This window comes from Eurosta solidaginis, chromosome 2 (assembly GCF_040869045.1).
Source record: "Eurosta solidaginis isolate ZX-2024a chromosome 2, ASM4086904v1, whole genome shotgun sequence".
Classification (NCBI taxonomy): domain Eukaryota; kingdom Metazoa; phylum Arthropoda; class Insecta; order Diptera; family Tephritidae; genus Eurosta; species Eurosta solidaginis.
The window spans coordinates 294,112,793-294,234,688 of record NC_090320.1 but is presented as its reverse complement, the minus strand read 5'-3'; the positions used below and the strand labels follow the sequence as shown (position 1 = coordinate 294,234,688).

At 37.0% G+C, this 121,896-nt stretch overlaps 2 protein-coding genes across 2 annotated transcripts; both read right to left on the bottom strand.

The window, feature by feature from the left end:
- Positions 1 to 21,111: 21,111 nt before the first annotated feature.
- LOC137242863 (uncharacterized) lies at positions 21,112 to 66,225 on the bottom strand. Its single transcript, XM_067770116.1, has 6 exons — positions 66,152 to 66,225; positions 29,196 to 29,307; positions 28,938 to 29,071; positions 24,295 to 24,371; positions 24,138 to 24,230; positions 21,112 to 21,470 (listed from the first exon to the last, which is right to left on the bottom strand). The coding sequence occupies exons 1-6, from the start codon at positions 66,172 to 66,174 to the stop codon at positions 21,244 to 21,246; spliced, it is 666 nt and encodes a 221-aa protein (XP_067626217.1). The 5' UTR covers positions 66,175 to 66,225; the 3' UTR covers positions 21,112 to 21,243.
- A 28,399-nt stretch (positions 66,226 to 94,624) lies between these two features.
- On the bottom strand, positions 94,625 to 112,582 carry LOC137241232 (apolipoprotein D-like). The gene is made up of 6 exons (XM_067768600.1): positions 112,452 to 112,582; positions 101,202 to 101,313; positions 100,944 to 101,077; positions 97,934 to 98,010; positions 97,774 to 97,869; positions 94,625 to 95,013 (listed from the first exon to the last, which is right to left on the bottom strand). The coding sequence occupies exons 1-6, from the start codon at positions 112,472 to 112,474 to the stop codon at positions 94,796 to 94,798; spliced, it is 660 nt and encodes a 219-aa protein (XP_067624701.1). The 5' UTR covers positions 112,475 to 112,582; the 3' UTR covers positions 94,625 to 94,795.
- Between the last annotated feature and the right edge of the window lie 9,314 nt (positions 112,583 to 121,896).

Below are 121,896 nucleotides of genomic sequence, written 5' to 3'. Positions count from 1 at the left end.
GAGAACAATCTTTTTTATAGAAAAAAGGGAGTCCGAGCTATCAAATGTGTTTGAGTGAGAGTTATAATCTTGGCATAAACGCCGAAAAGGTTCATTTTGTTCGAAATTCGTTCTACATTGTTTCAGCAGAAGAGGTTTGAAGTGTCTCGATGTCCGAGAGGGAACGCAAAAGTTCACTTCATTCAGAAGGAATGGGCTCGAAATTGATCCATTTAAAAGTTTTGTCATAAATATCACACCAAGCATTTCCCTTCGACTAGCAAGAGTTGGAAGATTGATAAGCTTTAATCGATTAGTATAAGGTGGAAGATTAGTTAAAGAGTCCCATTGGAAATTTCTTAAGGCAAATAGTAAAAATTGTTTTTGTATTGATTCGAGACTGTCGGCATGGACTTGATAACGCGGATTCCAAATTATCGAGCCGTATTCTAATATTGGCCTAACTAATGTTGTAAAAAGTGCTTTAGTTATGTAAGGGTCGTTAAATTCTTTTGACCACCGTTTAACAAATGCAAAAACACCTTTACCTTTATTCACTGTAGCATTAATATGAAGATTGAAACTAAGTTTGGAATCCATCATGACTCCCAAGTCAATAAAATTATTTACAGTTTCTAGACTATAGTTGTTAATTGTATATGAAGCTGGTGGCGAAACTCTCCGAGAAAAACACATGAATTTACATTTTTTGAGATTGAGCGGCATATAATTTACATTGCACCAGGTAACCAAGTGATTTAAATCCATTTGAAGCAAGGAATGTTCCTCAACCGAGGCACATGATTTGAAAAGTTTTACATCGTCTGCGTACATCAAGATTTTTGAGTATTTAATTGTACCAGATATATCGTTTATGAACAACAAGAACAGAATCGGACCAAGATGGCTGCCCTGAGGAACACCAGAAGAAACATCGATGACCCCAGAAAGTGTATTTTTAAAGATTACTTTTTGCGTACGATAACCAAGATACGAAGAAATCCAACATATAAGACGGGGTTGAAAACCGAGTTGACTGAGCTTATGAATAAGTAATGGGTGTGATACTTTGTCGAAAGCTTTACTGAAATCGGTGTAAATTACATCAGTGTGAAGGCCTTTTCTAAATCCATTAGAAACGTGGGTGGTAAATTCTAGTAAATTGGTGATAGGTGATTTGCCCTTACAGAACCCATGCTGCGAGCTTGTAATTATGGGGGAAATAGGGAATGTTAGGTGGTGGGTAACAATAGCCTCAAATAACTTTTCGATATCGAAAATTTCGTAAAACCGAAAAAGTGCGATAATTCATTACCGAAGACAGATAAAGCGACGAAACTTGGTAGATGAGTTGAATTTATGACTCAGAATAGAAAATTAGTAAAATTTTGGACAACGGGCGTGGCACCGCCCACTTTTAAAAGAAGGTAATTTATAACTTTTGCAAGCTGTAATTTGTCAGTTGTTGAAGATATCATGATGAAATTTGGCAGGGACGTTACTCCTATTACTATATGTACGCCTAATAAAAATTAACAAAATCGGAGAAGGACCACGCCCACTTTAAAAAAAAATTTTTTAAAGTAAAATTTTAACAAAAAATTTAATATCTTTACAGTATATAAGTAAATTATGTCAACATTCAACTCCAGTAATGATATGGTGCAACAAAATACAAAAATAAAATAAAATTTCAAAATGGGCGTGGCTCCGCCCTTTTTCATTTAATTTGTCTAGGATACTTTTAACGCCATAAGTCGAACAAAAATTAACCAATCCTTTTGGAATTTGATAGGGGCATAGATTTTATGATGTTAACTGCTTTCTGTGAAAACGGGCGAAATCGGTTGATGCCACGCCCAGTTTTTATACACAGTCGTCCGTCTGTCCTTCCGCATGGCCGTTAACACAATAACTTGAGTAAATTTTGAGGTAACTTGATGAAATTTGGTATATTGGTTCCAGAGCACTCATCTCAGATCACTATTTAAAATGAACAATATCGGACTATAACCACGCCCACTTTTTCGATATCGAAAATTTCGTAAAACCGAAAAAGTGCGATAATTCATTGCCAAAGACAGATAAAGCGACGAAACTTGGTAGATGAGTTGAATTTATGACGCAGAATGGAAAACTAGTAAAATTTTGGACAATGGGCGTGGCACCGCCCACTTTCAAAAGAAGGTAATTTATAATTTTTGCAAGCTGTAATTTGTCAGTCGTTGAAGATATCATGATGAAATTTGGCAGGGACGTTACTCCTATTACTATATGTACGCCTAATTAAAATTAGCAAAATCGGAGAAGGACCACGCCCACTTTAAAAAAAAAATTTTTTTAAAGTAAAATTTTAACAAAAAATTTAATATCTTTACAGTATATAAGTAAATTATGTCAACATTCAACTCCAGTAATGACATGGTGCAACAAAATACAAAAATAAAAGAAAATTTCAAAATGGGCGTGGCTCCGCCCTTTTTCATTTAATTTGTCTAGGATACTTTTAACGCCATAAGTCGAACAAAAATTAACCAATCCTTTTGAAATTTGGTAGGGGCATAGATTTTATGATGTTAACTGTTTTCTGTGAAAACGGGCGAAATCGGTTTATGCCACGCGCAGTTTTTATACACAGTCGTTCGTCTGTCCTTCCGCATGGCCGTTAACACGATAACTTGAGCAAAAATCGACATATCTTTAATGAACTTAGTTCACGTACTTACTTGAACTCACTTTATTTTGGTATGAAAAATGAACGAAATCCGACAATGACCACGCCCACTTTTTCGATATCGAAAATTACGAAAAATGAAAAAAATGCCATAATTCTATACCAAATACGAAAAAAGGGATGAAACATGGTGAGGTAATTGGATTGGTTTATTGACACGAAATATAACTTTAGAAAAAACTTAATAAAATGGTTGTGACACCTACCATATTAAGTAGAAGAAAATGAAAAAGTTCCGCAGGGCGAAATAAAAAACCCTTAAAATCTTGGCAGGTATTACATATATAAATAAATTAGCGGTATCCAACAGATGATGTTCTGTGTCACCCTGGTCCACATTTTGGTGGCGATCTGGAAAACGCCTTCACATATATAACTACCACCACTCCCTTTTAAAACTCTCATTAATACCTTTAATTTGATACCCATATCGTACAAACACATTCTAGAGTCACCCTGTTCCACCTTTATGGCGATATTTCGAAACGGCGTCCACCTATAGAACTAAGGCCCACTCCCTTTTAAAATACTCATTAACACCTTTCTTTTGATACCCATATTGTACAAACAAATTCTAGGGTCACCCCTGGTCCACCTTTATGGCGGTATCTCGAAACGGCGTCCACCTATGGAACTAAGGATTACTCCCTTTTTAAATACTCATTAACAGCTTTCATTTGATACCCATATCGTACAAACGCATTCTAGAGTCAACCTGATCCACCTTTATGGCTATATCTCAAAAAGGCGACCACTTATACAACTACCACCACTCTCTTTTAAAACCCTCATTAATACCTTTAATCTGATACCCATATTGTACAAACAAATTCTAGGGTCACCCCTGGTCCACCTTTATGGCGATATCTCGAAACGGCGTCCACCTATGGAACTAAGGATTACTCCCTTTTAAAATACTCATTAACATCATTCGTTTGATACCCATATTGTACAAACGCATTCTAGGGTCACACCTGGTCCACCTTTATGGCGATATCTCGAAACGGCGTCCACCTATAGAACTAAGCCCCACTCCCTTTTAAAATACTCATTAACACCATTCGTTTGATGCCCATATTGTACAAACAAATTCTAGGGTCACCCCTGGTCCACCTTTGTGGCGCTATCTCGAAACGGCGTCCACCTATGGAACTAAGGATTACTCCCTTTTAAAATACTCATTAACACCTTTCTTTTGATACCCATATTGTACAAACAAATTCTAGGGTCACCCCTGGTCCACCTTTATGGCGGTATCTCGAAACGGCGTCCACCTGTGGAACTAAGCATCACTCCCTTTTAAAATACTCATTCACACCTTTCTTTTGATACCAATATTGTACAAACAAATTCTAGGGTCACACCTGGTCCACCTTTATGGCGATATCTCGAAACGGCGTCCACCTGTGGAACTAAGCATCACTCCCTTTTAAAATACTCATTAACACCTTTCTTTTGATACCAATATTGTACAAACAAATTCTAGGGTCACCCCTGGTCCACCTTTATGGCGGTATCTCGAAACGGCGTCCACCTATGGAACTAAGGATTACTCCCTTTTTAAATACTCATTAACAGCTTTCATTTGATACCCATATCGTACAAACGCATTCTAGAGTCAACCTGATCCACCTTTATGGCTATATCTCAAAAAGGCGACCACTTATACAACTACCACCACTCTCTTTTAAAACCCTCATTAATACCTTTAATCTGATACCCATATTGTACAAACGCATTCTAGGGTCACACCTGGTCCACCTTTATGGCGATATCTCGAAACGGCGTCCACCTGTGGAACTAAGCATCACTCCCTTTTAAAATACTCATTAACACCTTTCTTTTGATACCAATATTGTACAAACAAATTCTAGGGTCACTCCTGGTCCACCTTTATGGCGGTATCTCGAAACGGCGTCCACCTATGGAACTAAGGATTACTCCCTTTTTAAATACTCATTAACAGCTTTCATTTGATACCCATATCGTACAAACGCATTCTAGAGTCAACCTGATCCACCTTTATGGCTATATCTCAAAAAGGCGACCACTTATACAACTACCACCACTATCTTTTAAAACCCTCATTAATACCTTTAATCTGATACCCATATCGTACAAACGCATTCTAGAGTCAACCTGATCCACCTTTATGGCTATATCTCAAAAAGGCGACCACTTATACAACTACCACCACTCTCTTTTAAAACCCTCATTAATACCTTTAATCTGATACCCATATTGTACAAACAAATTCTAGGGTCACCCCTGGTCCACCTTTATGGCGATATCTCGAAACGGCGTCCACCTATGGAACTAAGGATTACTCCCTTTTAAAATACTCATTAACACCTTTCATTTGATACCCATATCGTACAAACGCATTCTAGAGTCAACCCTGATCCACCTTTATGGCTATATCCCTAAATGGCGTCCACCTATAGAACTATGGCCCACTCCCTCATAAAATACTCTTTAACACATTTCATTTGATACCCATATCGTACAAACGCATTCTAGAGTCACCCCTGGTCCACCTTTATGGCGATATCTCGAAAAGGCGACCACCTATACAACAACCACCACTCCATTTTAAAACCCTCATTAACACCTTTCTTTTGATACCAATATTGTACAAACAAATTCTAGGGTCACCCCTGGTCCACCTTTATGGCGGTATCTCGAAACGGCGTCCACCTATGGAACTAAGGATTACTCCCTTTTTAAATACTCATTAACAGCTTTCATTTGATACCCATATCGTACAAACGCATTCTAGAGTCAACTTGATCCACCTTTATGGCTATATCTCAAAAAGGCGACCACTTATACAACTACCACCACTCTCTTTTAAAACCCTCATTAATACCTTTAATCTGATACCCATATTGTACAAACAAATTCTAGGGTCACCCCTGGTCCACCTTTATGGCGATATCTCGAAACGGCGTCCACCTATGGAACTAAGGATTACTCCCTTTTAAAATACTCATTAACATCATTCGTTTGATACCCATATTGTACAAACGCATTCTAGGGTCACACCTGGTCCACCTTTATGGCGATATCTCGAAACGGCGTCCACCTGTGGAACTAAGCATCACTCCCTTTTAAAATACTCATTAACACCTTTCTTTTGATACCAATATTGTACAAACAAATTCTAGGGTCACCCCTGGTCCACCTTTATGGCGGTATCTCGAAACGGCGTCCACCTATGGAACTAAGGATTACTCCCTTTTTAAATACTCATTAACAGCTTTCATTTGATACCCATATCGTACAAACGCATTCTAGAGTCAACCTGATCCACCTTTATGGCTATATCTCAAAAAGGCGACCACTTATACAACTACCACCACTCTCTTTTAAAACCCTCATTAATACCTTTAATCTGATAACCATATTGTACAAACGCATTCTAGGGTCACACCTGGTCCACCTTTATGGCGATATCTCGAAACGGCGTCCACCTATGGAATTAAGGATTACTCCCTTTTAAAATGCTCATTAACACCTTTCATTTGATACCCATATCGTACAAACGCATTCTAGAGTCACCCCTGGTCCACCTTTATGGCGATATCTCGAAACGGCGTCCACCTATACAACTACCACCTCGCCCTTTTAAAACCCTCATTAATACCTTTAATTTGATACCCATATCGTACAAACAAATTCTAGGGTCACCCCTGGTCCACCTTTATGGCGATATTTCGAAACGGCGTCCACCTATAGAACTAAGGCCCACTCCCTTTTAAAATACTCATTAACACCATTCGTTTGATGCCCATATTGTACAAACAAATTCTAGGGTCACCCCTGGTCCACCTTTGTGGCGCTATCTCGAAGCGGCGTCCACCTATGGAACTAAGGATTACTCCCTTTTAAAATACTCATTAACACCTTTCTTTTGATACCAATATTGTACAAACAAATTCTAGGGTCACACCTGGTCCACCTTTATGGCGATATCTCGAAACGGCGTCCACCTGTGGAACTAAGCATCACTCCCTTTTAAAATACTCATTAACACCTTTCTTTTGATACCAATATTGTACAAACAAATTCTAGGGTCACACCTGGTCCACCTTTATGGCGATATCTCGAAACGGCGTCCACCTGTGGAACTAAGCATCACTCCCTTTTAAAATACTCATTAACACCTTTCTTTTGATACCCATGTTGTACAAACAAATTCTAGGGTCACCCCTGGTCCACCTTTATGGCGATATTTCGAAACGGCGTCGACCTATAGAACTAAGGCCCACTCCCTTTTAAAATACTCATTAACACCATTCGTTTGATGCCCATATTGTACAAACAAATTCTAGGGTCACCCCTGATCCACCTTTATGGCGATATCTCGAAACGGCGTCCACCTATGGAACTAAGGATTACTCCCTTTTAAAATACTCATTAACATCATTCGTTTGATACCCATATTGTACAAACGCATTCTAGGGTCACACCTGGTCCACCTTTATGGCGATATCTCGAAACGGCGTCCACCTGTGGAACTAAGCATCACTCCCTTTTAAAATACTCATTAACACCTTTCTTTTGATACCAATATTGTACAAACAAATTCTAGGGTCACACCTGGTCCACCTTTGTGGCGATATCTCGAAACGGCGTCTACCTGTGGAACTAAGGATTACTTCCTTTTAAAATACTCATTAGCACCTTTCATTTGATACCCATATCGTACAAACGCATTCTAGAGTCACCCCTGGTCCACCTTTATGGCGATATCTCGAAAAGGCGACCACCTATACAACTACCACCACTCCCTTTTAAAACCCTCCTTAATACCTTTAATTTGATACCCATATCGTACAAACGAATTCTAGGGTCACACCTGGTCCACCTTTATGGCGATATCTCGAAACGGCGTCCACCTGTGGAACTAAGTATCACTCGCTTTTAAAATACTCATTAACACCTTTCTTTTGATACCCATATTGTACAAACAAATTCTAGGGTCACCCCTGGTCCACCTTTATGGCGGTATCTCGAAACGGCGTCCACCTATGGAACTAAGGATTACTCCCTTTTTAAATACTCATTAACAGCTTTCATTTGATACCCATATCGTACAAACGCATTCTAGAGTCAACCTGATCCACCTTTATGGCTATATTTCAAAAAGGCGACCACTTATACAACTACCACCACTCTCTTTTAAAACCCTCATTAATACCTTTAATCTGATACCCATATCGTACAAACAAATTCTAGGGTCACACCTGGTCCACCTTTATGGCGATATCTCGAAACGGCGTCCACCTGTGGAACTAAGCATCACTCCCTTTTAAAATACTCATTAACACCTTTCTTTTGATACCCATATTGTACAAAAAAATTCTAGGGTCACCCCTGGTCCACCTTTATGGCGGTATCTCGAAACGGCGTCCACCTATGGAACTAAGGATTACTCCCTTTTAAAATACTCATTAACACCTTTCATTTGATACCCATATCGTACAAACGCATTCTAGAGTCAACCTGATCCACCTTTATGGCTATATCTCAAAAAGGCGACCACTTATACAACTACCACCACTCTTTTTAAAACCCTCATTAATACCTTTGATCTGATACCAATATCGTACAAACAAATTCTAGGGTCACACCTGGTCCACCTTTATGGCGATATCTCGAAACGGCGTCCACCTGTAGAACTAAGCATCACTCCCTTTTAAAATACTCATTAACACCTTTCTTTTGATACCCACATTGTACAAACAAATTCTAGGGTCACCCCTGGTCCACCTTTATGGCGATATTTCGAAACGGCGTCCACCTATGGAACTAAGGGTTACTCCCTTTTAAAATACTCATTAACACCTTTCATTTGATACCCATATCGTACAAACGCATTCTAGAGTCAACCTGATCCACCTTTATGTCTATATCCCTAAATGGCGTCCACCTATAGAACTATGGCCCACTCCCTCATAAAATACTCTTTAATGCCTTTCATTTGATACACATGTCATACAAACACATTCCAGGGTTTCCCTCGTTTCATTTTCCTACATGGTTATTTTCCCTTATGTTGTCACCATAGCTCTCAACTGAGTATGTAATGTTCGGTTACACCCGAACTTAACCTTCCTTACTTGTTATTTCTTATTTTTATTTGTTTCATTTCAAAATGACTCAACCCTGATGCGAAAATTTTAAATAAAAGCAATTTTCAATCTCGTTGACACTGTAATCATTCAAATTTGACGTTGTATGTATTTCATATGGTCATAACGACCTCGATTAGAAAAACCTTTTTCTAATTGAAAAATTTGTTTCTAAATTTTTGATGATACTTTGCCCTGGTGTTGAACTCAGGACCTTCGGTGATGATGGACGCCTTTTCGAGATATCGCCATAAAAGTGGACCAGGGTTGACTCTAGAATGCGTTTGTACAATATGGTTATCAAACGAAAGGTGTTAATAAGTGTTTTAAAAGGGAGTGGGCCTTATTCTATGGGTGGACGCCTTTTCGAGATATCGCCATAAACGTGGACCAGGGGTGACTCTAGAATGTGTTTGTACGATATGGGTATCAAATGAAAGGTGTTAATGAGTATTTTAAAAGGGAGTGGGCCTTAGTTGTATATGTGAAGGCGTTTTCGAGATATCGACCAAAATGTGAACCAGGGCGATCCAGAACATCATCTGTCGGGTACCGCTAATTTATTTATATATGTAATACCACGAACCGTATTCCTGCCATGATTCCAATGGCTTTTGGTTTCGCCCTGCAAAACTTTTTCGTTTTCTTCTACTTAATATGGTAGGTGTCACACCCATTTTACCAAGTTTTTTTCTAAAGTTATATTTTGCGTCAATAGACCAATACAATTACCATGTTTCATCCCTTTTTTCGTATTTGGTATATAGTTATGGCGTTTTTTTCATTTTTCGTAATTTTCGATATCGAAAAAGTGGGCGTGGTCATAGTCGGATTTCGGCCATTTTTTACACCAATACAAAGTGAGTTCAGATAAGTACGTGAACTGAGTTTAGTAAAGATATATCGATTTTTGCTCAAGTTATCGTGTTAAAGGCCGAACGGAAGGACAGACGGTCGACTGTGTATAAAAACGGGGCGCGGCTTCAACCGATTTTGCCCTTTTTCACAGAAAACAGTTACTGTCCTAGAATCTAAGCCTCTACCAAATTTCACAAGGATTGGTCAATTTTTGTTTGACTTATGGCATTAAAAGTATCCTAGACAAATTAAATGAAGAAGGGCGGAGCAACGCCCATTTTGAAATTTTCTTTTATTTTTGTATTTTGTTGCACCATATCATTACTGGAGTTCAATGTTGACATAATTTATTTATATACTGTAAAGATATTAACTTTTCTTTTAAAATTTGAATTTAAAAAAAAAAATTTTTTAAAAGTGGGCATGGTCGTTCTCCGATTTTGCTAATTTTTATTAAGCAGATATATAGTAATAAGAGTAACGCTCCTGCCAAATTTCATCATGATATCTTCAACGACTGCCAAATTACAGCTTGCAAAACTTCTAAATTACCTTCTTTTAAAAGTGGGCGGTGCCACGCCCATTGTCCAAAATTTTACTATTTTTCTATTCTGCGTCATAAGTTCAACTCACCCAAGTTTCATCGCTTAATCCGTATTTGGTAATGAATTATCGCACTTTTTCGATTTTTCGAAATTTTCGATATCGAAAAAGTGGGCGTGGTTATTGTCCGATATCGCTCATTTTAAATAGCGATCTGAGATGAGTGCCCAGGAACACACATACCAAATTTCATCAAGATACCTCAAAATTTACTCAAGTTATCGTGTTAACGGACAGACGGACGGACGGACGGACGGACGGACGGACGGACGGACATGGCTCAATCGAATTTTTTTTCGATACTGATGATTTTGATATATGGAAGTCTATATCCATCTCGATTCCTCTATACCTGTACAACCAACCGTTATCCAATCAAAGTTAATATACTCTGTGAGCTCTGCTCAACTGAGTATAAAAATGCGGTTGGCACAGCATAAATCAAACGTCAAACAATGACCAAATTCCTTTACACATAAAACACCGCTTATGGCACACTGTGCATCGAGCGGACACTCCCCCAACTTCGTTAAAACAAGCACCTTACAGCAAGAAACAAATTACTCCAAGCATTTCTCACTGAAAATCTAATATATAAAATTCTTCTGTCACGGTTTTAGAGGCTTAACTCCTCCGAAACGGCTGAACCCATTCTCATGAAATTTTGTGAGCATATTGGGTAGGTCTGAGAATCGGCCGACGTCTACCCTTTTTTCGCTACGTGCCTAGGGTCTAGAGATCAAAACGTGGACCCGGTACCCCTAGAATTTGTTTATACAATATGGATATCAAATGAAAGCTGTTGATGAATGCTATAGCACAGGATAATTTTCATACCCCTGGGTGACAAGGGTTTCGAGATATAGACCAAAACGTGGACCCGGGTACCCCTAGAATGTGTTTAAACAATATAGATATCAAATGAAAGTTGTTGATGAGTGCTATTATACAGGATAATTTTCATACAACTGGGAGGCTAGGGTCCCGAGATATAGCCCAAAATGGATATCAAATTTAAGCTGTTGATGAGTGCTATTATACAGGATAATTTTCATTCAATTGGGAGGCTGGGGTCTCGAGATATAGCGAAAAATGTGGACCCGGGTACCCCTAGAATGTCTTTACACAATATGGATAACAAATGAAAGCTGTTGATGAGTGCTATAGAACAGGATAATTTTCATACCCCTGGGTGACTAGGGTTTCGAGATATAGACCAAAACGTGGACCCGGGTACCCCTAGAATGTGTTTAAACAATATTGATATTTTCACGGATATTAGCATCACTAAGTTATCCCATCACTAAGGCGATGCTAAGGCCACGATAAGCAGTATTTACGTCAATAATCAAATCATGTATACACATATATAAGGCAGCCGAAACAAGTCACACACAGATGCATTTACTTATACGCCTATGTATGCGCGAGAGACTGTAAACTACAAACATTCACATCAATAGTTCAATCATTATGTATCTACATAAACGAATAAATAATTGCGTCTACGCATATGTACGTATACGAGCAGCGGAGCGGCAAAGCACAAACACATGCATATATCTTATCTGAGTTGTCACAAGAGAGAGCAATAATTTGTGCACGTAGTTGCGGCTGGCGATTTTGTAGCCGAAACTAACTAGTAAGTTCTGGAAATCGAAGAGCCTAGAAGTATGCAGCGTAAACTATAAAAGCGGGGCAGGCGAGTAAGAAGTAATTCAGTTTGAGTTGAGCTATCAATCAGTTTGATTAAGCACGCGATCTGGCGGCCAATAGTAGAGTTTCATTTGAGTTATCAATCACTTTGGTTATTAAGCCAGCGAGTAGCAAATTATACGTGTGATTGTGAAGTACTTTAATAAAGGCCATTTTTCCATTCTTCAATATTGGAGTTATTTATTCAACAGTTTAGTGATTCGAACTCAGCAAAAGGGCAAATAAGAGGATTTGCAGCAAATTCGTTACAATTGGTGTCAGAAGAGGAATTGTTGAATAAATTCCAGAAGACAACAAGGACATGGCAAAGTTCAGTGAATTAAAGATCCAGCAACTGAAGAAGGAGTTGGAGAGCCGTGGATTGAATACAAGCGGTGTTAAACTCGAACTTCAGGCACGGCTACGAGAGGCAATGGAAGCAGAAGGAATTGATGTGGAAGAGTATATCTTTCACCTTGATGGCGAGGAGACAACAAAAATTGAAGAGAAAAACGAAACATCGCAGACGGTTACCAGCACAGACTTGAACATGATATTGGCTGCAATATCTGCACAAACATCGACAGTAGCATCAATGTCGTCGCAATTGGCATCCCAACTGGAAGCGCAAGAGGCACGTATAACAGAAATGTCATCGCAAATATCCACCAACATGTCATCTCAACTAGCAGAACAGAAAACGTATATGTCATCACAGATGGAATCACAAGAAACGCGTATGTCAGAAATGTCGACACAGATTACATCGAAGGTGAAAGCACAAGAGGCACGGATATCCGAAATGTCGGCTTAAATTTCAGCACAGATATCATCGCAGATCTCTGCTCAACTGGAAGAGCAAGAAGGACGTATTTCCTCGAAGTTGGAGGCGCAAGATACAAACATTTTACAGTTTGAAGAAAAAATCGAGGCCGAGGTGGATGCTTTGAGAGGACGTATCGAGCAGTTGCAACTAAATCGCCCAGCAGTTTCAACTAGTAATCCAAAGGTAAAAACTCCATCCTTTGACGGTTCTGTTCCTTTCCAGGTCTTTAAGCTACAGTTTGAGAAGACCGCAGCAGTGAACCAATGGAATGCGGAAGATAAAGTTGCAGCTCTGTTCGTGGCACTGAAAGGGCCTGCCGCGGAAATCTTACAGACCATCCCAGAGTACGAGCGGAACCACTACGAAACATTGATGAGCGCTTTAGAGAGACGTTACGGAAGCTAGCATAGGAAACAGATATTCCAGATATTCCACTACCAAAAAGCAAATGAGACATTGCAGGAGTTTGCTTCAGATATTGAAAGATTGGCTCATCTTGCAAATGCGGACGCACCCGTGGAATACACTGAAAGGGTAAAAATCCAGAGCTTCATAAATGGCATACGAGATGTGGAAACGAAGCGGGCTACATATACGAATCCAAAGCTAACGTTTGCTGAAACGGTATCGCATGCACTGACTCAGAAAACAGCCTCACTTTTGAGTAAGCCAGCGTACAAAGCTCATCGCGTGGAAGTGGAAAAGCCAGACTGGGTAGACGCAATTTTGGAAGCATTGAAGGGTACGCAGCAGAAGAATAATGATGCAGTCAAATGCTTTAAGTGTGGAAAGCCAGGGCATATTGCGCGTTATTGCAACACCAACCCTAACAGTTCCAAAAATGTGGGTGGTCGTAAACGCAGAGCAGAAGGAGATGAACAAATCCCCAAGACGAATCAATCGTTAAACTAAAGCGAGTCAGCAGCAAGGGGCAACAGCTGACTCCCTCAATTGAATGCCCCATAATCTCTATCTCACAAATTGGAAGAAGGTCGAGCAATCTTACTGTCGGAGGACATGTGGATGGAAAGGAACGTTTACTGACTGTAGATACGGGTGCATCTCATTCCATCATTCGAGCGGATTTAGTCAACAAGAAGATAAGACCATTGCATGGAGCAATATTGCGTACAGCCACTGGAGAAGACACCCAGGTAATTGGAGAAGTAGAATGTGAAGTAGCAATTGGGAACGTCACGGTACTACACAATTTTATAGTGGCAGGTATTGTTAATGAAATCATAATTGGAGTGGACTTCTTAATCGACCAAGGCATCAAAATCGATATGCAAAGCAAGACGATGCGATATAAGAACATGGATGTGCCACTTAATTTCGGCTACGAGAGAGGCTACAGCAGTAAACGAGTGCTGGTGGAAGAGAGTCAGAAAATACCACCAAAATCAGACGCAGTCATCTGGGCAAAGGTTGATGGAGATTGTAGGACAAACAAATTGTGGGTTGTGGAAGCAGCAAATAAATCAATACTGAACATACTTGTAGGAAAAACCATGGCTATGACAAAACAAGATGGACGTATTCCGGTAAGAGTACTCAATGAGTTCAAGTCACCATTCAATTTGACCAAAGGAGCTATTTTGGGAAGATGCCAAGAGGCCGAAATAGTTATTAACTGTGAACAGCTCCAGGAACACGTTTCATCTAGTAATACTGATCTTTCAAATGATATCACGGCATGGACGCATGGGCTAAAGGAAGCTTATCAGAGTAAGGCAAAACAACTGCTCATAAAATATGCGAACATATTTGACCAGGATGGTTCCAAACCAGGCCGCACAAATATTGTGAAACATCAAATTGACACTGGAGATGCGAGGCCGATCTGTCAAGCTCCACGTAGTGTTCCACCGGCGAAGCGGGAAGTTGTGAGTCAAATCATACAAGAAATGAGTGACAGCGGCGTCATTGAACCATCAGCTAGTCCATGGAGCTCACCGGTAGTACTTGTAAAGAAGAAGGATGGAAAAATAAGGTTTTGCGTGGACTACCGAAAGTTGAATGACGTTACGAAAAAGGATAGCTACCCGTTGCCAAGAATTGACGACACTCTGGACTCGCTATCTGGTACGAAATGGTTTTCCACACTGGACTTGAAAAGCGGCTACTGGCAAGTTGAGGTGAAGGAGGAAGATAAAGAGAAAACAGCCTTCAGTGTCGGTGATGGTCTTTGGCAATTTACAGTGATGCCTTTTGGACTTTGTAATGCACCAGCTACTTTTGCGAGACTCATGGACCAGGTACTGAAAGGACTACATTGGAAAACATGCTTGGTGTACCTGGACGACATCATCGTATTGGGCAAGAGTTTTGATGAACATCTTAAAAACTTGGAGGAAGTTTTCCAGAGAATAGCTGGCGCTGGTCTGAAGTTAAGTCCCAAAAAGTGTACGCTGTTTAAAAAGGAAGTAAATTATTTGGGCCACAAGGTAACGACAGAAGGTGTCTGTACAGCGAATAAAAAGATAGAGGCAGTAAAGTATTGGCCAGGACCACAGAATCTGCATGAATTGAGAAGTTTCCTTCGGCTGTGCACATATTACCGCCGATTTGTACCAAATTTTTCCAGCTTAGCCCATAGTCTCCACGAGCTAACAAGGAAAACTAAAGCTTTTGAATGGAAGAAGGAGCAAGAAGTAGCTTTCCAAACATTGAAAGAGCGGTTGTGCACTGCCCCAATGTTGGCATACCCGATTCCAGGAGAAACGTTTATTCTAGATACAGATGCGAGCGGATATGCTATAGGAGGCGTTTTATCACAACTGGTCGATGGACAAGAGAAGGTAGTTGCATATTACAGCCGTTCAATTGGAACCCCAGAGAGGAACTATTGCGTTACACGGAGAGAGCTGTTGGCATTGGTAGAGTGCATTAAACATTTTCACAAATACCTCTACGGCCAACGATTCCGTGCCAGGACAGATCACGCAGCGTTGAAATGGCTTCTGCAGTTCCGTTATCCGGAAGGACAATTGGCACGGTGGATCGAGCGACTACAAAGCTACGACTTTTCCATTGAGCATCGAAAAGGTAGTACCCATGGAAATGCTGATGCAATGTCACGAAGACCATGTAGTTTGGAATGCAAGCACTGTTCAAAAGCCGAGGCTAAAGAAGACATTATAGATGTCCGGTTAATGAATATAACATGTACAGATAAATGGGACAAGGAACAGCTAAGAAAGTGCCAGCTAGAAGATGCAGATCTGTCACGTGTTATGCAAGGGCTCGAACGAAATGAAAGACCAAACAGAGAAGAGATGTCAGCAGAGAGTCCCATTGCGAAGTCATATTGGGCACAGTGGAACAGTTTAGAATTGATACCCGGTTGCCTTCATCGAGTATGGGAGAGTGAGGATGGTAAATACAAGAATAAACTGATAGTTGTTCCCAGAAAGAGGATTCCTGACGTGCTCAGCGAGCTGCATAATGGTCCAAGCGGAGGTCATCTTGGAATCACGAAGACGCTCGAGAAGATTAAACAGAGATTCTATTGGGTTGGTTGCCGTCAGTCGGTCACTGAGTGGATTGCGAACTGCGAGGTTTGCAGCAGAGCGAAAGGGCCCAAAACTGGAAGTCATGGCCAGATGAAGCAATATAACTCAGGTGCGCCATTTGAAAGGATCGCCATGGATGTCGCAGGTCCATTTCCTACTAGCAACCGCGGAAACAAATACGTACTGGTGGTTATGGATTATTTCAGTAAATGGACAGAGGTATACCCAATCCCAAACCAAGAAGCAGAAACAGTAGCAGAAGTGGTTAAAAACGAATGGGTTGCAAGGTATGGTGTACCAATGGAGTTACATTCTGACCAAGGCAAGAATTTCGAATCAGCTGTGTTCCAGGAAATGTGTAAGTCATTGGGCATTCGAAAAACACGGACAACTGCATTGTATCCTCAATCCGATGGTATGGTAGAACGATTCAATAGAACATTGGAGGAGCACTTAAGGAAAGTAGTAGACAACTACCATAAAGAATGGGATACCCGCATACCATTATTCTTGATGGCTTACCGATCAGCAGTGCATGAGACAACGGGCCAAACCCCTGCAAAAGTAATTTTTGGCAATGACCTTAGACTGCCAGCTGATTTGAAGTTTGGGATAGATGCCAATGCGGAGAGAAATGTCAGGAAATCCACTAGTGATTTGGAAGAAGAGCTAAGAAAAATACATGATCTGATAAGGCAACGAACAAACATTATGAGTGACAAGAGGAAAGCCAGATATGATAAAGCAATTAATGCAGAAGGTTTTCAGGAAGGAGATTTGGTGCTGTTATATAACCCACAACGTAAAAAAGGTTTGTCCCCGAAATTGCAGTGTAATTGGGAAGGCCCATACAAAGTTGTAAAACGGATCAACGATGTAGTGTACCGCATACAAACCATCGGTAAACCACGAACCAAAATGAAAGTGGTCCATTTGGAAAGGCTGGCAACGTTTAGATCGAGAGATTTGTTTGACCGGGACGATCAGACTTAGGTGGAGGGCAGTGTCACGGATATTAGCATCACTAAGTTATCCCATCACTAAGGCGATGCTAAGGCCACGATAAGCAGTATTTACGTCAATAATCAAATCATGTATACACATATACAAGGCAGCCGAAATAAGTCACACACAGATGCATTTACTTATACGCCTATGTATGCGCGAGAGACTGTAAACTACAAACATTCACATCAATAATTCAATCATTATGTATCTACATAAACGAATAAATAATTGCGTCTACACATATGTACGTATACGATCAGCGGAGCGGCAATGCACAAACACATGCATATATCTTATCTGAGATGTCACAAGAGAGAGCAATAATTTTTGCACGTAGTTGTGGCTGGCGATTTTGTAGCCGAAACTAACTAGTAAGTTCTGGAAATCGAAGAGCCTAGAAGTATGCAGCGTAAACTATAAAAACGGGCAGGCGAGTAAGAAGTAATTCAGTTTGAGTTGAGCTATCAATCAGTTTGATTAAGCACGCGATCTGGCGGCCAATAGTAGAGTTTCATTTGAGTTATCAATCAGTTTGGTTATTAAACCAGCGAGTAGCAAAGTATACGTGTGATTGTGAAATACTTTAATAAAGGCCATTTTTCCATTCTTCAATATTGGAGTTATTTATTCAACAGTTTAGTGATTCGAACTTAGAAAAAGGGCAAATAAGAGGATTTGCAGCAAATTCGTTACAATATCAAATGAAAACTGTTGATGAGTGCTATTATACGGGATAACTTTCATACAACTGGGAGGCTAGGGTCTCGAGGTATAGCCCAAAACGTGGACCCGGGTACCCCTAGAATGTGTTTATACAATATGGATGTCAAATGAAAACTGTTGATGTGTGCTATAGTACAGGATAATTTTCATTCAATTGGGAGGCTAGGGTCTCGAGATATAGCCAAAAACATGGACCCGGGTACCCCTAGAATGTGTTTAAACAATATGGATATCAAATAAAAGCTGTTGATGTGTGTTATAGCACAGGATAATTTTCATACCCCTGGGTGACGTATATAGACCAAAACGTGGACCCGAGTACCCCTAGAATGTGTTTATACAATATGGATATCAAATGAAAGCTGTTTATGAGTGCTAAGCACAGGATAATTTTCATAAAACTGAGAGGCTAGGGTCTCGTGATATAGCCCAAAACGTGGACCCGGATACACCTAGAATGTGTTTATACAATATTTAATTATTTATTTTTTTTTATTTATTTATTTATTTAATTTAATTTCAAAAATAGTCTAATTTTCTTACAGACTACTTGAGTTTGTACTTAAAAATACAGACCTTAGCAATACAATCAAAAAATTATAACACTCAACAAAGATTTGAAGATGGTCTTTGGCAAAGAAAACTCAATGGCCAAAGAATTTGAGATAGTATTGAACTCCTTCAGTGCTCTAAAAATGGGAACATTAGAGGCATATAGGGTCCGGGCGCAATCAATATAGAACATATCCCAATTTCGAAGTGATCTAGGGGGTATATGGAGACAAATACTCTCGAGTAAACGTGGTGAATTAATCACAGCATTAATAATATCATAGACAAAAGTAAGAGAAAGAATGGTCCTCCTACTTTGAAGTTATTGAAGGGTAATGAGTGCACATCTGGCATTATAAGAGGGAATCGGCTCAGAAAAGTTCAGAGACCGCAGGCAAAACCATAAAAAGACTGGAATATGGATATCAAATGAGAGCTGTTGATGAGTGCTAGAGCACAGGATAATTTTCGTAAAACTGAGAGGCTAGGGTCTCGAGATATAGCCCAAAACGTGGACCCGGATACACCTAGAATGTGTTTTTACATTATGGGTATCAGATTGAAGCTGTTGATGTATGCTTTAGTACAGAGTAAGTTTTACACCGCTGGGTGACCACGGTATCGAGATATAGGTCAAAATATGGACCCGGATACACCTAGAATATTTTTTTATATTATGGGTATCAAATTGAAGCTGTTGATGTGTGCAATAATACAGAGTAAATTTTACACCGCGGAGTGACTAGGGTCTCGAGATATAGGCCAAAACATGGTCCCGGATACCCCTAGAATGTGTGTGTATTATGGATATCAAATGAAAGCTGTTGCTGAGAGCTCTAAAGTTCATTGTGATATTCGATTTAATCGCATCAACCTGGCAAAACTAATAAATATGCATGCGAAGCCGAAATAAAGACAAGAATTAATAATACCCACATACGTATGTATTTACATACGTCCTATTCGATTTGCCTGAAATTTCGTATATAAATTTGCCTATATTAGTATTTACGATGCTTTTTTTTCGGGAAGTATACCAGAGACGGACTGGGACTGGGATTAGGACTAGGACTGGGACTGAGACAGAGACTCGGAGTGGGACTGGGACTGAGACTCGGAATGGGACTGGAACAAAATACATACCACCCTCTGGGTCTGGTAATAAGAGATGAAGAAGAAGGCGAAAAACTTGAGAGAAGAGAAAAGAGAGGAGGCTGAGAAAGAGATAGAATGAGACGAAGATGGAGATTAAGCGAAAAAGAAGGAGGGAGGAGTGAATAAAAAGACTAGGAAAAAGTGTAGAGGGGTAGGGCAGAGTTAGACGGAAAAAGCTTATTAAAATGTATGCAGATAGGCCAAATTTAGGTCTGCTAGTATTATATATTATAAACACTCCGCCAAATATACGATTAAACTATAAGGCTGACGCATCGCGCACCTCTACTGACATTTAATTATAAATAAATGAGGACAAAACTCCACATCTAAGTAAGAGGACGTGTAAATTGATGTATGTCATTTTTTATTACTTATTTTTATCAATATTTTGTTTATATTATTGATATTAGAGAAAAATTGTAAGTTTACAAACGGCGATGGTTACTAGGACATGTTTCTGAATTTCACTTCTTCATCAGCTAGCTTTTCGGGAGCTGAGCATTGAACTCGAATCTCCAACATTCATATCACTGTAAAGGCAGATGCCTTTAGCTGCTGAGCCATACGAATGTCCCGTTGTTCGCTGTACAATTGGTCTCTAAAAGTTGCCTTTTTGTTTCTATTCCTTTTAATCACCATGTAGGCACATACACTCCGTATGTAGTTTATTCCTAATAGTGTGGATATGATTTTTAGGCGCGCTTTTGAAAGCTTAGTAACATTTGTTCGGATTTTTTTACATTATTTGTTTTTTAATACGTCCGCTGTTACTATTATATCAATATGATCATATGTATTTAATTAGCGAGCTTTGCTCATATTATTTATAGAATGTTATTTGTTTATATAAATTTTGAAGTTTATATCCCTCAGGAAGGTTACCGCTGAGTAACCGTAATATATCAGATTTTTTCCAAAAAAATGGTGGCTTTATTTTATTTTAATTGACCTCGAGCCGGCAAAACAAATATAAATATATTGATTCCTCATATTTAAAACGTTGATTTTGTTTCTCAGATTCTTCAAATAGCTTATTCTGAACAATAATAATTGAAGCATCCGTGTCTCCCTGCTTCGATGAGGCATCTGGAGATGCAGGAACAGGACCTTCAGTGACATCCCAAACCTTTTCCTTCTTCATTATAAGCTGCATGCTATATTTCCACAGTTCGTAGTTATCGCGATAAAATTTCGTAATCACCAACTTTAGATCAGCCATATCGTAAAGTATCAATAGAATTATCGAACAAACATATTACACATTTAAAAAATTCCACAAGAATATTAACTTGTAATAAAAAAATTCTATATTTTGTGTTCAGATGCAATTACAAGAATGAGAAAAAATTTCAGTATTATAATAAAATTACTGATAAGTACAAATGCTAACGAGATGTTTTTAATATACAACAAGTACGTATATGCAAATGTAAATTAGATATTAATTAACAATATTTAACAATTAACACGATGCGCCTTTTTCGCCTTTTTCGCCTGTTTCTCCAGTTCCTTAAGCAGCTTCTTCAGCTGCTTTGTGACTGACTCTCCATAGCCTCCGCAATCCTTATGAAGGTCTGGTACGAATTCCTTTGTGGAAATCCCTTTGTCTTTTAAAGCATTCAAGTAACCTTTTTTAACTTTATTGGACGGTTTAAGGTGTCGTGTATATATCGAAATGTTTTCTAAATTTGGAAAAGAAACTAATGCTATAAATATGTTTATATGTGATTTTTGAATGACATGTAAAACTGTGATTACGTTCGTCCATTTGTCCTTCATTTTTCGAATTTTATTAAAGGTATAAATGGATTGTTGAACTCCAATCCATTGCGTAGACTTTTGGTTCAGGGACTATGTTAAAGATATGTGTGGGAATATTTGAATTTGGTTTGTTGGCGAAATTATTACGATGTTGGGCCATCTTCAGTGTCATTATTTCTTCTGCTTTCCATCGTTTTGTAGAAAAAATAACTAAAACCTATTGCAAATACAACTACACGAAGCCCAACAAAACAGCTGTATTTTGCTTAATGTTTGACGTATCTTAATTTGAGAAATTTAATCTTTTTTATCTATAAATTTGATCATTGATTGCAATGAAAAATAGTTACTAGTTTGAAAAATGTGTAAAAATGTAATAGATAAAAATAAGTAGACATATTTTTTGAAAAAAAAAAAAAAAAAATATTTTATAAAAAAAATAATTAAACAAATGAATTTAATTAAATTATTAAAAGAAATAGCAGGAAATGTTTGTATAAAAATTAGTAATTCCAAAAATTTTATTAAAAAAAATAATACAAAATAAATTATTTAAATCAAATTCAAAAATTTGTAAAAATTTTAGCAAATAAATTAATAAATTATTTTTCCTATGTTTGTATGTTTAATGGTGTGTTCAATTTTACTTAAGATTTTTTAAGTATTAGTGAGCTTAACGCCGATATATGATAATTGTTATTCAATAATTATTTTTGGTTTTATTGGGAAAAACTGCAAAGAAGTTTTCGAAATGGTACCATCGCAATATGCCAGTAAATGTTTCCTTCTTTTCAGTTTTTCGCAATAAAACCAAAAATATTAATTGAATAACAATTGTCATTTGTCGACTGTAAGCCTATTAATTCTTGAAAAATCTTAAGTAAATCATTTTTCTATAAATATTTTTAATGTAAAAAAGAATTTATGAGACAATTGGTAAAGAAGTAAAAAAAAATAATAAAACTTGTTCATACCAAGTAAAGGTGTCTAAGTTCGGATGTAACCCAACATTATATACTCAGCGTGAGCTTCAATTGTACATTTCATTTCACATAAATTACTTTTGTACATATCACGTGGCACCGCCCGTTTAAAAGAAAAATGTCTCCCCATTTCCTCTTACAGTAAAACTTGATAAGTGAAATATCATTGATTCAAAACTTTTTTTTGCTAATTTTTAGCTTATTATCGTAGGCTAGAATGACCGTTTTAAACTTGTATTGTATCTAAGTTCCCGTGGTCTTTAACCGATCCCGTCCATTTTCACTGGAAATATTTTCTGCTATAACGAAAATAGGGGTACCAAATTTTGTTACGATATGTAAAATTTTCTTCGAGTTATGGCTCTCGAAACATAGAAAATTGCTTAGTTATAAAAGGGGCGGTGCACCGCCCATTTTTTAGAATTTGAAGTTTTTGCCACTTATTGTTATAAATACACTTGAGAAACGAAATACCATTGATATAAAGCTCTTTTTGAAAAGATATAGCTTATTTTATTAGTCCACGACCCTTTTGAAAATCTCTTATATAAAAGTGGGCATGGTCCTTAACCGATTTCGTTATTTTTTGTTCAAAGCATTCCTAAAAATAAGGCAACCTCTCTTCCGAATTTTTTTAAGGTGGGCTTAACGATTTTTTATTTATGATTAATAATATTTGTAAAATTGATTTTATCACAAGTGGGCGGTGCCACGCCCATTTTAAAAAATTTTCAAATTTTTATCAAGAGTCTCAATATCAGTCCACACGTCCAATTTCAACCTTCTAGGTCTATTATTTACTAAATAATTAGGTTTTTTGTGTTTTCCAAAATGTTATATATATAAAAAGTGGACGTGGTTATCATACGATTTCGCCCACTTTCAATACCAATCTATTCTGGGTCCCGATAAGCTGGCGTACCAAATTTGGTGAAGATATCTCGATATTTAATAAAGTTATCGTGTTAACGGACAGACGGACGGACATGGCTCAATCAATTGTTTTTCGATACTGATGATTTTGATATATGGGAGTCTATATCTATCTCGATTCCTTTATACCTGTACAACCGACCGTTATCCAATCAAAGTTAATATACTCTGTGTGCAAATCACGCTGAGTATAAATACGAAAAACGTTTCTTAAATAAAACTAAAACAAAAATAAGTAAACAAGTTCTTTTACTCCTTACATTGCACGACACTATGGACTCATTCATCCTATGTGAGGTCATAACGGACCGGTCAGATCAACTATACATTGCAATACATTTTAAAATATATGTCCTGTATGTAAGAGGGTCGTACTAGCGCGTGCTCCTATATCTACTTTACTGCCTTTATGGCATAGAGAATGAGAATAAGTCGGCTGAAATAACTTTTAGTAAAATAAGACATTTTCCAAAAAACTTAAGATTCGAAAAGGTTTTCACTGGTACTGATTTTCCACCAATAAGAAAACCGCTTCCATTTATACTTATATCGCTGAAATGATCTTGCAGACCATTCGATTTCGGTGACGAACATGCTTAATATGGACCTGGTTTGGCGGCGTTCGGACATAGACACAAATCGAAATGTTTATTCAAAACAAAAAGTACTAACCGGAGTGTCTATCCGAGTATAAATCGTTGCAGAAATAGAAGATGACATATTTTTCGTAATCCACACTTATAATTTTGTAATTAAGAGACAAAGCTGCAAAATATAAATAAATGTTATAGTTTAAATTTCTTAAAAAGATATGATTATAATAACATACAGTCTCCATCATATTTAGATTGAACTTGTCCATCAGAAAGTAATATAAGTGTCCTGGTTCTATGATCTACGGTCCCGCTAATAAATGTGAAAAATATGTGTTAAACTGTTGTGTATATTTTCAAAGTAAACAACAAGAAGAATATGTGAACGCTACTGGGATTTTAAAGAGAAAGCGAGACGCCTTTTCAGGAGGAAAAAAAGCAAAGGTAGAAAGGCGTGAGTGCGAGGAGCATGAGGTTCTTAGTCCGATGTTCAGAGAGTACTTAGATTATATTGGGAATACTCCTCTGACCTTCCAAATGGAGACAGCGATGTACCTACCGCCCAAGTAAGATGATTACTGTGAGCCCGCAATCGATGAATTTATGGAATTTATTTTCCTCCACCCGACTATGATGAAATCAGAATACCAATACCCAGATTAAAAAACAAGCAGACCGCGGGCGCTGATGGTTTTCTTGCGGAGCTATTCGAATACGGCGACGAGTAGTTGATATAAGGCGCATGTATAAGCCTTTGTGCGAAATAGCATCGGATGCGCGAAATATGATCGAAGGAGCGCATGTCTGACGCTTGGAATCCAAGTGTTCTTTGCCCAGTCTACACAAAGTGGGATAATGCAAACTGCAGCTACAAACCTGGTAAATCCCCAATCGACCAGATTTTCACTATATGCCAAATCATGGAAAAAATTCGCGAAAAAAGAATTGACACACATTACCCTTCGTCAAGTTTAAAACCGTCTTGGACAGCACGAAAACGGGCAGCCTATATGCATTATGCCTGCATTTGGTTTCCCCGCAAAATTTATACGGCTGTGCAAAATGACGTTGAGCAACACCTTCAGCCTAGCTGGAATCGGGAAGGACAGCGACTCAAAACTGAACGAAATTTCAGACAGGGCGGCTCTCTCCGCTGGAAGGACCAGATAAAGAACTATTTGAATTCCTTTTGTAATACCAATTGGCACCCGTCAGTCAAATGAAAAATCGACTGGAGCAACTTTTTGGATGGCCAAAGCCGTTAAATCGGTTGAACAGAAATTATGTAAGTAACACCTCGAGTAAATGAATTCAACATGGAGAACTCATTCGTAGCGACGATGTGTTTTCAAATACCATTAAATTAGATCATGTACCACCACCAATAACCTAGTGCCGAAAAAAGTTCTGAACATTAAAGCATGTAGGGACAATATGATTTAATCTCATCGTCCTCAATAAGGCTTCAACACGAAGAGGTTTTGGGTATTCGTCAGATCCCTAATCAATATTTTCGGAACCCTAATCACCAGTTCTGCACGAGCTTTGTTGAGATCAATCATTTCGGCAGATCAGCTCTCCAGTCCAGTGTTTGCTTGGCTGATTTGAGGCTTAATTTTTTACTTTACAAGAAATTTATCTCTTACCAGCATGTCTAAGTCATCTATGCAGGCAAACACTTGGCAGCAATTGTTTTCGAGGTCCCAGCGTAGAGCATACTGTACACTGCTTTGGCGTGACTCTGCTCTCACCCCTCTCCGCTGCGATAATTGACTGCATTGAAAATTATTGGTTCGAATTCGGGCCGTATCTATAATATAAAGAAAAGTGTAGTTATTTGGGTTGAAAGAAATTTTTTTTTTAAATCAAATTGTGGATTTAAAATCTTTTTCTTCCTTCATTATCAATAAATTGCACTAAAGATAGCACAAGGCTGAGGCTTATTGACCTTGCCGGTTCTCGAAATATGGTCATATCCAGCACGAGGTTCATGCATAAAAATATACATCAAGCTATATGGTTGTCCCCGATCGAAATACTGGCAATCAGATCGACCACGTTGTGATAGATGTGCGCACGATCCGAGGACCTAGCATCGAATCGGACCATTATCTCGTCGGAACCAGAATAAGCACCCGCCTCTGCGCGGCTAAAACCAAGGAACAAAAAACACAAGGAATGTTAGACGTCGAAAAGCTGCAATCGCAACAGACTGCCAATGATTTCTCAACTCGACTCTCACACCTGCTCGCTGAGAGCACAACTCAGCCTGAGGGAATGCAGGAGCAGTGGGAGCATATCTCCAAAGCACTTCGTACTGCCGCCGAGAAAAAAATTGGTTACCGGCGGCCACGGAAAAACAACTGGTACGATGAAAAATGCCGCGTTGCAACCACAAGAAAAGACGTTGCCTACTGGGCTACGTAAAAGCGAGCGCAACAAGAGGAGTGTGTGAACGCTATCGCGACTTAAAAAGGGAAGCGATACGGCTTTTCAGGAAGAAAAAAGCAGAGGCAGAAAGGTGTGAGTGCGAGGAGCTTGAGCTGCTAGCCACATGGAATAACGCCCGAAAAATTTACCAAAAAAATCGGCGACAGACGGAAGGTTTTAAGACCGGGGCAAACTCCAGTAAGAACGAAAACGACAAGTTTGTGACTGATATCCAGAGAGTACTTGGATTATGGAGGAAAAACTTCTCTGCTCTCCTAAATGGAGACAGCGATTTACCGCACAGGGATGTCGAACTCGATCCCGCAATCGATGATGATGGAATAAATGTCCCCCCACCCGATTATGACGAAGTAAGAATAGCAATAACCAGATCGAAAAACAACAAGGCCGCGGACGCTGAGGGATTGCATGCGGAACTATTAAAATACGGCGGCGAGGAGTTGGTAAGGCGCATGCATCAGCTTCTTCGCAAAATTCGGGCGGACGAGTGCATGCCCGACGATTGGAATTTAAGTGTTCTTTGATCAGTCCAAAAGAAAGGGGATAATGCAAACAGCACCAACTATCGTGGAATTAGCCTTCTTAATATCGCATACAAGATCCTTCCTGCGAAAGGATTTTAGATAGTATGATTCTTTGATAAGAAAAAGTAACAAATTTTATATATACATAATTTTATTAGAAAATGGATGATTTCTTTTTTTTTTTAGTTATACAATTCCATAGATCGAATATCAAATATTTTGATTGAGATACTTTTTTAAACAAAATAGTAGATACATTAATAACCATTGTTAAATACATTATATTCTATTATTTAGATGTGCTTATAACTATTTGCAATTTCCGTTTGTTATTTTTAGCAATTTTTTTTTTACTACATTTATCATTTTTAAACATTTTCTATTCTTAACAATGGAGTTCTCTGTCTGCTTAGTCGTTTTGGAAACCACTTCAATTCTTTTATTTTTCAGTTCTTTCTGGTCTACGGCATTGAATATATTTTCATACCATTTCGATGCTTCACTACTGCAAAATTTTATTAGAGAGTTATACCGTTTTTCCATTAATGAAGCTAATATCTTTGTTAAATATCACTATTATTTTATAAGATAAATATGGTATGTGTATGTAATCGTGCTCTTTTTATTTAGTTGATTTATGGAAAAACGGTGCAACTCGACTTATACCATTATTCCACACATCCCCTCAATTGTACTAGCTGCAGAACTTAACCGCTCTGGAACAATATTATATAAAAGCGTGCAACTACTCGCATGTGCTGATGACATTTATACCATCGGCCTAAACAGCCGCGCCGTTAGTTCTGCTTACTCCAAACTGGAAAAAGAAGCGGTAAAGATGGTACTGATGGTGAAAGAAGACAAAACGAAGTACCTGCTGTCATCGAGCAAAGAGTCAGCGCATATGCGCCTTGGCAACCACGCTACTGTTGGCAGCCATAATTTCGAAATAGTAAAATACTTCGTTTATTTGGGAACCCGCATCAACACTGAACAACATCAGCACTGAAATCCAGCGAAGAATCACTCTTGCCAATAAATGTACTTTGGACTAGGTAGGCAATTGAAAAGTAAAGTCCTCTCTCGGCAAACGATAATCATACTCTACAAGTCAGTTATCGTACCTGTCCTGCTATATGGTGCAGAAGCATGGACCATGGCAACATAATATGAAGCGGCTCTGGGGTGTTTGAGAGGACAGATCTTCCACAGATTTATGGACCTCTACGCGTTGTTGATGGCGAGTACCGAAGAAGATTTAACGATGAGCTCCACGCAGAGATCAACATAATCCAGTGAATTAAAACGCACCAGCTGCGATGGCTAGGCCATGTTATGCGAATGAAAGACGACGCTCCGGCCAAGAAAGTGTTTCTATCGGAACCCGCCTATGAAATCAGAGGTAGAAGGCGGCCCCCATTCCGCTGAAAGGACCAGGTGGAAAACGAGTTAAACTCCTTTGGTGTGACCAATTGGCGCCGGTTGGCAGAGAGAAGGAGCGACTGGCGCGTCTTGTTGGACGGCCATAACCGTTTAAACGCTTAAGCGCCAATTAAGTAAGTAAGTAAAGATGGCACAACGCCGAAACTGGTTTGTTTCCAAACCAAACTTGCGAGGAATGGCGGAAATGGTTCCAATTCAAGTAATTGATGTATATTGGAGCAATTTTCCAACATTCAAATTTGATTTTAATACAAACCGGCTTCGGTAATGTGCCATCTTCAGTGTTGGTTTTTGAGAACGAAAAGGGAAACAAATATTTTACCTACGCACTTGGAATTTGAAAGAAGTTTCTTTTGACACAATAGTCTTCACTTTTACACCCTGTCGTAAAATCAACAACATAAAAGCAACGTAACTTTCAACTAAAACCAAAAGCTTTGCCTGCAATTAAAAATACTTACTCTTCATTACTTATTTGGAAGTCTTTTACTTCAGGGTTATCGCTATTTCCAAAAATGTAATCACTTTTTTGGCAGCGGTAAAGTACAATCTTCTCGGGAGGATATACACTTTGCAAATACCAGGTACCTTTGAACTGTAAATAATTGAAACATAAGCTTTTAAAATTGTGTTAAAGTCTATGCATAGAACTATAAAATTGGCCTAGCTTTATAGAGCTGGCACTTAATTTATTTAAGTATATAGAACCTAATACTCACCCCTTTTAAGTCCACGCTTCTTTCATATGCTATATCTGGACACGAACCTGGTTTTGAAACTCCGGCCACCAAACATGATGATGTCAAAAAAATTAAAATTGACAAAGGGACACTGAAAAACAATGGAAATTAATTTAAAAAAAGTGATATTGTTAAAAGAAACTTGGTGGGCTGAGTATAATTTTTTATTACATTTTATTATATTTTTCTTTTGATTTTATAATTTTTGTTAATTTAGTTTGATACTTTTTATTTAATTTTATATATTTTTATATCCTTTTATTTTGAATTTTGAATGAACACACAGCACATACACATAACGAAATATACACAAGCATCAATTTTGACAATATCCTCTCATGTACGTACGAATTATAAATTTAATTTAATTTAATTTCTCAAAACCAAATTTGACAAGGGATGACGGAAAATCGTTCCAATATACATCATTTATCCATCCTGTCGGAAAATCAACAAAACAATATAAGTCAGTTATTGCTTGTCAGGCTTTTAACTTGAACGCGAACGGACTACTTAAAATTTACAAGCGACGCCTACTGAAAATATATAAAGCAAAGGCGAGTAATGCCTGGAATTTAATGTTATTCCAAAATTTGCTAAAATAACAATAAAGGCAAATACCAAATCTAGCAGAAAAACATTTAGAAAACCGGAAAAGGATTTTTTAAAATATAAGTTGGAAAGCTTATACTCGAAGAAGGATGAGATAAATGCCGAGTTATTATCTATCCATTTAAGATTGGCAGAACAACTACCTACGACTGAATTAATGGAATGTTTCGACCGCATTAAGACAGAGGTCGATCAGGAACTACAACAAAAATACAGGTCGCTGAACCGAAAATTGCAGGACGACGATAGGGTAACCAAAACCAAAAAACTCATCAGTTTCATGACAAGTTCGTCAATCTCACAACAGTGGCACAACTTCTCGAAAAGGGCCTGAAGCACAATATCGTGGACCAAAATACAGTAAAAAAAACGAAGCAAGCGATTGTAGATGCGGAGATGCAATATCATTGATACCACAGGAAGAACAGGAGCACGCAAGACACATGTGCAGGGAAATCATAAAAAAGGAGGTGAAAGCACAGGACGGACAAAAATCGAATACAGAGGAGAAAACAATAAAGAATATACGATATAAACTAAGGAAAAACAATATTGTCACAACGAAAGCGGACAAAGGAAACACCACTGTGCTAATCGAAAAAGAGCAATATATATCCAAAACGGAAGATCTCATAGAGAAAATGAAATGTCGTAGAATGAGAGAGGATCCCCCAGATGAATTTCAAAAACACATCAAATTTGCTATAAAAAATGCAACAAATATAGTAGATTCTAACGTGGCGCATAGATTGGTCCAAATGAACCCTTCGGCTCCTCCACTGATTGCGCTACCAAAAATCCACAAGCCGGACACGCCAATCAGGCCCATCATTAATTTTAAATCGGCACCATGTTACAAACTGTCCAAATATTTAAAAACGATATTGAAATATACTCTGGAGCTAAGGAACAAATATGCAATAGCTAACACAACAGAACTAATAGAGAGACTTGAGACCGTAGAGCTAACAAGGAACAGCAAATTGGTATCTTTCGACATAAAAGATTTATACCCATCTATACCACTATCGGAGACTTTGGACATAGTTAGCTCAACAATAGTTCATAATACAAAAAACAAAGTGAAAAGTATGCAAATCACAAATATGCTATTTAGAACCACTTTACATCAAAACTATTTTCAATTCAACAATAAAATATATAGACAAACAAATGGTCTTGGAATGGGAAGCCCCAAATCAGCAATTCTTATGGAAGTGTTCATGCAAGATCTGGAAGAAACGTACATACAGGAGCTGAAGTCCAAATTAGGCGTGTCATTTTATGCTAGATACGTGGATGACATAATATGCGTTTTAACTACTAATGACGAAGAGCTTGTACTGGAGTACCTCAACAAGCAGCACGGAAATATAAACTATATATATATGGAAACTGAAAAAGATGGTGCAATCAACTATCTAGACCTCACGATAAATATTGATAAAAAGCCAAAAGATTTAACTATGACATATATAGAAAGCCAACGGCCACCGACACAATAATACACAATACGTCAAATTACCCCCAAGACAATAAAAATGCAGCATTAAGTCACTTGGTATATAGACTTGAAAGAACACCTCTTACACAAGAGGCATATAAGAGAGAACATGAGGTCATATATAATATCGCTGCAAACAACGGATGTAAAAAAGCACTAGTAGATAAGCTCAGAAGGACAAATGGAGAACCGAAAAGAAATAATTAAAAGCAAAATAAAGCTGGACGACTATGACATATACTGGAAAACAACATATAAATTGGCAAATTTCTTTAAAAACTACAACATTAACACAGCATTCAAAACATCGAACAATCTAGGGCGAAAACTAAGAACTAACACCAACTCAGAGGATCCGTTTAGCAGCCACGGTGTATACAAGCTTACCTGCGGATGCCAGCATAATTACATAGGACAAGCAGGACGGCAAATAAGAACGAGGTTCAGAGAACATATTAGAGATAATAACAAAAAAATACGGAATCCAAACTTTATACCCTAACTTCGCGAATAACATGGACGAGGATGAATGTTCCCCAGCAAATATCAATAAAACAGTTAGGGTCCTTCACATACAAGCAAAAGGACGACGTCTCAGCGTACTCGAAAACAAAAAATAAACGAACAGATAAACACAATTTCTGACACAATATTCTATCCTTTAAAGCTTGTTTACAAGAAACAAAATAATGACACAGGTACAACAGACAATCACACAACAACAAATAAACACAAAACCATTAACACACCAAAATAACAAATCCACAGAGAAGGCTTTAGTCGTTTAATCACGGATTTTTACCTACCCCAGTCAGCCACACAAATCTATTTGTAAACCACCCTCGGTTCTGAATGAACACACAGCACATACACATAACTAAATATACACAAGCATCAATTTTGACAATACCCTCTCATGTACCTACGAACTATAAATACAGGACAAAGGACAACAACAGATCAGAACGAAAATCGACACTGATGATGGCACTAGGCGAAACCGGTTTGTCTCAAAACCAAATTTGACAAGGGATGACGGAAAATCGTTCCAATATACATCTTTTATTTAATTTTTTTATTTTATTTAATTTTTTAGTATATTTCATTCAATCTTTTTTATTTAATTTTATTTTGCCTCTTTCATTTTATTTCATTTTTTTTCTTTATTTTACTAAATTATCTTTTGTTAAATCTTTTCAGATTTCATTTTATCTTAGTTTGTTTTATTAAATAAAATTTTATTTTAATTATTATTTTTATTTTATTTCATTTTATCTCTTTATTCCATTTTATTTTGTTTTATTATATTTTCTTTTATTTAATTGTTTTTATTTCACATTATTTTATTTTGTTTTAACTTACTTTAGTTAATTTATTTATTTATTTTATTTTATTATTTTTATTTCATTTTACTTTAGTTTATGCTATTTTTTTATATTTTTTAGCCTCTGTTTTAAATAATTTTTATTTACTTTGTTTTCCTATTGTGTTTCGGCGGTTGTCTTGAACTTTGCGTCAGTCTCCGATAAACTTCTAACAAAAATTAAGGAATAGTCGAGTTTTCTGAATAAGCACCCAACGTAATAGCGGACGCCGTGGTGTGATGGTAACGTGCTAACCTACCACATCGAAGATCCTGTGGTTAAGGAAAGTAAAATGCAGATTCAAAATCTTTAAAAAGGTGATTTTTCTAGAAACAATCGGTGCAACCCCTTTGCATTAATTTGGTATTTCTGCCATGAAAGGCTTCTGAGCGAAAATTCATCTGCTGCAAATACCTTTCGAAGGCAGCATAAGACATAAAGGGACGGGGCCGCCAGCTTGTATAACAAATTTTAAAAGTACCACTACGCAAATACGAAGTAAAGCTCGGCCTAAATATTCTCTGTGTCATGTCGCGTAACAAAGCAAGTTGATTTACATATATAATCCCTAAACTATTTCTAAAAGTAATAAATCTGTTTTGCGAATTTCGGTAAAGTATTAAGTTGTTTGAATGTTTGTCTGGTAATTATGAAGTTTGTTTATTTAATAAACAAAAATTGCTTAACATATTTGGATAACTCACTATCTTTATATCCTTTTTCTTGTTAACATATATGGGTTGCGTTTGAAGCGAGCTATTTATTCGAGCATTTCATGGAAAATCGTTAATTTTTGCCTATTTTAGAACTGGTCTCATTATCAATTTTAAATGTCTAAATACCGGCGCCCGTGGTGTGATTGTAGCGTGCTCGGCCTACCACACCGAATATCCTGGATTCACGCCCCGAAAAAAGCAACATCAAAAACTTTAGAAGCAAGTTTTTTTAATTAGAAGAAAATTTTTCTAACCCCCTCGGTTGCCCCTCGGCAGTGGTTGGCAAGCACTCCGAGTGTATATCAGCCATGAAAAGCTCTCAGTGAAAACTCATTGCCTTGCAGATGTCGTTCGGAGTCGGCATTAAACAAGTAGGTCACATCCCGCCAATTTGTAGGGAAAAAATAAGAGCACGACGTAAATTGGAAGAGAAGATCGGCCTTAGATCTCTTCGGGGGTTATCGCGCCTTACATTTATTTTATTTAAATACCTTTAGTATATCATATCCCAACGTTCCAAAGAAAAAAAATTAAAATTAGTATCAACTAAAGAATAAAAGTTATTTTGAAAAAAAAAAAAAACAACATGGTATACAAACAGAAAGGAAAACTAAAATTTAAAAGTCAAATAATAAAATAGAATATACACACTTAATTCTTGTTTGCTTCTTTGTTATTTTAATAAGCCTTGATCCAAATAGTAGCAGTAGTGGAATTCACTAACTTTTTTAACCACATTTGCCATCGCTTTATTTGCGAATCGATAACTATAACGATTTCCTTATTCAGTAACTAGTTTGTATCGATACTTGTTTATCGACGGTCAGCTGTGATCTATCTTCTATAAATCTTATAAAATAAAGTCGCTAAATGCCATGTATGCACATAACTTCACACAGAATACTCCGATTTTAAAACGGTTTTTTGCATTTGAAAGCTTAGCTACGTGAGATGGTACAGTTAATATAATTTGAAGATATATGTTATAGGAGCGTGGCAAATTGCCAAAATGTAGCAAAAAATCATAAAATTTTTGTTTACATAGCTATAACTCATAAACGGATGGATGGATTTCAAAAATTCTACTTTTCAGTAAAACTTTGAAATATTTACCTTCGATCTGCATAAAAACAAATACTTGATTCCTTTCTTATATCAGCCAAATTGTTTAAACAAAAGTAACATTTTCATCCAAAAATGCGTATGTGTGTTTGTTCGCTGTGAACTGTCCGCACTAATTGCTTTTGAGTGAGGCTTGATGCGACACATGCATACGTACATATGTATATAGCATTCGCTGCGTTATTTACCTTCGGGCCTAGGTTTATAGGTACATATGTATGCATGTACATCACTACATATTATAAAACAAAGTCGCTTTTTCTGTCCCATGTCCCCTTGAATGCTTAAACCTTTAAAACTACGCAACGGATTTTCATGCGCTTTTTTTAATAGATAGAGTGATTGAAGTTTGTTGATTGTATAATAACATCCATTAAATAGTGGAGAAATACTGTAATTTTTGAAGTTTCTAATGTGATGTATTTCTGTATTTATAACTCAAGAACGGATGAACAGATTTGGCTGAAAATTGGTGGAGGGGTAGCTTAGAACCAGCAGACAGACATAGGATACTCTTTATCCCGTTCTGGATAGGGTCTTGAAATCACAACGTGGACCTGGGTAATACTGGGATATGTTTGTAAAATGTGGGCATCAAATGGAAGCTGTTTATGGGTACTTTGATACGGGGTATTTTTCGTACCCGTGGGTGGCTAGGGTCTCGAGATATGGGCCAAAATGTGGACCCGGGTACCCCTAGAATGTTTTTATAGAATATGGATTACAAATGAAAGCTGTTGATGAGTGCTTTAGTATAGGGTAGTATTCATACCTATTGGTGACTAGGGTCTCGAGATTGAGGCCAAAACGTGGACCCTGTTACCCCTAGAAAGTGTTTATAGAAGAAGGATAACAAATGAAAGCTGTTGATGAGTGCTTTAGTACAGGGTAATTTTCATATCTGTTGTGACTAGGGTCTTGAGATATAGGCCAAAACGTGGACCAGGGTAACACTAGGGATGTGTTTTTCACATTATGGGTATCAAATTGAAGCTGTTGATGTGTGCTTTAGTACAGAGTAATTTATACCGCTGCGTGACTAGGGTCTCGATATATAGGCCAAAACGTGGACCAGGGTAACACTAGGACGTGTTTTTACATTATGGGTATCAAATTGAAGCTGCTGATGTGTGCTTTAGAACAGAGTAATTTATACCGCTGGGTGACTAGGGGTCTCGAGATATAGGCCAAAATGTGGACCGGATACCCCTAGAATGTGTGTGTAATATGGATATCAAATGAAAGCTGTTGCTCAGAGCTTTAAAGTATTTTTCATTGTGGTATTCGATTTAGTCGCATCAACCTGGCAAAACTGATAAATATGCATGCGAAGCCGTAAAAAAGCATGAATTTATAATACCCACATACCTATTTACATACATCCTATTCGATTTGTCTGAAATTTGGTATATAAATTTGCCTATATTAGTATTTACGATCCTTTTTTCGGGGAAGTAGACCAGAGACGGGCTGGGAATGCGATTAGGACAAGGATTGGGACTAAGACTTGGAGTGGGACTGGAACTCGGAATGGGACTGGAACAAAATACATACCACCCTAGGGGACTGGCAATAAGGGATGAAGAAGAATTGGAAAACTTGAAAGAAGAGAAAAGAGGGAAGGGGACTGAGAAAGAGATAGAGTGAGACGAAGATAGCGATAGATGAAGCGAAAAAGACGGAGGGAGGAGTGAATAAAATGATTAAGAAGAAGTGAAGAGGGGAGGGCAGAGTTAGAGAGAAAAAGCTTATTAAAATGTATGCAGGTAGACAAAATTTAAGGCAGAACAACGTCTGACGGGTCTGCTAGTGTTAAATAAACGGCAAGTAAATTGGCTGCGTTAAAAATCACAAAATTAATATTTCTGGCAATTTTAGTTAAAAAAAAAAAAATCGTAAATTTAATTAAATACTTTCAAACACGAAAAGCTGCTTTATAAACCAAATGGCATTTGAGTATTTGGCGTACGTACGATTTATCACAAGATGAAGAATTACTAAGTCAGTGTACAGACACCTTCTTAGAGAAGTAGATAACCCATTCCACTTGAATGCAACGGAGTTTCGAAAGCTGTACCGACTAACACCAGACTTGGCTCATGATGGTCAATTAAGGGCTACAAGAATAACTGCGATATCATTTCATTCATTTTCATTTCATTTATTAATCATTTTCTTAATGCTATGTATGTACATATTTTAAATTTCCATATTGTATTCAACACATTAACTATAACATAGCTTAAGAAAGGTAGATGGCAATTATTATTTTAAGAATTAAAATAGTACTAATGCCATTTTCAATAATTATATACTGTTTTTGTTTTTGTGTGGGGTGTACATTAAATATTTACTAATACTAAAAAATTTTATTAAAAAAGAACTTCAGGTAAAATTATTTTTATATTTTTAATTTTTTATAATATCGCCCTCAGCAGCGATTCCAGTTCATAATGATTATGTCCAAGCAGATACAGTTTAACTGTTTTTTGAAAGAAGTTAAAATTTCTAATAACCTGTACAGTGTTAGGAAGGGAGTTGAAGAACTTGCGCGACGTGTAAATATAAAAGCTTCTAAAGTGTGATGTTCTAGAATACGGAATTTGTACAGTTGGAAGTATATTCCTACGTAAGTTATAGACTTCTGAGGGAAAGCTTTCCAAGTAACCTGAACGAATAAAGAAAATACTCATGACTTTATATAAATACAAATGACGGCACGGTAGTATATCCAGTCTCCTAAAAAGCGGCATAGAGTGTGATCTATATTTTGCACTACAGATACGTCTAATAATTCCCTTTTGAATCGTTACAAGTGGTGACATTTTATTTGCCGAGGCGGCACACCATATTGAAGTTTAGATTGGAATATGCCGTAGTAAACAGTATTTAAAATAGATACAGTGCAACACTTTTTGAGACGATAGAACTGCCTAGTAGTATAGAGAAAATACTGTTTCAATGTATGGATGTGCGCAGACCAATTCACACGATTGTCAATTATTATACCAAGATATTTAAAATTCTCAACAACATCAACTCTGAAACAGTTGTCGCTGCATTGAATATTGCAATCGAAAGAACTTATCGCAACATTCTTCGGCATGAAATATAATATCACAGCTAGGTAGTTCTTTGGCAACATGGCTAAAATACATAAGTTTCGTTTTATTACTAACAAGTAGTTTCTGTGAAGCAAACCAAGCTCTCAGCAAACGCAAATCAAAGTTAATGTCACATATTAATTCAAGTTCACTAGTTGTACTGTACGCAATGGCCAGATCATCTGCAAACGCAGTTGTTTTGCCCTTAAATGGCAGGGAAAATATTGAATTGATGTATATTAGGAACAATATTGGACCAAGAACAGAACTTTGGGGTACTCCTAGATTTACAAACAGTGGGCTACTGTAACTGCTATCTACTTTTACTCTTTGTATTCTGTTAGAAAGATAGGATTTAAACCAGTTATGAATAAAGCCTCGGAAGCCTGCATGGTGTATTTTATCCAAGAGAATATCTCTATCGACCATGTCAAAGGCTTTTGTTATATCAACAAATAGGCCGGCGCAGTTTCTTTTACCGTCTAGAGCTCTGTAAATATTTGTGCAGAAGTTCAGCAGAGCGTCTTCTGTTGATAAGCCGGAACGAAATCCAAACTGCATAGGACTGAAAAAGTTTGAATTGTCTAGAAAGTTTAAAATTCTTTTTTTGACTGCTTTTTCAAATACTTTCGATAAAGCTGAGAGTAGCGATATGGGTCTATAGTTGTTTGCATCCCTCTTGTCCCCCTTTTTGAAAATCGGAATAACAACTGCGCTTTTAAGGATATCAGGAAAAATCCCTTGAGTAATATTACCAATCGTGGTAAAGTGTTGGTTAAATTTGTCAGCTACTTCTACAGTGTCTGAAATTAGTGATTTTCAGTACGCAATACAACTGGCTCATCACCCTTAATGTAGTTTTTATTTATAATAGTGTTGACCACTCCCCATTCTTTTCTTGAGTTGCCAAGTACTGATTCAAGTTTTTTACGAAAAAAGTTATCGCGTATCGAATTTATTTCCTTGTTGGTCTGTTTACTAATTTTATTGTATCGGCACCGAAGCCTTGCATTACCGGGACGCTTAGCACACCTTTTCCTTAATTTATTTTTAAGCTTTATTTTATTTAACAGATCCCGAGTGATCCAAGGTTTAAGTCTTAATATTTTTCTTTGAAGGGCTTAAATTATAAGTGCAACTGTTAATATGAGCCTTTAACGTTTTTATGAAAACGTCATAAGCTAGCGATATATAATTTTTAGCGTATACGGTAGCCCAACTTTCAAAACGTAGCTTTAAGTTCAACTTGGTAAAGTTAACTTTAGTTCGGGATTTACGAGTACCCTTAAGATTTGGTTTGCTTAACGCAATTCTTTTTTCTTTTATCTGTAAACCGGTCATCGTGTGATCGGTCACTTGTAAGTCCATATTAAAACTAGAACAGTCTCTGCACTGAGAAGCATTAAAGCGACAAAAAACGTGATCAATACAAGTACCTGAGTTTATTCGTGTTGGTTCATTAATATATGATGTTAAACCATTTTCAGCCATTAATGCCAAATAGTCATCAGTTAGTATGCAATGATGTAGAAGGTCTAAATTAAAATCGCCTAAAAAAAAAAAATTGCTAGCATTTTCATTGCTGACGATAGGTGAATATTCGTCAAGAAAAGCAGAAGTAGGTACAGACTGAATCCTATATACTCCCAATAGGACAAATTGTTCGTCTTTAAGGTTTAACGTAAGTTTTAATAAATCAGCACTATTTAAGCTAATACTTGCTGAAGTACAATCATAATTTTCGCGTACAAATGCTCCAACACCTCCTGCACTGTAGTTATCATTTGCATTCGCATAGAACCTATAATGGGGGATACTATAATCACCTATTTCATACGAATAAATCCAGATTTCACTTAGAAAAATTACATCTGGTTGGACACTCAAAGCATCTAGATAACTAACAAATACGTCAAAGTTTTGCCTAAGGCTGCGTATATTCTGATGGATAAATAATAAATCGTTATTACCTGCTGAGGTCGAGCTATGCTGAATATTTTTATTAGCGATGATTGGGTTATCATTTATCAGAACGTCATCGAACATTAGATACGACTCTTAAGAGTAAAGATTTAAAAATAAAATAAAAGAGCTACAAAGTAGCTAATCAGCAACTAACTTTAAGTCATCGAATGTTCTGATGTTGAAAACCCTCTCATTTTCAGCTTTTTTTAACAGAAAACTAGATTTCCCTATCCATAAGAATTTGTGGCGTTTCTCTTTCTTTATCAACAGAGAAAAAAAGGAAATTATTACCGCATTTACTTACCTTTTGTTAAAATAGGTAAAAACTTGCAAAATAATGACCTTTAAAAGCAGTTAGTATACGAAATCTATATATGAGGGGATGTGTGGAATAATGGTATAAGTCGAGTTACACCGTTTTTCCATAAATCAACTAACTAAAAAGAGCACGATTACATACACATACCATATTAATCTTATAAAATATTAGTGATATTTAACAAAGATATTAGCTTCATTTATGGAAAAACGGTATAACTCTCTAATAAAATTTTGCAGTAGTGAAGCATCGAAATGGTATGAAAATATTGTTACAATATTAGCAACACTAAGGGGTACTGCCATCTCTAAACCGATGCTAAGCAGTGATATCATGCACGTCCATAGATCAATCATTATATATCTACATAAACGAATCAATAATTGCGTATACACATATGTACGTATACGAGCAGCGGAGAAGCAATGCACAAATGCATATATCTTATCTGAATTGCTCACAAGAGAGGGCAATAATTTGTGCAAGCATTACTCAAATGAGAAGTTATAAACGTAGTTGTGGCTGGCGATTTTGTAGCTGATAACTAACTACTAAGTTCTGGAATGGAAAAGCCTAGAAGTATGCAATGAGAAATCAAAAAGTATAAAAGGCGCGACAGTAGAGGCGAGAAATCAGTTTCATTTGAGCTATCAATCAGTTTGGTTATTAAGCAAGCTATTCGTTGCAAAGTATAAGTGTTATTGTGAAGTACTTTAATAAAGGCCATTTTTCCATTATTCAATATTGGAGTTATTTATTCAACAGTTTAGCGGTACGAACGTTAGCAGAAGATTGCAAATAAGGGGATTTGCAGTAAATTCGTTACAATATATTCAATGTCGTAGACCAGAAAGAACTGAAAAATAAAAGAATTGAAGTGGTTTCAAAAACGACTAAGCAGACAGAGAACTCCATTGTTAAAAATAGAAAATGTTTAAAAATGATAAAAGTAGTAAAAACAAGTAAGGAAGGTTAAGTTCGGGTGTAACCGAACATTACATACTCAGTTGAGAGCTATGGTAACAACATAAGGGAAAATAACCATGTAGAACAAGTAAGGAAGGTTAAGTTCGGGTGTAACCGAACATTACATACTCAGTTGAGAGCTATGGTGACAATATAAGGGAAAATAACCATGTAGGAAAATGAACCGAGGGAAACCCTGGAATGTGTTTGTATGACATGTGTATCAAATGAAAGGCATTAAAGAGTATTTTATGAGGGAGTGGGCCATAGTTCTATAGGTGGACGCCATTTAGGGATATAGCCATAAAGGTGGATCAGGGTTGACTCTAGAATGCGTTTGTACGATATGGGTATCAAATGAAAGGTAGTAATGAGTATTTTAAAAGGGCGTGGACCTAAGTACTATAGATGGACGCCTTTTCGAGATATCGCCGTAAAGATGGACCAGGGGTGACTCTAGAATGCGTTTGTACGATATGGGTATCAAATGAAAGGTAGTAATGAGTATTTTAAAAGGGCGTGGACCTAAGTACTATAGATGGACGCCTTTTCGAGATATCGCCATAAAGGTGGACCAGGGGTGACTCTAGAATTCGTTTGTGCAATATGGGTATCAAACGAAAGGAGTTAATGAGTATTTTAAGAAGGAGTGGGCCTTAGTTCTATAGGTGGACGCCTTTTCGAGATATCGCCATAAAGATGGACCAGGTGTGACTCTAGAATGCGTTTGTACGATATGGGTATCAAATGAAAGGTGTTAATGAGTATTTTAAAAGGGAGTAATCCTTAGTTCCATAGGTGGACGCCGTTTCGAGATATGGCCGTAAAGGTGGACCAGGGGTGACCCTAGAATTCGTTTGTGCAATACGGGTATCAAACGAAAGGAGTTAATGAGTATTTTAAGAGGGAGTGGGCTTTTCTGGACCAGGGGTGACTCTAGACTTTGTTTGTACGATATGGGTATCAAATGAAAGGTGTTAATGGGTATTTTTAAAAGGGAGTGGGCCTTCGTTCTATAGGTGTTCGCCTTTTCGAAATATCGCCATAAAAGTGGACCAGGGGTGACTCTAGAATGAGTTTGTACGATATGGGTATCAAATTAAAGGTATTAATGAGAGTTTTAAAAGGGAGTGATGGTAGTTGTATATGTGAAGGCGTTTTCCAGATATCGACCAAAATGTGGACCAGGGTGACCCAGAACATAATCTGTTGGATACCGCTAATTTATTTATATATGTAATATCTGCCAAGATTTTAAGGGTTTTTTATTTCGCCCTGCAGAACTTTTTCATTTTCTTCTACTTAATATGGTAGGTGTCACAACCATTTTATAAAGTTTTTTCTAAAGTTATATTTCGCGTCAATAAAACAATCCAATTACCTTACCATGTTTCATCCTTTTTTTCGTATTTGGTATAGAATTATGGCATTTTTTTCTTTTTTCGTAATTTTCGATATGGAAAAAGTGGGTGTGGTCATAGTCGGATTTCGTTCATTTTTCATTCCATGATAAAGTGAGTTCAGATAAGTACGTGAACTGAGTTTAGTAAAGATATATCGATTTTTGCTCAAGTTATCGTGTTAACGGCAATGCGGAAGGACAGACGGACGACTGTGTATAAAAACTGGGCGTGGCATCAACCGATTTCGCCCATTTTCACAGAAAACAGTAACGCCATAAAATCTATGCCCCTACCAAATTTCAAAAGGATTGGTTAATTTTTGTTCGACTTATGGCGTTAAAAGTATCCTAGACAAATTAAATGAAAAAGGGCGGAGCCACGCCCATTTTTAAATTTTCTTTTATTTTTGTATTTTGTTGCACCATATCATTACTGGAGTTGAATCTTGACATAATTTACTTATATACTGCAAAGATATAAAATTTTTTGTTAAAATTTTACTTTAAAAAAAAATTTTTTTTAAAAATGGGCGTGGTCCTTCTCCGATTTTGCTAATTTTTATTAAGCGTACATATAGTAATAAGAGTAACGTTCCTGCCAAATTTCATCATGATATCTTCAACGACTGCCAAATTACAGCTTGCAAAAGTTTTAAATTACCTTCTTTTAAAAGTGGGCGGTGCCACGTCCATTGTCCAAAATTTTACTAATTTTCTATTTTGCGTCATAAGTTCAACTCATCTACCAAGTTTCGTCGCTTTATCGGTCTTTTGTAATGAATTATCGCACTTTTTCGGTTTTTCGAAATTTTCGATATCGAAAAAGTGGGCGTGGTTATAGTCCGATATCGTTCATTTTAAATAGCGATCTGAGATGAGTGCTCAGGAACCTACATACCAAATTTCATCAAGATACCTCAAAATTTACTCAAGTTATCGTGTTAACGGACGGACGGACGGACGGACGGACATGGCTCAATCAAATTTTTTTTCGATCCTGATTATTTTGATATATGGAAGTCTATATCTATCTCGATTCCTTTATATATGTACAACCAACCGTTATCCAATCAAACTTAATATACTCTGTGAGCTCTGCTCAACTGAGTATAAAAATGAACCGAGAGTAACCCTGGAATGTGTTTGTATGACATGTGTATCAAACGAAAGGTATTAAAGAGTATTTTATGAGGGAGTGGGCCATAGTTCTATAGGTGGACGCCATTTAAGGATATCGCCATATAGGCGGATGTGGGTTGACTCTAGAATTTGTTTGTACGATATGAGTGATCCTTAGTCCCATAGGTGGACGCCGTTTCGAGATTTCGCCATAACGGTGGACCAGGGGTGACCCTAGAATATGTTTGTACGATATGGGTATCAAATGAAAGGGGTTAATGAGCATTTTAAAAGGGAGTGGGCCTTAGTTCTATAGGTGGACGCCTTTTCGAGATATCGTCATATAGGTGGAGCAGGGGTGACTCTAGAATGCGTTTGTACAATATGGGTACCAAACGAAAGGTTTTAATGAGTATTTCAAAAGGGTGTAGGGCTTAGTTCTATAGGTGGACGCCTTTTCGAGATATCGCCATAAAGATGAACCAGGGGTGACTCTAGAATGCGTTTTTACAATATGGGTATCAAACGAAAGGTGTTAATGAGTATTTTAAAAGGGCGTGGGGCTGAGTTCTATAGGTGGACGCCTTTTAGAGATATCGCCATAAAGGGGGACCAGGGGTACGATATGGTTATCAAATTAAAGGTATTAATGAGGCTTTTAAAAGGGAGTTGTGGTAGTTGTATATGTGAAGGTGTCTTCCAGATATCGACCAAAATGTGGACCAGGGTGACCCAGAACATCATCTTTCGGGTACCGCTAATTTATTTATATATGTAATACCACGAACCGTATTCCTGCCATGATTCCAAGGGCTGTTGATTTCGCCCTGCAAAACTTTTTCATTTTCTTCTACTTATTATGGTAGGTTTCACACCCATTTTACAAAGTTTTTTTCTAAAGTTATATTTTGCGTCAATAGACCAATCCAATTACCATGTTTCATCCCTTTTTTGTATTTTGTATATTATTATGGCATTTTTTTCATTTTTAGTAATTTTCGATATCGAAAAATTGTGCGTGGTCATATTCGGATTTCGGCCATTTTTTACTCCAATATAAAGTGAGTTCAGATAAGTACGTGAACTGTGTTTAGTAAAGATATATCGATTTTTGCTCAAGTTATCGTGTTAACGGCCGAGCGGAAGGACAGACGGTCGACTGTGTATAAAAACTGGGCGTGGATTCAACCGATTTAGCCCTTTTTCACAGAAAACAGTTATCGTCCTAGAATCTAAGCCTCTGCCAAATTTCACAAGGATTGGTAATGTTTTGTTCAACATATGGCATTAAAAGTATCCTAGACAAACTAAATGAAAAAGGGTGGAGCCACGCTTATTTTGAAAATTTCTCTTATTTTTGTATTTTGTTGCACCATATCATTACTGGAGTTGAATGTTGACATAATTTACTTATATACTGTAAAGATATTAACTTTTCTTTTAAAATGTGACTTAAAAAATTTTTTTTTAAAAAGTGGGCGTGGTCGTTCTCCGATTTTGCTAATTTTTATTAAGCATACATATAGTAATAAGAATAACGTTCCTGCCAAATTTCATCATGATATCTTTAACGACTGCCAAATTACAGCTTGCAAAACTTCTAAATTACCTTCTTTTAAAAGTGGGCGGTGCCACGCCCATTGTCCAAAATTTTACTAGTTTTCTATTCTGCGTCATAAGTTCAACTCACCTACCAAGTTTCATCGCTTAATCCGTATTTGGTAATGAATTATCGCACTTTTTCGATTTTTCGAAATTTTTGATATCGAAAAAGTGGGCGTGGTTATAGTCGGATATCGTTCATTTTAAATATTTATTTATTTATTTATTTATTAATTTATTTATTTGAACATATTTGTACAAGTAAGACTATGTATAAGATAGTACATCAATCCGATCTTACAACTACAAATTACATATAAAGAGGAATTTTCTTGAAGAATAAAAGGTAAAGTAGATAATAACATTTAAAAAAGAAAATCTATTAATTTTTATAAGTACATTGTGTGAAAGGAGCATCCTTGGCCCAATAGTTGAATAATCGATGATAGAATTATATAATTTAAAGTAAGTTGATAGAATTATATAATTAAGATAAGTTGTGGATTAAGGAAGGATATTACTGCTAGTTTGAAACATCTGGCTTTTCTGATTGCTTTCGTCTTGGAGGGTAGTGAGTTCCAAAGACGGATTGTACTGACAAAGAACATTCTGGAGGATGTCACGTACTTAAAGTTAGGGATCAATAGATTCAGAGTCCGAGTAGACTGACACAAAGTTAGTTTATTAAATAAGTAAGGCGGATATTGAAAATGTAGTAGTTTGTGTAAGAAACATAAATTTCTAATTTTTAGGAAAGTACAAACGTCGCAGCGTACGAAGATATATGGTCAAATTTCCTCTTAGAAAATACGAACCGAGCAGTATTGTTTATGGCTAGCTGCAATTTATTAAGCGACAGCGAATCAAGGCTACCATAAATAAGTTCTCCATAAGAAATGTGAGGTATTATAAGAGCTTTGACTAGCTTCATTTTAGCGTCTCGCGGTAATAAATAGGCAGTTCTGTATAAGTTACGAAGGATATTATAGATTTTACCAACCACAAAGTTGATATGGTCAGTGCAGATCAGATTTGAATTGATTTTGAATCCTAAATTGGTGACAGCATCGTGAAAAAATATTTTATCGCCATTAAGCATAATTTCAGGAAGGCTGCTTAAATCATATGTTATGTTCGATATTGCCATCGCCTTAGATTTTGTAGCATTCAGAGACAAGTTATTTAAAAGAGCCCAGCCAATATCGATCTGAGATGTGTGCCCAGGAACCTACATACCAAATTTCATCAAGATACCTCAAAATATACTCAAGTTATCGTGTTAACGGACAGACGGACGGACATGGCTCAATCGAATTTTTTTTCGATACTGATGATTTTGATATATGTAAGTCTATATCTATCTCGATTCCTTGATACCTGTACAACCAACCGTTATCAAATCAAAGTTAATATACTCTATGAGCTCTGATCAACTGAGTATAAACAAGTAAGGAAGGTTAAGTTCGGGTGTAACCGAACATTACATACTCAGTTGAGAGCTATGGTGACAACATAAGGGAAAATAACCATGTAGGAAAATGAACCGAGGGAAACCCTGGAATGTGTTTGTATGACATGTGTATCAAATGAAAGGCATTAAAGAGTATTTTATGAGGGAGTGGGCCATAGTTCTATAGGTGGACGCCATTTAGGGATATAGCCATAAAGGTGGATCAGGGTTGACTCTAGAATGCGTTTGTACGATATGGGTATCAAATGAAAGGTAGTAATGAGTATTTTAAAAGGGCGTGGACCTAAGTACTATAGATGGACGCCTTTTCGAGATATCGCCGTAAAGATGGACCAGGGGTGACTCTAGAATGCGTTTGTACGATATGGGTATCAAATGAAGGGTGTTAATGAGCATTTTAAAAGGGAGTAATCCTTAGTTCTATAGGTGGACCCCTTTTCGAGATATCGCCATAAAGGTAGACCAGGGGTGACTCTAGAATTCGTTTGTGCAATATGGGTATCAAACGAAAGGAGTTAATGAGTATTTTAAGAGGGAGTGGGCCTTAGTTCTATAGGTGGACGCCTTTTCGAGATATCGCCATAAAGATGGACCAGGTGTGACTCTAGAATGAGTTTGTACCATATGGGTATCAAATGAAATGTATTAATGAGAGTTTTAAAAGGGAGTGGAGGTAGTTGTATATGTGAAGGCGTTTTCCAGATATCGACCAAAATGTGGACCAGGGTGACCCAGAACATCATCTGTTGGATACCGCTAATTTATTTATATATGTAATACCTGCCAAGATTTTAAGGGTTTTTTATTTCGCCCTGCAGAACTTTTCATTTTCTTCTACTTAATATGGTAGGTGTCACAACCATTTTATAAAGTTTTTTCTAAAGTTATATTTCGCGTCAATAAAACAATCCAATTACCTTTACCATATTTCATCCCTTTTTTCGTATTTGGTATAGAATTATGGCATTTTTTTTATTTTTCGTAATTTTCGATATGGAAAAAGTGGGCGTGGTCATAGTCGGATTTCGTTCATTTTTCATTCCATGATAAAGTGAGTTCAGATAAGTACGTGAACTGAGTTTAGTAAAGATATATCGATTTTTGCTCAAGTTATCGTGTTAACGGCCATGCGGAAGGACAGACGGACGACTGTGTATAAAAACTGGGCGTGGCATCAACCGATTTCGCCCATTTTCACAGAAAACAGTAACGCCATAAAATCTATGCCCCTACCAAATTTCAAAAGGATTGGTTAATTTTTGTTCGACTTATGGCGTTAAAAGTATCCTAGACAAATTAAATGAAAAAGGGCGGAGGCACGCCCATTTTTAAATTTTCTTTTATTTTTGTATTTTGTTGCACCATATCATTACTGGAGTTGAATCTTGACATAATTTACTTATATACTGTAAAGATATTAAATTTTTTGTTAAAATTTTACTTTAAAAAAAATTTTTTTTTAAAAGTGGGCGTGGTCCTTCTCCGATTTTGCTAATTTTTTTTAAGCGTACATATAGTAATAAGAGTAACGTTCCTGCCAAATTTCATCATGATATCTTCAACGACTGCCAAATTACAGCTTGCAAAAGTTTTAAATTACCTTCTTTTAAAAGTGGGCGGTGCCACGCCCATTGTCCAAAATTTTACTAATTTTCTATTTTGCGTCATAAGTTCAACTCATCTACCAAGTTTCGTCGCTTTATCGGTCTTTTGTAATGAATTATCGCACTTTTTCGGTTTTTCGAAATTTTCGATATCGAAAAAGTGGGCGTGGTTATAGTCCGATATCGTTCATTTTAAACAGCGATCTGAGATGAGTGCTCAGGAACCTACATACCAAATTTCATCAAGATACCTCAAAATTTACTCAAGTTATCGTGTTAACGGACGGACGGACGGACGGACGGACATGGCTCAATCAAATTTTTTTTCGATCCTGATTATTTTGATATATGGAAGTCTATATCTATCTCGATTCCTTTATATATGTACAACCAACCGTTATCCAATCAAACTTAATATACTCTGTGAGCTCTGATCAACTGAGTATAAAAAATTGCTAAAAATAACAAACGGAAATAACAAATAGTTATAAGCACATCTAAATAATAGAATATAATGTATTTAACAATGGTTATTAATGTATCTACTAAATAAAAAAATAAATAATAATAAAGTATCTCAATCAAAATATTTGTTATTCGATCCATGGAATAACGGTCTAACTCAAAACAAAAGAAATCATCCATTTTCTAATAAAATTATGTATATATAAAATTTGTTACTTTTTCTTATCAAAGAATCATACTATCTAAAATCCTACAAAGTAGGATTATTATAAATTTATGTTTACCTGTATTGTTAAGTTTTTTCATTTTCTCAAAAGGTTGATTCTTGAGTTATACCGTTATTCCACACATCCCCTCAGATATAAAAATGAATGTTTGTATGTATGTCATCGATTAACTCAAAAACTACTGGACCGATTATTATGAAAATTGGTATATATATATGTATTTTTCCACGGGGAAGGTTTGTATATAATGAGTACTTTGATACCGGGTGACTAGGGTCTCGAGATTTAGGCCAACACATGGACCCGAGTAACTCCTGGAAGTGTTTGTACAATATGGGTATCAAATGGAAGCTTTCGATGAATGCTTTAGTACAGAGTATTTTTAATGCCGATGTGTGCATGTGGTTCAAGCAGCTCACTACTGCCGGTCGCTTGCGGCCAAGTATCCTCTGGGTAGCCGCTAAACATCCGTTTAGCGGTGAGCTAATGTGAGAAAGCGACAACCTGGCTAGGCCACTCTGACATAATCGGTTTAAGGGCTAGCCGGGGGAGATCTCATCGGCAGCGTCTGTACACCTCTAGGTGCGGCTGCAAGCGGGCGTCTGTCTTGGAGCAAGCGGCTCGCTATATAAACGTGCCAAGTAATATTTTCACCCCCGCTGAGCGGGTTGTGCGCTGGGCTTGGGACCCGCCACGTAAAACCATACTCCAATGAAATATAACAACAAGCCTCGGATAAATACACTCTCTATTGATGACGACAAACGATGGCAAACGTTTGAAGGACAATGAATTGAGGGCATGCACCTGGAACGTCCGCTCTCTGAATGGGATTGGCGCAGATGCCCGGCTGGTTGATGTCCTCGTCAAAGCAAAATCTGACATCACCGCCATCCAAGAAATGCGTTGGACGAAGCAAGGAAGAAAGAAGATAAAAATTGTGACATATATTGGAGTGGCCATACAAATAAGCGCAGTTTCGGCGTCGGATTCGTGGTGGGAGAGAGACTTTGTCGCCAAGTGCTGGCGTTCACGCCTGTGGACGAGCGTCTCGGCGATATCCGAATAAAATCAAAATTTTTTAATATATCATTCATCTGCGCCCATGCGCCGACAGATGAGAAAGACGATGAGGTGAAAGACACTTTTTATGAACAATTAGAACGTACATACGAGCGCTGCCCTCGTCATGATATAAAAGTCGTGCTTGGCGACTTTAACGCCACGGTGGGCAAAGAAGGTGTTTTTGGCCCTACAGTCGGAAAGTTCAGCCTACATAATGAAACTTCTCCTAACGGACTGAGGCTGATTGACTTTGCCGGTACTCGAAACATGGTCATATCCAGCACGAGGTTCATTCATAAAAAGATACATCAAGCTACATGGCTGTCTCCAGATCGAAATACTCGCAATCAGATCGATCACGTTGTGATAGACGGACGGCATGCCTCCAGTGTTTTAGATGTGCGCACGATCCGAGGACCTAACATCGACTCGGACCATTATCTCGTTGCATTACGCACCCGCCTCAACGCGGCTAAAACCAAGGAACAAAAAACACAAGGAAAGCTAGACGTCGAAAAGCTTCAATCACAACAGACCGCCAATGATTTCGCAACTCGACTCTCACACCTGCTCTCTGAGAGCAAAACTCATCCTGAAGGAATACAGGAGCAGTGGGAGCATATCTCCAAAGCACTTCGTACTGCCGCCGAGGAAAAAATTGGTTACCGGCGGCCACGAAAAAACAACTGGTGCGATGAAGAATGCCGCGTTGCAACCGAAAGAAAAGACGCTGCTTACAGGGCTACGTTAAAAGCGAGCGCGACAAGAGGAGTTTGTGAACGCTATCGTGAGTTGAAAAGGGAAGCGAGACGCCTTTTCAGGAAAAAAAAAGCAGAAGCAGAAGGGCGGGAGTGCGAGGAGCTTGAGCTGCTAGCCACCAGGAACAACGCCCGAAAATTCTACCAAAAAATACGGCGACAGACGGAAGGTTTTAAGACCGGGGCAAACTCCTGTAGGAATGAAAACGGCGACCTTGTAACTGATATCCAGAGAGTGCTTAGATTATGGAGGGAATATTTATCTGCTCTCCTAAATGGAGGCAGCAATTCACCGCGCAGAGATGAAGAACCCGATCCCACAATCGATGATGATGGAATATATGTCCCCCGCCCGATTATGACGAAGTTACAATAGCAATAACCAGATTGAAAAACAACAAGGCCGTGAGCGCTGATGGATTGCCTGCGGAGCTATTCAAGTTCGGAGGCGAGGAGTTGGTAAGGCGCATGCAGCAGCTTCTTAGCAAAATATGGGCAGACGAAAGCATGCCCGACGGTTGGAATCTAAGTGTTCTTTGCCCAGTCCACAAGAAGGGGGATACTGCAAAATGCACCAACTATAGTGGAATCAGTCTTCTTAATATCGCATATAAGGTCCTTTCAAGTGTATTGTGCGAAAGATTGAAGCCCACCGTGAACCGGCTGATTGGATCTTATCAGTGCGGCTTCAGACCTGGTAAATCTACCATCGACCAGATTTTCACAATGCGCCAAATCTTGGAAAAAACCAGTGAAAAGAGAATCGACACACATCACCTCTTCGTCGACTTTAAAGCCGCCTTCGACAGAACGAAAAGGAGCTGCCTATATGCCGCTATGTCTGAATTTGGTGTCCCCGCAAAACTTATACGGTTGTAAAAAAATGACGTTGAACAACACCATCAGCTCAGTCAGAATTGGGAAGGACCTCTCCGAGCCGTTCGAAACTAAACGAGGTTTCAGACAGGGTGACCCCCTATCGTGCGATTTCTTTAATTTGATGCTGGAGAAAATTATACTAGCTGCAGAGCTTAACCGCACTGGAACAATATACTATAATGGCATATGCTGATGACATTGATATCATCGTCCTAAACACCCGCGCTGTTAGTTCTGCTTACTCCAAACTGGAAAAAGAAGCGGTAAAGATGGGTTTGATGGTGAATGAGGACAAAACGAAGTACCTGCTGTCATCGAGCAAAGAGTCAGCACATATGCGCCTTGGCAACCACGCTACTGTTGGCAGCCATAATTTCGAAATAGTAAAAGACTTCGTTTATTTGGGAACCAGCAGCAACACTAGCAACAACATCAGCACTGAAATCCAGCGAAGAATCAATCTTGCCAATAAATGCTACTATGGACTAGGTAGGCAATTGAAAAGTAAAGTCCTCTCTCTGCGAACGAAAATCATACTCTACAAGTCACTTATCGTACCCGTCCTGCTATATGGGGCAGAAGCATGGACCATGACAACAGCAGATGAAGCGGCTTCGGGAGTGTTCGAGAGAAAAGTTCTTCGAAAGATTTATGGACCTCTATGCGGTGGCGATTGCGAGTACCGAAGAAGATTTAATGATGAGCTGTACGAGCTATACGCAGACATCAACATAGTCCAGCGAATTAAAACGCAGCAGCAGCGCTGGCTAGGCCATGTTATGCGAATGAAAGATGATGCTCCGGCCAAGTGTTTCTATCGCAACCCGCTTATGGAAGCAGAGGTATAGGGCGGCCCCCACTCCGTTGGAAGGACCAGGTGGAAAACGATTTAAACTTCCTTAGTGTGACCAATTGTCGCCGGTTGGCGGAGCGAAGGAGCGACTGGCGTGCCTTGTTGGACGGCCATAACCGTTTAGACGGTTAAGCACCAATTAAGTAAGAAAGTAAGTGTGACTAGGGTCTCGAGATATAGACCAAAACATGGACTCGGGTAACTCCAGGATGTGTTTGTACAATATGGATATCAAATGGAAGCTGTTGATGAGTACTTTAGTGCAGGGTAATTTTTATAACTATTTGTGATTTCTGATTGTGATCTGTGACTATGGTATTAAGATATAGGACAAAACGTGGATCCGGGTACCTCTAGAATGTGTTTATACAATACAGATATGAAATGAAAGCTGCTGATGAGTACTTTAGTACAGGATAATTTTCATACCTATTGGCGACTAGGGTCTTGAAAATATAGGCGAAAACGTGGACCCGGGTAACCCTAGAATGTGTTTATACAAGGGGAGTGTATTTCGAATAATTTTGTGCATTTCATCGTACACTGAAAATAAAATATTGTAAAAGTGGTATGAAAGACTTTCGTGGTCTTATCTTTCGTACAATGTACGAAAATTTCGTGCATATCACGAAAGAGTTTGAACAATGAAAAAAGATTTTACGAACATTTCGTAAATATAAAGGGCTTTCGTAAGACATTTCTTTCGTACATGTTACGAAATATTTCGTGTACTTTACTAAATACATTCGTAGATTTCTCCCTATGAAAAATTTCGTACATTGTACCAAAGCTTTCGTAGTGTCACACGATGTGGCAACTACTCATACCTCATAATACAACGCTGCAGTTAACACAAGAGTGAGAGTTTCAAATCGCATCCTGACAAAGTCGTACGTGTCGTGAATATAAGAAATAAAAAAGCTTATTTAAATTAATTGAATAAATCAACCGCGTTATTAAAACTAAATCGTTTATCGTTCATTTATTTATAATGGTTTAGTTTCCGTCGTTAATTGTCAAATCGTAAGTAAGTGACAGTAGTATTTACAAATGGGTTTGAAGTCTAACGAAATTTATAATTCCGCTTTCGTACAATGTACGAAAAATTTCGTACATGTATGTGAAAACTACGACTTAGCCGGCGGTTGAACAGGCAGTGATGGCATAACGCTATGTAGCTGCGAATTATAATCCTGAAATCTCCGGTTCGATGCCCGGTCAAAGTGGAATGGAATTTTCTAATTGCTAATTCGTAAATACTACCAAACTCTTTCGTAAATACTACGAAATTATTCGTAAATGGTACGAATGCAAATTTAATTTTCAGTATACGAAACTTTTGTAAATACTACGAAATTTTTCGTAAATATACTAAAGCCCTGATGTCTCATTCTTTCGTAATATGTCCGAAAGCACTTTCGTACATTCTACGAAATCTTTCGTTCCTCAAAATACGAAAGATTTCGTACAATGTACGAAATATTTCGTTCTATTAACGAAATTTTATTTTCAGTGTAGGCAAAATTTATTTAGATAAATACTTTAATCGAGTTGAATATTTGTAGTTTCCGTGAGCTGATTATATTAATTTTCTACAGTGAATTTATGAAGATCATCGAATGTGTAAGTTAACACAGCGGTATGTATGCCTGTATCAATTTCAATTAATACACAAACATACGTATATGAACATTCATTCAAACAAGCGAGCGCAGCGATGGCTGACCGCATCGGAAATCAATCATTATACAATGCTGCTGTGATTCACAAACACTTTGCTTAAATACTTTTTCTTCGTGCCGACGCGTTGTAATAACCGAAGCCGAAGCGATTGCACGATGTAGCTGAACAAGTCGTCACTAAAAAAGTACTTAAGCAAGGCAGTTTTTTAATTAGATTTAAGACGTATTGAATTAAGTGAACAAGTGAGAAATAAAATTTTTACAAGTAGTTTCCAAATATACCAAAGAGATCAAAAAAATTGGTATTAAAGAGATCAAAAAATATCACATTTTTTGATAGCATCGTATACCATCGGCGACGTGGCGACATCTTATAAATTCATCATCACACGTTCCTGTTTAATTATCACGTCGTTCCTATTTAATTATGCCTCCAAAGCGACGAGCAATTGGCCGATCTACACCTCAAGCACGAAACAGAAGAGCATTACGAGCCTCAGAATCAGTCGAGCAACGAGCATCAAGGATGGAAAATCTTCGAGTACACGCCGCTGGAACCCGTTCGTCTGAATTGTCTGAACATAGCACATTCAGGCTGCAAAATCTTCGTGTACACGTCGCTAGGACCCGTTCATCTGAACAACGAGCATCAAGGCTGCAAAATGTTCGAATAAGTACTGTCGTAGTGCATTCCATTATGACAGTAATAAAGATTACGGTCTTCATCAAAATGTCGTCATTGGAAAAATGGATAAAATTTGCATGTATTGTAGTGCACTCAAATTTAAAAATGAAATGCCTGGAATGTGCTGCGCCAGTGGAAAAGTTAAGCTACCAGAATTACATTCACCACCCAACCATTGTCAAAGTTTCTATCTGGTGTTACACCTGTATCGAAGCATTTTTTGGAAAACATCTGCAAGTGCAATTCATGTTTCCAAATGACATCATTCGGTGCAAGGAACATCTTGCGCAAAAATTACATGCCAACATTCAAAGTCCAAGGGCAAATTTATCATCATGCCGGATCGCTTCTACCATTGCCGGACGCAGATCACAAGTTTCTTCAAATTTATTTTATGGAAAATAGTGATGAATAAATTGAACAACGATGTCATTACAATGCGGGCAATAGACGAGAAATTGTGGCTGCGTTACAAAGTTTTTTCGATCAACACAATAAATTAATTCAGTTGTTTAAAACCGCCATTCAACGAATGCCAGCCGATGACTATAGAGTTGTGATTCGAGCAGACAAAAGACCCGTTGGCCAACAGGAGAGACAATTCAATGCGCCAACAATCGATGAAGTGGCGATCGTAATATATAGTTGGCGAACATTTTGAATCGCGGGACATAATTCTCCATCGAAGAAGTGGTGACATTCAGCGAGTCTCCGAAACTCATCGCTCATACGACGGATTGCAGTATCCGATTCTGTTTTGGCGAGGAGATGATGGATACCATTTTAACATCAAAATGAGAAATCCACGAAGAGATGAGGAAACGAATAAGAAAATCAGCGCCATGAATTATTATTCGTATCGATTGATGATTCATCAAAACGCTGAAAACCACATTCTGAAATGTACACAATTGTTCCATCAATATATCGTCGACATGTACGCGAAGATTGAAACTGAACGGCTCCTATATATTCGATTGAATCAAACTGAGTTGCGTTCTGAAGAGTACATCCATTTACGTGATGCAATCGTTAATGATTGGAACGTCAATGCAAACAATTGGGAAGAATGGTAATATTACCGTCTACATTCACGGGGAGTCCACGGCACATGAATGAATACGCACAAGATGCGATGACATACGTTCGCGCATATGGTTGTCCATATTTGTTCGTCACCTTTACATGAAATTAAAGAACTTCTATTAGTTGGGCAATCATCTTCGGACCGCCATGACATTACCGCATGCGTATTTAAACAAAAATTGATATGTTTGATGGTTTTATTATCAAGCATAATGTTTTTGGGAGAGACACGCTGATCGATGTATTCCATTGAATGGCAGAAAAGAGGTTTGCCACATGCACATATATTGGTTTGGTTGATCAACAAAATTATGCCAGATCAAATTGATCAAATCATCTCAGCAGAAATACTAGATAAACACATTGATCCAGACTTATTCGACGTCGTCACCAAAACTATGATCCAAGTTCCATGTGGCGCATTTAACAACAATTCACCATGTATGTCTGATGGGAAATAGACGAAACGATACCCAAGAAAATTGGTTTCTGATACCATCATTGGCAATGACCGATGTCACCTGTATCGTCGACGATCAGTTGAGAAAGGTGGCAGATCTGCCGTTGTGAAAGTACGAAACATTGATACTGAAGTAGATAATCGTTGGATTGTGCCATATTCACCATTGCTTTCATAGACCTTCAAAGCACACATTAATGTTGAGTATTGCAATTCAGTGAAGTCGATCAAGTACATTTGCAGCATATGTCAGCAAAGGAAGCGACATGGCAGTCTTCGGAGTAGGGAATGTAGCTGCACCGCTCGATGAAATCAAACAATACCAACTTGGACGCTATGAAGCAGTATGGCGCATCTTATCATTTCCAATCCATGAACGATATCCAACAGTAGTACACTTGGCGGTGCAGCAGGAGATAATGTACGTTCAAGAGCATTGGTTCCACCGGCAAAAACTTTAACTGCGTTTTACTCATTGTGTCAGGATGATCTTTTTGCTAAGACTTTGCTTTATTCTGAGGTGCCGAAATTCTACACGTGGAATGCATCGGCTAAAAAATTTCAACGTAGCAAAGAAGGTAAAGCAGTTGAAGGATATCCCAATTTATATTCCAGTGATGCCTTGTGTCGTCTGTACACTGTTAATCCGAACATTACAGAATGTTTCTATCTAAGATTGCTGTTGATCAATATACGTGGACCAATATCCTTCCAAGATTTAAGAACAGTCAACGGTCAGCTTTGCGCCACTTATAGCCAAGCTTGCCAGGTACTAAATATTCTTGAGGATGATGCACATTGGGATACTGCACTAGCTGATGCATCGCATACTGCTCGACCACAGCAAATACGCACGCTATTTGCCATAATATTGACAACCTGCTTCCCATCTAATCCAAAAGATCTTTGGGAAAAATACAAGGACAACATGAGTGATGATATTCTACATCGTTGCGCGCTGCGAATCAAAATCCGGACATTCAATTCACACAAAACGAGTATTATGAGGCATTGATTTTGATTGATGACATATGTTTGACAATCGCTAACAAGGCACTGTTGCAACTGGGAATGCTTGCTTCAAACCGACCTGAAAACAACCTTTTCGATCGTGATTTGCAACGAGAAACACACTATGATTCTGATAAACTGGAGACATTCGTTAGGACAAATCTTCCGAAGTTGATTCCAGGTCAACGCATTGCATATGACAGAATTTTGCGTGCAATCACAGGCGGTGGACTGTTTTTCATAGATGCGCCCGGTGGTACAGGCAAGACCTTTCTTTTTCACTAATTTTGGCAACCATACGATCACAAAATAATATTGCACTGGCTATTGCATCATCTGGGATTGCGGCAACTCTTTTGGATGGTGGCCGAATAGCGCATTCAGCACTGAAACTGCCGTTGAATTTGCAAAACACTGAGGCACCAACATGCAACAGCAAAAACTCTGGAATGGGAAAAGTACTCCAAACGTGTCAAATTATCATATGGGATGAATGTATAATGTCTCACAAGAAAGCATTAGAAGCGCTTAATCGTAAACTGCGAGATTTGAGAGGAAACAGACGGATCTTTGGTGGCGCACTCATTTCATTGTCTGGTGATTTTCGACAACCACTGCCCAATATACCACGTTCAACACCCGCTTATGAACTTAAGGCATGTCTTAAATCATCACTTCTATGGCGTCATTTACAGAAATTGACTTTGAAAACTAACATGCGTGTACAACTACAACGGAATGCATCGGCTGGAGAATTTGGAAAACAGTTAATGGATATTGGAAATGGGCGAACGGAAATTGATGCATCTACACAATGTATCACCCTGCCAGCAAACTTTTGTAAGATCACAGAAAGCATCAACGAATTGGTGCAAAAAGTTTTCCCAAACATTGCACAAAACTAAAAAAACTATCAGTGGCTCAGTACGTGTGCTATATTAGCAGCCAAAAATATCGATGTCAATACCATCAACTTCACCATTCAGCATGGAATAGCCAGTGAAACGACAACATATAAGTCCATCGAAACTGTGGTGAATCAAGGCGAGGTTGTCAACTTTCCAACTGAATTCTTGAATTCGCTTGATTTGCCAGGAATGCCACCGCACGTTCTTACATTGAAAATTGGTGTACCCATCATTCTTCTTCGAAACATAAATCCACCAAAACTTTACAACGGCACCAGACTCTCAGTCAAGAAAATGATGAACAATGTTATCGATTTCGATCGAATTTTGACTGGAAAATTCAATTAAATGATCCCGACAGATATGCCATTCGAATTCAAACGTGTACAGTTCCCGGTGCGACTCGCTTTCGCAATGACTATTAACAAAGCTCAAGGACAATCCTTACAAGTGTGTGGATTAAATTTGGAGAATCCATGCTTCTCACATGTATAGCTCTATGTGGCTTGCACACGTGTCGGAAAACTTTCTGATTTATTCGTCTACGCACCAGATGGAAAAGCAAAAAATATTGTGTATCCCACAGCACTTCAATGAACATCGAATTGAAACTAAACTTTATAATTTTTTAGAAATAAGCAAAATCAATAAAATGGTTTAGAATGAATTAAATATTTGGGTACTGATTTTTCTTTAAAGTCATTTTTCTTGAATTTATTTTAGTTGTTAGCGTAGCAACGCGCGCCGGGTACAGCTAGTATATTTATATTTGGCATTCCTTTAATTTTTTCGCATTTTTTAGGTTTCGTTAAGCTGTGCTGCCACTTTTTTTTTTTTTTTTTTTTTTTAATGGACGTTGTGGCAGCGCGCTGCCCTCAAGTGGCCCAATGAAACCAGGCTAATCCTGTTCACGCGATCGATTTATATATATATATAATAACTTTTTTTTTTTTTTTTTTATTTTGCCGAGTCTTTGATGGGCAGCGGTTTGTCAAGCGTCACGATCTGAGACTGCTCAGCTACAGAAGAAATTTCATCAGCCAAGCGTAATACTTAAAGAGAACAGAAGCAAACGTATTATACATTAATTTAGAGAGGTGAGAACAATCTTTTTTATAGAAAAAAGGGAGTCCGAGCTATCAAATGTGTTTGAGTGAGAGTTATAATCTTGGCATAAACGCCGAAAAGGTTCATTTTGTTCGAAATTCGTTCTACATTGTTTCAGCAGAAGAGGTTTGAAGTGTCTCGATGTCCGAGAGGGAACGCAAAAGTTCACTTCATTCAGAAGGAATGGGCTCGAAATTGATCCATTTAAAAGTTTTGTCATAAATATCACACCAAGCATTTCCCTTCGACTAGCAAGAGTTGGAAGATTGATAAGCTTTAATCGATTAGTATAAGGTGGAAGATTAGTTAAAGAGTCCCATTGGAAATTTCTTAAGGCAAATAGTAAAAATTGTTTTTGTATTGATTCGAGACTGTCTGCATGGACTTGATAACGCGGATTCCAAATTATCGAGCCGTATTCTAATATTGGCCTAACTAATGTTGTAAAAAGTGCTTTAGTTATGTAAGGGTCGTTAAATTCTTTTGACCACCGTTTAACAAATGCAAAAACACCTTTGCCTTTATTCACTGTAGCATTAATATGAAGATTGAAACTAAGTTTGGAATCCATCATGACTCCCAAGTCAATAAAATTATTTACAGTTTCTAGACTATAGTTGTTAATTGTATATGAATCTGGTGGCGAAACTCTCCGAGAAAAACACATGAATTTACATTTTTTGAGATTGAGCGGCATATAATTTACATTGCACCAGGTAACCAAGTGATTTAAATCCATTTGAAGCAAGGAATGTTCCTCAACCGAGGCACATGATTTGAAAAGTTTTACATCGTCTGCGTACATCAAAATTTTTGAGTATTTAATTGTACCAGATATATCGTTTATGAACAACAAGAACAGAATCGGACCAAGATGGCTGCCCTGAGGAACACCAGAAGAAACATTGATGACCCCAGAAAGTGTATTTTTAAAGATTACTTTTTGCGTACGATAACCAAGATACGAAGAAATCCAACATATAAGACGGGGTTGAAAACCGAGTTGACTGAGCTTATGAATAAGTAATGGGTGTGATACTTTGTCGAAAGCTTTACTGAAATCGGTGTAAATTACATCAGTGTGAAGGCCTTTTCTAAATCCATTAGAAACGTGGGTGGTAAATTCTAGTAAATTGGTGATAGATGATTTGCCCTTACAGAACCCATGCTGCGAGCTTGCAATTATGGGGGAAATAGGGAATGTTAGGTGGTGGGTAACAATAGCCTCAAATAACTTTGGGATAGCGGATAACTTTGCTATGCCCCGGTAGTTTTCTATTGAAGACCTGCTTCCATTTTTATGAAGCGGAATAAGAAAAGATTCCTTCCATATTGTTGGGAAAACGCCATAAATTAAAGATAAATTAAATAAATCTGTTAGCGGCTGATAGATGTTTGCGGCACATTTTTTAAGAAAGTGTGTCGGGATCCTGTCGGGGCCGTATGAATATGATACTTTTAAAGTTTTTAAATAAGATAATACATCTTCTGAAGATATAAATGGAGCTCTGATTGAATAACATGAATCAATATGGTATGGGTATTCATTAGGTGGAACGTTGGTCTCAATAGAGTAATTTGATTTGAAAAATTCCGCAAAAAAGTCGGCGATCTCTTGATCATCGCTGGAAATATTATCTTGGAATTTCATGGATGATGGAAACCCTTTCACCCTGCGTTTAGAGTTTACGAATCCGTAAAATGCCTTCGGGTTGCAAGTTATATTTCTTTTCATTTTACAAAGATAAGCTTTGTAACACTTTTTGTTCAATTGAAAATACTTGCAGCGTAGAATCGAGTACTGTAAGTAATGGTTATGTAAACCCGTCTTTTTGAACAACTTGAAAGATCGAGACTTTTTATTCTTTAAAATTTTCAGCTCTTTAGTGAACCATACTTGGCTTGTATCGGAATGTACACAAATCCGCTTAGGTACGTATTTTTCAAAAAGACAGTAAATGGTATTGTAAAAGTGAGAAACGCTTTGCTCCACATCAGCATTAAATGTTGGCCACACTATTCGAGATAGATCACGATTTAATTTTTTAAAATTGGCCTTCGCAAAGTCGAAGCGATAACTGGAGTCGTATCGTTTATTTCCGCTGTTACAAGCATAATTTACAACTTCGTAAACTATTTTGAGGGAAGGGTGGTAAGCATCTTCAGGTTCAATAATGGGTTCGCATCGACTAATGGAATATTTAGATTCATCATCCACAAAGGCTAAATCCAACACTCTTCCGAATTTATTCGATTGGATGTTGATTTGTTGAAGGCACAGCTCAGACATTCCGTCTAGAAATTCATTGTTGGAAGACTTTGACGAAACTGGTACGATATTAAAGTCAGAGATGCACCATGATATGTGTGGCATATTGAAGTCACCCAAGACAATAATGGAATCGGAAGGCTTTAGCATCGAATTAACAGTTCTTAGCAAGGAAATGTGATTCATATAAACGGACAGTTCAGAAGATGGCGGGATATAACAGATGGCCAAATAAATGTGGATATTTGCTAGTTGTGTGCGTATGCACAAGAACTCAGTTGTATCGGTGGCGGTTACGCAAATCTCTTCAGATGGTATTGAAGAGTGTACAGCAAGCAGAACCCCACCTCCAACCCTGTTCAGGCGGTCATTTCGATATATCTGGTAGTCATTACAGAGGATCTCTGAGTTAAAAACATGAGGTTTCAGCCAGGTTTCGGTTAAAGCAATTATATCGTAGCTTGAGTTAAATGATTTTAAAAACAGTTCTGTTAACTTGGTGTTTAAGCCTCTAACATTTTGGTAAAGTATATCTAAAGCAGATTTTTCGTTCAGTTTTTTGACTCAGTGTTATTAACAGGGATCTTTGCCAAGTTTGGAACACTCTTATTCCGCCTATATTCAAATTCCCGCACAAGTGCCCCAGAGGGCCAAAAATCGTTACTCAAGATAGTGTCAAAATGGTCAATAGGTACATCTAATCTAAAGGAAGATACGTTTCTTTCATAACTAAAATTAAATTTCCGAATTGTTACGTTCTACTAATAAAACGAAATTTAAATGTCATTTATTTCGAGTCGTTAAAACTAAGTTAGTGAATAGAACAATCGATAGGCAAGCGACAAAATCGTTAATTAAACTTTCTACAAATCGCATCCTTATAAGTTAGTGAATTCCACCACGGAGGTGAGTTTACGATTTTTCAAATAGTAATGAAATTTGACCTGGCATTGATAACAGTTTGCGTATTTTTTTTTTTTACTAGAATGTTAAACAGTTTAAATTACTAATATTTTTCAAAAATATTATTTAAAAGGGAAAATAAATCTCAAAATTGACAGCTCTTTAGGAAAAAAGTATTCATGCCACCGAATACAAAATTTAGCAGAAAACGAATGAAAATTATAAATATGGATGCTGTTCCAAACTGTTATAACTTTGCGCGAAGAACTGTTCCCCCAAAGTGAAACGAAGTTAATATACGAAAGCGAGACAGCATGTGGAAATGTCTATAGGAAGAATAAAAGTTACTAGATTGATAAGACGAAATGTGTCGAGAAAGATAGTCAGCCCTATCCTGCATTTCTACTTGGATTGGAATTTTTTCGATTTGGCAATTTTGGTACTCTGTGTTCCAATCTCTTTCGATCTAACTTCGAATCGTTCGATTTTATGTATTCTGCATTTCGATCGTAGTTCCGTTTTTCTAAGTTGCAAATTTGTTGGCGGAAAATTATTTTCTTTTTAATTTATAACAGAAGTTTAACAAAAATGTAGTAAAACTTGTTGAGAAACGTAAAAGGCTTCATGGTGATTGTTTTTTATATGTTTCCAACACAAGTGCAGTATGAGACGTTGGCTAATTTAATGGCAACAAAGCGGGATATGATGACTCCTGGGAAGCTAGCCTTCGCATAAAATTCTTGCTTCGCTTGTATATTCTCCTCTTCACTTTGTTCAAATGTTATCCACTGAGGGCATAATTTGGGTTGCATTACATCCAGAAATATAGACAGTGACTTTGACACTGTTGACTCTCCCATTCCTACATTATAATCCGCCCCTATTTCATGCTGGTGGCCACCATGGTGTGATGGTAGCGTGCTCCGCCTACCACACCGTATGCCCTGGGTTCACACCCCGGGCAAAGCAACATCAAAATTTTAGAAATAAGGTTTTTCAATTAGAAGAAAATTTGTCTAAGCGTGGTCTCCCCTCGGCAGTGTTTGGCAAGCGCTCCGAGTGTATTTCTGCGATGAAAAGCTCTCAGTAAAAACTCATCTGCTTTGGAGATGCCGTTCGGAGACGCCACAAAACTTGTAGGTCCCGTCCGGCCAATTTTTAGGGAAAACCAAGAGGAGCACGACGCAAATTGGAAGAGAAGCTCGGCCTAAGATCTCTACGGAGGTGAACCGCGCCTTACATTTATTTTTATTTTATTCCATGCTGATAACTGCCTTCTGCAAAAAATCTCAAAGCAGCTACTCCAATATTAAGGGCAGATGTCGACGCCGAAGTCCTTGGACGAATATGCCCCGCAAAAGTATCTAACAGATACTTGAAAGCATCCTTATTAAGTCGAAAGTTTTTTTTTTTTAACCTAAATAAGGAAATAAGTCATTAAACTTTACCACTTTTAAGTTCAATTTCTTACAATTCGTCTCTCATCTCAAACGGATTACACAAATCTCGCAATATTTGCCTTTCCATTCTCGCCTGGCCATTTTCGTAATGCCGTGGCTATTGATTCCATTATAATAGACAGCTGTAATTTGTGTCTGTTCGTTGGGTCCAGTTATATGCCAAATCAAGCTGACGGAGTAGAGGAAGGTTAAGCGAAAACGTAAACAATCCTTGCGGAGAGAATAAATAAATCTTTATAAAGTATTTTAGGCCAGTGCAATGAAATTAGCATCCATAAAATTCAGAAAATGTCAGCAATAATCGTGCAGGAATCCGTTTTAACAAAACTTGGTGGCCACGGCAGGGGATTGCCCAAAATAACGGCAAAAATACACTTACAATTATGAAAGCACTTTATACTATGTTCAAACAGAAAAATAAATTGAGGAAATTTCGATTTGAATTGAGTGCTGTTCATACAACTCGATTTAGCTTACACAATAGTAATTTGATAGCTGGTTGGCTCATCTCTACATCAAGAACATACCTTTGTTCAGACTTTCAAAATGAACACGTACATTATTAGGCGAATGAAATGGAATGAAAATATAAAACTTTGAAATTTTTGTGTGTTGTAAGAAAATATGTTCAATGTTTTGGTTTCATTTTGAGTTTGCCATCTTCTTTTGACAATCCCTACTCCAGTGAAATGAAAGACATAAAATCAGCTGATGAGATGAGCCAACCATATAGTTCAGCCATGCGTAACTGACGTTGAAATATACTCAATAAACACACTTTACAATGTTGCATTTGCAGTTTGAAACAATTTATTACGCAATTTTTTTTAAATTGGCAATTTATTATTACAACTTATTATATGACAAATTGCGTAATAAATTGCCCAAATAGTAGAAATTGGCAATTTGGTGTGTGTTTGAACTTAGTATTACTCAAAAAAATATAACACTGCGGCAATATATTCTATTGCTTTTTTTTGTACAAAATGGCGTGGATAATGAAATATAAACGTTTTTCAGTTTTTTTACAAATTTTCTTAAATTTATTTTGTTCCAATATTCACACATTCCGTACAAACAGCTGATTTCGAAATATCATTTGTTCTTCCTCTTCTCGTTACGCTTCCGTCGTAATGCAGAATATCGAACTTCGATTAAAGCGGAGCGTAGAACGGGAACGTAATCGAAATGCAGAATAGGGGTGAGTATTTCTGTATGACAACAAATTCGATAAGATTTTTTGGATAGTTGAAATTGGCTAAGAAGATTCATAATGCGAGAAAATCTTACGGCAGAACTGGATAAAAACCTTTGAAGACATTTGAGAGGTAAAAGGGGGATACCTTCGCCAATGTCTTGCAGCAGCTAGGTTAACAGCAATCGCTTCTAGGAAGTCAAATAATGAAAAATGCAAATGCATTTGTGTCGCATAAATAAAAGTGCGAAAGTATGTTCCTGCGAATAAATAGATTAGAGAAAAATTTTTGGTTTTGCTCAACTTTCTAAATGTTTCCACAAAATCTCTATTTGGACCATTCACCGCAATAAATTATTAAAACAAATGAAAATTCTAAACGTTACAGTTGATGATAGCCTGAATATCTGCTTGAAGGAAACATTTCTGGTAAAGTATTTATTGTTTGTTTATGAAATGAATATTTATATCGCCCTAGTACCTGCAAAACGTATTGGATTATTTACTTCTTGGTGTTAGACGATAAAATTGTCTAATAATTGCTGGCAGGGGAACTTTGATATGTATCTCAACCGACGGCAGAAATAAACTACGGATTTTATAACGTGGCCGAATCTACCCTCTTGGTATTTTTAAAGTTTGTTTGAGTGTGAACGCATTGAATGTAGCCAATAGCCTATCAGATTCATCGAGCCCAATAAGGTTATATTAGGTTGAACTGGCTGGTCCGTGAGGACCCCACATAGACTATATGCGTCCATTGCGTTTGTTTAACGACCAAACTGAGAAATAATATTTAAAACCAGGACCTATCTTATAAAATTACTCCGTCCTCTTGATAAAGCTTTCTAGAACCTATACCAATAGCTGTTTCACGATCTGATTTAAACACAGGAAAAATTCAAAAACAGGATGTATATATTTCTCTAAATTTAAACCAAAAGGACATATAGCAGTATGTCCTTTGCTAATATATCGAATTGATTATTAAAATATCTTTTAATTTACAACACTATTTTTTTCTGAAAGGATAATATAATTTAGTTACTTACATAGCAAACTGATGTTTTAGCATTTTGTATAGTATTATCCTGTAGAGGTCACAACCAAATATATATCACTTAAGTCTTCGACACTAAAATTGACAATGTCATATTAAAATTTTTCACACCTTTTATACTTGTACTCTATGCCGATTTTGTTCAGCGAAAATTCCACACACGCACAAAACAGATTATACCATTCAAAATAAAAAAAAAAAAACAGTAGGTAGCCTAAGTTCAGGTAACATTGTATATACCCTAGAGAAAAACTCAGAGACACGCAAAGCGACAGTTTCGCAATAGGTTTAGGTCCGTCACTTTTTTCTAAAATACATCTACAAATTTCCATTTTCTACATACTCGCGTCTCTGTTATGTGCATTTCCTAACACAGTGTAAAAAAAATAAACTGTTTGGCCAATTTTCGTGTATTTACAAAAGATTTATTGTTTCCTGGTTATTGATTTAACACTTGGTTGGTCACCCTATGTTGGTGAAAACATAAATGTCAAATGAATCCATCTGATAGGTAGCTATCCTGCAGATAAAATATAGCTTAATTGGAGATAGTAAAACGGCCCTTAATTACTACCTCCGAATTGGTGATAATCGGATGTATATCGGGAGAGTGGTAGCCACACTTGTATCAACAGCGCTGAACAATATGGATTTAAATTAATTAATAAAAGTTTGCGACTATTTCAGAACCACCTAAGAATGAACCAAATAGAAACGCTTTAAAAAGGTCTAATTCAATCGCTGGTGGTTTGAAATAGTCTCAGCCTTTGATTAATTGATTTAAATATAGCTCGAACCTAAGCGCTACAAATGTGAGTACTAAATGTCTTGCTTTTCATCCGATTTGTGGCCGTTCAGCACAGTTCGTTTTTTGTTCTGGGTATTCATTTTTGTTCTAAAACTTATTGATTTTTATGATTCAATAACACACAATACTAGTTTGGTTTCCTTAAAGTGCTATGATAAGCTTCAAAAATAAATTATTTACCTTTAAGAGACACGTATAGTTTAATATATCTCAACCGTGCACTTTTTTGCGTATATTGAAAATGCGCCAAGCAAGCAGAACATAAAAAGTTCTAAAAGTGAAAAAATCAATTTTTATCGCTTTCATCTAGCATAAGCAGACGTTGTTCTGCCCTAACTTTGATCTATCTATATAAATTTTAAGAAGTTTTTATCTCTTACTCTCCCACCCCCTTTCTCTTGTTCTTTTATTCACTCCTCCTTCTGCCTTTCTCTTTCTATGTATCTCTTTCTCCCTCTCCGTCTTTTCCGATCTATCTTCATTTAACTCCATCTCTTTCTCAGTCATTCTTTTCTTTTTCTAGTTCTTATCCTTATCCATCCCTTATTCCCAGTCCCAGTCCAAGTCCACGTTGCAGTCCCAGCCCTCCCAGCCTAATCCAGGCAAAAGTATGCCTCAATGATGAACTATTAACCATTTATGCTGCGTGCCGTAGTGCCAAGAAGTATGATTGTGTGATTCGTAAATCAACACCCCTTCGTTCTGTTGAAGTAGGTGCAAGCTAACTAATAAAATGAAAAAGAAAATACGGATTTGGGCTATCCCATATGTATAGTGAATTGTTTAAAAATTAAGCCAACCTGAAATCAATGAAGTGAAGGCAGTGGCAAGTTCAAGTTCACTCTTCCGCTATGCAACTGAATTGGCAAACACTGTAATGCTTGACCATGTCAACATAAACGGTTTTTTATACAACGTCAAATGGTTTGCGGTCCATTTTGAAAGCAGAGTTGACCGATAAAAAAAACTACAACCCATTTACCATTAAAATTTCATTTGCTAACATGTTGACATTTTATTTTCGTTTGCCGACTGGCGTCCCATCATCATAATGAAATAGGTTGCGAAATCAATGAACACAAAGTTTTAGCGTGGATTTTGACCATGAACTTCTTTATCGACTTTGAGCTAGTAATGTGACAGAATGAAATGCCTTTGACCCCAACTGAGCAAAGGGGTCAGTCATTTTGACCTAATGAAAAGCAAGCATTGGATATGTTTGTTTTGATTTGTTTTTCAAATGCTTTTTCTATTGTTTTTGTTTTGTTTTCATTTCAATTTTCAGCAAATTTTTAGTGCAATTAACACGGAAAACATTTTTATTTGGCGTTTGTTTGTCTTAATGGTGTGTTCAATTTATATTTATTATTAAGAATTCATGAGCTTAACACCGGCTTATAATAATTGAATATTCAATTATTATGTTTTTCTAAGAGAAACTGAAAATAAAAAAGAAGATAAACTGCATTAAGCAAGGAGACAAATACAAGCAGGATACCCTAGTGGTTAATTAAGGCAACTGTGGTTTCACCGTGTGATTCGCTGTTCGAATCTCGTTGAAACCTTTGATAACATTACGAAATTGCCTGACCATGAGTTCGTGGCGAATTTCGAAATGGAACTATCGCAATATGCCAGTAAATGTTCCTTTCTTTCTTTTCAGTTTCACTTAGAAAAATATAATAATTGAATATTCATTTATTATAAGCCGGTGTTAAACTCATGAATTCTTAATAATTTTTATTTGGTGAAAAATAAAACTTTTCTTAATTTATTTACTTAATTAATTTCATAAATATATGCATAGGCACTATCGCAATGACAAAACGCAAATCGCATTTCTGGGTCTGCAAGATTGCGGCTAATACATACGAATGTACGTTGTCAGCGAATGTTTCATAAAAACAACGATAATGCAGTTTCTTATGGGTGCTATCTATTATTGAGTTATGTAAAATCTAAAGAAAGCTGTGAAAGGATGGGCTTACATTTGTTTAGTTAATATAACTAATTCATTCGTACAATAAAGGATTTAGTTATAAACAGGAAAGGGATCAGTCGAAGGATACAAAAAAATAAAAGAATGTTCCGAAACCCTTTCAACTTTAGTCACTGACTTTAATACTTTTTTTTTGCTGTGGGTTCATTGGGAAATATTTTGTTATTTTTAAGTTATTATTTTTCTAGTTTTTGCCATTTGTTTATACAAAGCAAACAAAGCACATTAATTAAGCTTTCAATTATGAGGTTTTAAAATTGGGCACCTATTTATTTGAACAAAAAAATGAAACTGTTTTTAAGATATTTTTCACCTGTTCAAAAGTAAACAAAGAAGTATTTCTTGGAAAATAAATAATAAAGTGGCATTTAAACTGCAGAAATTCTCACATATTCCCAACATCAAATACTTTGCAAATGACTAAATTAACTTTATAACAATCTATGATTGGTTTTCACTTGGTCGAATTTGATCACTAATTTGGTCAAATAAAAAAAAACGGATTGTCATACAACGTCAAATGCCTTTGCCATCCGTTTTGACTACAAAGCTACAATTCAATTGGTCAATAAGTCGCCGTTTCCACACAAAATGTTTGGTTGCTGATTATGGGCAACTTCTCTTTTGGACTTGCTTATTATATTTACACATGGCGACTCCTTTTAAGCAACAGTTTGACATTTCATTTCATTTCATTTCATTTCATTAAAAAAATTGTTTTATTTATTGAAGGATTGTGAAATATTGGAAATATGAATAAACATTAAAAAATGTGTGTTTCAAATCAAAAAAAATTCTTCAATAAAAACAGTTTAAACAAGTAAGGAAGTCCAAGTTCGGGTAAAAACGAACACTACATACCCAGCTGTACACTTGAACTGTTGTTGTTTGTTTTATGTGCTTAATAGTGTTACAAGGCTGCGCAATAATACATATACATATGGTTCTATTCTGAACTAATTTCCGTTTAAAGGAAGCAAAAAGGATACAGAGGCTAACACCAATGAAATTGAGCGGGTAATAATGCAGTTTTGCTTCAGATAAGGGGATTTCCCTACTGTTTATTTTAAAATAAAGATGTAGGAGAACAATAAACATAAATATACAAGTGCCATTGTACTAAAAAGCGTAACTACAAAAAAAGGGCAGGGTTATTAACGAAAATTTCCAAAATTTATTAGAAATAGCTTATTACCTGCATCTACGCACTTTTACAAAATCTTTTATATAAAAGAAGGCGACTTAACCGATTTAGTCCATTTTTACTGAAAATATCTCCTGTGAAAAGTCATACATGTGCACCAAATTTTTCGCCGAGTTATGGCTCCAGAAACGTTGGGAAATGCATTGTAAGAAATGGGCAGTGCCACGCCCATTTTTAAAGATTTGAATTTTTTCCCATTTCTTGTTATAATGGCACACAATACGATTGGTATAAAACTATTTTTCGCTAAGATTAAACTTATTATTTTTGCCTACGACCCTTTTTAAAGTCATTTATATAAAAGTGGTCCTTAACCAATCTTATCCATTTTTACTAGACAATTGTTTTTGTTTTTATCGGTCTACAGATAAATGCTTCAAGGTTCGATTCGAGCTCAAGACCAGAACAATTTTTTTTTTCTAATGATAATTATTGTTATTTTGGATTTTTTCTATAATTGAAAAATTGTATTTTGTTTTTGGAATAGTAAGTAGACATTTTTCAGACAACCTGCTGTAGCTACGCAGATAGATCCGTTTCGAAGGGTGCTAATACTGTTTTCACACAGAAACTTAATGATCTCATTTGACCTGCTAATGAAATCGTAAATTTTTTGCTTTCACACAGAAGCAACTGCTCGATTAGTATGAAGGATGAGACAGACAATCATGGCGGAACGATACAAGGTGGGAGCATGGTGACATACCTACAAACAAAAAAAAATTCCATGTAGTTGTAAATTCGATGGACAAATGTCAAAATCGTACTGCGCCGGTAATTGATGTATCAAATCAAATAAAAAAGGTTGTAATCAGCTGTTCGATGCGGCCACCTTGTATCGTTCCGCCATGCAGACAATGACATTTGCTTTGACAAATGACATTTTTAAGCACTGAACACACCAAAAACTAAGAAGCGGAAACGGAAGCGGGACGCTGCCAACAGAGTTGCATTGTGCTTTTGACTTCATTAGGCATTCGACTAGCTACTAATGAAATAATAATAGATTCGAATTTTGTAGGGAAGATTGAGCTCAATAAGCGCCTTAATGTAGAAAATTGCCTTTATTATTCAATAAGCCGTCTGTGTGAAAATAGTATAAGCCTTCATCACCAATACGCTTTAGGCACGCTTTTCATATAACGGTACCCCGTAACGGCATAATCTAATCGAGATAGATATAGACTTCTATATATCAAAATGATCAGGGCGAAAAAAGAAATTCATTTAGCCATGTCCGTCCGTTCGTCTGTCCGTTAACAAGATAACTTGAGTAAATTTTGAGGTATCTTAATGAAATTTGGTATGTAAGTTCCTGGGCACTCATTTCAGATCACTATTTAAAATGAATGAAATCGGACTATAACCACGCCCACTTTTTCGATATCGAAAATTTCGAAAAAGTGCGATAATTCACTACCGAACAAGGATAAGGCGATGAAACTTGGTAGGTGGGTTGACCTTATGACACAGAATAGAAAATTTGATTTCTCCGAAACGGATTGGGACGTCTATCGTCGTTTCCGCGAAGGTTGTGCCCTCCTTCTATCCCTTTATGACAGAGAAACTAGTACAGATATATGGTCCAGCCTGAGCGAAGTTTTTCCAATGCTTTTTTGCATTCCAGAAAACTTCTTGATGAAGTAGTGTGTGAGATTATTGGCTTAATCGCCGCATGACTATCAATATGAAATGTAGACCAACTGAGATTAATCTTTGCGATGTTTTCAAACGGGCTCGAGATGGGTTCTACGAAGGTCTAACAACCAAAAAAAAATACTGTAGGGTCATGACAGATATTCCATTTGGACACTGCCTTCTGGCGTCGCATGCTCTTTAATAAGACCTAGTTAGTGACATCAATTGTAGAAAGTGCCAACTGGAGGAGGAAACGATCAAGCACGTTTTGTGCTCGTAGCCCTGCGCTTGGCAGGCTGAGACTCCAGTTATTAGATGTGATACAGCTATCAGATCTACAAGCAGCAAGTGGCATAGGTCCTAGAAAGCCTCTAGTATCTGCCACGATGACGGAGATACTTTAAATCATTGGCTCTGGATTTTGAAAGGGTTTTTTCAGTTTGGTTGAAACGATATTCTGAACAATTCTCCCAACTTTGAATTAAGTACATGCGTTTTTTTGCAGATGATATTATTACTTGCAAATCCCCTCTTCCTTAACATCAAATATCACAGTAAAATCACAAAAGCAAATATGGCACGTTAAGCAATGGTCACACAAGCTGCACTTTTTCACATTAGCGTTTATGCAAAGTTCTTGCAGCTTTTGCAGGCATGTTTGGTGTTCTCTTCCCATTGAACACGGAAAACATTTTTATTTGGTGAAAAATAATACTTCTCTTAATTTATTTATTTAATTAATTTCATAAATATATGCATAGGCACTATCGCAATGACAAGATGTAAATCCCATTCCTGTGTCAGCCACGAAACCATGCAAGATTGCGGGTAATACATACGAATGTGCGTTGTCAGCGAAGGTTCAATAAAAAAATGATGATGCAGTTTCTTATGGGTACTATTTAAAGATATATTCAGGTATCTATTATTGAGTTGTGTAACGTGTAAAGCAGTGGCATAAAAATAGGGTGGCTGGGCTGGCAAAATGCCATGGACTCCCAACAAATACGATTCCGGGCCAAGAGGCCTCGAGCTCAAAAAAATTGTTTTAAATTGTACCTGAGTATTTTATTTTATTTGAAAAGTATATTTTTATAAGTTCTGTTTAAGGAAAGAAAAGACCATAGTACAATTTCAAGTTAATCGTTAAGCCCTTCAAACAAACTAAACAAAAATATGTTGATTAATTTTTAAAGATATACACTTTACACGTGAGAGAAATTATTGATAGTTATGCAAATTTTTTTTGAAATATTTCAAAAATGTTATAATTTTTTTAAGCATATTATCAAAAGATGGAATATTTTATCAAGTTTTATATATAATAAAGAAAGTGAGTCTTCAAATTCAATAGTACTAAATAAATTACTAGATGGGCAGAACGTTATGATGGCGTTCTTGTTTTAAAAGTCCGGTTTGTTGAAGTCCAAAAAGCGCCAAGAAAAATATTCTGTTAAATTGCAAATCAAGTGAAAAAAATTAAGGTGTTTCATTTAAAAAGAAGATCGAAAACTAAAAAGTTATTATGTTATTGGTTTTCCTTTGCAATATCCTACTTACTATCGACGCAGCCTCTAAAGCGCTTCAGTCTAAAGCCACGGATCTTTCAAATGCCTTAAAACGTTTGAAAATTTTTCGAGAAGAATTGGAAAGGTATCGACATGAATTTTAATGAAGTGTAGCAGTAAAATGGTCCATCACCCCTTAATTTTCTAAAACTCGCCAGAGAATGGTACAACGCCATTTTAATGAGCTTTGCGAAGATGAGCAATTTTAAACCAAGCATTATAAATCAACTGAAATCGCATTTCATTCCAAGGAATGAAATTGCTTCAAATACCAGCTGCCTTCCACTTTAAGTTTTAAATGACACTGATCTATTAAAAAAACTCTAGAATTTGTTGGTAAAATAAAGACAGAGAAAGACAAAGAAGTAGAAAAATTGTCGTGTATTTGAGACCTTGCTAATTTATTAATAATAAAAAATCATTTTATGTCTTGCAGCTTTTCCGAAGTTTGCACTGCATTACTGTTATTTCTTGCAACTCGTGTGACTACAGCTAGTGCTGAACGAACATTTTCAAAACTAGAATTGATAAAAACCTTCTTAAGAAACTCTATGAGTCAATACAGGTTATGTTACTTGGCTATTCTGTCTATTGAAAGATCTATAGCCCGAACTTTAAACTTTGATGATGTTATAGACACTTTTGCGGAACAGAAACTTTGGAAAAATATTTGTTTTAATAAATATAATAAATAAATGCATTCAGGTTTCCGGTTTGGCTCTTGCCTAAGAGCGGAGACCTATGGCCATTAGTGGGACATATACCACGTGTAATTTAGTACGCTGAAAATATCGAAGTTTATTAAAATTAAACTTAATACAATGCGACGTTTTTTTTTTGATAGGGTCACACCAAAAGTATTTGCCACGTACCCCAGATGGTGTAGTTACGCAACTGGTCTAAAGAAGGCTTTCCCGGGGCTCGATACCTTAGTATCTAGAGCTTACATTTGTTTAGTTAATATACCTAATTCATTGCCGCAGTAAAGAATTTAGTTATAAACATGAAAGCGATCAGTAGAAGTATACAAACAAATAAAACAGTGTTCCAAAACCCTTTCAACTTTAAAACTTTTTTTGCTTTGGGTTTTGTTACGTCGCTGGTATGGAGCATAAATCCACCCCGTTAAGTTGTTAGCGCGGCGCCATAACCTGTGCTTATGAAACAAACCCCGCTCGTCAGCTGTCTATGCATTGTCACCTATTGCTCTCCCCTAACATCAACACCTTTCTTTTTCGACGAGCCTTTGGAACCGAACCGAAGTATTTAACCTTAAGTAACTAAATTTGCAGTTTACATCTCATATGTATCACTAAATATCTTTGTAATCAATTATCTTATATTTGCGTAGTTAAACACAAGTACTTTAGCGTTTCACCATAAACGTGTTGCTGAATATATTGTTTAATTAGCATTGGCACTAACGTTTCTAAAATACTGTGGTATTAATACTTCGCTCGAGAGCTCTTCATAAGCTTGCAGAACACAAGGATTTAGAACTATAAACCTCAGCCTTATAGACTGCATTTTTGACACTATTCACGCGGTGCGACCTAACCTCAAGTTACAAGTACTAGGTAAAATGGCATTTAGTTTATCGAAGGTCAACTGCATACCCTCTGATGGCATAGTCACCGACGCAAGTGTCCCCACTACCAACTCCGTTACAACAGCAATTACTGGCATTGCCATCTCTACCGGCGACACGGTTAGTACTACCGGGAGAGCGTCAACTGAGTTGTTCGTGCCACCACCTGCGCTAACAACTGCGGTTTGATTTGGAACTGTAACACCAGCAAGTACAATTCTCGGGCCAACCCCTCGCCAAGCTGGAGGTGTTTTTGCTGAAACCAAAGCGTCACCACTTCGTACCCGGTCAGGGATTTTGCTAACGGAGAAACCACGTAAGCCCCACGCGTACCATGCACAAGTGCATTTATAATTGCTCCCATAGGCGTAGAAAGAACGCAGGTAACTTGGTGTCCTATGCATTATACCGCTGCATCGCACGGAACTGAAATAGCAGGTTCATTACTGAATATTTGTGGTGAGTTAAATAGTCTCAATATAAATAATAGTTGAGCAGAGCTCACAGAGTATATTAAGTTTGATTGGATAACGGTTGGTTGTACATATATAAAGGAATCGAGATAGATATAGACTTCCATATATCAAAATAATCAGGATCGAAAAAAAATTTGATTGAGCCATGTCCGTCCGTCCGTCCGTCCGTTAACACGATAACTTGAGTAAATTTTGAGGTATCTTGATGAAATTTGGTATGTAGGTTCCTGAGCACTCATCTCAGATCGCTATTTAAAATGAACGATATCGGACTATAACCACGCCCACTTTTTCGATATCGAAAATTTCGAAAAATCGAAAAAGTGCGATAATTCATTACAAAAAACGGCTAAAGCGACGAAACTTGGTAGATGAGTTGAACTTATGACGCAGAATAGAAAATTAGTAAAATTTTGGACAACGGGCGTGGCACCGCCCACTTTTAAAAGAAGGTAATTTAAAAGTTTTGCAAGCTGTAATTTGGCAGTCGTTGAAGATATCATGATGAAATTTGGCAGGAACGTTACTCCTATTACTGTATGTACGCTTAATAAAAACTAGCAAAATCGGAGAAGGACCACGCCCACTTTTAAAAAATTTTTTTTTTTTAAGTAAAATTTTAACAAAAAATTTAATATCTTTACAGTATATAAGTAAATTATATCAACATTCAACTCCAGTAGTGATATGGTGCAACAAAATACAAAAATAAAAGAAAATTTCAAAATGGGCGTGGCTCCGCCCTTTTTCATTTAATTTGTCTAGGATACTTTTAACGCCATAAGTCGAACAAAAATTAACCAATCCTTTTGAAATTTGGTAGGGGCATAGATTTTATGACTTTAACAGTTTTTATACACAGTCGTCCGCCTGTCCTTCCGCATGGCCGTTAACACGATAACTTGAGCAAAAATCGACATATCTTTAATGAACTTAGTTCACGTGCTTACTTGAACTCACTTTATCTTCGTATGAAAAATGAACCAAATCCGACTATGACCACGCCCACTTTTTCGATATCGAAAATTACGAAAAATGAAAAAAATGCCATAATTCTATACCAAATACGAAAAAAAGGATGAAACATGGTAAGGTAATTGGATTGTTTTATTGACGCGAAATATAACTTTAGAAAAAACTTTGTAAAATGGTTGTGACACCTACCATATTAAGTAGAAGAAAATGAAAAAGTTCTGCAGGGCGAAATAAAAAACCCTTAAAATCTTAGCAGGTATTACACATATAAATAAATTAGCGGTATCCAACAGATGATGTTCTGGGTCACCCTGGTCCACATTTTGGTCGATATCTAGAAAACGCCTTCACACCACTCCCTTTTAAAACTCTCATTAATACCTTTAATTTGATACCCATATCGTACAAACTCATTCTAGAGTCACCCCTGGTCCACCTTTATGGCGATATCTCGTAAAGGCGTCCACCTATAAAACTAAGACCCACGCCCTTTTAAAACACTCATTAACACCTTTCATTTGATACCCATATCGTACAAACATAATCTAAAGTCACCCCTGGTCCACCTTTATGGCGATATCTCGAAACGGCGTCAACCTATACAACAACCACCACTCCCTTTTAAAACCCTCATTAATACCTTTGATACCCATATCGTACAAACACATTCTAGAGTCACCCCTGGTCCACCTTTATGGCGATATCTCGAAACGGCGTCAACCTATGGAACTAAGGATTACTCACTTTTAAAATACTCATTAACACCTTTCATTTGATACCCATATCGTACAAACGCATTCTAGAGTCAACCCTGATCCACCTTTATGGCTATATCCCTAAATGAAGTCCACCTATAGAACTATGGCCCACTCCCTCATAAAATACTCTTTAATGCCTTTCATTTGATACACATGTCATACAAACACATTCCAGGGTTTCCATCGGTTCATTTTCCTACATGGTTATTTTCCCTTATGTTGTCACCACAGCTCTCAACTGAGTATGTAATGTTCGGTTACACCCGAACTTAACCTTCCTTACTTGTTTGTGTTTATTTTAATCATTTATTTGATATATATTCACTTGTGCCAAATGTTGTTTAATGAAAAATATTGCTTATATATTAAAAATTAATGATTTTTTATTAAAAATTAAGTTAAGTTAAGTTTGACTTATCGAAGGACCTCAGTTTATAGCAAAAAATTAATATAAAATACATTTCTTTGTACGTCAATTGAATGAATTAACTGTTTTTTCAACTATAGTTAAAAAATATAAGCTAAAATTACCATTTTCAAAAATTACATATAAAATTTGTAGTCACGTAAAAGATAACGATACGTCTCTTAGACGTATTTTTAAAAAGAAATCGTATATATTTCAGCAAACAAAAAAGTTACTACTGAAAAACACCCCCACTGACAAACTGGTAATGGTAGCTGAGAATGAGAATGTTCTCTGTTTACGATTGTGGGACTGAGAGCAACGTACGTCTCACAGACGTACGTTATCTCACTAGGGTTAAATGAATCCTGTAACGACCTGATATAACTATGAATACACTTTTTGTAATATTTTAACCAACAAATACCCGAAAATGAAAAACAATTCTCATCTAAAAAATTCTCTTTAGTAGCAATCAGTTGCAGTTTCACCCCTTTGTTTATGAATAGTACTTCCTTCACCCCTATCATATCAATTAATTTAACCTAAAAACAAAATGTATTTTTTTAATTCCAAAAAATTGTATTGTACCATTCACGTAAGCGTGCCTTTCAGGTTATCAGCTCATTTAGTAATTTTTTTTTTACTCTATTACAAAAATAAAATACATTAGACAAAAACAATTTTTAAGTAGGCTAACGTGAACAGCCCATATATTTTATTTTCTCCTTGCGGACGGGGCCGCGGGTAAAGGCTGTAATCATATTTATGACTTATGGCGCTTCAAGTGTTTTTGACTAATTAAGGGATTTTGACTAATCAAATAAAACTTAGCGAATTAACACTTTTGAATAACAACAAAGATTCTACGTAAGTCAATAGGAAATATATTTTGTTTAATATTATGCATTTTTTTGTATGGTAATGAAGAAAGTGTTTACGCACTGACATATGGCTTTATAATAATAGCTTAATTAGTTAAAAATAAGAGTTGTTTGCTGTGTACAATCACTAAATGCCGTCAGATCTGAAAATGGAAATTTTTTACTGCGTAAAATCGTTAAATACCGTCAGATCTGACTAGCAGTCCAATTATAAATATTTCTTAAGAGTTGAACTATAAGTTGCCCTTGGATTTGGGGGATAATAATATAGTTTTTTCGTTATCTGGAAAACATAAAAAAGTTAAGAGAAAACATTAGACGGCATCTCGGGACTATTTTGGTATCATTTTGGGACCCTTCCAGGATCATTTAATCTACAAAATTGTCTTTGGTTTTAGCTAATTGTAGTTTCCCTCCTTTGTTCTATGAATAGTAATTCCCTCACCCCTGTCATATGAATTAATTTAACTTAAAAATAAAGTGTATTTTTACTTCCTTTATATTAGGTCGGTTGAATGTTTGTCCGCTTTTCATACAAATCTTGCAATCGACTTTTAAGTAACTTTTAATTGAGCTACAAACTTAAAACTTTACACTAAGGTTAGAACACTGTGACAATACAACAAAAGGAAACAAAAAATCCGTAACGTTGCGCACGGATCTAAATAATTTGTTTGTCCGCTTTTCATACAAATCTTGCAATCGATTTTTAAGTAACTTTTTGGTAGCTACAAACGTGAAACTTTAAACATAGTGTTAAAGCATCAAAGCAGTTCAACTATCAAAACATGATTTTAATGAATATTGTTCAACTGTAACTTTTATAACTTGTTAATTTTAAACTTAACTATCTCTGAGTATTTGAGCTATTTGCCATGTGGATTATAATTTTTTTTCATTCAGTTTTTTTTACTCTAAAATAAAATACTTGGTCGTATACTCTAAAATCGGCGTTTTATCTGGTTATGGGCCCAGAGCTACGCGAATACGGGAATTAAATATTACCTAGTTTCTTTTGCGGTAACGGGAGTTTAACGAATTTTGCAAATTCGTCCAATATGTCAAATTTTCGTATCGAGCCGCTAAACGCGGAAAACTACGATACGTGGAAAATGCAAATGCGTGCGATTTTGGTCAAAAACGATTTGTGGTCCTATGCGGAAGGGAGCAAGGAATGTCCTACGGCTGCTGAAGAAGCAGTTTTGTGGAAAATAAATGACCAGAAAGCATGTGCGGACATTATGCTAGCTATGAGTCCATCTGAGCTGGGACTAGTGGTAGAATGTGAAAATGCACAGAAAATGTGGGCAAATCTTGAGGGTACATATCAGTCGAAAGGGCCTGCTCGGAAAGCGACTTTATTAAAGAGAGTTGCCCTTGCCCGTATGAAAGATGGTGAAAACGTAAGAAAGCATTTAAACGATTTTTTTGATGCAGTCGCGAAATTGAAAGATATCAAAGTTGAAATAAGCGATGAGCTGTTAGCAATTTTGCTTCTTTATAGTTTACCAGATTCTTATGAGACGTTTCGTTGTGCTCTAGAGATGCGTGATAATTTGCCTAAGCCCGAAATGCTTCGCGTAAAGATTTTAGAAGAATCGGAATCGCGAAAAGTGAAACAAGAAAGAAATGAAAATGATGCATTATATGTTAAAATAAATCAGAATCAAAAACAAAATGTTTGTAATAAAAAAATGACAATAATTCTGACGCGAAACGCGGTCAAAAGCGAATAAAATGTTATCGATGTGGGAGTTTTGGTCATTATGCGAGAGACTGTAAAACGAAGATAGAACATTGTAAACAAAGTGTAAAGAAGGACGAAAATAAGTCCCGTGAAATGCAAAATGCATCTTTAAATGCAACTGAATCGGTTTTATTGTGCCCTGGTGGAAATAAAAAGTGGTGCTTGGATAGTGGTTGTACATCTCATATAAGTGCAGATAAAAATAATTTTGAGCAATTGTCTGAATTAAATCAATTGCTTAACTTAGCCAACAATAACTCAACAAAAATAACAGGTATCGGTGATGTGAAAGTGGTTGTAGACGAAAATGGTTGCGAGAAAAATATAACACTTAATGATGTGCTGTATGTGCCAGATCTACGTACAAATTTATTATCTGTATCTAAGATAGTGGATAAAGGTTATGAAGTCCACTTTCATAAATGTGATGCTGTGGTAATTGACAAAAACAAAAGTATACTTTTTACCGCGAAAAGAGATGGAAATCTATATTTCATGAAAAATCAGATCGAAAATAATGCGTTTATAGTTCAACCGAAGAACAATATTGATTTGTGGCATTATCGAATGGGTCATTTGAATGAGCGCGATTTGAAGGAGATGGCAAAGAGCAACTCCGTTTACGGTCTTGATATAGAACCCAAGCAAAATTTGTCAGTATGCGAAGTATGTGTGAGTGAAAAGCAAACGCGCACGGCTTTTCCTAAAAGTGTAACGAATCGTACAAATGCCGTTCTCGAAATTGTCCATAGCGATGTGTGTGGCCCGATGCGTTGTGCATCAAATTCAGGTGCAAAGTATTTCGTAACTTTTATTGACGAATACTCGAGGTGGTGCGAAGTGCATTTCATTAAAAACAAATCGGATGTGTTTGAGGCATTCAAAAAGTTTAAAGCGGCAGCGGAGACATTTACGGGTCGGAAAATTAAAGCGCTGCAATCGGACAACGGTCGAGAATATTGTAATAGAGTTTGATGAGTTCCTACAGAAGTTCGGCATAAAGCGTCGCTTATCTACGCCGTATACACCACAACAAAATGGTATGGCCGAACGTAAAAATCGAACACTTGTCGAGATGGCCAGGTGTATGATGAAGCAGGCGGGTGTACCTCCAAATTTTTGGGCTGAAGCCATTAATACGGCATGTTATTTGCGAAATAGGTGTATAACAAAAGCAACATGTGAAGTGCCGTATAAAATGTGGTCAAATAAAACTCCAACCGTGACACATTTAAGAATTTTTGGGTCAAAAGTATATGTACTGAACAAGGACAAGTCGAAAGACAAAATGCAGTCCCGTTCTTTCCAATGTGTAATGGTAGGCTATTCAGACGAATCAAAGGCTTATCGGTTGTGGTCGAAAGAAAAACGAAATGTAATTATAAGTCGCGATGTTAAATTTATTAATTAACCCGGTTTTGATAACGAATATGAAGAAATATATACATTTGAAAATGGCAATAAGATCGAAATCCCAGTGAATTTAAGTAATTCGCAAGTAGTAGCTACAAGCGATAGTGAAATACGCAGTGGCAATAACACAGCGGTTGTAAACGTAAATAGCGAAATACGTAATGGCAATAATACATCGGTTGTAAACGTAAAACGTGGACGAGGTCGACCACGGTTGCAACGTCCGACCGAAGAAAATTTATTCGCAAGCTGAGATTCCAGATGATTCGTCACAAAGTGACGAGCTGTGTGAAGTGAATTCAGAAGAAGAAGTTTCTGAAGAATGTGAGATGGCTAATTTTGTAGGAAGTCTTGATCCATTAACTTGGCTTGAAGCCGAGTCTGCACCAGATGCTGAGGTATGGAAAAAAGCAATAGAAGACGAATACCTGGCGCAAATTAAAAACAATACTTGGGAAATTTGTGAACGTCCTACTGAACGTAAAGTTATTGGCAACCGTTTAGTGCTTCGTGTTAAAGATGACGGAAAGATGAAAGCTCGGTTAGTGGCTAAGGGGTTTGCACAACGTAAAGGGGAGGACTTTCACGAAACATATGCACCAGTGGTGCGTTCGACATCTATACGGCTTCTATCAGCTTTATTAGCTGAAATGGACCTCGAGATACATCAAATGGATGTAGTTACGGCTTATCTTAATGGAGAGCTCAAAGAGACTGTCTACATGGAGATTCCAGAAAAACTAACTGCAGTTCTTGAAAAAATAAAATCAGGCGAGCCAATCGGTAGTAAAGAGTTAACAAAACATAGTCAACAAGTTGAGGAGACAGTTGGTCGATGGCTTAAACAACTTCAACATATCAAAAACCACGTATGTGTGCTAAAGATGGCGTTGTATGGTCTCCGCCAATCTGCACTAATGTGGTATAACAGGCTTACAAAAAGGCTTAACGAGCTTGGATTAAATGCATCTAAATATGATCCATGTCTATTTTCAAAGCGAAAGGGTAAGCAGTTTTTATTATTAACTATTTATGTAGATGACATTTTATTAGCATCGAACGACAGTACGTGGATAAAAACTGTCAAACGGGCTTTGGCTGATTTTTTTGAAATGAAGGATATGGGTATTGTTAAACGCTGTGTAGGAGTTAATTTTAAACAAAATTTAAATACCCATCAAGTGTTCCTAACACAGCAACATTATACTGTGGCACTACTGGAACGTTTTAATATGGCGCAATGTAAGCCTGCCTCGACACCAATGGAAAGTAACATCAAGCTTATGAAACCTGACAAGGCTGACGAAAAAGTAATGACAATATGACAATGTATCCTTATCAAAGTTTGATCGGAGCGCTTATGTTTCTTGCAGTAACAACTCGTCCAGATATTGCATTTGCTGTAAACTATTTGAGTCAATTTAATACTAATTATAATGAAGATCATTGGAAGGCTGCAAAACTAGTTTTACGTTATTTGAATGGAACGAAGAATTTTGGTCTTATCTATACTAAAAGTTGTAAAAAGTTATATGGAGTTGTTGACGCCGATTGGGGTGCAAATCTTACCGATAGGCGTTCATACAGTGGTTATGCATTTTTACTAGCTGGTGCAGCAATTAGTTGGGAAGCATGAAAGCAACGTACCGTGGCGTTATCTAGTACTGAAGCTGAATATATGGCAATAACCGAGAGTACCAAAGAAGCAATGTACCTTCGAGGAATTTTAGGCGATTTAGGTGTTTCATGTGAATGCGTTCAGTTAAATAATGACAGCCAAAGTGCACAAAAACTTATTCAATGCATTGGTTATCGTTCACGCACTAAACACATTGACGTTCGTCATCATTATGTTCGAGAGTGTCAGCGACGTGGTACAGTGTCACTATGCTATATGCCAACTGCAGATATGCCAGCAGATGTTCTCACAAAGGGTGTACAACAAATAAAACGTACTAAGTGCAGAGCAGCATTAGGTATCGGTATTGGAAATAAATTCAACAAGGACATATAGTCTCACTACTTGGAGGGGAGGTGTTAAAGCATCAAAGCAGTTCAACTATAACAAGTAAGGAAGATTAAGTTCGGGTGTAACCGAACATTACATACTCAGTTGAGAGCTATGGTGACAACATAAGGGAAAATAACCATGTAGGAAAATGAACCGAGGGAAACCCTGGAATGTGTTTGTATGACATGTGTATCAAATGAAAGTTATTAAAGTGTATTTTAAGAGGGAGTGGGCCATAGTTCTATAGGTGGACGCCATTTAGGGATATAGCCATAAAGGTGGATCAGGGTTGACTCTAGAATGCGTTTGTACGATATGGGTATCAAATGAAAGGTAGTAATGAGTATTTTAAAAGGGCGTGGACCTAAGTACTATAGATGGACGCCTTTTCGAGATATCGCCGTAAAGATGGACCAGGGGTGACTCTAGAATGCGTTTGTACGATATGGGTATCAAATGAAAGGTGTTAATGAGTATTTTAAAAGGGAGTAATCCTTAGTTCCATAGGTGGACGCCGTTTCGAGATATCGCCATAAAGGTGGACCAGGGGTGACCCTAGAATTCGTTTGTGCAATATGGGTATCAAACGAAAGGAGTTAATGGGTATTTTAAGAGGGAGTGGGCCTTTCTGGACCAGGGGTGACTCTAGACTTTGTTTGTACGATATGGGTATCAAATGAAAGGTGTTAATGGGTATTTTTAAAAGGGAGTGGGCCTTCGTTCTATAGGTGTTCGCCTTTTCGAAATATCGCCATAAAGGTGGACCAGGGGTGACTCTAGAATGAGTTTGTACGATATGGGTATCAAATTAAAGGTATTAATGAGAGTTTTAAAAGGGAATGGTGGTAGTTGTATATGTGAAGGCGTTTTCCAGATATCGACCAAAATGTGGACCAGGGTGACCCAGAACATCATCTGTTGGATACCGCTAATTTATTTATATATGTAATACCTGCCAAGATTTTAAGGGTTTTTTATTTCGCCCTGCAGAACTTTTCATTTTCTTCTACTTAATATGGTAGGTGTCACAACCATTTTATAAAGTTTTTTCTAAAGTTATATTTCGCGTCAATAAAACAATCCAATTACCTTACCATATTTCATCCCTTTTTTCGTATTTGGTATAGAATTATGGCATTTTTTTCATTTTTCGTAATTTTCGATATGGAAAAAGTGGGCGTGGTCATAGTCGGATTTCGTTCATTTTTCATTCCATGATAAAGTGAGTTCAGATAAGTACGTGAACTGAGTTTAGTAAAGATATATCGATTTTTGCTCAAGTTATCGTGTTAACGGCCATGCGGAAGGACAGACGGACGACTGTGTATAAAATCAACCGATTTCGCCCATTTTCACAGAAAACAGTAACGCCATAAAATCTATGCCCCTACCAAATTTCAAAAGGATTGGTTAATTTTTGTTCGACTTATGGCGTTAAAAGTATCCTAGACAAATTAAATGAAAAAGGGCGGAGCCACGCCCATTTTTAAATTTTCTTTTATTTTTGTATTTTGTTGCACCATATCATTACTGGAGTTGAATCTTGACATAATTTACTTATATACTGTAAAGATATTAAATTTTTTGTTAAAATTTTACTTTAAAAAAAATTTTTTTTAAAAGTGGGCGTGGTCCTTCTCCGATTTTGCTAATTTTTATTAAGCGTATATATAGTAATAAGAGTAACGTTCCTGCCAAATTTCATCATGATATCTTCAACGACTGCCAAATTACAGCTTGCAAAAGTTTTAAATTACCTTCTTTTAAAAGTGGGCGGTGCCACGCCCATTGTCCAAAATTTTACTAATTTTCTATTTCGCGTCATAAGTTCAACTCATCTACCAAGTTTCGTCGCTTTATCAGTCTTTTGTAATGAATTATCGCACTTTTTCGGTTTTTCGAAATTTTCGATATCGAAAAAGTGGGCGTCGTTATAGTCTGATATCGTTCATTTTAAATAGCGATCTGAGATGAGTGCTCAGGAACCTACATACCAAATTTCATCAAGATACCTCAAAATTTACTCAAGTTATCGTGTTAACGGACGGACGGACGGACATGGCTCAATCAAATTTTTTTTCGATCCTGATTATTTTGATATATGGAAGTCTATATCTATCTCGATTCCTTTATATATGTACAACCAACCGTTATCCAATCAAACTTAATATACTCTGTGAGCTCTGCTCAACTGAGTATAAAACATGATTTTAATGAATATTGTTCAACTGTAACTTTTATAACTTGTTAATTTTAAACTTAACTTTCTCTGAGTATTTGAGCTATTTGCCATCTGAATTATAATTTTTTTTCATTCAGTTTTTTTTACTCTAAAATAAAATACTTGGTCGTATACTCTAAAATCGGCGTTTTATCACATAGGTTAGAACACCGTGGCAACGAAACAAAAAGAAAAAAATCCGTTAGGTGGCGCACGGATCGAAATAATTAGATAAGAATTTGAATTTTTCAAACCAGCTTTTAAGTAACTTCTCGATGAGCTAGAGGCTAAAAATTTAGAGCTTAATTCAGAGGTCGATGACAGCCGATGACACAATACAAAAAGTTTCGCTAGGGGGCGCACGGACTGAGATATTTAGAAAAATCAAACGGAACGGAGGGAGTTTTGGGATTCATTTTTTTGTAAGTTCTCATTGAGCTACAAGCGCAAAACTTAACAGATAGGTTCAGACACCGAGAAAATGTAAGAAAAGGAGAAAATAAAAATAAAATAAAAAAATTTTAAGCACTTCCTTTATATATCAGGTGTATGCATATGAAACAGGTATTTTTATTAAAAAAAATACATTTATTTCAAGAGAATGGTATCAAATATTTTATTCAAAATAAGCGCCCTCGCAAGCTACACATTTTGACCACCTCACAGGTAATTTATGGATACCTCGCCGAAAAAAGTTTTCGCTATTTGAAGCGCTGTTCGCTTAGTGCGTGCCCCATCGATGCAAATAAGTGAAAGTCGGATGGAGCAAAGTCTGGTGAGTAAGCGTGGTGGGGTAGCGGTTGCCAGCTGTACGACTCAACCAATTCCCGAGTCTGTTTTGTTCGGTGTGATGGTGCATTGTCATCGAGAAAAATCACTTTGTCATGCCTAATTTCATATTCTGGGCGTTTCTGGGGCAGAACATGGTTCAAATTGGCCAATTGTTGTTGGTAGCGTTGACCATTAACAGCTTGGCCTGGTTTTAGAAGCTCATACCAGATTACACCACGCTGATCCCAGAAAACACAGAGCATTGTCATTTTTATGAAGCGATTTGGTCTTGGGGACGATTGTGCTGGTTGGCCGGGGTTCACATACGATCTCTTGCGTTTGGGATTCACGAAATAAATCCACTTTTCATCGCTAGTAACGATCCGATGCAAAAACGACTTTCTTTTTTGTCTGGCGAGCAGCATTTCACATGTTGTTTTCCGATTTTCTTGCTGTCTGTCGTTCAGCTCATGTGGCACCCATCTTCCGCTTTTATGATCTTTCCCATGGATTTCAAACGGATGGAAATGGTTGTCTGGGACACATTTAGTTGTTCTGAGAGCTGTATTTGCGTCTGACTATAGTCTGCAATTCGACGTCCTCGAGCAAGTTCGGTGGTTTGCCGCGGTCAGCGTTTCTCACATCAAAATTACCACTTTTAAACTGGTTGAACCACTCATTATACTGCGTACGACCAAGAGCGTGCTCTCCGACAAGCACTCGATGAGATTCTATCGCCGATTTACTCAAATGGAAGCAGAAAATTAATGCTCCCCGCAAATCATTGTTTGAAGGCACGCATTTCGAAAATTTCAAGAGCGAAAAAACACGATGTTGTATGAAACTTGAAATGTTTGGTATTGGATATTGTTGACAGATCATAGGACGCCAACTAGCGTCAATGGTAAGTTTTGACTGTTCCTACAATTGTGCCTACTGATCGCTAGATGCCAATACCGGTTTCATATGCATACACCGATAAATGGACAAAAATCAGCGAAAAATGGCTCCTTATATAAAGACATATTCTTGCTAAACTGAGATTTTTAAATTTTGACATAGAAATTGCAAAAATATTTATGAGAAGTAAAAGTATAAAGGTGGAGCGCAATTGATTGGCTAATAATATCTCCTTTCCTACCAACTTTCCAATCCGTGTAATGTGTGCTCCATTATATTTTTACTTCTCATAAATATTTTTGTAATTTCTATGTCAAAATTTAAAAATCACAGTTTAGCAAGAATATGTCTTTATATAAGGATACATTTTTCGCATTTATATAAAGGAAGTGCTTAAAATTTTTTAATTTCATGTTTTTAAACTATATTTTAATTCGAAAACATTGTATTGTACTATTCACGTAAGCGTGCCTTTCAGGTTATCAGCTCATTTAGTTATTTTTTTTTTACTCTATTACAAACATAAAATACATTAACAAAAATAAGTTTTAAACAGATAACTTGATAAGCGGGCTGACGTGAATATCCCATATATTTTATTTTCTCCTTGCGGAAGGGGCCGCGGGTAAAGGATAGTATTTTATAAATGGGAAAGTTTGGATGTTTGTGTGTCCAGACGCTTGTCTTTGTGACTCAATCACGCAAGAACGGTGGGACGGAGTTGGATGAAATTTTGCACACATAAAGCCAATAGTCTGGAGGAGTCTGCTAGTTATATGTTTTTGAAAAGGGGAGAGGTTCCGGCCCCCTAGGAACAATTATAATTCAATTATTATATTTTTTCGTCTTTGTGAGTGAATAACGCCAGAACGGCTACACGGATTTTGATCAAGTTTGGGACAGAGACAATAGTCTACTGGCGACATTTTTTTGGAACATGCAAAGGGCGGAGGTGGTCCCACGACCCCTTCGTATAATTACTTTTTAACAATTTGTACACATTATAACTTTACGTAGACTGACCTTCACCAATATTACAAACTCAATGGGTCAAATAAGTCGAGGGCTTTCAAAGTGAGCACTGACACCCTCCACCACCCAACCCCGCCTCCCCTTCTCTCCCCCTCTGGTGAAAAATCTATAAATTGTTATTACTCGAAATAAATTTTCTCCTAAATCAATAATTTTTAGTATCTGGCTCATACAGATCGAGATCTAACCAATTTTGGAAAAACGATCAGTGGTGCTCCCTTTCTCCTCCCCCCATCCAGCAAACTTCAATTGTTTTTATTAACACGCTTTGATTAGTTTTATCTGTAGTTTAGTTTGTAACTCTTTATTCGCTTTATGGATTCATATATGGATTGATTCCGGGATTCGTCCGGGATTCCGTCAGGGTCATTTATGGACTTTGTCGGGATCATTTTGGGGAACTTTCCGTGATCATTTCAGGATGGTTTTCGGGATCCACCCGGGATCCCGTCAGCGTAATTTTGGGACTTTTCGGGTTCATTTAGGGACGCTTGCGGCATCACTATTGGATGGTTTTCTGGGTCCCGTAAGGGTCATTTCGGGATCATTTGGGCCCCTTACAGAATCATTTCTGTATCCATCTGAGATCCAGTAGGGGTCATTTCGTGACTTTTTTGGATTATTTCGGGATCATTAGAGGACCCTTCCTGGATCATTTCTGGATGCTTTTCGGGATCCATCCGGGATCCCACCGGGATCATTACGGGACTATTTTGGTATTATTTTGAGACCCTTCCGGGATCATTTAAGAACCCTTCGAAGCCGGTACTTCAGCATACATGCCTTTTTAAATTATTTTGGAGATTTTTTAAATGAATCCTGTAACGACCTGATATATATATATAATAATATATAACTATAATTACACTTTTTAACCAACTAAATACCCAAAAATGCAACACTATTATCACATAAAAAATTATCTTTGGTTTTAGCTGATTGTAGTTTCGCCCCTTTGTTCTATGAATAATAATTCCTTCACCCCTGTCATATCAATTAATTTAACTTAAAAACAAAATGTATTTTTTAATTCCAAAAAATTGTGATGTACTATTCACGTAAGCGTGAGCTCATTTAGTTATTTTTTTATCCTATTAAAAAAATAATACACATTGACAAAAATAATTTTTAAACAGATAACTTGACAAGCAGGCTAACATGAATAGCCCATATATTTTATTTTCTCCTTGCGGACGGGGCCGCGGGTAAGGGTTAATATACCTATATATTTTAATATATAAAAATCACGTGTCACTATGTTTGGGGCCAATGGACTCCTAAACTGCTGAACCGATTTTGAATTTGTTTTGCACCCCGTGTGTAGTTTGATCTAGCTTGAAATATAGGATAGATTATATCTCAGTTTATTGTCGCAATATTATTTTATTGCAAGTTTTTTTATTTGTTTATACGTAATAATAAAATGTTACGTGTACGCACCGGCACTCACATTTTCAGTGGTGCGGATATACTTCCGTGTAATTGGTTTGTGTTTAATTAAACAACGTGCTTATCAATAAAAAATATTATAGCGATAGCACATCACCAGGCCCGCCGAGAGGGTAAAGGGGCTATCTGAGGGTGCCCGCGATTTGGAGGTACTATGACATTTTTTTTTTTTAATTCAGGAGAGTCTTTAGTTGTTCCATGTGCAATTTTTAATATTATAGTGAAGTGTGAAAAATAAAAATCTATATATATAAAAAGAAAGGCTAAAATGTGTGTTAGATGGTCGCCGGTGTTTGAAGAGAGGCGTCGGTCGATTTTGTTCAAACTTTCACATAAGTTGGTGGTTACTACATAGGTTTGGTTGGGATCAACGTATAGGGTCTCGAGATATAGGCCGAAACGTGGACCCGAGTACCCCTAGAATGTGTTTATAGAATATGTATAATAAATGAAAGCTGATGATGAGTGCTTTAGTACAGAGTAATATATTATCCAGAGACGGACTGGAACTGGTATTAGGACTAGGACTGGGACTGAGACTCGGAGTGGGGCTGGGACTGGGACTGGAATAAAATACATACCACCCTCTGGGACAGCCAATAAGGGATGCAGAAGAAAGAGAAGGAACTGAGAGAAGAGAAAAGAGAGAAGCAGAAGGAGATTGAGAAAGAGATGGAATGAGACGAAGATGGAGATAGGTGAAGCGAAAAAGACGGAGGGAGAAGTGAATAAAAGGATTAGGAAAAGTGAAGAGCCCCATTTTAACAGCTAAAAACTTCAAATTTCAACAAATGCTTACGTATATAGCATATATTGTTGTCTAGATTATTAGAATTCATATTGCAAGTTAAACGATTAATATTAGGGACAATTGTCCGCTATGATTTCTGAAGTCAAGTTTTATCTGTCTAGTTTTTGCCATTTGTTTATACAAAGCAAACAAAGCACATTAATTAAGGTTTAAATTATGAGGTTTTAAGATGATTCACCTATTTATTTGAACAAAAAAAAAACTGTTTTTAAGATATTTTTCACCTGTTCAAAAATCAACAAAGAAGTATTTCTTGGAAAATAAATAAAGTTGCATTAAACCTTCAGAAATTATCACCTATTCCCAACATCAAATACTTTGCAAATGACTGTATCAATGTTATAATGGTTTTCGCTTGAACAATTTTGGTGAAATCAATAAAAACGGCTTGTCACACAACGTCAAAGCGATAATTAAGTTCACTGCTGATTACCGGCAACTTCTCTTTTGGATTTGCTTATCATATTTATACACGACACGGCGACTCTTTTTAAGTAGCATGACATTTCACTTCATCTCATTCTAAAAAGTTGTTTTTTTACTGAAAATTCGAAAAATTATTGTGAAATATTGGAAGTATCTATCAATTAAAACCAAGGCAAATTTAGTACCAGGTGTTGTTATCCCAACAGCTGATTGCTTCTTCTTGATTATTTTCCATACAATGCCTTTTACAACAATACGTCAGTTATGTATATATACGCTTAAACTTTATATAGACTGCTAAGCGTCAAACTTTAAATACACCTCTGAAATTGTTGCGCATAAAATTAGTACAACTAAATTTCAATACGCATTATACTCAGATGTAACTGAAATATGTGTCTATGTTTCACCCTCTACATTAATTCTATGTATTCTATGCACGTCCACTATTCATCGCAACTGATTCAGCTATATGTTATACACAGACATACAACAGAGGGTTGTGTCTCCGCTTTTCGGTACACCCTGCGCAGGAATTAGTAGTTTTACCACTACCGCTAGATGGGTCTCCTAAGCATTACCTAAGCGAGGATAGGCGTTTTTTTACGCGCAAACGAAACGTATACGCGTGTAAAAGAAAACACGTCTAATATGAGAGGTAGGTATGCATATATAGTAGCGCGTAAAACAAAACGCTTATCCTCGCTTAGATAATGCTTAGGAGACCCACCTAGCGGCAGTGGTTAAACAACTAGCTACAGCAGAGGGTGTACCAAAAAGGGGAGACACAACACTCTGATGGCCTTAGTGTATAACATATGCTGAACAGAAAATTAGTAAAATTTTGGACAATGGAGGTGCACCGCCCACTTTCAATGTTTGGTAAGAAATGGGGACTCAAGCCAAGCATGGTACTTTGGATGTACGAGGCGGTGATGCGACCGGTGCTTACCTATCGTTTCATAGTCTGGTGGGAAGCTCTAAGTAAGAGCTTCAACCTCACCAGCCCGCAAAAAGTCCAGCGCACTGTGTGCGTTGGTGCCATAGGGCCCGGACGCACTTGCACCACAGCTGCTTTAGACCCCATTTTGCACCTCCTTCCGATCGACTTGCATATACTTTGTACATCGTCACAAACCGTACTGAGACTCAGGGAGCCTGGGTGTTGGAAGGATACTCAGCAAGGGCATAGTAGTATCCTGAACAAACTTCCGGATGGTACATGCAGTACCGAGACAGATTACTATCCTCGCAAACTGATGTTTGAGTACGGTTGTAATACCGCCATTCCAAGCAGGAACAAGTGGAAGAGAAACCCGTGCATAAGGGTCGACGACATCCAAATCTACACTGACGGCTCCAAGATGGAATCGGGAGTGGGGGTCGTAGTCGTCTCTGAGTCCCTAGATTAGTCTGCAACATTCAGAATCCCATCGCACTGCAGCGTGTTTCAAGCAGAAATCCCCGCGATTTGGCAAGCCTGGAATTCACTGTAGGGCTTGAATGTAGCTGGTAAAGTTTGCATCCTGTCGGATAGCCAAACAGCGATAAAAGCGCTTTCCTCGCCACATATTAACTCAAAATTAGTGTGGGCTTGTAAGCGACTCATATTCCAGGTATCCACCAATCTAGAACTACGCGTTATCTGAGTCCCGGGTCATAGGGGGATAGAGGGTAACGAGAAGACCGACGAGCTAGCACGGAGGGGCTCATCGGAGATGAACGAGGAAATAACCACTTCCGAAGTAGGCATACTCTTAGCACTAGCCAAAAAGAATATTCAAAGCTTCTACTTGAAGAAAGCACAAACAAAGTGGAATAACATCACCACCTGTGCAATATCAAAATCCATTTGGCCAAACTAAGATGGAAAGAGGACGAGAAGTTTTCTGAACAAATCCAAGGCTAACACACGCAAACTGGTAGCAGTCTGCACCGGTCATTGGGCAGTAGGTACGCATGCGGAAAAGATGGGTATTCCGTATAACGACTACTGCAGAAGCTGAAAAGGTCCAAATTCCAGGGAGACAGTAGAACACTTTATGTGTAAATATCCGGCTCTAGCTAGAGCCCGGCTAAGGTTCCTTGGAACCTCGTTTCTAGAAGACCTCAGAGGGGTATCTGTGATAGCAATCCCTAATATTCTTAATTTTATCAACAACTCTGACTGGTTGTAATACATTGACCGTAACATTCCGTAGGTTTTTAGAGGAGTTACATGGCATAAAAACGGCTTTAAATAGCTACTTGGGCGACCAAGTTTGCAGCAATTTCGCCTACCTACCTACCAATAGTATGTAAGAACTATAACTTTAACTTTAACTTTAGCTTTAACTTTAACTTTAACTTTCACTTTAACTTTATTTTTAACTTTAACTTTCGCTTTAACTTTAACATTCAATTTAACTTTATGATCCAGGGTGGGCGTGAGCTTAGCACCTGCTAACAAGCCAACCTAATATAAATGCACGCAAGTCATTTTCTGTCAAAAATGTCTCATGCACATACAACTTGTATGAGAGCAACTCATATTGAATTTGCTGCGTGAAAACCTAACTCGATTTCCAATTTTTGTTCTGCGTGACATTTAGATTTGACGTTTGCACACATGCTTTACATTGTCGCAACGCATGCTTATTTGGGTTAGGGGAAAAAACGTCGGTTGTTTGCGTGCGCTAAAAAAACGCAGTGCGGTTTTATTAGGTTGGCTTGTAAGCGACCATATATGTATACCATGGCGGAACGATACAAGGTGGCAGCATGGTGACATACCTACAAACATAAATAAAAATTCCATGTACTTTATTTTTGTAAATTCGATGTACAAATGTCAAAATCGTACGCGCCGAAAGTTGATGTATCAAATCAAATAAAAAAAGTTCATAATCAGCTGTCCCATGCTGCCACCTTGTATCGTTCCGTCATGATGTATACGATAAGCGATAGCACAATGTCTACTTCGTGAAAATCAACGACAGCTCTTTTAGTTTGATTTCGATGGTTGTTCGGTGAGGAAGTGTCGCACGCGCGCTTAAAACAGAGTACCAAAGAGTGCGTGTGACACGTGTTTACCGTTCAAGCATTGAAATCAAACTAAATAAATAATTGATTTTGCTTTCGTGCTCGCTACGCGTTCGTGTTTACTAACACATTCTCAATTTGGTAACCGTGTAAATGTATTTGTGCCCAACGCTGTTTATGATAGAGATCCAATATTATGTATTTGGCCTGTTGCTAACACCGAACTTTTTCGAATCTTTTCGAACCTTTTCGAGCCTTTTCGGATCTTTTTTGACAAATATCCGTTACGGTTTTTTTTGATTTAGTCTCCAAGCCCGCGATAAAATCTATGCAATAGCTTAAAAATTCCACAAAAAATATTAACTTGTAATAAAAAAATTCTATATTTTGTGTTCAGATCCAATTACAGGAATGAGAAGAAATTTCAGTATTATTATAAAATTACTGACAAGTACAAATGCTAACTAGCTGTTTTTAATATAAAACATGTATGTATATGCAAATGTAAATTAGATATGAATCAAAAATAATTAACACTTAACACCTTCCGCCTTTTTCGCCTGTTTCTCCTGTTTCTTAAGCAGCTCCTTCAGCTGCTTGGTGACTGACTCTCCATAATCTCCGCAATCCTCATGACTGGCCGGTACGAGTTCCTTTGTGGAAATCCCTCTGTCTTCTAAAGCATTCAAGTAACCTTTTTTAACTTTATTGGACGGTTTAAGGTCTCGTGTATATATCGAAATGTATTCTAAATTTTGGAAAAGAAACTAATGTTATAAATATGTTTATATGTGATTTTTGAATGACATGTAAAATTGTGATTACGTTCGTCCATTTGTCCTTCATTTTTCGAAATTTATTAAAGTTATAAATGGATTGTTGAACCCTAATCCATTACGTAGACTTTTGGTTCAGGGAATATGTTAAAGATATGTGTGGGAATATTCGAATTTGGTTTGTTAGCGAAATTATTACGATGTTGGGCCATTTTCAGTGTCATTGTTTTTTCTGCTTTCCATCATTTTGTAGAAAAAATAGCTAAAACCTATTGCAAATACAACTAAACCAAGCCCAACAAAACAGCTGTATTTAGCTTAATTTTTGACGTATCTTAATTTGAGAGTTGGTGAAAATCCCATATTCAAAATATGCGATTCTTTCTAGAGCTAACGTTGTGAACAAGTCTAACGTTAATTTGGGATTTACAATTAGAATGCTCAAACCCATCACAAACATGGAATAGTCTGGAATCAAAGCAATTTTCTTACATGTTTCTTAAGTTGCAGTGAAGTTTGAAAATTTTTTAAAAGCGTCTTTGCTTTCAAAAGTTGAACAATGCAGAAAATCAAATTGTGAGTTAAATTTTCCTTTAAGTTTTGAGAATTTTTGTTCTGTTGCTTGCTCGGAAAAATCCGCAAAGTAATTTTTTTCTTTATTACCTATCAAGTTGATCATTGATTGCATTGAAAAATAGTTAGTAGTTTGAAAAATGTTTAAAAATGTATTAGATAAAAATAAGTAGACATATTTTTTGAAAAAAAAAAAATAACAAAAATATTTTATAAGAAAAACTGTTAAACAAATGAATTTAATTAAATTATTAAAAGAAATAGCAGGCTAAGTTTGTATAAAAATTATTAATTCAAAAAATTTTATTAAAAAAATAATACAAAATAAATTATTTAAATCAAATTCAAAAATTTGTAAAAATTTTAGCAAATAAATTAATAAATTATTTTTCATATGTTTGTATCTTTAATGGTGTATTCAATTTTACTTAAGATTTTTTAAGTATTAATGAGCTTAAAGCCGATAAATGAAAATTGTTATTCAATTATTATTTTTGGTTTTATTAGGAAAAACTGAACTGACAATTTTCATTTATCGCCTTTAAGCTCATTAATAATTAAAATATCTTAAGTAAATTATTTTTCTATAAAAGTTTTTAATGTAAAAAAGAATTTATGAGACAATTGGTAAAGAAGTAAAAAAAAATAATAAAACTTGTTCATACCAAGTAAAAGTGTCTAAGTTGGGGTGTAATTGAACATTATATACTCAGCGACAGCTTCAATTGTACATTTCATTTCACATAAATTACTTTTCTACATAACACGTGGCACCGCCCATTTAAAAGAAAAATGTGGCCCCATTTCCTCTTAAAATAAAACTAGCTAAGTGAAATATCATTGATTCAAAACTATTTTTTGCTAAATTATAGCTTATTATTCTAGTCTACGACCCTTTTAAATTTGTTTTATATCTAAGTTGTCGTGGTCTATAACCGATCCCGTACATTTTTACTAGAAATATTTTCTGCTATAAGGAAAATATGTGTACACAATTTCATTACGATATGTAAATTTTTCTTCGAGTTATGGCTCCCGAAATATAGAAAATTGCTTAGCCATAAAAGGGGCGGTGCCACGCTCATTTTTTTTAATTTTAAGTTTTCCCTATTTATTGTTCTAAATCCAAAAGATATAGCTTATTTTATTCGTTCACGACCCTTTTAAAAATCTTTTATATAAAAGTGGGCGTGGTCCTTAACCGATTTTGTCAATTTTTCTTCAAAGCATTTCTTATAGTAAAGGCAACCTCTCTGCCGAATTTTGTTACGGTAGGTTTAACGATTTTCGATTTATGATTAATAATATTTGTAAAATTGATTTTATCATAAGTGGGCGCTGCCTTTCCCATTTAAAAAAATGTTTCCAAATTTTTGTCAAGAGTCCCAATATCAGTCCACACGTCAAATTTCAACATTCTAGGTGTATTATTTACTAAATATCCACGTTTTTTGTGTTTTCCAAAATGTTGTATATATAAAAAGTGGGCGTGGTTATCATCCGATTTGGCTCATTTTCAATACGAATCTATTCTGGGTCCAGATAAGCTCGTGTACCAAATTTGGTGAAGATATCTCAATATTTACTCGGACGGACGGAAATGGCCCAATCAATTTTGAATTGATGATTTTGATATATGGGAGTCTATATCTATCTCGATTCCTTTATACCTGTACAAGCAACCGTCAACCAATCAAAGTTAATATACTCTGTGTGCAAAGCACGCTGAGTATAAATACGAAAAACGTTTCTTAAATAAAACTAAGACAAAAATAAGTAAACAAGTTTTTTTACTCCTTACATTGCACGGCACTATGGACTCATTCATCCTATGTGAGGTCATAACGGACCGGCCAGATCAACTATACATTGCAATACATTTTAAAATATATGTCCTGTATATGAGAGAGTCGTACTAGCGTGTGCTCCTATATCTTCTTTACTGCCTTTATCGCATAGAGAATGAGAATAAGTCGGCTGAAATAACTTTTAGTAAAATAAGACATTGTCCAAAAAACGTAAGATTCGAAAAGGTTTTCACTGGTACTGATTTTCCACCAATTAGAAAACCGTTTCTACATGCATAATAGGGACCTGATCTGGCGGCGTTCGGATATAGACACAAATCGAAATGTTTATTCAAAACAAAAAGTACTAACCGGCGTGTCTCTCCGAGTATAATAAATCCTTGCACAAATAATAGATGACATATTTTTCGTAATCAACACTTAGAATTTTGTAATTAAAAGACAAAGCTGCAAAATATAAATAAATGTTATAGTTTAGATTTCTTAGAAATATATGATTATAATAACATACCGTCATCATCAAATTTAGATTGAACTTGTCCATCCGAAAGTAATATAAGTGTTCCGGTTCTATGATCTACGGTCCCGCTAATAAATGTGAAAAATATGTGTTTAGCTGTTGTGTATATTTTCAAAGTAAACAACAAGAAGAATATGTGAACGCTACTGGGAGTTTAAAGAGAAAGCGAGACGCCTTTTCAGGAGGAAAAAAAGCATAGGTAGAAAGGCGTGAGTGCGAGGAGCATGAGGTTTAAGTCCGATGTTCAGAGAGTACTTAGATTATATTGGCAATACTTCTCTGACTTTCCAAATGGAGACAGCGATGTACCTACCGCCCAAGGAAGATGATTACTTTGATCCCGCAATCGATGAATTTATGGAATTTATGTTCCTCCACCCGACTTTGACGAAATCAGAATACCAACAACCAGATTAAAAAAACAACAAGATCGCGGGCGCTGATGGTTTTCTTGCGGAGCTATTCGAATACGGCGAAGAGGAGTTGATATAAGGCGCATGTCTGACGCTTGGAATCCAAGTGCTCTTTGCCCAGTCTACACAAAGTGGGATACTGCAAACTGCAGCTACAAACCTGGTAAATCCCCAATCGACCAAATTTTCACTATACGCCAAATCTCGGAAAAAAATTGCGAAAAAAGAATTGACACACATTACCCTTCGTCAATTTTAAAACCGTCTTGGACAGCACGAAAACAAGCAGCTCATATGCATTATGTTTGCATTTGGTTTCCCGCGAAATTTATACGGCTGTGCAAAATGACGTTGAGCAACACCTTCAGCCTAGCTAGAATCGGGAAGGGCAGCGGCTCAAAACTAAACGAAATTTCAGACAGGGCGGCCCTCTCCGCTGGAAGGACCAGATAAAGAACGATTTAAATTCCTTTTGTAGTACCAATTGGCAGCCGTCAGTCAAATGAAAAATCGACTGGAGCAACTTTTTGGACAGCCAAAGCCGTTAAATCGGTTGAACAGGAATTATGTAAGTAACACTTCGAGTAAATGAATTCAACATGGAGAACTCATTCGTAGCGACGATATGCTTTCAAATACCACTAAATTAGAACATGGATATATCCTCCGGCGATCTGAGTAAACTGAGAACAAAATACAATAACCTAATGCCGAAAAAAGTTCTGAACACTTAGGCAATGTAGGGACAACATGATTTAATCTCATCGTCCTTAATACGGCTTCAACACGAAGAGGTTTTGAGTATTCGTCAGATCCCTAATCAATATTTTCGGAACCCTAATCACCAGGACTGCATGAGCCTTGTTGAGATCAATCTCTCTCCAGTCCAGTGTTTGCTTGGCTGATTTGAGGCTTAATTTTTTACTTTCCAAGAAATTTATTCCTAACCAGCATGTCTAGGTCATCTGTGCGGCCACCGTGGTGTGATGGTAGCGTGCTCCGCCTACCACACCGTATGCCCTGGGTTCGCACCCCGGGCAAAGCAACATACAAATTTTAGAAATAAGGTTTTTAAATTAGAAGACAATTTTTCTAAGCGGGGTCGCCCCTCGGCAGTGTTTGGCAAGCGCTCCGGGTGTATTTCTGCCATGAAAAGCTCTCAGTGAAAACTCATCTGCCTTGCAGATGCCGTTCGGAGTCGGCATAAAACATGTAGGTCCCGCCCGGCCAATTTGTAGGGAAAATCAAGAGGAGCACGACGCAAATTGGAAGAGAAGCTCGGCCTTAGATCTCTTCGGAGGTTATCGCGCCTTACATTTATTTTTTTTTTTTATTTTACCTCTTCGTAAACAAGACCATTTCCATCTTCTCCGCATTGACTTTCAACCCGACATTAGATTCCCAGGTATGAATATCCCGAAGCGCCCGATCCATCAAAGAACTAATCGTTGGAAGGTAATTTCCGCTTGTGACAATTGCAACTTCATCTGCTTAGCATATGCTGATGGCATTTATATCATCGGCCTAAACACCTGCGCCGTTAGTTCTGCTTACTCCAAACTGGACAGAGAAGCGGTAAAGATAGGTTTGATGGTGAATGAGGACAAAACAAAGTACCTGTTGTCATCGGGCAAAGAGTCAGCGCATATGCCCATTGGCAACCATAATTTCGAAATAGTAAAAGACTTCGTTTATTTGGGAACCAACATAAACACTGGCAACAACATCAGCTCTGAATAAATGCTACTTTGGCCTAGGTAGGCAATTGAAAAGTAAAGCCCTCTCTCGGCAAACGAAAATCATACTCTACAAGTTAGTTATCGTACCTGTCCTGCTATATGCCGCAGAAGCATGGACCATGACAACATAAGATGAAGCGGCTCTGGGGGTGTTCGAGAGAAAAATTCTTCGAAAGATTTATGGACCTCTACGTGTTGGCGATAGCAAGTACCGAAGAAGATTTAGCGATGAGCTGTACGAGCTCAACATAATCAAGCGAATTAAAACGCAGCAGCTGCGCTGGCTAGGCCATGTTATGCGAATGAAAGATGACGCTCCGGCCAAGAAAGTGTATCTGTTGAAACTCGCCTATGGAGGCAGCTGTAGAGGGCGGTCCCCACTCCGCTGGAAGGACAAGGTGGAAAACGATTTAAACTCCCTTGGTGTGACCAATTGGCGCCGGTTGGCAGAGAGAAGGAGCGACTGGCGCGCCTTGTTGGACGGCCAATTAAGTAAGTAAGTAAAGATAGCACAACGCCGAAACCGGTTTGTCTCCAAAACAAACTTGACAAGGAATGCCGGAAAATGGTTCCAATTCAAGTAATGGATGTATGTTGGAGAAATTTTCCAACATTCCTTGTCAAATTTGATTTTAATACAAACCGGCTTCGGTAATGCTCCATCTTCAGTGTTAGTTTTTGAAAACGAAAACGGAAACAAATATTTTACCTATGCAGTTGGAATTTGAAAAAAGTTTCTTGTGACACAAAAGTCTTCATTTTTTCACCCTGCCGTAAAATCAACAACACAAAATGCAACATAACTTTGAACTAAAACTAAAAGCTTTGCCTGCAATTAAAAATACTTACTCTTTGTTATTTATCTGGAATTTTTTTACTGCAGTGTAATCGTTACTTTCAAGAATGCAATCACTTTTTTCGCAGCGGTAAGGTTCATCCTCCTCGAAAGGATATACACTTTGCAAAAACCAGGTACCTTTGAACTGTAAATAATTAAAACATAAGCTTTTAAAATGGTGTTGAAGTCTATGCACAGAACTATAAAATTGGCCTAGCTTTATAGAGCTGGCACTTAATTTATTTAAGTATATAGAACTTAATACTCACCCCTCTTAAGTCCACGCGTCTTTCATATGCTATATTTGGACACGGACCTGGTTTTGGAACTCCGGCCACCAAACATGATGATGTCAAAAAAATTAAAATTGACAAATGGACCCTGAAAAACAAGGGAAATTAATTTAAAAAAATTGATATTGTTAAAAGAAACTTGGTGGGCTGAGTATAATTTTTTATTACATTTTATTATATTTTTCTTTTGATTTTATAATTTTTGTTAATTTAGTTTGATACTTTTTATTTAATTTTATATATTTTTATATCCTTTTATTTAATTTTTTCACTTTATCTTTTTTATTTTATTTTATTTTATTTAATTTTTTAGTTTATTTCATTCAATCTGTTTTATTTCATTTTATTTTGTCTCTTTCATTTTATTAAATTTTTTTGTTTATTTTACTAAATTACCCTCACTAGGGTAGGCACCTTGTCGTCGGTGTGAGGGCTTAGCCGAACTCCATAGCGCCCGACTATGAGGCGGAGCTGTTTAGGACTGACATCTATGCCGTTTCGCCTCATAGGAGGACGGCGGGATGTCGGTGACCAAGAACTGCCAACCACCTAAGCCAGGGTGTTATGCGGGCCGTGCCTATTAGACGATTTGCAGCCAGGGGATAAATTCGGCTGTATTCGAACGGAGCCTTCCAGATGCCGGGCCACCTCGGGTAGTATTTATGGCCTTACCACAGTAAGGGGCGCTGCTGTGGCGGACGGTTCTTTCCCCGTATATAATACTAGACCACTGAGTCCGCCTTGTCGGGCAGGTGGTCGTACGACCAAAATGGGCGACTCATTACCTGATTGTAATAAGGACGATGTAAAGAGGAGGACTGAGCCGCAATCCAAGGACGACAAATACGAATGAAGCAATACGTCGGACTAGGGGAGCGAGAGTAGTGCTGATTCAATGAACTCAGTGTTGGAGAAGCACACAAATGAAAACGGAGTAGAAGAGTAGATCTCGGTGTCATGTCGCGTAACCACAAATACATAAAAGCAAGTTGATTAACATATATAATCCCTAAACTTTTCCTAAAAGTAATAAATCTGTTTTGCGAATTTCGATAAGGTATTAACTTGTTTGAATGTTTGTCTGGTAATTTTGAAGTTTGTTTATTTAATACACAAAAATTGCTTAACACATTTGGATAACTCACTATCTTTATATCCTTTTTCTTGTCAACAGATATGGGATACGTTAGAAGCGAGCCATTTATTCGAGCATTTCATGGAAAATAGTTAATTTTTGCCGATTTTAGAACTGGCCTCATCAATTTTAAATGTCTAAATCAGCGATCGCCACAAGCTTCTTATGGAAGCGTGACCACACCTACTTTGAAATCCAAAAAATAAAAAAATGGCGACGGAGCTATTAAAAAGTACACTGTAAAAACTGCGAAAATTCTTAAAATGATGTTATTTTTGAAAGAAAATTATACATTTTGTAATCCTGATAGAAGGTAAATTCATTCGATTTTTTTTATATTAAATTTTTTATAGTTTTTTTTTGTTTATATTTAAAAATTTTTTTTTTATATTTTTAGGCTTTTTATTTTTTTTGTTTTGTTTTGTTTCTTTAGAAACAAAATAATATAAATAATAATAATCTTGTAATTGTGATTCATTCATTTATTTTATTTCATCTTTTATATTTTTTTTGTTTTTAATTTTTATACTCAGTTGAGCAGAGCTCACAGAGTATATTAAGTTTGATTGGATAACGGTTGGTTGTACATATATAAAGGAATCGAGATAGATATAGACTTCTATATATCAAAATAATCAGGATCGAAAAAAATTTGATTGAGCCATGTCCGTCCGTCCGTCCGTCCGTCCGTCCGTTAACACGATAACTTGAGTAAATTTTGAAGTATCTTGATGAAATTTGGTATGTAGGGTCCTGAGCACTCATCTCAGATCGCTATTTAAAATGAACGATATCGGACTATAACCACGCCCACTTTTTCGATATCGAAAATTTCGAAAAACCGAAAAAGTGCGATAATTCATTACAAAAGACCGATAAAGCGACGAAACTTGGTAGATGAGTTGAACTTATGACGCAAAATAGAAAATTAGTAAAATTTTGGACAATGGGCGTGGCACCGCCCACTTTTAAAAGAAGGTAATTTAAAACTTTTGCAAGCTGTAATTTGGCAGTCGTTGAAGATATCATGATGAAATTTGGCAGGAACGTTACTCTTATTACTATATGTACGCTTAATAAAAATTAGCAAAATCGGAGAAGGACCACGCCCACTTTTAAAAAAAAATTTTTTTTAAAGTAAAATTATAACAAAAAATTTAATATCTTTACAGTATATAAGTAAATTATGTCAAGATTCAACTCCAGTAATGATATGGTGCAACAAAATACAAAAATAAAAGAAAATTTAAAAATGGGCGTGGCTCCGCCCTTTTTCATTTAATTTGTCTAGGATACTTTTAACGCCATAAGTCGAACAAAAATTAACCAATCCTTTTGTATTTGGTAGGGGCATAGATTTTATGGCGTTACTGTTTTCTGTGAAAATGGGCGAAATCGGTTGATGCCACGCCCAGTTTTTATACACAGTCGTCCGTCTGTCCTTCCGCATGGCCGTTAACACGATAACTTGAGCAAAAATCGATATATCTTTACTAAACTCAGTTCACGTACTTATCTGAACTCACTTTATCATGGAATGAAAAATGAACGAAATCCGACTATGACCACGCCCACTTTTTCCATATCGAAAATTACGAAAAATGAAAAAAATGCCATAATTCTATACCAAATACGAAAAAAGGGATGAAATATGGTAAGGTAATTGAATTGTTTTATTGACGCGAAATATAACTTTAGAAAAAACTTTATAAAATGGTTGTGACACCTACCATATTAAGTTGAAGAAAATGAAAAAGTTCTGCAGGGCGAAATAAAAACCCTTAAAATCTTGGCAGGTATTACATATATAAATAAATTAGCGGTATCCAACAGATGATGTTCTGGGTCACCCTGGTCCACATTTTGGTCGATATCTGGAAAACGCCTTCACATATACAACTACCACCATTCCCTTTTAAAACTCTCATTAATACCTTTAATTTGATACCCATATCGTACAAACTCATTCTAGAGTCACCCCTGGTCCACCTTTATGGCGATATTTCGAAAAGGCGAACACCTATAGAACGAAGGCCCACTCCCTTTTAAAAATACCCATTAACACCTTTCATTTGATACCCATATCGTACAAACAAAGTCTAGAGTCACCCCTGGTCCAGAAAGGCCCACTCCCTCTTAAAATACCCATTAACTCCTTTCGTTTGATACCCATATTGCACAAATGAATTCTAGGGTCACCCCTGGTCCACCTTTATGGAGATATCTCGAAACGGCGTCCACCTATGGAACTAAGGATTACTCCCTTTTAAAATACTCATTAACACCTTTCATTTGATACCCATATCGTACTAACGCATTCTAGAGTCACACCTGGTCCATCTTTATGGCGATATCTCGAAAAGGCGTCCACCTATAGAACTAAGACCCACTCCCTCTTAAAATACTCATTAACTCCTTTCGTTTGATACCCATATTGCACAAACGAATTCTAGAGTCACCCCTGGTCCACCTTTATGGCTATATCTCGAAAAGGGGTCCACCTATAGAACTAAGGATTACTCCCTTTTAAAATGCTCATTAACACCTTTCATTTGATACCCATATCGTACTAACGCATTCTAGAGTCACCCCTGGTCCATCTTTACGGCGATATCTCGAAAAGGCGTCCATATATAGTACTTAGGTCCACGCCCTTTTAAAATACTCATTACTACCTTTCATTTGATACCCATATCGTACAAACGCATTCTAGAGTCAACCCTGATCCACCTTTATGGCTATATCCCTAAATGGCGTCCACCTATAGAACTATGGCCCACTCCCTCATAAAATACTCTTTAATGCCTTTCATTTGATACACATGTCATACAAACACATTCCAGGGTTTCCCTCGGTTCATTTTCCTACATGGTTATTTTCCCTTATGTTGTCACCATAGCTCTCAACTGAGTATGTAATGTTCGGTTACACCCGAACTTAACCTTTCTTACTTGTTGTATATATTTTTTTATTTTTTTTGTTTGTTTTGTTTTTAATTTTTTTATTTAATAGTATTTCGGAAAGAAGGATTCAAGTTAGGATGAAACTGCAGATATTAACCTACTGTAAATTGTCCGCAACTAATTTTTCTATATGTATTTTGATGTTTGTGGTTGATAATTTCAGAAGCGCTTCTAAATGCTGATTTGTAACTCTATTTCTGTTATTTGTTTTTATTTGCTTAAGGAATGAAAAGGAGCTTTCACAAATGTACGTACTACCAAACATTGAATCAAATTTTCAAATTTCTTGACGCAGTAAGGGATATTTGTCCTTGCTTACAACTTTCCAAAAATCAATGCCTTTTAAATCTAGTAGCTGTAGTTCAGAGTCGCATTGTAAGTCGCATCGCTCCATTTGGAGTTCTGGCCTCTGCTCAATTGCATCGCATTTCATGGGTATAAAAAAATTGGTAACATTTTTCTGATAATTTCAAAGTCTTGGAATCTTTTAGAAAAGTTATTTTTCAAGTCAGTGAGACAAGTTATAAAAAAAGAGAAATTGTAAGTTGAAATATTATACTCATTTAGAACCAACTTTAATGAAGGAAAGTGATAAAGTTTTTCTATGTTCAGATCAGCTAAAAGCACGCCAATTTTATTTACAAACCCTTCAATTGAGTTCACCATTTCAAAAATCGTTTTATTAAATCCTTGCATTGAAATATTTAAATGATTTAAATATTTTGTCAAATCTGTCAAAAAAGCAAGATTTATATTAAATTCTTGTGACTTAATTTCTATTAAAATATCATCAAAGCCTTTCACTTCAGTTTCTATAAATACAGCAATTTCTTTCCTCAGTTCAAAAAATCACTGCAGAAATTTTCCCCTACTATGCCATCTAACTTCCGTATACATTAACAAATCGCCGTATTCGTTTCCGATTTCATCCAAAAATATCTTAAATTTTCTATGTGTTAATGAATTGTGCCCTCCTCTGATTCTGTCAACGATTTTTACGAATACGTTCATCGTAGTCCATTTTGCACACAGAGACTCCTGGTGTATTATGCAATGAAACGATGGAACCCGTATATCGTTTTTCAAGAGCTGGCCAACAAAGCCTTCTTTTTTTCCAACCATTGCGGGTGCACCATCTGTACACACCGAAGAAAGCTTTTCAATGTTAGCGCTTAAATTTAACCTTTCGTTAACGGAATTAAAAATATCAACTCCCCGAGTATTTTTTAATAAAGGAATTAATGCGAAAATCTCCTCGGATATGCTAAAATTTTCATTAACCATTCTTACTGCTAAAATGAGTTGACTTGTGTCGGAAATGTCGCAAGTTTCATCCAAGGCAATGGAAAAATAGCTACAGGAATTAAACTTTTCACCTAACGCTCCATCCAGAAAGGAATTTAAGTTTGCGATTCGGCGAGTCACAGATGCTGCGGAGAGAGAAACTTTATCTATTGTAATTGCCAACAATCCACCCTCATCTCCGAAACAATGCAGCATTTCTTGGCAAACTTTTTTAATGAAAACTCCCTCCGTGAAGGTTTTGCAATTCTTTGCAATGCTTAAGCTTGCAATATATGAAGCTCTTAAGGGGGCATTGTCTGGGAAACGTTGAATTTTAGAGAGCCGTGAGCCCACGAGTTCTCCATTATTTTCAATATACGACTGTATATTTTTCGCATCCTGCTCAATAAATGATTTTCGAAGGGCTTCCACTAGTTTTTCCGCGATTCTCCCACTAAAATATCTGTGGAGAGTTCAGCATGGCAACTCATATAATGCCTTCTCAAGTCATGAGCACAAATTCGGCTTATAATGGTAAAACAAACCATGCATTGTGCTTCCCCTTTGAAGTTCGTGGAAAATAAAAATTCAACCTCCAAATCCATATAAAATTTATTTTACAATGTAGGACGCAATAAATTTTTCTCAACTTGTATCGACAGTTATTTCAAAACAAATGCTTTTTAAACGGGTCTATTTAGCTTGACTATGTGTAGCCATCATAATTTTGTAATTCAAATTTAAGCAACTTCCCGATAAAAAAAAATTCAAGAACAACTTTTAGTTTTTATTCATCTGAAGTTTTTAAATATCTAAAACAAAAATTTTCTTTTTGAAGTAATTTAAAAATTCTCATCTTCAAAGGATAACTCAATTAAAAAATAATTTACAAAAATAAAGTATATTTAACTCAAGTAGATAACCCTACAGCAATAATTAGAAAAAAATCGCCGACAGGTGGAGCAAGGACCAAAATATTAAAAAAATTATATATGTGTTGCCGCCAAAAAAGGCTCCTACGCATCTAAGTGAGGATTTAAATGAGCCAAATCAGACAAAAAATACGAGATTTTTGAATATCTCGATCGTTGCGCTACCTAGCGGGAATTTTTTTTAAAAAGCGATTTCTATTCCCGTATGTAATATGTGTTCCAAATATGAGCCAAATCGGACCACAAATACGATTTTTTTAAATATTTCGATCCATGCGCCACTTATCGGAAATTTTTTTCTAATTATTGCATTGTCATCGGGTTCTGAACTATATTCCAAGTTTCAAGCTTGTAGCTTATCGGGAAGTTACTTAAATTTCGATTAAAAAATTCTGTTCGCTATACAGAGTCAACCTAAATAAAACCGTTTAAAAAACACGCCTATTATTTATTATATTCTATTAGATAAATGAGTGATAATCTTAAATTATCTTCTCCGGTTAATAGTGGTGAAACAAAGCATGCATGCACCTCAAACTTATCACTAATATGTATATTCCATATTCAATTTTTAAGTCAAGTGAGACGAAATAACTTTTTGTCAGTGCACGTCTATTCTTCATTTTGTTTTCTAAAAAATAGCTACAACCATTCTGCGAGCAGAAATGGCGCTGGCACATACACACACCCAGTCGGACTTGGTAGCTTTCAAAATTAAAACATTGCATTGTTTTTTTGAATGAATTTAAAAATACTTCTACATGTGTTCAGTTCAAATTTAATTTAATTATTAAATAAATTAAACAAAGCTTCATTGTTTTCGTACAGGTGAAACAAAAATATACCCAAAAATATTACTTCAAAATAATTTTACACGAAATTATAGTAGTTTAGTTCCTAATAATAATGGGTACAGCAGAAAACATTCGGTTAATGCGAGTGGTTAGAATGCGTGCGCGCGGGGATGTGTGGCGCGCTTGCCTATCCGGTGCGCTTGCCTGAGCGTTTTACAAAAACAATTGCGTGAAAGCGCTTATGGAGTGACGACCCCTGGTCTAAATACATTTAATATATCACATCCCAACGTCCCAAAGGAAAAAAAATTAAAATTAATATCAACTAAAGAAAAAAGTTATTTTGAAAAAAAAAAAAAACAAGTAAGGAAGGCTAAGTTCGGGTGTAGCTGAACAGTACATACTCAGCTGAGAACTATGAAGACAAAATAAGGGAAAATCAACAGCTAGAAAAATGAACCTAGGGTAACCCTGGAATGTATTTGTATGAAAAGTGTATCAAATGGAAGGTATTAAAGAGTATTTTAAGAGGAAGTAGGCCATAGTTCTATGGGTGGACGCCATTTAGGGATATCGCCATAAAGGTGGATTTGTTTGTATGATATGGGTTATCAAATGAAAGGTGTTAATGAGTATTTAAAAGGGAGTGGGCCTTAGTTATATAGGTGGACGCCTTTTCGAGATATCGCCATAAAAGTGGACCAGGGGTGACTCTAGAATTTGTTTGTACGATATGGGTATTAAATGAAAGGTACTGATGAGTATTTTTAAAGGGAGTGGTGGCAGTTTTATATGTGAAGGCGTTTTCGAGATATTGACCAAAATGTAGACCAGGGTGACCCAGAACATCATCTGTCGTTACCGCTAATTTATTTATATATGTAATACCACGAACAGTATTCCTGCCATGATTCCAAGGGCTTTTGATTTCGCCATGCAGAACTTTTTCATTTTATTCTACTTAATATGGTAGGTGTCACACCCATTTTACAAAGTTTTTTTTCTAAAGTTATACTTTGCGTCAATAGACCAATCCAGATACCATGTTTCATCCCTTTTTTCGTATTTTTCGTATTTTTTACACCAATATAAAGTGAGTTCAGATAAGTACGTAAACTAAGTTTAGTAAAGATATATCGATTTTTGTTCAAGTTATCGTGTTAAGGGCCGAGCGGGAGGACAGACGGTCGACTGTGTATAAAAACTGGGCGTGGCTTCAACCGATTTCGCCCTTTTTCACAGAAAACAGTTATCGTCCTAGAGTCTAAGCCTCTACCAAATTTCACAAGGATTGGTAATGTTTTGTTCGATATAAAAGTATCCTAGACAAGTTAAATGAAGAAGGGCGGTGAACGCCCATTTTGAAATTTCCTTTTATTTCTGTAGTTTATTGCACAATATCATTACTGGAGTCGAATGTTGACATAATTTACATATATACTGTAAAGATATTGAATTTGTTGTTAAAATTTGACTAAAAAAAAAATTGTTTTAAAGTGGGCGTGGTCGTTCTCCGATTTTGCTAATTTTTATTAAGCATACGTATAGTAATAGGAGTAACGTTCCTGCCAAATTTAATCATGATATCTTCAACGACTGCCAAATTACAGCTTGCAAAACTTTTAAATTACCTTCTTTTAAAAATAGGCGGTGCCACGCCAATTGTCCAAAGTTTTACTAACTTTCTATTCTGCGTCATAAGGTCAACACACCTACCAAGTTTCATGTCTTTGGCAATGAATTATCGCATTTTTTCTGGTTTTCGAAATTTTCGATATCGAAAAAGTGGGCGTGGTTATAGTCCGATATCGTTCATTTTAAATAGCGATCTGAGATGAGTGCCCAGGAACCTACATACGAAATTTCATCAAGATACCTCAAAATTTACTCAAGTTATCGTGTTAACGGACAGACGGACGGACATGGCTCAATCAAATTTGTTTTCGATCCTGATGATTTTGATATATGGAAGTCTATATCTATCTCGATTCCTTTATACCTCTACAACCAACCGTTATCCAATCAAGGTTAATATACCCTGTGAGCTCTGCTCAACTGAGTATAAAAATTGAATTTTTATTGTTATTCCAAATTTTTTAAATAAGGAATAATAACTAAACTCTTTACTCAAAATTTACAAAAATAAGAGTGACCGATTATCATCAATCAGGATGTTTTCAATAACGAATAACTTTTTATTCATCAATCAAAAAATTTAAAATGATGTATAATTTTTTATTTTTTAAATTTTCGTCAATCGTTATTCAAATTTGTTGATAACGCCCATCCCTGCTACGGATTATTTGATTTTTTAGGTCATTACAATTCAAATATTTGATGTTTTATGTCTATGTTAAAAAATTTCTTTATAATTCTGCTCCGTATATACTTTGTTGGTGATATTATATTTTTAATATGCAAGCATATATATGTACGAAGTGAACACTTATATATTTTAATCATATTCTGTTTCATAATAATTATGCAATTTATTAAATATACAAATGTACATGTTAACTTTTACTATAATTTCATAAAGAAGTTTCCTTGTAAATTTGCCTAACGACCATCTACATACATATCAGAGAACAGTAAAAATCGGACACAAGAACGTTCGGCAACAACGGCAACAATGGCAACATGATCGTGTCCAATGATCCAACTTGCTTAAACGAACATAATCGACATTGATTTAAAATCAACCAACTTATTGCATGCGTGAATATTATCAATTCAGGCGTTTGCTCGTTTGCCTCAACAGCGATTACATTCATCGGAATGAAAAGGCAAATATTTTTAACATTTAAATAATGTTAAATTCACAGCATTTTTTTAAGTAAACATTTCCTATTTTGAAATATAATGCAAATTTGATATTATTTTCCATGTGGAAAACACATTATTATAATGCAATATCTACATTTTTTTTTCATGTCAAAAACACATTTCAAAAATGTAAAATTCAAATTATTTGATAAATGAAAAATAATGTGTTTTTCACATTTTAAAATGTAAAAAACACATTAGTCTTTTTTCGGTGTAGATATGACTTTTTTAAATAAATTTTTTTCTTTTCGATCAGTTTCTTTCTTTTGAATTTTATATACGTATACGTTAGATCTCATGCATAGGCTCAAAAAGCATGAATTCTACTTATTCCTGAAGGAGGTACTTCGGTTTTTTTTTATCAATTTATCTATGATTAATATTACAGGAATGCGATTCTATGGCCTAATGTTCACATGTTGTTGAAAATCTTACGTACGCTTCCAGTAACAACGGCAACGAACGAGAGATCTTTTTCAACTCTTAGGCTGATTAAAAACTATTTGAGAAACACGATGAGTGAAAATCGATTGAATGGCTGTGCATCACTAAGCATCCTCCGTGAGCAAATTGTTACCGTTGATGAAGTTTTAGATGAAATGGCAAAGAAAAGCCGACGCATGCGCTTGAGTTTTTAATGTAACCTTTTTCATATTGTAACGAATTTACTGAAATTCGTCTTATTTGCAACGTTCTGCTAACGTTCGGATCACTAAACTGTTGAATAAAATAACTACAATACTCGATAATGCAAAATGGTCTTTATTAGACTACTTTCAAAGTAACACTTCTACTGCTCGACAGATGGAATGCTTAAATCAAACTGATGGGCGTGCGTCTACTGTTGCTGCCTTTTATAGTCTGTGATTTCTCGTTCGCATACTTCTAGCCGCTTCCAGAATTTACTTAGTTACTGCTATGAAATTATAACTACAGATGCACGTGTATAGCTTCTCATATTCGTCACAATATCATATTCTAAATACACGTACTTTAATGTTAAAGCTAAAGGCAACATTTTTTTTTATTTATTTAACTGAAAAAACAATTTTTTTCTTGAACGCCCCCCAAGGCAATTTTCTAACTATGCCCCTGACCTATACCAATAGCTGTTTCACGATCTGATTTAAACACAGGAAAAATTCAAAAACAGGATGCATATATTTCTCTAAATTTAAACCAAAAGGACATAAGCAGTATGTCCTTTGCTAATATATCGAATTGATTCTTAAAATATCTTTTAATTTACAACACTATTTTTTCCGAAAGGATAATATCATTTAGTTACTTACATAGCAAACTGATGTTTTAGCATTTTGTATAGTATTATCTTGTAGAGATCGCAACCAAATATATATCACTTACGTCTTCGAAACTAAAACTGACAATGTGATATTAAAATTTTTCACACCTTTTATACTTGTACTCTATGCCGATTTTGTTCACACACATGCAAAACAGATTATACCATTCCAAATAAAACAACAAAAACAGTAAGTAGCCTAAGTTCGGTTAACATTGTATATACCCTACAGAAAAAATCAGAGACAGAAACGCAAAGCGACCGTTTCGCAATAGGTTTAGGTCCGTCACTTTTTTCTCAGGTACATATACAAATTTCCATTTTCTACATACTCGCGTCTCTTTTATGTGCATTTCCTAACACAGTGTATAAAAAAAGTAAACTGTTTGGCCAATTTTCGTGTATTTACAAAAGATGTATTGTTTTCTGCTCATTGATTTAACCCTTGGTTGGTCACCCTGTGTTGGTGAAAACATAAATGTCAAATGGATCCATCTGATAGGTACCTATCCTGCACATAAAATCTAGCTTAACTGGAGATAGTAAAACGGCCCTTAATTACTACCTCCCAACTGGTGATAATCGGCTGTATATCGGGAGAGTGGTAGCCACACTTGTATCAACAGCGCTGAAGTCTGAACAATATGGATTTAAATTAATTAGTAAAAGTTTGCGACTATTTCAGAACCACCTAAGAATGAAGCAAATAAAAACGCTTTAAAAAGGTCTAATTCAATCGCAGGTGGTTTGAAATAGTCGCAGCCTTTGAATAATTGATTTAAATATAGCTCGAGCCTAAGCGCTACAAATGTGAGTACTAAATGTCCCGCTTTTCATCCGATTTGTGGCCGTTCAGCACAGTTCGTTTTTTCTTCTGGGTATTCATTTTTGTTCTAAAACTTATTAATTTTTATGATCCAATAACAAACAATACTAGTTTGGTTTCCTTAAAGTGCTATGAAAAGGCAATTATAAGCTTCAAAAATAAATTATTTACCTTTAAAAGACACGTATTGTTTAATTTATCTCATTCGTACACTTTTTGCGTATATTGAAAATGAGCCAAGCAAGCAGAACATAAAAAGTTCTGAAAGGGAAGAAATCAATTTTCATCTCTTTTATCTGTAAATATAAGCAGACGTGGCAGACGTTGTTCTGCCCTAACTTTGATCTACCTATAAAAGTTTCAAGAAGTGTTTATCTCTTACTCTCCCACCCCCTTTTTCTTGTCCTTTTATTCACTCCTCCTTCTGCCTTTCTCTGTCTATGGATCCCTTCCTCCCTCTCCGTCTTCTCCGAGAATTTTAACGAAATGTTCAAAATTTTTAACGAAAGAGTGCTTTTCAAAAAATTATAAACTTTTAACCATTTATGCTGCGTTAACCGAACATTTTGGGCAACTTCCCACGCCACTATTATATATACTGTAACGAATTTGCTGCAAATCCTCTTATTTCAAATTCTCTGCTAAGTTCGAATCACTAAACTGTTGAATAAATAACTCCAATATGTAATAATGCAAAATGGCCTTTACACAATAACGCTCAAACTGTGAAACGAATAGCTTGCTTAATAACCAAACTGATTGATAGCTCAAATGAAACTCTAATATTCTAATACTATTATAATACTGCTCTTGCTCGCTAGATAGCGTCTTAATCGAAATCTCAAATCAAACTGAATTCCAGCGCCTCTACAATTGCCGCCTTTTATACTCTCGGGTTTCAACGTTCGCATTTCTGGGCGCTTCCAGAATCTAATAGTCTAGCAGCTCTCAAACTTCTCAGCTGTAACAACAATTGCATAATTTTATAGTTTTTCTCATTGCATACTTTCAGGAGTATCTCAGATATATGCATGTGTTTGTGTATTGACTCTCCGCTGCTCGTATACGTACATGTGTAAACGCAATTATTGTTTCGTTTATGTAGATACATAATGATTGATCTATGGATGTGAATTCACGTCACTGCTTAGCATCGGCTTAGAGACGATAGCATCGCTCAGTGCTGCTAACATTCGTTACACTGCCCTCCACCTAAGTCTGATCGTCCCGATCAGACAAATCTCTCGATATAACCGCTGCTAGCCTTTCCAAATGGACCACCATCATTTTGGTTCGTGGTTTACCGATGGTTTGTATGCGGTACACTACATCGTTGATCCGTTTTACAACTTTGTATGGGCCTTCCCACTTACTCTGCAATTTCGGGGACAAACCTTTTTTTCGCTGTGGGTTGTATAGCAGCACCAAATCTCCTTCCTGAAACCCCTCCGAATTAATTGCTTTATCGTACCCCGCTTTCACCTTGTAACTCATAATCTTTGCTCGTTGCCTTACAAGATCGTGTATCTCTCTCAGCTCTTCTTCCAATACACCAGTGGATTTCTTGATATTCCTCTCCGCATCGGCACCTATCCCATACTTCAAATCAGCTGGAAGTCGAAGGTCATTGCCAAAAATTACTTTTGCAGGGGTTTGGCCCGTTGTCTCCTGCACTGCTGATCGGTAAGCCATCAAGAATAATGGTATGCGGGTATCCCACTCCTTATGGTACTTGTCTACTACTTTCCTTAAATGCTCCTCCAAGGTTCTATTGAAACGTTCCACTATACCATCGGACTGAGGATGCAATGCAGTTGTCCGTGTTTTTCGAATACCCAATGATATACATATTTCTTGGAACACAGCTGATTCAAAATTCCTGCCTTGGTTAGAATGTAACTCCATTGGTACACCATACCTTGCAACCCATTCGTTTTTAACCACTTCTGCTACTGTTCCTGCTTCTTGGTTTGGGATTGGCTATACCTCTGGCCACTTACTTAAATAATCCATAACCACCAGTACGTACTTGTTTCCGCGGTTGCTAGTAGGAAATGGACCTGCGACATCCATAGCGATCCTTTCAAATGGTGCACCTGAAATATACTGCTTCATCTGGCCATGACTTCGTGTTTTGGCCCTTTCGCTCTGTTGCATACCTTGCAGTTGGCAACCCACTCGGTGACCGACTGACGGCAACCAACCCAATAGAATCTCTGCTTAATTTTCCCGAGCGTCTTCGTGATTCCAAGATGACCTCCACTTGGACCATTATGCAGCTCGTTGAGCACGTCAGGAATCCTCTTTCTGGGAACAACTATCAGTTTCTTCTTGCATTTACCATCCTCACTTTCCCATACTCGATGAAGGCAACCGGATATCAATTCTAAACTGTTCCACTGTGCCCAATATGACTTCGCAATGGGACTCTCTGCTGACATCTCTTCTCTCTTTGGTTTTTCGTTTCGTTCGAGCCCTTGCATAACACGTGACAGATTTGTATCTTCTAGCTGGCACTTTCTTAGCTGTTCCTTGTGCCATTCATCTGTACATGTTATAGTCATTAGCCAGACATCTATAATGTATTCTTTAGCCGCGGCCTTTGAACAGTGCTTACATTCCAAACTACATGGTCTTCGTGACATTGCATCAGCACTTCCATGGGTACTACCTTTTCGATGCTCAATCGAAAAGTCATAGCTTTGTAGTCGCTCGATCCACCGTGCCAATTGTCCTTCCGGATTACGGAACTGCAGAAGCCATTTCAACGCTGTGCGATCTGTCCTGACGCGGAATCGCTGGCCGTAGAGGTATTTGTGGAAATGTTTAATGCACTCTACCAATGCCAACAGCTCTCTCCGTGTAACGCAATAGTTTCTCTCTGGTTTTCCAATTGAACGGCTGTAATATTCTCCTGTCCATTGACCAGTTGTGATAAAACGCCTCCTCTAGTATGTCCGCTCGCATCTGTATCTGGAATAAACGTTGCTCCTGGAATCGGATATGCCAACATTGGGGCAGTGCACAAACGCTCTTTCAATGTTTGGAAAGCTACTTCTTGCTCTTTCTTCCATTCAAAAGCTTTATTTTTCCTTGTTAGCTCGTGGAGACTATGGGCTACGCTGGCAAAATTTGGTACAAATCGGCGGTAATATGTGCACAGCCCAGGGAAACTTCTCAATTCATGCAGATTCTGTGGTCTTGGCCAATCCTTTACTGCCTCTATCTTTTCGTTCGCTGTACGGATACCTTCTGTCGTTACCTTGTGACCCAAATAATTTACTTCCTTTTTAAACAGCGCACACTTTTTGGGACTTAACTTCAGACCAGCGCCAGCTATTCTCTGGAAAATTTCATCTAAGTTTTTAAGATGTTCATCAAAGTTCTTGCCCAATACGATGATGTCGTCCAGGTACACCAAGCATGTTTTCCAATGTAGTCCTTTCAATACCTGATCCATGAGTCTCTCGAAAGTAGCTGGTGCATTACATAGTCCAAAGGGCATTACTGTAAATTGCCAAAGACCATCTCCGACGCTGAAGGTTGTTTTCTCTTTGTCTTCCTCCTTCACCTCCACTTGCCAGTACCCGCTTTTCAAGTCCAGTGTGGAAAACCATTTCGTACCAGAGAGCGAGTCCAAAGTGTCGTCAATTGTTGGCAATGGGTAGCTATCATTTTTCGTAACGTCATTCAACTTCCGGTAGTCCACGCAAAACCTCATTTTTCCATCCTTCTTCTTTACAAGTACTACCGGTGAGCTCCAGGGACTAGCTGATGGTTCGATGACACCGCTGTCGCTCATTTCTTGTATAATTTGACTCACAACTTCCCGCTTCGCCAGTGGAACACTACGTGGAGCTTGACGTATCGGCCTCGCGTCTCCAGTGTCAATTTGATGTTTCACAACATTGGTGCGGCCTGGTTTGGAACCATCCTGGTCAAAGATGTTTGCGTACTTTAGGAGCAGTTGCTTTGCCTTACTCTGATAATCTTTCTCTAGCCCCTTCGACCATGCCGTGATGTCATTTGAAAGATCAATATTATTAGATGAAACGCGTTCCTGGAGCTGTTCACAGTTAATAACTACTTCGGCCTCTTGGCATCTTCCCAAAATAGCTCCTTTGGTCAAATTGAATGGTGACTTGAACTCATTGAGTACTCTTACCGGAATACGTCCATCTTGTTTTGTCATAGCCAGGGTTTTTCCTACAAGTATTTTCAGTGCTGATTTATTTGCTGCTTCGACCACCCACAATTTGTTTGTCCCACAATCTCCATCAACCTTTGCCCAGATGACTGCTTCTGATTTTGGTGGTATTTGCTGACTCTCTTCCACCAGCACTCGTTTACTGCTGTAGCCTCTCTCGTAGCCGAAATTAAGTGGCACATCCATGTTCTTATATCGCATCGTCTTGCTTTGCATATCAGTCTTGATGCCTTTGTCCATTAAGAAGTCTACTCCAATTATGATTTCATCAACAACCTCTGCCACTATAAAATTGTGTACCGTGACATTCCCAATTGCTACTTTACATGCTACTTCTCCAATTACCTGGGTGTCCTCTCCCGTGGCTGTACGTAATCTTGCTCCAAGCAATGGTCTTATCTTCTTGTTGACTAAATCTGATCGAATGATGGAATAGGATGCACCCGTATCTACAGTCAGTAACCGTTCCTTTCCATCCACATGTCCTCCGACAGTAAGATTGCTTGACCTCCTTCCAATTTGCGGGATAGAGATTATGGGGCATTCAATTGAGGGAGCCAGCTGTCGCCCCTTGCGGCTGACTCTCTTTAGTTTAACGATTGAGTGGACTTGGAGATTTGCTCACCTCCTTCAGCTCTGCGTTTACGACCAACCACATTGCTGGAACTGTTAGGGTTGGTGTTGCAATGTAATATGACCTGGGTTGCCGCACTTGAAACATTTAATTTAATTTCTGTTGTGATCCCTTCAGTGCTTCCAAAATTGTGTCTACCCAATCTGGTCTTTCCACTTCCACACGATGAGCTTTGTATGCTGGTTTACTCAATAGTGAGGCAGTTTCCTGAGTCAATGCATGTGATACCGTCTCTGCAAATGTTGGCTTTGGGTTTGCGTATGTGGCTTGCTTCGTTTCGACGTCCCGTATGCCATTTATAAAGCTCTGAATTTTTACTCTTTCGGTGTATTCCACGGGTGCGTCGGCATTCGCCAAATGTGCAAACCTTTCGACATCTGACGCAAACTCCTGCAAAGTCTCATTAGCTTTTTGGTAGCGGTTTTGCAACTCTATTTGGTGTATCTGCTTCCTGTGTTCGCTTCCGTATCGCCTCTCTAGAGCGCTCGTCAATGTTTCGTAGTTGTTCCGCTCTCCCTCGGGAATAGTCTGAAGGATTTCAGCAGCAGATCCTTTCAATATCACGGATAGTGCAGCAACTTTATCTTCAGCACTCCAGTTGTTCACTGCTGCGGTCTTCTCAAACTGAATCTTAAACACCTGGAAAGTAACAGAGCCGTCAAAAGATGGAGTTTTTACCTTCGTATTGCTTGCTGAAACAACTGGCCGAATTAGTTGCAACTCCTGTATATGACCTCGCAATGTTTCAATCTCGGCATCAATTTTGTTCTCAAGTTGCCAAATTTGTGGGTCTCGCGCCTCCATCTTCGAAGAAATACCTCCTTCTTGCTCTTCCAGTTGTGCAGAGATCTGCGCTGATATTTGTGCCGACATTTCGGATACTCGTGCTCTTGTGCTTCAATCTTCGATGTTATACGGTTCTCCTGCGATTCCATCTGTGATGACATATACGTTTTCTGTTCTTCTAGTTGAGATGACATATACGTTTTCTGTTCTTCTAGTTGAGATGCCAGTTGAGATGTTATATCTGCATTTTGCGATTCCAGTTGAGAAGCCACTGTCGATGTTTGAGCAGATATTGCAGCCAAAATCATGTTCAAGTCTGTGCTCGTAACTGTCTGCGTAACTGTCTCTTCCATTTTTGTTGTTTCCTCGCCTTCAAGATGAAAGTCATACTCTTCCACGTCAATTCCTTCTAATTCCATTGCCTCTCGTAGTCGTGCCTGAAGTTCGAGTTTAATGCCGGTTGTATTCAATGCACGGCTCTCCAACTCCTTTTTCAGTTGCTGGATCTTCAATTCACTAAACTTTGCCATGTCCTTGTTGTCCTCTGGAATTTATTCAACAATTCCCCTTCTGACACCAATTGTAACGAATTTGCTGCAAATCCTTTTATTTCAAATTCTCTGCTAAGTTCGAATCACTAAACTGTTGCATAAATAACTCCAATATGTAATAATGCAAAATGGCCTTTATTAAAGTACTTCACAATAACGCTCAAACTGTGCAACGAATAGCTTGCTTAATAACCAAACTGATCGATAGCTCAAATGAAACTCTACTATTCTAAATAATACTGCTCTTGTTCGCTAGATAGCGTCTTAATCGAAATCTCAAATCAAACTGAATTCCAGCGCCTCTGCAATTGCCGCCTTTTATACTCTCGGATTTCAACGTTCGCATCTTTTAGGCGCTTCCAGAATCGACTAGTCCAGCAGCTCTCAAACTTCTCAGCTGTAACTACAATTGCATAATTTTATAGTTTTTATCATTGCATACCTTCAGGAGTATCTCAGATATATGCATGTGTTTGTGTATTGACTCTCCGCAGCTCGTATGCGTACATGGTACATAAGTATGTGTAGACGCAATTACTGTTTCGTTTATGTAGATACATAATGATTGATCTATGGATGTGAATTAACGTCACTGCTTAGCATCGGCTTAGAGACGATAGCATCGCTCAGTGCTGCTAACATTCGTTACTATACCTTCAAATTCTATCGCAACTCTCTATCTCACGTTGCTAAGCTTTCAAATGCAGAAAACCGTTTTAAAATCGGAGCATTCTGTGTGAAGTGATGGGCGTACAATGGCATTTAGCGACTTTATTTTATAAGATTTATAGATATAGATAGACCATAAATTAAAGATGTAATCTTTTACTCTACTACACGTATTGGATTGCACCTTTAAAAAAAATCTTACATGTAGCTCTACGAAATAGCTACTTGAAAGGAAAATTAGCCTTACAATTTTTTACACTATGTACAACATTGCTGCAAACAAACGCAAAATAAGTGATGTAGTGTGATTTTTTGATTCGTAAATCAAAAACCCTTCGTTCTGTTGAAGTAGATGCAAGCTAATTAATAAAATGAAAAAGAAAGTACGGATTTGGGCTATCCCATATGGACAGTGAATTTTTTTAAAATTAAGCCAACATGAAATTAATGAAGTGAAGGCAGTGTCAAAATTTCATTTGCTAACATGTTGGCATTTTATTTTCGTTTGCCGACTGGCGTCCCATCATCATAATATGATATATTATATTATAATGACACAGCGTGTAAAATAACGGAAAATAATGAAATAGGTGGTGGAATAAACGAACACACAATTTTAGCGTGGATTTTGACCATGAACTTCTTTATCGACTTTGAGCTAGTAATGTGACAGAATGAAACGCCTTTGACCCCAACTGAGCAAAGGAGTCAGTCATTTTGACCTAATAAAAAGCAAGCATTAGATATTGTGACGAATATTAGTGACACTAAGTGATACACACATCTCTAGTCTGATGCTAAGTAAATGAAGTCACAACAACATTAAAGCAGACAGTCACTTGTATCTACTTAAACGAATCAATCATTATGTCTACGCATATGTACGTACACGCAGCGGAGAAGCAACGCCCAAGCACATGCATATGTCTGAGATACTCCCGAAAGTATGCAATGAGAGAAACTATAAAATCGTGCATCCGTAGTTACAGCTGAGAAATTTTATAGCTGATGGCCAACTAGTAGATTGTAGAAATGGAAGCGCCTAGAAGATGCGAACGAGGAAATCAGAGAGTGTAAAAGGCAGCAACAGTAGAGGCGCGAAAATCAGTTGGATTTAGGATGCTATCTGGCGAGCAATAGTAGAGTTATTTATTGTGAAGTACTTAAATAAAGGCCATTTTGCAATATGGAATAGTGGTGTTATTTATTCAACAGTTTAGCGATACGAACCTTAGTATAAGATTTGAAATAAGCGGAATTGCAGTAAATTCGTTACAATATGTTTGTTTTGATTTGTTTTTCAAATTTTCTTTCCATTGTTTTTGTTTTGTTTTAATTTCAATTTTCAGCAAATTTTTAGTGCATTTAACACTGAAAAAATTTTAATTTGGTGAAAAATAATACTTATCTCAATTTATTTATTTAATTAATTTCATAAATATATGCATAGGTACTATCGCAATGACAAGATGCAAATCCCATTTATTAGGTCAGCCACGAAACAATGCAAGATTGCGGCTAATACATACGAATGTACTTTGTCAGCGAATGTTCCATAAAAACAACGATAATGCAGTTTCTTATGGGTGCTATCTATTATTGAGTTATGTAAAATCTAAAGAAAGCTGTGAAAGGATGGGAATTCCCGGAGCTCGATGCCTTAGTATCTAGGGCTTACATTTGTTTGGTTAATATACCTAATTCCTTCGTACAGTAAAGGATTTAGTTATAAACATGAAAGGGATCAGTCGAAGGATACAA

Excerpts from the sequence above, each read along its gene's own strand:
- LOC137242863 (XM_067770116.1), bottom strand. The coding sequence starts at position 66,174 with ATGCTAAAACATCAGTTTGCTAT. Across the intron at positions 29,072-29,195 it reads GAAGCGTGGACTTAAAAGGG|TTCAAAGGTACCTGGTATTT; the intron begins GTGAGTATTAGG and ends AATTATTTACAG. Across the intron at positions 24,372-28,937 it reads TTCCAAATAAGTAATGAAGA|CGGGACCGTAGATCATAGAA; the intron begins GTAAGTATTTTT and ends CACATTTATTAG.
- LOC137241232 (XM_067768600.1), bottom strand. The coding sequence starts at position 112,474 with ATGCTAAAACATCAGTTTGCTAT. Across the intron at positions 101,078-101,201 it reads GACGCGTGGACTTAAGAGGG|TTCAAAGGTACCTGGTTTTT; the intron begins GTGAGTATTAAG and ends AATTATTTACAG. Across the intron at positions 98,011-100,943 it reads TTCCAGATAAATAACAAAGA|CGGGACCGTAGATCATAGAA; the intron begins GTAAGTATTTTT and ends CACATTTATTAG.